Source organism: Thermobia domestica, chromosome 11, assembly GCF_964235325.1.
Source record: "Thermobia domestica chromosome 11, izTheDome1.hap1.1, whole genome shotgun sequence".
Classification (NCBI taxonomy): Eukaryota; Metazoa; Arthropoda; class Insecta; order Zygentoma; family Lepismatidae; genus Thermobia; species Thermobia domestica.
Window position 1 is genome coordinate 210,341,330 of NC_137464.1, and position 110,837 is coordinate 210,452,166.

Genomic DNA, 110,837 nt, shown 5'->3' on the forward strand with positions numbered 1-110,837 from the left:
GTCTTATGAAAAAAAGTAATAAATCCTGTAGTTATTCAATAGTAAAGCCGGTCAATAACCTTTAAATTTTGAATGTTTGGACATAAGAGGAACACCAACATCTACAATGGTCCTAGAAAATGTTTACCGAATTATGTTATCTGATAATTCCCAAATTTAAAAGGGGACATAAACATATAAAGGTAATAAACCATATAACGTGCTAAATACTTATCAAAGGGTCAATAACCTCCGAAATTTGATTTTGGTAGTTCTTTACCCATGAAAGTGAACGATGTGGACCATCCAAATTTATAGTGGTACATATTGAAGACCTGTACGAAGATACCAAATGCTTATATTAAACAGTTTTTTAAAACTGAATGGATGAGCCAAGATACTCCTCCCAAATTTTAAAGGGTGCATCAATGTACCATGTCTTATAATATGAAATGAACCTATATACATAACCATATAACCATATACGGTAATAAGACCACATCAAACGGGAAAATTAGGCCAAAAACCAAACACGTGGTACAACATATTGATTATGTTTATATTTTTGCAATTTTTTTACTCATGAAAGGGAACAAGGTGGACCACCCAAATTTATCATGATACATATTGAGATCATGTACTATGATAGCGAATGCTTATATTGGAAAATTTCCAAAATTTAAGGGTTTGGCTATGGTACCCCTCCCAAAAATTTAAAGGGGTGCATCAATGTACCTATGTCTTATGATAGAAAATAGACCCCTATACATGACCATATAATCATATAAGGTAATAGGACCTCATCCAAGGGAATAAATTAGGTCAAAACGAAACACGTGGTTGTACTAAAATTTGGCAATTTCGTACCCTTGAAAGGGAACGAAATGAACCACCCAAATTTATAGTAATACATGTTAGGGTCCAGTACTATAATACCAAATATATAAAATGAGCAATTTCTAAAATTTAAGGGGTGGGCCAAGGTACCCTTCCCAAATTTTTAAAGGGGTGCACCAATATACCTATGTCTTATGAAAGGAAATAAACCCCTATACATAACCATATAACCATATAAGGTAATAAGACTACATCAAACGGGATAAATTGGGCCAAAATACCAAACACGTGGTACAACGTATTGCTTACGTTTATATTTTGGCAATTGTGTACCCCTAAAAAGGAACGAGATGGACCACCTAAATTTATCATAATACAAGTTAGGGTCCAAAATACCAAATGTTAAAATTGGGCAATTTCCAAAATTTAAGGGGTGGGTCAAGGTACCCCTCCCAAATTTTAAAAGGGTGCACCAATATATCCATGTCTTATGAAAGGAAATAAACCCCTATACATAACCATATAAACATATAAGGTAATAGGACCTCATCCAAGGGGATAACTTAGGTCGAAACCAAACACGTGGTACAACGTATTGCTTACGTTTATATTTTGGCAATTGTGTACCTCTAGAACGGAACAAGGTGGACCACCCAAATTTATCATGATACACATTAGGGTCCTGTACTATAATACCCAATGTTTAAATTGGTCAATTTCCAAAATTCAGATGGTGGGCCAAGGTACCCCTCCCAAATTTTTCAAGGGGTGCATCAATATACCCATATGTTATAAAAGCTAATGAACACCTGTATACGCCCATATAACCGTATAGGGTAATAACACCTCATCAAAGGAGATATATTAGGTCAAAAACCTCCGAAATTTCAATTTTTGGCAATTTTTTACCCATGAAGGGGAACGACATAGACCCCCAATACTGATACAGGTACATACTATGGTCCTAGGCTACCATACAAAAGTTTTAGATTTGGCAATTTCCAAAATTTAAGGGGGGTGGTCCTATGTACCCCTGCAAAAATTTAGGGGGTAGGCCATGGTACCCCTGCCAAAATTTAGAAGGGGTGGTCCTAAGTACCCCTAGGTCATTGACCCCGGCCAGGGACCATGGGTCCTGAGGCAGGGACCCAGGGGCCAAAAGTTATCCTCAGGTGGGGCCAATACTACTGCAGTTACTTAAACGTAGAATATTCTTATACCACACTTCTTGTTTTGGTTCTTTCTTCTTTATATAACGTGTCCTCTTCTTTCTTGAAATCAATGTAACTGGAAACAAGGAGCTTTGGGGCATTTCTCCTTATCCTAATGTGCCTCTAAAGAAGCTACGAGTCTCAGGACGCCTGCCCTCGTCCTTATTGCTTCTATAATGAGGACTCAACAGACCTTAGTCTTCCTCGTAATTTGCTTCCATTGAAGCTACGATTCTCTTGACTTCACTTCTCGTTTACTGCAATTCCTTAAACGTAGAATCTTCTTATACCACACTTCTTGTTTCGCTTCTTCTGTATATAATGTGTCCTCTTCTTTCTTGAAACCAATGTAACTGGAAGCAAGGAGTTATCGGGCATTTCTCCTCATCCTAATGTGCCTGTACAGAAACTAGGAGTCTCAGGACGAAAGCCATCGTCCTTATTGCTTCTATAATGGGGCATCAACAGACCTTGGTCTTCCTGCTAATTCGCTTCCATTGAAGCTAGGATTCTCTAGACTTCAGTCCTCGTCCTCTGCAGTTACTTAAACGTAGAATCTTCTTATACCACACTTCTTGTTTTGCTTCTTTCTTCTTTATATAATGTGTCCTCATCTTTCTTGAAATCAATGTAACTGGAAGCAAGGAGTTTTCGTTCATTTGTCCTCATCCTAATGTGACTATACTGAAGCTAGGACTCTCAGGACGAATGTCCTCGTCCTTATTGCTTCTATAATAAGACGTCAACAGACTTTAGTCCTCCTCTTAATTCGTTTCCCCAGAAGCTAGGATTCTCTGGACTTCAGTCCTCGTCCTCTCCAGTTAATTAAACGTGCAAGCCTCTTATACCACTTTTATTGTTTTCCTTCTTTATATAATGTGTCCGCTTCTTTCTTTGAAATCAATGTAACTAGAAACAAGGACTATTCGGGCATTTGTCCTCATCGTAATGTGCCTCTAAAGAAGCTACGAGTCTCAGGACGCCTGCCCTCGTCCTTATTGCTTCTATAATGAGGACTCAACAGACCTTAGTCTTCCTCGTAATTTGCTTCCATTGAAGCTACGATTCTCTTGACTTCACTTCTCGTTTACTGCAATTCCTTAAACGTAGAATCTTCTTATACCACACTTCTTGTTTCGCTTCTTCTGTATATAATGTGTCCTCTTCTTTCTTGAAACCAATGTAACTGGAAGCAAGGAGTTTTCGTTCATTTGTCCTCATCCTAATGTGCCTCTATAGAAGGTAGGAGTCTTAGGACGAATGCCCTCGTCCTTATTGCTTCTATAATTAGGCGTCAACATACCCTAGTCCTCCTCCTAATTCGCTTCTATTGAAGCTAGGGTTCTCTGGACTTCAGTCCTCGTCCTCCTGAATCTACTTGAAGAAGGACATAGAAAGAAGGAATGGTCTTCGCTATAAGGAACACACTTGATTCACATCAAATAAGACAATTTGTAATTTGAATTATAATTTGACAAACGTTTCCTAGATATTTCTATTGTTGTGTACAATTTGTTGAACATTTAATTGTTGTATTTTTCAGAGATTTATTGTCAGATCTCGGTTCAAGATATACATATAATACTGTAATATGACTAAAGCATTTTGGTAAAGGCTAAATAATATTTTATAATAATTTTGACATTAATATTTTGTAAACCTTCATATTTTAAATACAAATACAACTCAATTCCCAGTCTGTTGCTGCTAGGTCGTTCGCACGTGTAAAGAAATTAAGGAAGTCTCGTAACAATTCAAAACTGTCTAGATAGAACATTCTTTTAATAGGAAATATAACTTATGTATGTAGCAATGTGTCAAGGCAATAACAAATACTTCCACTTCACGTTATGAGGTAATTCTAAAAATGTAATTGTAAGCGGAAGAAAGGACGCTACCAAAAACTAGGAAGAAAAGGCAGGTGGACAAAATGAGTAGTGAACTCGAGAGAGTTTCGAAGTGACCATCAAAGAAGAAGGATCAACCTCTCAAATCTTTACTCATCAAAATCTGGGTGAGTACATGCTTGTTACAATTTGATAACATACTTTTATTATTAGACTTTGTCACCAAATTCGTTTAATTCATAACCTAACTTCAAAATTCAATATGACAGTTGTTATAGATTTTGACGTAAGGCCACAGCACCATTTTTGGGTAATTATCTGATCTGATATCTCCACTTTTATTTTTACAATCAAAACCATCCATCTTAACAAATTAATCGCTCTACCTAAAATTAAATGGTTAAGTTTGTTATGAGAAAACTCTTTAAATTGCCCCCATGCTAATATGGTTATTAATACATTGAGCTATGTGTGGATAAAATTGTGTATGTCAACGCCCGGATTTCGGTCCAATAAGTTGGCATATGTTAATACAGGGATCATTTTTACCTCCCAAAAAGACGACATGTCCCGATAAAAAACCGGATGCTTGGTAATTCGATGCTCAGTTTGTAGATCACATCAAATTTATTTAGGGTATAGAACTTTAAGTTTGAAGATTGTCGGACGACATGGTGACTGTAGATGTGTGTGCAGATCTGTTGTGTGTTAATCTCAGTTAATGTTCGTAGGTGTCATTGAGAAAATTTCCCTCCACTGATTTAAATTTTTCCCTTTTCTTATGAAATGTTCCCTAGTTTTTGAGTGTCGAATTCCTATGACAGAAGCTATGTGATGAAATTAATTTACCTATATTAAAGGAAGTGCCAACCACATTTGTTTTATTCATTTGCTTTCCGCTTCTAATTTCTTTTCTTTTTTTACTTTTCCCTTCAAGTTTTTCAACAAAAAATACACATAAATACACCCAGCCAATAATTGATGCAAATTATGCTACTTTGAGCAGACATACATAAACTATTGCTATTGCATTGATTTATTTCTGAAGAACAAAGAAAAATTAAGCATTTATATTTGTCCATCAATCAGAGCGAGAATTTCCCTGGATTTTCACGTTTTATCAACAAAAAATTCCCGTTTTTCCCTTTTCCTAAACTTAGCTATGAAATTTCCCTAGATTAGGAAAATTTCCCTCAAATTACGAATACTGATTTCAGTTTGTGTCTGCAATTCAAGTACGTGAAACATGCTCTAAAACTCCAGAGGACAGCAGGAAAGCAAATAATAAAGTACGATACAACCTTTGTCACTCTCCAATGTGTCGATAAGGACTCCTGTTTACTGTGTCCTTACAAATATTTTAAGTCTGATGCGTATCAGTAGCGATTCCTTCATGATACAACGGAATAGTTTATTTCATCTCTTTTATAGGTGTAAGTAAGACTTACGTATGGACGACTCCAAAAGTGCTATACCACCTGCAATTTTTTTTCCGCAATAGTAGGAAACCCAAAACATCAGGGTCATTGGAATGGTTGAGAGAAAGGCGTTGGATAAAACCTCAATTTTGTTAAAAATATATCAGTGTAGCAAACTGCAAAAAGGGAGTAAAATAAATTGTTAAGAATGACGGTTTTATTATTGTAAGGGAAACGCATGATAAAAAGTTACAAAATGATCTTACTTTAGCAGTTCAAACAATGCGAATAATAAGAAATAGATATCAGAGGAAAGCAGTTTATTTCCCTTTTCAAAAAACACGTAAAAAAAAAGAAAAAGATTACATAATGTAAAAGTTTAATATTAAAGCCTAACAGCACAACAAACATCCACAAGAAACAAAAAGAGAGAAAGCACAGACTAAGGGACATCATTGGCGTAGCAGACTTACGGGCCTCCCATGCAAGATAAAGAGATGGGACTCTAGTTGTGTAGCAAACATGTGTGCACTTTTTTCAATGAGCGGTCCCAAAGGCCAAATGGGATGGAAATCTCCGAGAGAGAGGAACAAAAAACTTTCTTATGATAAATTCTAGATCTAATTCTAAGCGCTTGTTTTTGACAGGTGCTTTCTTGTTTCTTTTTTTCAGGAACAGAACTTTGGCTCCTAAGAAATTACAGTATATTATATTAAAAATCTGCAACTGGACTTATTTACCTTGCAATTTGTGGGAATAGAGAAATTGCCATTAGAATACATTATTGTAAAAATTAAGTTGTATTACTTTATCTATCACAAGTCTTATTGTGTCCCTATAGCTCGTTCCGCCCTCTCCCAACAAAGATCGATATCGAAAATTTAGGTTATGGAATATACTTGAATCAACAATCAAAATCTAATTGTGTTCTTGTATTTCCGTGTCTAAGGATGAGGGGGATGGGGGTGAATCCGAACAAACATTTTAACCCAAAAAATTCATTAAAATAAAAGTAGTTATACTTCCCCCTTAATAGAAAAGTATTACTGTAAATTATCTTTTACCTCTGTTTCGGATTGATTCAGAAATCAGCGACAGTACACATTTTACATAGTATAGCAATATACTCAGTAATTTTTCATAACCAAGGAAACCGGAAGATCAAATTCCTGTGATGTTAAGGTGGAATGTTCTACAAAAATCATAATTCATTGTTCTTATTTCTATCAGTAATTTCCACATAGACTCAGAGCTACAAGACTAATAGAACTAGAAATGAGAGATTTAATTCCATTTTTCTCTCAGACTAAAAGACTTCTATAAGTCCCCTATCCCGGGCTAATTCTGGCTACTGGGGCTTCGAGGTAATCGGTACCAGAAAGAGGAAAGTTTGTCGTCTCTTAAATCTCGACAGTTTGTAACAACAGATCTCACATTTAATGTTGTTATTTCTTCGTTACAAAACACTTCTGGTTGACTCTATTCATGGTGAATTACTGAACTTATGCACTCTGCATAAAAAAAGATACAGCTAACACCTTCTAGCTAGGCCATCCATTATATACCTTCTTATCCCATAATATTGTCTAGTAGAAAGACCCCCTCACTCTCTTCCTTTCCTCTCTCCCATATTAAAATCAGCAAAAACAAGAGAGCAATTCTAATTACAAAACATACGTGTATTAGTGTCAATCAAGTGAAAGAACAAAAATGAGGCGAGACGAGATTCATAAGTTGATATAGGAGAAACTTAAACATATCTCAATGAAAAATTGAAACCAATAGATATCCGTTAGAGGTGCGGAAGTGAAACGGAGAGAGAAAAGGAGATAGAAGAAGAAAGAGAAAAGGGAGCACAGATAAAAATATTGGATTTAAACGTAGGAAGAAAGGAACCTAACATTATAAAGTTCAATTTACAGAAATCTAACAGTAGTATACAAATAACGTTTGCTTTTTTTACACTTTTGTCAGAACTATTCGAATAAATACATAGAAAATGCTTGAAAAATCCAAAATGAACACCAAACTTGGTGGTCAAATTAAATATTCAATTTGCAGTAAAACTCAAAAGTTACGAGACACATCTAGGATCAAGCCAAAAGTTTAACACACAGCCTGTCTTTCCTCATGGTTTGGTTGCAAATTCGGTATTGTTCATTAAACGTACTGATCTGAAATACATTATAATAAACTTAGTAGGTAGCGTAGTTCATACGTTCCATTCCAGACTATTAATGTAAACTGAACAAAAAAGAAAAAGAAAAGATAGAAAAAAGACAGAAAGAAAAATTGAATGAGTAATATTATACTGCTAAGTTTCTATCAGAAAGAGAATACATTAAAATTCCAGATTGTATCATAATGAAAAGTTACAAATGTTTAAAAGGAAAATTGGATGATGGTTCCTTATGGACGTAGCAGATCTTGCATATTTCGCATTTCGTACATGGTCAAAACAAACTGAATTACAGGTCGGAAACGAATTTTGTGTTAAATTAATATAAATAAAATGTCTCTTGAAATGACCAAAAAGGAGGCCATTTTCTAGTCATTTCTCAACATTTGTCTGTTCAGAACTTTCACTCTCAGTTTCACCTACTGAGGATATAACGTTGTAATTTGTAATGATATAATGAACACGCTCGAGCTGAAACGGGTTATCGCTGTAACACGGTGATTCCATTAAGACTCGGTAACACACAGAAAAAAGAAACTACATATTTCCTTGACATAGAATGTGTTTGTGTGTATGTGTGAGGGAGAGAGAGAAGAGAAGAGAAACATGCAAGACATCATAAGGAAACGTCAAGAAAGATTGAAAAGAGAGGAAAAGAGACGAATATAAATATGAAAATTACTTATCATTACTCTGTATGATGAAGAACGAACACCCTGTTTAATTGGATTCTCGCAAGTGATGCCTTGTAACTTCTCCAACTAACGTTTCTTGCGAATGTTTTATGGAAGAAAAAAATACTACCGATGCGGATTTGAAGAAACATTTTCCGTTTGGAAGTCTAGAGTAAAAATACTCTACCGGTTACTCTATCCACAACATATTTGACAAAAGGTATAGTGTTTCTTTCAAAGTGTAATAACATGAAAAGTGCAAACTACAAACCAATTAAGTGTATCGAATTATCCTAGTAGCCCCGCTTCCACATTCTTATGGATTGCTCGTTTAGTAAGAGAAGTCACTCTTCGATTTTTCACGATCAATTTGTGAAAAAACCTTTGGTTTGACCAATATTTGAACCTACATTTTGAACCTATACTATTCGTAAGTCCAGCACGTTGCCTCTACACTAACTTGCCATCTGAAACTATAACTCAAATCTTACTGTCCGTGAGTATGGGTTCGAACTCCAATACTTCCACTTTCGTTTTTTACCTTTTTGCAGCTATGTCAGAACTTTACATTTTTGTTTTTTATCAATTGTAAATGGCGTTTACATTCAAAATAAGAATAATTATGGTGGCATTTATTTGGATATTTTTTTTTAAAATAAAGAAAAGAATAGCAATACGTAAAGACAAAAACAATTATCGGTACTAAACATTACCAATAATAATAACTTCGAAAGACTAAAACGAACAGCTTATCTCCAAACGACGGGACTTATACTTTTGGTTAAAGTACGTTAAAGTCCACTGTGTTCTATAGTTCCAAACGGACTTGAACCCATGTCCATGCGGACAAGACGTAAATAAATCTTTTTTGTAACGCTGCACACAACCTTGAATTATTGGACAATAACATGTGTAGTACTGTTCCCGACTTTTATGTATACATAAAATCGATCCCATCTCATGTCATATGGACTTTATGGTGGATAAACACCACGTGTGTGGATTTTCTGGAAACGGAAGAGTAAATGCTACCACTGCTTAATCTTTGTTAACTTGACTCCGCATATTGATGTTATTATTCGTTGAAATGACAATTATACATTGAAGCTGAGTATTTATTATTATTATTATTATTATTATTATTATTATTATTATTATTATTATTATTATTATTATTATTATTATTATTATTATTAGCATAGTTTTGAACTTTCAAAGTATAATTACTGCATAGTATGTTATATTTGCCTCTCCTTCTCCCTTTCCATCTTTATTGACATTTCCGTATGTTTTGCATCTTTCTCTTCTCTCTCTCTCTCACGTCAGACATACATTGTATGTAAAGGAAATAAGTAAAGTCTCTTTTTTTCTTTGGGTTACCAAGTACGATCGAATCACCGTGTCACTGCGATGACCCGTTTCATCTCTAACGTGTTCATTCTATCATTACAAATTACGTTATGTCCTCAATGGGTGAAATTGGGAGTGAAAGTTCGGAACATCAAATGTTAAGAAATGACTAGAAAATGGCCCGCTTTTTGGTAATTTCAAGAGACGTTCTATTTGTATTAATTTGACACAAAATTCATTTCAATCCTATAATTCAATTTGTTTTATCAACGTATGAAATATGCACGATTTGCTAAGTCCATAAGGAACCAACATCCAATTTTCCTTTTAGACATTTGTAACTTGACACAATTTGGACTTTTAATGTGGGCTCTTTTAATGTGGGCTAGAAACTTAGCAGTATAATATCACTCATTCAAATTTTCTTTCTGTCTTTTTTCTATCTTTTCTTTTTCTTTTTTGTTCAGTTTACATTAATAGTCTGGAATGGAACGTATGAACTACGCTACCTACTAAGTTTATTATAATGTATTTCAGATCAGTACGTTTAATGAACAATACCGAATTTGCAACCAAACCATGAGGAAAGACAGGCTGTGTGTTAAACTTTTGGCTTGATCCTAGATGTGTCTCGTAACTTTTGAGTTTCACTGCAAATTGAATATTTAATTTGACCACCAAGTTTGGTGTTCATTTTGGATTTTTCAAGCATTTTCTATGTATTTATTCGAATAGATCTGACAAAAGTGTAAAAAAAGCAAACGTTATTTGTATACTACTGTTAGATTTCTGTAAACTGAACTTTATAATGTTAGGTTTCTTTCTTCCTACGTTTAAATCCAATATTTTTATCTGTGCTCCTTTTTCTCTTTCTTCTTCTACCTCCTTTTCTCTCTCCGTTTCACTTCCGCACCTCTAACGGATATCTATTGGTTTCAATTTTTCATTGAGATATGTTTAAGTTTCTCCCTATATCAACTTATGAATCTCGTCTCGCCTCATTTTTGTTCTTTCACTTGATTGACACTAATTTACGTATGTTTTGTAATTAGAATTGCGCTCTTGTTTTTGCTGATTTTAATATGGGAGAGAGGAAAGGAGGAGAGTGAGGGGGAATCTTTCTACTAGACACGGTTATGGGATAAGAAGGTATATATTGGATGGCCTAGCTAGAAGGTGTTATCTGTTGCTTTTCTTTCTTTTTTATGAAAGTGTATAAGTTAAATAATTCACCATAAATAGAGTCAACCAGAAATGCTTTGTAACGAAGAAATAACAACATTAAATGTGAGATCTGTTGTAACAAACTGTCGAGATTTAAGAGACGACAAACTTTCCTCTTTCTGGTACCGATTACCTCGAAGCCCCAGTAGCCAGAATTAGCCCGGGATAGGGGACTTTTATTTTAAAAAATGACAATCTCAGCAAACTGCAGAAGTCTTTTAGTCTGAGAGAAAAAAGGAATTAAATCGCTCATTTCTAGTTCCATTAGTCTTGTAGTTCTGAGTTTGAGTCAAAATTACTGACAGAAATAATAACAATGAATTGTGATTATTTTGTAGAACATTCCACCTTAACATCTCAGGAAGTTCGACTTCCGATTTGGTTAGTTGTGAAAAAATATAGAGTATATTGCTATACTATGTAAAGTATGTGTACTGTCGCTGCTATCTGATGACAATCAGAAACAGAAGTGAAAGATAAATAGTAATATGTTACTATTAATGGAAAAGTATAGCTACTTTAGCATTTTTTTTCTTGGCCCTAACCCCAATCCCATCAACCACAGGTACGGAAATCAAGAACATATTTAGATTTTGATTATTGATTTCAGTATATTTCAACCACATTTCTCGGATCTACGCCTCTGCGATATCGATATATCGATATCAATATTGATCCATATCAACATTCCATGTTGCAAACATATCACCATCGATATATGCATATTCTAAATTTACGATATCGATCTTGGGGGGCGACGTATAGGGGTCCCTAGGATTTGCGATGGATGAAGAAACAGAACTTAATTTTTACAATAATGTCTTCTAATGACAATTTCTTTATTACCACAAATTGCAGTGTAAGTAAATCCGTTTGCAAATTTGCAATATTATATACTGTAATTGCTTTGGCACCAAAACTTTTCTGTTCCCGAAAAAGAAGGAAATAAAAAAGTACCTGTCAAAAAAGTGCTTCGAAATTTGACCTAGAATTTATCATAAGGAAATTTTTTGTTCCTCTCTCTCGGAGATTTCAATCCCATTTGAGCTTTGACAAAGACCGTACACATGACCGCTATATGCAGACATGGTCTTAGGTGACAGAGATTTGGAAAGGAAACGAATTTTCAATAATAATAATAATAATAATAATAATAATAATAATAATAATAATAATTATTATTATTATTATTATTATTATTATTATTATTATTATTATTATTATTATTATTATTATTATTATAACAGTTGGGTTTACAACTAAGGTCCCATGTCTTTATCTTGCATGGGAGACTCGCTACAAGACAAGTCGGGACTCGGGACAAGTCTGCTACTCCAATGGTGTCCCTTTGTCTGTGTTTGTCTCTCTTTGCGTTTCTTGTGGATGTTTGTTGTTGTGCTTTTAGCGTGGAGTATACTTAGCGCCCGTAGATTTAGCGCCCACATATAATATCGTGTACTTAGCGCCCAGAAAATATTTGATGCTTATCAGTGTGCTAGGGTTGACCAAAGAGAGAACTAGTTTATATGTATAGATGTAATTTCGTACTCATATAATCTATCCCCGTCCCCTCTCTTTTGACGAGTAAAGAACAAAGATTTTACACTTGGAAGATCCTGCTATTCTTGCTGCACAATTGTCATGTCACTTTTAAAACCCTTAGGCAAGTTTAAAGAAATGGGTTTTTTTCTTCCTCTTCTGATCACCACCGTCAGCTCTAATACTCTGACTTTTCATGAACATCTGTAATTACGTACAATTTAATTACGACTTAAGAGCATTAGCAAATCACCTATGAGATTTTCAGATAGCTATGGATATGAATTCATGTGCCAGTGTTATTTTAAAATTTATATAGTTTTAAATAATAATAATTACACGCACCTTAATGCAAATACTACTGCATGGAAAACAGCAGTTATTTATGCACATTGCATAACTTCATTTCCTATCGTAAATACAGGGTGTTAAAAAATTCAAATGCCAAAATTTGCTGGGTAATACTTTATATCAAATTAAAATAAAACGTTCTAATAAACATGTGTTATAAAACGACTCCTTTCAGTGATATAAGCCGCCCTAAACGCAATCAATTACATTTTAAACCCTACTTTGAAAATAATGGAACATATCGCAAGTAGTTAAAGAAATTCGGCAACAACTAGTATTTCCTCTATCTAAATATCCATACAAGAATACACTTTTAACCCTAGGACTACCAGTTGGGTCCACTGCACTCGTACGCATACTTTCTTTAATAATTACTAAGGCTTAGTAAGTATTGAGTGATTTTGAGTTTTACGTCCCGTTCAGCAGCGAGGCCTATGAGACGTGGACCTACTGATTAATGTGAAATCCGAACCACATGAGCTCCCGCCGGGAATCGAACCCGGGTCTCCCGCGCCAAAGGCGCGTACGCTAACCGCTTAGCCACGGAGGAGCTCTTAGTAAGTGTTGAGATTCTATGACATTTCCCTGGTTGTGTTCTTGTATTATGTCATTTAAGTATTTTTTTTTCATTTCCGTGAGTCAAGTGATAATTTTTAAAATTTATAGCATTGGGTACAGAGTGGGTCCATTAAACTCGAGCCTTAATGAAGAAATATGAGGATAGATTGAGATTGTGGCTCGTAGCGGAGTTAATGTTCTGATAATCTTCTAATTGTCCGAATGAAGTCAGATATAACATATTGCAACTTTATGTGTTATTATGTAGTTTGATTGATTTAATTATTTGCAATTTTGCTTATTTTAGTAGCAGCTTTTCTTTATTTATTCACTTATATAAGTCCCTTGTCAGAAGCATAATAGTAGCTTTTGTCTATCAAACTGTATTAATTTTTCCATTGTATGCAGTTGCGTATCCAGGGGCAGTTTCCGGGGATCTGAACTCCCAAGAACCAACAATTTAAAAAGTTGCTAGAATAAAACCTAAATTTGCGCTTTCAGTCTCCACATTGACAAAAAAGAGTTTTCCGGAGTAGGACACTGACCCCCGAATAGAAATCCTGGCTTTGCCACTGATTGTATGTGAAGTTTTGTTTATTGTTAGTGTGTTTTGATCATTGCACGTGGTAGACTAACAGTTCACTAACAATACACGCCACTATTGATGGAAGAGGGGGAACATTTTTGGTAAATCAATAAACGATGAAGAAATTGATTCCCGACAGACGATAAGATATTAGCAGACTTATATACAAATGCAACTGAAGTTTGTTCGAAGTTCAGGTAACGATATTGAAATGAGACGTTGAGTAGTTTCTTATTCAGAGAATGGGTTAGAAGTTTGAAGTGTAGCACCTATAGCTAATGCAAAAAGCACGTGCTAATGCAAAAAGCAAAACTCCGGAGAAAAGCGATCCTACAAGGGCTGCCTTATGTTTTGATGACAACATCGGCGCTATTAGAATACCTGATGACGAACTGTTCCTAATTCGTGAAGTTGCAGATTCTTCACGCACTCTGCAATATAATTTTATTCTTACATATAATATGACTGTAGACGAACAACTTCTCATTTTTTGGGTGCGAGCCATTTTACAATTGCAAAACAATGCACAACTATCCTGAAGTGGTCACTTCTAGAGCGGAGGTTAAAACTCAGTTATCATAGCACAACAAAATCAGACGTTCACACTAACAATCATATAGCTCGCTGTTATACTACAAAACAATGAACAAAATGGCCTATGACAGTATTTTACATAACTGATGTAAGTGGACTCAACATTTATGGTATTGTATCATAGAAGCGTAATTTCAAACGAGAAACAAGCATTAAAAAGTTTGAAATGCCGTAAATTCTTCATTTCGTCTGCTTAGCAGTTCGCCAACGTTGAGAAGAAATCACGGAGAATAGAAGCTTCCCAGCATACTGAAGAGAAACAGCCTAAGAAAGTCTCTCCACAAAACAAGAACTTTCTGTCGCAAATGCAATAAAACAATTACCTGTGACTAATTAATTTTAAATTTTGTTTCGCAGAAATAAGAAATAAGTCACACGAACACAAAGTACATACTGCAGCAGTTGGGATTGGCGAATTTTTACAGGGAGAATGAGAAAGTCCGATTTCTATGGAATGGTGGACGGATTTGTTTTCCTTCTCTCTGACAAGGGTCAGAAGGGATGGATTACTTACAGCAAATCGTACCAGAAGAAACTGAAGAATTCCTAATTTATTTTGATCAGCATTACGTATCAGGTAGTTTCTGGAGTATGCGACTTTCATCTTATGATGATCTTACGTTTCGATTTCTTCGCTAGCCTCTTTTGTTTCCTCGCAACATACCCGTTCATATAGCAACATTACAGAAAGAGACACAAACGAGTAAATTGACAGAAGCTTCGAATTTGAAATTCCAAAAGATTGAACCTGTCCATCCTTCCTTGTGGATGGACATTGGGAAAGGATGAGGCCATGGTTTCAACTGCATCGAACAAGTGTAGCGAGATGAATTACCGAAGAAGAGAGTAAAATGGAAAACGAATAGCCTTCAAAGGCGCTTGTTCAACTTAGTGATGGATTATTCTCAAGGAAGCACCATACTCGTTCAATATCTGATTGGAATTGATTACTGCACAAGGCTGTAACTTTAGGGTATAATGTGTACAATAAGGTTCGTAAAGCGATTAACTTATTGGTTCGTAAAGTAACGTTCTTTTTATTATAGAACGTTACGTTGTTTTTCAGTGCTTGTAGTGTATGATATCAATTGCTTAACTATATAGATTCATATTACGCATAAAGTTATGAAATATGTATCAGGCTTAATGCGGCTAGCTTGTTAGATGTTTTTTTTTCTGAAACTGTGTAATACCATATGATAATTTGACTTTCTTTTTTAGTATCGAACCCAATGTTGTTATATAGTCAGAGTTATCATATGTCAGGTTTTTATCGGGACAGTCCCGATTTGGAACCTCTTGAAATGAAATGAATCTTTGGATTTTACATCCCACGATTAATGAGATAGGAGTAGGATAGAGGAGACGGTGATTGTGAGAATGAATGAAATGGTGGAATGAAGAAAGTGAGAGGAAACGAGAGAACCCCGAGTTTATCCATGCACGCAGCGTCTGACTACTACAAAGCCCATTTGACGCAAGATCGGATCAAACCAGGAACCCCATGAACCAGATGTGAGTGCTTCTACCACTGAACCACTGTGGCCTCCATGAAGACTCTTATCCCAGTGTTTCGCCAGTTTACATTTTGTCCCGGTTTTCAGTCGTGAAAATATGTTCACTGTTTTTTGTATGTCTTATCCTTATTGCAGTATTCTAGATTACGTCTGTTTTACATATTTTTCACATTAAAAGCTACATATGTAATCTTGGTTTATAGTACATTTAAATATTGGTAGAGCATTGCATACCATGGCGTACAGTTATACAATCTTTGGATCTAATATGCTTGTTACTTTCCTAATCATCATCATTGATACATCCAATAGAAATTAAATAAAAATGTCTCTTAAACTGCTTCTGTCGATGAAAAGTGGTGGCAAATAGTGCGCTTTGTCGAATTTTAGTGGCAAATTGTCCCTCAGCCTCCGTTCTTCCAGACATGTTGTATCATAATTTATTTAAAGTTATAATAACCTATAGTTTTGGGTATATAAAAAAAACTACTTCCCTCCTAAAATTTTCTCCGCCTGCCCCCAATACGTTAAAGCTGGCGTCGTTATTGGTCGATCATAGAGCCAGGAAATTATAGTTTGGTTACTAGTTATTGATAATTATGCCCATAAACTTCCTTTGAGGTCCCGCTGGCTCAGTGGTAGAGCGTTCACATCTGGTGCCTGGGGTCCGTAATCGATCCCAGCTAGCTCTAAATTGTCCTTTGTGGTGGACAAACACCACGTGCTTGGTTTTCTAGGGGTTCTTCCGTTTCCTCTCACATTCTGTATTCCACTATTTCATTCATTCTCATTTTACCATACCTGGCATAACAGTCGGACGTAAAACTCAAAGATTTCATTTCATAAACCTCCCTTCACACTTTCTCCAGACTTAGGACTGGTTACATTACTTACAGGAATATAGGCTTGTTTAGTTTTTTTTTTTTTAAGTGAACCTTGCCATGCTATTTTGATTATTGTTTTAGTCAATCAAAAACATTTTCTTTATATTTATGTATTAATTTTCTTAAAATAATTTGCAGATATTACCTTTGTCAGTGATGATATTCACAGGAAGCGTGCTTTCATTTGTTACCCTATTCACATACTGTCTCTGACTACAGTCAAAATGAAATTACATAGTTAGCAATTTGTTCGAACTTCTGGACATAAGCCAAAGCAGTTAAACAGATCCTTTGTTTCTTCGTATTTCTCTAGAATATTCTTTATTCTCTTGTCGATGTTGATATACCTTTTTGCTCTTTTGGTGCCTGGCTCTCCAAATTTCATTCTCCTCCGCATAAAGGTAGTGTTTACAGCTTCCTCTTTCAGCTTCTTCACCATCAAAAATATGTTCGGATGTTTTCTGCCTATGATGCAATTACGTTTTCCATTCCATTTTTCCACAACGTTATTTGTTCTATGCTTTTCTTTATAGAAATTCCAACTCTCAATTGGCTATGTAGTGTTCTCCAAGCACTGATCTACAAAATAATTTGCAAACTCTACTATTTTCGGCGAGTCAGGTGCGTTCGACATGATTATCAACCATCCTTCATCTATATCTTCTTTGGGTATAAAACTTAAAGCTCTACATCTTCTACAAAATAATTTAAGTTCTTCACTTTCTCTATAATCTTGTGTAAGTCCAAGCTCTTGAATTTTTCGCCACAAGCATTGCATGAAATGGAAATTACATCCCAAAACTTTTGTTTGTGGGACGAGATCATTAAGAACCTTTTTTACAGCCGCTTCAAAATCAATTTTTAAAAGCTGAAGACTTCACTCTGGAGCCCATCTCTTAAGCAAATTGAAGAATCTCCTATATATTAATTCGGTTTTGCTTGGTAGTAACGCGAATACAACGGGGGAAATGCTGTTTACTTCGTTAGTACTATCTAGCTCCACATGGATGGAATATAATTGTTGAAATTGTTGGGAGCAGTTACTGAAAGTTCCATCCATAAAAAAAACGATTCAGCAGTATACTGGCGTCCTCAACCGCAAATATTAATATTCTTTGATCTTCAAAAACGTCGTCCACTACAAGAACATTACCTCAATCAGGTAGACTTAAAAGTTCGACCGGAAAACTCATGTCCAAACTTGTTGCAGGATTTTGATCTGTACCTAAAGCTTCTCTTCTTAATTTACAGAGACCAGACTTAACATTTTCATATCTCCAAACTTCTGTCACCAGATCAAAACCCTTTTCTTTCAATTTCTGAACCAAGTAAAGAAAGAAAACCTGTATTGTTAAGTTAGACGATACCAAATACAAATAAAATGATGAACTGAGTACAGACACACACACACACAATATATAGGGGGCACGGTCCTCCCAAAGCTTGTCTTCTATCTCCAAATATTTATTGAAAATTATATGTTATTCCATATATACATAAAATGATTATATACATCGGGGGTCATTAAGGGCTTGGGACAACATAGTGCTATGCCATATTTATGTTGTTTCGAGAAAAGCAAAATTCAGCAACAGGAATATCACACAACTTAATGGAGGCAAGAAGAACACTATGATGTTTTACTGCCGTCTAACTCCGATTATTGCAAGCCTGTCTGCGTGTCACCCTCTCCCCCGGAGGTGATGATTCATTGAAGCGTCATAATCAGTGCTATCGGCTGCTCTCTCTCTGTGTCTCTCTCTCTCTCCCTCCTCATAACAGTTTTACTTAGTGGACGCTAAGTACACTGAACATGGATGTAAGAAAATAACAGGAATTAACGACCTTTGGAAAGAGTGGTAAAATGAACTGGACATCCCTGATTATGAGATAAGATCAATAGAAAATTCCTTCTGTGAGCCAGAAACACTGGGCGCTAAATCTACGGGCGCTACATGCACGGAACCGCTTTTAGGCATAACTTTTTTTACGAGTTTTTTTTAAAAAAGAAGAAACTGCTTTTCTCTGATATCTCTTACCATTCATCTTGTTTGAACTGCTTAAGTAAGATCATTTTGTAACTTCTTATATCATCCATTTCCCTCACAATAATAAAGCCGTCATTCTTAACCATTTATTTTATTTATTTTTATTTGTTATTTTATTTTATTTTATTTTATTGCAATTTGCCGCACCGATATATTTGTAACAAAATTGAGGTTTGGTCCACCGCCTTTCTATTTCTCAAACAGCCCAACGACCTTTTTTGGGTTGCCTACTATTGCAGGAAAGGTAGAATTGCAGGTGGCAATGCACTTTTGGAGTCATTTATACAATCTGATTCCACTGGTAACTCACAAAAATCAAAATAAAAAAAAATAAAAATAAAAAATAAAAAATGGCCTCATAACACTCACTACTTGAGATGATATTTTCAGTCCGGGACTGATTACTTTGATTGGTTTTTCAAACTGGCATTTCGTCAGTTGCTAGCAGGTGCAAGTTATGCAACCCAATATATCACTAGTATTAATTTGATTGCATAAACACCTTTTCAAGAATCTGAAAGTTATAATCTTATCATAAGTGTTTTACGGATTCTCTAAAGTCAAACTAACAGACGTGAATGAAAAGTGTCATAAACAAAGAAACAGATACAATTTAGTTTTCATATAAAATTTCGCTTATATTACGTTCTTCGTTGGGAAACAATATTGTGACCTTGAGATATTTTATTAAAACCTAAATATAAATCCACTTTATAAAACTAAAGCAATTAACGGTAGTTTTGGGTATGGCGTTTGTTTAACAGCAGTAGAGCTTCATTATTCACAGAACTGCTTCTTTTCTTACTGTTAATATGTGTCAATATGAGTGAAATAGAAAACTTAGATTATGCATTTCTGATCTTAATAAATAGTATATATACAGGGTGTAACATTAATGCATGTAAAAAAGTGACGAGGTGATTGCGGACATCTAAATAAGTAAAAATGTTCCTATAAACATGTGTCCGATGCCGCTTTGTTTCCAAGATACAGGATGTTCAAATGTCGAGTCCCTCCAATTGCTTACAATGGGAAAGTCAATGGAAATGTTCAATATTACAGGGATAATACAATCAAGTGGAATTATCCCAGTGCAAATACAATTACACTAACATAGAGAATGAAACTAATCAACATTTGAGGCTATTGTGTTGTCAGCGTTGCCAACCTGATACAAAGTGTTATGTTTTCAAATAGTACTAGGCGTCTACACGGAGTGTGCAACATTGTTACTCAATAACATTACTTCGTGGCTTTTAACATTTAATTACTTTGTGGCTTCATACGTAAGTTATTCTCATGTGAATTCATTTGTAACGACACAATAACACTTTCGTGCAAGAATTTCGATCTATGAACCGTTGTTTCCTATTGTAGGCCGTTAATTTACTTCACACTTGGACGCCTTGTCTTTCGAAAACGAAGCGGGAGCTGCCCCATGCTTAGGAACGTTTTGATGTCGGCAACCATATGCTAACGTGTGGACCTCTAGTGCTATTTGAACACGTAGCACTTTGTAGCAGGTTGGCAACACTGACAACGCAATAACCTCAAACGTTGATCAGTTTCGTTCTCTATGGTAGTTACAGGGGACTCGACATTTGAACACCCTGTACATTGGAAATGAAGCGGCATTGGACTCATGTTTATAGGAACATTTTTACTTATTTGAATGTCCGCAATCACCTCGTCACTTTTGGACATGCATTAATGTTACACCCTGTATAGGTAGATACACTTGTTCCGCATAAACCCCTTCATAAAATGTATCTTTAGCTTCTAAAATGTTATTAACTGATGTTCTGGTTTATACATAAATTGTAAATGATAACGTTGTTGACCGAAAATATTAAATTCTCAGAGCAGTTATTGCTAACACTATTAAACCTTTTTGTCGTTGAAAGTTATTCTAATACTCTAATAATTTCGAACTCAGACGCACTTGCCAAGCTAAAAATGATGGTCCCCAGGATCTCTCATACGTACAAATTATGTGAACCCCCTCCCCCCACGGCCTTTGGGTTGTCAAAGAAAGAGATTTATAACAGGGCATAAAATTTCAAAACCAGACAATTAGATTCAGGATAATCAATTTTGAATTGGACAATTCATATACTTGTTAAGAAATATCTTACCTTAAGACTTCATGTTTGTGTAACGCTCTTTCTCTGCACTAAAGTACCAGTTGTCGATTGCAGTTTTCGGATCAAAGTTCTAAAGTGGTCCGAAATTCTCTCACTCAGTGACAATTATTTACGTGCGAAACAGAAACTGCGCAGCCCTGTGAGTTTAGGCAAAAAACATTCCTATTGAAGACTGGTCGCCAGCTCTACATTTCTAGTCGCCAGTGGCGACCGGAAATTTTGCGCACTGCTCTAATAGGTATACGCAAAAAAAGTGTTGGTACTAGAAAGCACAGAGGACATGGTTAATGAGTCTGACTCACGTGCATGTGATCCCGGATTCGATTCCCGGCCGGTGCTTCTCAATTTTCGATGTCCACCCAGTGTCGTCAGGCAAACTGAGGAGTTACGTGAATGAAAGACGTGACGGCCTGTGGGTCTAGAAAGCTCTTTATACGCCGGTTAGTTGCATGGCGACGCAGCGCGCTGCTCGTAACTAGGCTGGATGTAGTTCCACCGGCCGCTGACAGATGGCGTTGGAGAGGCTCAGGCTCTCAAGATGGGCTGTTAAGGCAAGTGTTTGTTTTTTTTTTTTTCATTAGAAAGCCCACCGAGTACACTGATTTGACATTTTTTCTGTCCTTGCGAGTAACCAGTGTTCTTTGAATTTATTGTGGTTTGTTTCTTCAGAATACAGTAATTAAATGATTATGTGTGTGTTAGTGTTATAACAGAAAAAGAAAGGTAGAGCAGTTATTTCATTAAAATCAATACATTCAAAAAATTCATGGAAAAAGTTTTTTAAAAAAAAAAAAGAAAAAGAAAAAGAAACAGTTTTACTTCAAGCCCTTGCATCTCCAGAAAAATATAAAAATAAAACAATTATAAACAGATATGCACTCGTCGAAGAAGAAAAGACAAAATGTTCAAATGGTGTAAATACAATATGAAGTCTCATCACATTCTAATGTTACTGTTTGCAACTAGTTAATTGAAAAATTTCGTGACCGTCAGATCGGCCAGCATTGTTTCGGGAAATATATAGGTTATAATTGTATATCATATTATTAGGTGTACAACTTTGCTTCTGCCGCCTTTCAATATATGGCACTAGCGCTAAGTGGTGGAAATAAACAGATGTACGTACAAGTCATACAATAAGTTTGAGCGAGCACTTGTCAACATGAACCCCATCGAAATATTAGTCGATTTGTGTCCGCATCGTAAAGTTATTCTCGATTGAAAATGTCAGTTTACAAGCCAAATTCTTGTCATTTGCGGGAGGTTTTAACTTTCTGATCCAATATGAAGAAATCTGAGGCGGAGGCTCATCGAATGCTTTCAAACACTTCTGGCGAGACTGCTATTAGTGAAAAAAAATATGTCGTGAGTGGTTTTAACACTTCAAGAACGGTGATTTTTACATCGAAGACCATAATGGCGGTGGAAAAGAGAAGGTTTTCAAAGATGCAGAATTGGAGTCATTACTTTTTGGAAACTCGTGTCAAATACAAGAGGACTTGACAAGATCGCTAGAAGTAAGTCTACAAGTCAGGAAATGAAACTTGCGTGCCGAAACAAAGAACTTGGGTGCCGTACAAGTTGAAGCCGAGAGATGTTGGACGGCATTTGCTTGCAAGCAGCTGCTTGAAAGGCAAAGACAGAAGGGATTTCCGCATCGCATTGTGATTGGGGCGAAAAGTGGGTTCATTACGATAACCCGCAAACGCAGAAAATTATGGGGATTTCCCGGCCATCCTTTCACGTCGACGGCCAAACCGAATATTCACAGCTCTGTATTTATTGGCACCAGCTCGGTGTAGTGTATTATGAGCTACTAAAACCGACTGAAATAATTACAGAGGATCTATATCAAAAGTCATTAATGCATTTAAGACGAGCATTGAAGGACAAACAGCCGCAATACAATGACAGACACGATAAAGTGATTATGCAGCATGACAATGGTCGACCACATGTCGCAAAGTCGGTCAAAATATACTTTGGAAACGTTGAAGTGGGAATTTCTGCCCATTAGCCGTATTCTCCAGGCATTGCTCCCGTTTGGGGAATAATTTAGTTTCCGGGGGTGGGGTATAATCAGCAACGAAGCACATACAATCTATATATCAATAGATTCACCTTAACAAAACAAATCAATCGAAAGCGATTTTAACTACTTCCGGTTTACTGAGCCTAATTTAGTTTCCGGGGCTGGGGTATAATCAGCAACGAAACATATACAATCTATAAGGGTCGTTCAAGGTTGACCGGGACTTTTATTTCTTCAGAGGAAGCAGATAGCACAAGAAGCACCAAACTATGTCAGCTTATCAAAGTATTCTCCGTGCGCGTCGAGGCACCGTTGCCATCGTTGTGGCAGCTCCCTGATTCCTTTGTCGTAGAAAGAACTTGAATGTTGTAGTAGCTAATGGAGAACATCGTTCGCAGTGCTTCATCTGTCGTGAATTTTGGTCCATTTCATCCCAGATGGTCTTTAAGGGATGCAAACAAATGATAATCACTGGAGGCTAAATCTGACGGATTCAGAAGCTGTTCACAGACCGTCGAGTGTGTCCACTTCTCATCAAATGTCATCTGCCGGGGAACTCACCTTGCACAGATTTTGCGGAAGCGTATGTGGTCGTGAATGATTGTCTCAAAACTCCAGACACTGATATTCACCTTGGCAGCAATATCCCGCACTATTACTTGCCGGTTCTCAAGAATCGTTTGCTCGACACGTGCGATATTCACTGGTGTGACTGCAGTCGGGCGAAAGTGTCTATGCGCTTCATTTGTCACTAGCTCGAAACTGTTCACACCATTCGTACACTCTTGTCCGTGACATCATTTGTTCACCATACTGTGCTTGCAATCTTCTGAAAATCTCAGCTGGTTTATCTTTCTCCTTCACAAGAACTTTGATTACACACCGCTACTCCACAGCCACAGACACACTGCTTGCCACCATGTTCGCTGCAACCACTGCGCATGCTCCAAATACGTCATGCCAGGCGCTAGTTACTCGCGAAGGAATACACTACGACACCCGTTATGATAAGGCTATTCATCGATTATTTACGTACGAAAATCTTGGTCAACCTTGAATGGCCCTTGTATATATCAATCCATTCAGCTTAACAAAACAAGTCGATCCATGCCAATTTTAACTACTTCCGATTAACCATTTCCAGTTTACTGAGTCTAATTTAGTTTCCAGGGGTGGGGTATAATCAACTACTAACCCGAGGATTGGCGAGCTGGGGAAGGTAATACCTTCCCTGTGACCGGAGATATTTTAAAGTTTACAGTGTTTAATGTGTAGAAAGATTGCAGATATTATAAGTTGAAGTAGGAAAATGTATATTCTAAGGGTGTACGTCTTGCAGCTAGTGTCTTTATAAAGAAAGGGAGAAAAATGCAATTCCCTCTATAGATCTGCGGAAATTGTGATGGATCTATGCTCACATTTTGCACTTGGTCTCTGAACGAGTTTCCAAGTTTATATGAACAAGAGTGTATATTATTTTTAAAAACAATTCGAAGGGTCCTAATAGTAATGTCAGACACTGTATCTTACGCTACATATGCCAGTTGGTAAGGGCCGAAAGTCAGGGTTGGATAGGGTGACTATAAAATTCTCAGCTGAAAACGGGACAGGTTCCGGTTTTTTAAATATCATGAGAAATGAGAAACAGGTCAGTGCGTAAATTAGTTCCTGTTTACCTTAACAATATCTAATACATTTGGCTTTAAAAATTTTGCGTTTAAATTTCCTCTACCTACATACAATTTACTTATAATGACTATATTTTTAGAGATGTAAGAATGAATATGAAAATTGACTATAAAATGGTTAGAAGTGAAAATAATGTGGCTAGGATTGATACGGGTGCTGCGTTAGCAATCCTGACCTTTTAGGCCTACCTTTGTTCTTATCAGCGTATTAGAGCTCCCCCTGTTTGTTATAGAGTTTGTTCAACAAACGAGCAACTGCTAAAACGTCTGCTGTCTTTCGAGCAGTACTGTGAACTATAGATCATATTTAATGTATAGAATTTCAGTTCAATTCTTGCCTCTTTGTTATTATTATTGATACCTCTACAAGAAGTAAATGTACTGAATTTGTTATTTACTTCTTTCACTTGCATAAAACGGAACAATACTACTTTTTCCCATCTACTGACGGGACGGTCTGGACACGCCTCTAAAACGGGACTGTCCTGGTCAAAACGGGACGTATGGTCGCCCTAGGGTTGGAAGTGGTAGTTATAATTAGAAGGAAAATGTTTGAGAATGTTGGCATAGTTAGGGTTGCCATAATTTTTTGATCCAAAATACGGACAAGCCTTAAAATGACGACTCATCAAAGAAACACAAAATAAATATATTGAAATTTCTTACCTAAAAATCACCTTTTTAGGTTATCCCAAAATTGTTTACTGTAATACTTAAAACACTATTGTAAACTAACATGTTTTATTATTTTTTTTTCATTAACGCAAATGTAATAAATCATGCCATTAAATTACGTATATTAAATCTAACCTAAAGAACCCTGGAATGGGAAAATGAGACATTTATTAAAAATATAACCTACTTTATTAATAATGACTAAAATATGTTATATGATGAAAACACAATTCTTTTCGCTCGAGATTTTTGTGATTCCCGACTCGGAAATTTTCGAGCAACTCCAAAAGCAGTCAAATACGAACATTTTCCTATTTCGTGCTTTGTACGATACAGACACGAACACGGACTCAAAAATACAAACAGTCCGTACAAAATACGGAAATATGGCAACCTCACTCATAGTTAAAGTCGGATTGACGCAGATTACAGGGCCTATTCCCACCTATTTATTACAAGATTGTAAAATAATATTAATTATTATTCTATCTGCTTTAGAATGATTCTTTCTTTCTATTTCTATGCATAAAAACTCAGGTTTTCAATTATGTGCAAATTCTAATTGCGTATTATTAATTAACCTAAAACACGCGTGTAGCAGTAGTTTTGGTAGGGACCGCGTTTCTGTACAAAAAACACCCATTTTATGGACTTGCATTAAATACCCTTTTTACATGTCAACACTGCATCAACTTTATCACATTTTCAATGGATAAATGTTGATGCATACTGCACATATACACAGGGATTCAGCCACAGGAAATCAGTTTTCTGCAACTGAATATTGATTTTCTTCATTTTGTATATTTTTCTTTTTATTTTACACTTTCGCTTTTTCGTTACTACACAAAAACGTTACAAATTTTTACATTGTCATCATCTCGATAATATCTACAAAAAAAAAGAAAAAAGAAAAAGAAAGAAAAAAGAAAAAGAAAGAAAGAAAGAAACGCTTACATTTGTTTAATGTCTCAGGTCTTTATCGTTCTTGGTTAAAAGGATGTACGTAATCAAACTTTGGGTTGCGCAATTTTAAGGACACACTGTAATAGTGGGGAAAATTAAATTAAATCTTTAATTCTATGTCTCACGATTAGTGCTGTCGAAATCGGTTTTTGAAAAAAAACGAAAACCGGTTTTTTTGAAAAAAGTGAAATTTCATAAAAACCGAAATGTCGGTTTTGAAAACCGCATTTGTGGTTTCGGTTTTGAAAACCGCATTTGCGGTTTTGGTTTTGAAAACCGCTTTTGCAGTTTCGGTTTTCAAAACCGCATTTGCAGTTTCGGTTTTTAGAAAACCGGTTTTCTCAAAACCGAAAACCGCAAATGTCAGAAAAATTCGACAGCACTACTCACGGTTATGTTTGTTCGGCTAAAGAAGACAGGAGAGGATTAATGAAAGAAAATAATTACGAAAGAATTGTTGGAATGAGAATGTAATATGAAACGAGAAAACCACAGAAACCATATTGTCAACCAGAAACTCACATAAACTGAGATCGAACCAGAGACACCTTGCACCAGAGGTGAGTGCTTAAGTGCCGGCGTTCCCCTTGATATTGCATGGGCATATACATGTATTCAAGAATGAGATTTTGTGTTAACTTCGACCGAATACTGAATCTATTATCAATGACAATTTGGTCATTATAATTCCAACACACATGAACTACATTTCCTTTTAGGGTTGGAGTGCCTTGAAATATAGCCTTGGGCGACAGAGTGTATTGATTCGGCCTGTACGTGACCACCCTTTGAGTTCAAACCCTATATTTCTGACCTTTCCAGGCCAGTGTATATAAAGACCTCTATATACAAAATTGTTTGGTTTATATTATGGGCAGAGCTTTGAAATTTTAGATCTGAATCCAGTAGCCAGATTAGAGAGTTTGGTAGCCACTTTTTCTCGCACAGACGTACTTGTAATTTATGCAAATGCTTCTCGTCGAACTAAAATATTTAGTCACCTTTGGCGACCTGGAGATCGAAAATTCCGACCTGGCGACAAATTTTATATTAGCTAGGCGCCAACTCGTATTTCAAGTCGCCATAACGACCTGATGACCAGAATTTTTTCAGCACTATATATAGGCCTATAGTCTTGTGTGTCTGAGCCCCCCTTTATAAGTTTCTGACTACGCCACTGGACCCACACCGCTCTTCGTCACTGAATCGACCTCCTCTTAATGATCAACTCCCTCGTTTCTATATGGTTAGCGTTCGTGCCTTTGGCTCAAGAGTCTCAGGTTCATCCCCCAGTGGAAGCTATTGTTCGGATCCCGTGTTAAGTTGTAGGTCCAGGTGTCATATGGCCTCGATGCTGAACAAGCTGCTAAACTCCAAATCAACGTACCAATCCTCTGAATAATACCATGAACTCTCAAAAACTGAATATTTGTGAGCCGTCAGCAACATGATTCACCTAGAAGAATGTTATCTATAAGTAACGTTCCGTAAATACGTATTAAGTAGATACGAAGCTATTTCCGCTAAAAACACAAATAAAATAAAGAATTTTCTTGAACAAATTCTTTTACTCAATATGACGACATTTCCGATACGTACTTATTTTATCTCTATAGAGACGAAATGTAGAAAGGCGTAGGTGATATCATGAATGTACACAAGATAAACCAAACTGCCCGATAACTGAAGCTGACAAATTGTGAGCAGTGAAGGAAAGTGTGTGAAAATAGGGTGTGAGCACTTGGACAGCGACGGAAAATGCGTTTACTACGATCTGTTTTATATTTCACTTTCATTACTACAGGTAAGTTCATAACACGTACTAATTCTTTTTTTAAAAAAAAATATTCATTTAGAAACAAAAATAAGAAATATCCTTTTGTTAATATGATTTTTCTCGTTCTAACACTGCTGCAAAGTCTACGTGCATATTTACAAACATGTTTGAAGTTAAATATATTATTAAAATATCTCGGTTTTAATTACATTATTATTATTATTATCAACAAAAAGATAATCTAATAAGTAAATGAGCACATATTTTTAAATTGATGTTAGTAAGCTATTTCGTATTTTATGTAAGTTATAGTTTATTTTTATATATAGTTTATGCCGCCATGTTGTGAAGAAAATCAAGATGTCGCTTTCACATAAAGAGAAGGGGCATGAAAACAGTGTCTTCAGAATTGACGTAATATAATGAAGGACTCGCACTTGGAAGTTGGTGATTGAAATTTTAGGAACTCGAAGAAAAATTAATTGATACACTCTAAACGAGTTAGCAATCAAAACAAATTATTATAATTGTACATTTTATACAAGGAAAGTAGGGGGTTTAACCAAGGCTGAACCCAGAACTGGGGTATTTTGGTCAACGACATTCAGTACGGTTGAAAATGGTATTATCTGGGAGGTGTCCTTAGGGGAATATAGGGGATTCGAATTAAGTCATGGGTACTCCTGATATAGTAAATTGATTAGTTAAATTGGAATTTACAGTTCCTTTCAGCATCGGCGCTATGTGAGACGTGAATTTACAGTTTAAGTTGGAACCCAAACCACCGCAAATCGTTCAGATTTTTCAAGGATCTCCCACCAGGAATCGAACATGTAATTCCATGCACCAAAGGAGAGTCCGCTAGCCATTAAATCAACAGGGACGTCACTCCTAATCTAATACCAGTAACTTTAAGTAGGCATACTATATACAACAGTACATATTTCTAAAGAAAATAACACTAACGTTTTTAAAGTTACCTGCTGAAACTAATGTGAAGTTCAAAGATGAATTCAATTCATGGCAAAATATACACACTGAGCTGAGTTTTGACTTAAAATGGCCTAGATGCCAATTAGTACGAGAAGTGGAAATTTCGGCACCGGAAATTTTGGCAGCAGTTTTTACCCTGTAATTTTGGCAGCAAACGGAAATTTTGGCTCCAAAAAATGAAGCAAACTGAAGTACAGAAAAATGATTATATGCTCTGAGTATATGTTGTAAACTAGAACTGTTCCAGCACAAAGAACCAAACCAGCGAAGAATGCACGAACACCAGTAAAAATTACTAATACTGGTAAATTCATTAGTTTTTCAAGGCAAGTCAAAATTATCCTCTAGTGGATTTGTATTTTATTTATTTTTTATTATTTTCAAGTGCATACAGTACACAAAGAGAAAAAAGTATATGACGTAGGTAAAAACATAGGTTACATGCGTAAATCCTGTAGTTTTTGGGTTTAACTAAGGCAAACAAAACCACACAAACAACGAGACGAAATCAAACAACATATGCGAGTCCTGTAATAAGTTTAAACACCTGATTGGAGTGTCTCATCCGTCAATTGTATCCAGCAAGATGAAGCCATTGTCTCGACAGTGGTTTTGTAGATTGCGTAGGGGACAGCCAGCCAGAAGACGAAACGAATCTACGAGCATTTGCATAAAAGATTTTGAAATGTGTGCTTGGCATAATGCCGGAACAAGGAGTATGGAAAATTTTTGCATACTGTTTCATTTAATGTTGTACACAACAAAAGTTAAAGGTAAATATAAAGTGTAATGTGTTATAATTAGTATTATTGTGAACCATTTATTATTGTAAATCAAAAGTTATTGTAATTCATTTATTAATTAGTTCATTTTTCGTGCATAAGTGTGTATTCAAATATTTCTGTAGTTCAATAATTTCCATGATGCCAATTAGCTGTTACTGTATGCACTTGAAAGTAAAAAAGTAAAATACAAACCCATTACGGGATAATTTTGACTTCCTTTGAATATCTAATGAGGCTGCCAATATTTTCTTTTACTGGTATTTGCACATTCGGCTCTGGTTTGATTCTTTGTGCTGGAACAGTTCTAGTTTATAAAACATGAAGTTAAATATCTATTATATTAGGAGAATATTATCATTTTTCTGCACTTCCGTTTGCTTCAAATTTTCAAAATTCCCGGTGCCAAAATTCCTCGTGCCAAAATTCCCGGTGCCAAAGTTACCATGCTCCGATTAAGACTACAAATAAAAGGACAGGGCTGTATTAAAATAGTGCAACATATAGGAAATCAAATCAATCAGATGGGAATTATATACGGAAGTTGCCAGTGTATGTGTATAATCGACAAAGACATGTATGTGTCAAATTTCATGTCAAAAGAGCAGTAAATAAGAACATTAAAACGAAAATAAAACTTTCTTGTCCATTTTAGCAACATTTTGTTTTACTCATTCTAATTTTCGTATTTATCATTCTTTTCCTATGAAATTTACCACAAATATACATTTCTCGATTATACACATAGTATCAGTATTAAAAGTACCCTGCAAAATCATTATCAAATTATATTATTACAAGAAGACAGTTTTAGATATACGACAATCATTTTGGACATGAGTGTACATTATATGTTAGAATGAACATGCTCCCTAGCATGAACATAAGATATCCTTAAAGAAAAGAAAAACGACAAAGAGGATTAGTCTCATGGAAAGTTTCGCGATTTGCTTTTTTTTATTTTCAATATTGTTTTTGCGCAAACAAGAGCGGTTACCATCCTTGTTTGCAAATATTATTTCGGAGTACATTAGTATGCATGGTACGTTGGAATCAGCCTCTGGCATGAACATAAGATACCTAAAAATTTGGCAATGACTGAAGACTTTCCATATACTCCGTTATAAAATTTGAAATGTTTTTGCAGTGGTGCATTTTACAATCCAAAAATGTCTATTTTCTCCGAAGGGGTTGTACCCAAATGTAGATGATTGCACTCAATTTTGGAATTAATTCCAAATTTCATTTTCCGCCAAAAGCTGTCAAGGGGTCCTTTATCATTTAATTCCCCAAATTTATCTTTCTGCATCCGAATTTACTATTCTCCAGTTAGATTTAGGCTATCATTTTCAGTGTAACACGTGTGAAGTCATGTCCCCCAAATATTCTTATGGGTAGAACCTGCTCCCTAAAACCCGCCTGTGGCTAGCCCTGTAGCCAGCTAACCTCGTTCTGCTGTATCATCGTTTCAAGTGACACCTACACAAAAGGTAGGGTGTCCACCATCAAAACGTTTTACCACCATTCTTTTATCAGTCAATTCATTGCATATTGGTTTTCACGACAATTTTTAGGTATACTTGAGAGTGGCTCAACGGTCGAGCACTCATCTTTTCTAGGAGAAGTTATTGGTTTGATGCTAGGTCATTTGAAATTGTGGCAGATAGCATTGTACCCGTGGTTTCATCGAGGTTCTCCCGTTTCTTTTCACATTCTACCTCCACAGTTGTTTTCATAATTATTAATTTACTTTTATCATCAGGCTTTTTTCCCCTCGAAATATCATCCTTAGGATAAAATTCAAATACAAATGATGTACTGGCATTCTACAGAGTGCTTCAACATGACTTTGCAACCTTTATAAATTCATTATTTAGACTACTTACAGGACTGGTTTTAATAGCGAAATAGATCTTTTTTTTTTTTTTCACCTTATAGTTGATTAGGTCCAACTGACTTCCATTGGAGATTTTGTACACATCCCATCTGAAGTCGGTTTTCTACCAACACGGCAGCAGCATGTCAGGATTTCTTGTCTTAACTTAAATCCTAGTTTCAAAATAACACTTATGCAATTCATAAATGGTATGCTTTGGGAGAATCTTTACCATACTCGATAGGAAAATCCCATTGCGCACTTATTGCAGACTTTGATTCTTCAAACCAAACCATACATCATTATCAGGACCAGTGAAAGCAACCATCTTTGTTTATTATTGTCGCCACGTTTGCAATGAAGCAGTTCTGCACTATTCACTACGTGAATCAAATCTAGATCTCTTTTGCTGCAAAATTACACCAAAACCAGATCTATAAGAAGTCAAATAAATTAATATGAATTTAGAAATCTGTAAAGTCCTTCTTGAAAAAATCCTGTGTGTTGTACATATATATATATATATATATATATATATATATATATATATATATATATATATATATATATATATATATATATATATATATATATATATATATATACAAAAGTATATTGAATTACAAGCTCTCTGGCAAAAATTTTTTCCACGTTGTCAAAATCATAATGCGAGAAGGTTGCACTGGGACACCATTTGGTAAAGAATGTTTCCTGCACAAGAGAGAAGTATTTTCAATTTAATTTATCTTAGCACAAGGGTAGGCTTCAACTCTCGAAAGTATACCTGGAACAGGCACGTAGCCAGGATTTCGTAATAGGTGAGGGGGGCATGATGTGAAGTACTGTTTTCTTTTTTATCACACGAGGGGCTCGATCATTCTAAACTGTTTTACTGACAACATATATTGGTTTGTTAGGACAATAAAATGAGGACATGTTAGTAAGTATTTTAATAACAAACTATTAAGAAATCTCGAGTAAAAGAATACCTGTATTTAAGAAAAAGGTATTGAGAAAGATTTTACAATATCTACGTTTCTTCCTCTGTTCATATAAATATAACAATTTTTCTTTCATTATAACCTTAACTATTATAAAAAGTATATATCCAATAATGTCTCGTAAAATATTTGACAATATCTTGCGTTCCTTTCTCTGTTGAATCAAATGTTAACAGAACTTTTTTTCCACATAACTTTTTTGTATTTATTATTCTATTAACTACTGTCTGTTCCAAATGACAAGTTAGAGGAGCACCAGAAAATTGTTTCTGAAATAGTTTTCTCATAAGATGCTCCACATAAGAAAGAGTAATCAAACCCTGTTTGTAGCTTTTTATTTTTAACGTTGATTCTTCTTTTTCTCATTTCTTTTTTTTCATCCTTCCTTATTTTTTCACTTCTGGTTTCCATGGGAGTCCGGATCCCCTGGATCTCCTCCTTGGCTACGTGCCTGCCTGGAAGAAACAATGACTTCAGTAGCGTAACACAAAAATGTCGGCCCCCCGCAGGATTATTTTTGGGCCCCCTTCCCATGCCCATTAACTTCCCACCACATTATATCCCTGTATAAGACAATGGTTAATACATCCATGGAATATAATAAAATTACAATTAAAATTAATACTCATCGAAAAAGGCAAAAATTATTTTCCCTTGACCTTCGAGTGCTAACATGATTTTTTAAACTGATGTTGCTAGAATTGATGAATTTTCACCCAGAGCATATTTTTCTTTTCTAAAGTAAATAATCTTGTTCAGGGAAATGGATATTCCGTATTCAGCTCACTTTTTGTAGCCTATAGTTCTTGATTTTTGGTTCGCGGTGGGCCCCCCAAACTCTGCGCCTCCCCCCTTCCCCGCACTGCAGGCCCTGCGGGCCCCTCAGTTACGCCACTGGACTACGTGATTCCTTGATAGACAATTAAAAGACTGGAAATAAAGTAAGGAAATTGTATACAAGCTTGAACAGAAAAATACTACAACTATTGTAAGAAAACAAAGATTTAAAAAAAAAACTTGAGAACTTATTTTTCAAATGAGATTTATTTATCGTCCTCTGTTTTTATTTAATTTTTAAGTTTTACGTCCCACGATCTATCATTTAAGCTAAAAGGGGCAATAATGAAATAAACTGGTAAAGACATAAGAGAGGATCAGGCGTCCATATACAGGACATAAGTATCCACCGTTATCTGTTATTGTATTAATGGATTGATTCCATTAACGAACTCGGATGAAATAATAGTTCTAGGTACGTGGAGCGCAGTAGCGTAGCGTTAAGTTTCGCAATGGGTAGACAGTATATTATATATATATATATATATATATATATATATATATATATATATATATATATATATATATATATATATATATATATATATATATATATATATATATATAGAGAGAGAGAGAGAGAGAGAGAGAGAGAGAGAGAGAGAGAGAGAGAGAAAGAGAGTTCAGTGCTCCACGATTATGCTCCGAGACTAAGGCAACTGGGGATGAGTTAGATGATAGTGGTGGAGTGACGACAGTGGGAGAGAACGGGAGAGAATCTCGAGAAAATCTACACACACAGTGTTTGTCTCGTATAAAACCAACTTGGTGGGATTTGGAATCTAACCAGGGACCCTACGCGTCAGAGGTGACTGCTCTACCACTGAGCTACCGATGCATCTCTTTAAATACTTGTTACAAAAAGTTCCCATTTTTACATTATCCCATAATACTAGGGATGGTATCGAGACGAGACGAGACGAGACTTTGTACAGTCTCGGTCTCGTCTCGATTGATAAATAACGGTCTCGGTCTCGGTCTCGTCTCGAGTAAAAAATCACCGTCTCGGTCTCGGTCTCGTCTCGGTCAACAGATGCTTGTCTCGATCTCGGTCTCTGTCTCGAGTACCAAATCTCGGTCTCGTCTCGAAAGTCTCGAAATAAATAGTGTGAAATTAAAATAGTGAAAGTATTATTCTCGTACAGTCTGTCGTTTCCGGTTATTTTTTCCTTTCATTTTGACTTAGAATTATGGTATGGTGTACCTCTTCATAGCTAATTTGCTAGTGCTAATGCTTTCCATGCACGTATTCCAGGTTCAATGATCAGTGGGTATATCACCCTAAAACCCTAATAGAACCCATATTTCACTTTCAGCAATAGACTTTGTCTCATATAGCCTCAGAACTGCCTATACAATTAAACTCTATTAAATTAACTCCAGTACTATACAGTAGTTTATTTCCTTCCTTTGAATCAGAATTGTTCAATACCTCCTAACGGATAACGCAACACATAGCAGCACGAATGTATTTAATCGTACCGAAATTGAAACTGTACAATTTCTCATTATTCAATACATTCTGCTTTGACTGTAATTTTAAAAACAGAATATAACGTTCATTATCTTAACAAATAGGGTAAATTATTACTACAATATACGTATTTTGTTTGAAATTGATGAAATGCTTTATTAGCGTTTCACATCTCCGTGTTTAATTGACACTTTATAACACGAACGTCCTGAACCTTGTGGTGGGAGCTACTACACTCATCTTTGCTATGTGAGGTCTCGGGTTGGATCACAAAACAAGTTAGATTCAAAGTCCGATGTTTCGCATAGTTCGCGTCTCATTTTAAGTGCATTCTGTTCTTATACAAGTTCATAAGATCGTAATGCATTACGTAAGCACATATCCAGTGCCGTAACATAGATTAATCTTATTCTTGAGTTCTCAACGGTGCATGCAATCTTTATTCGAGAACACTAATCTTGCGTTTATTACGTTGAAATTTTATATTGATTGAAAATTAGTTGCGAAACATGGACATACATATTATATAAGTATATAGGTAATTCGAGTTATCTGTATCTATTTTTTCTCACTCGCCAAAACAAGTGATTCTTAACTTTCTAGTTTTCTTTTGTATTACTCTTCGTAGTTTTGCTGCAACATGATGGATTGAATAGTCAAAAATACTTTTTTCGCTCTATGATTTTCATTAAATTTTGGATCCATGTTTACCCTACCTTACCTAGTAAAAGTAATATATTTAGTCTTAGTTGAGGAACCAGTTTTTCGCTTCTGTAAAATTACAAAATTATGACTTGGTTTAGTTTAACTTCGAGGTCCAGATATAATAAAATCATCACCATCATCATAATCAACCATTATCAATCCATTGCTGGATGAAGGTATTTCCAATTCTTCTCCACAACTATCTAACTTGGGCAATTCTTTTCCAGGTTACTCCTCAGTGACTCCTGATTTCGTCACACCTTCTTGTATGCGGAAGTTTCCTAGGCTGTTTTTGTCTCGTGGTATCCAGTCTAGAATTGTTTTCGTCCGTCGATCATAATTTCTTTTTGCAATACGTCCAGCACACTTTCCAGCTCATATTAAATTATTTCATTAGCACCATAGTATTCATTTCTATATATTTGGGCTACAAATAGTTCGAATTCGCTACTTTCGGAGTACAGACACGCTACTTTTTAATGATCGGATCTGACAACACTGACTGAATGATTTAAATCAACACAATGTGAGGACCCCCATTTGGTCTAGCGGATAGAACTCTTGATTTCAGTTCGCGTGGTCCCGAGTTCGATTTCCGGTAGGGATAAAGTTGAACGACCGAAGTGGTTCAGATTCCACTATAATCATTAGCTGCACGTCTCCTTTAGCCGCCCTAGCATAAATGTGGGACGTTAAACTAAAACAAAACAAAACAAAAGTGAACACTGTGTATTACTAACTTTAAATTCTTGAATAGTTGCTTATAGCTATATGGTATGGATCGAGTTTGAGGTGGTCGGTGGTCAAACTAGCAAGTGAAACTTGATTAGGGTGCAGTTAGAACTTTTAATTAAGCACGGTCTTAATATAAAGTGTACACCAGGCCTAAGGCTTAGGGGGAACAACTAATGTTACTGAAAATGTATCGGTGACATTTAATTTCAGTTACAATTTGCATTTACATGTATTGCTGGAACGAAGATTTAAACATTAACATTATAAGTAGCCCAAAGACTATGAAAAACATCGTCTCTTGAAAGCATTCTTGCACCATAAAACAAATTACGAGAAATTCTAAAATATTTTGCAGTTTATCTACGTTATTTGCACATATTTAGAGTAATATTTAGCTATCTATTTAAGTGGGCAACACTGCTTAAAATAATGTAACTGCCACTTGTAATTAAAATCACCAAAAACTGTTGTAATGTTATAGAAGCAAAGGAAAGCAATAATCATTATAAAAATTTAATAAAAATGCGTCATTTTAAGCAGTACAACAATCACTACCAATGTGTTGGGTATCTCTGATGGCGTTATAAGCATTTAAGTCTTTTGGAAGCATCTGCATGATGAGACGTGATATGTCAGCGCGTTTTCGAAGTAAAGTCTTTAGAAACATTTAAATTTTCCGTTTCTTGTAACTTTGTTCCTTCATTCATTCGAAATATATTATACCATGATCACAGTATTTGACGCTAAGGTACAGTTGATGCGTATTGCACCGTCCATGCCATTTGAGTTATTAGAGATTTCCAAGCTACATAAATAATGTATGGGCTATTGTGGTTTTGGTAAATAAATTAGAAGTATGTAATACTTTACGTAGCGCAATTTGAGAAAATACAACTTTATTTTGCTTTAGCAACATTGCTTGTTTATCTAGTGATCTTGCAGTCAAGAAGAATTTCCCAGCTTGGTACAAAATTTCAGCATTTTGAATATATATATATATATATATATATATATATATATATACACGGTGTATATAGGATGGTCCATTTTAATCTTTCCACGGAGATATCTCGAAAACGGTTGAACATAATGAACCGAACAAAAACACAAATAGGAAATGGGGCACACCGAATGGTGTTGTCGCGGCGCCTCCCGGGGCCGCCTTTCATGGGGTACCAGGGCCAAACTTTAAAATTTTAAATGGAAACATGGGGCGAGTAATACCTCGTTCCATAGATCTTTAAAAAGTAAAAAGTGTTGTGGCAAAAGATTTCTCACATCGGTCACCGTTTTCAAAATGACCGCCAAGACATGATGCCTGCATCCGATAAAACGTCCAGTACCACTAGACCCCTAATATGAAAATAGTTGGAGATAAATGAACAGAATAAAACTCGTATAGGAAAGCACAGAGGGTATTTATCATTCCACGGCTCGAATATAATGCAACGAAAAAAAAAAGATTATTAAAGCATAATTGACATGATGCAAAAGAGGAAATGATAGAAAATGATCTTTCCGATCTCTGTCCGTAAGTAGGTGAAGCGGGAATGAATAGTAAAATCTCAAATGAGAACCTCACTTTTTATTTGCAATAGATATGGTTTGTCTGAAACACTTGTGTGTACAAATGACTGGTACTATAATGAATAAAAATGGAAGATCAATGGATCAATAAAAATGGAATGCAATCAAAATGGAAGATACCATTTAACAAGAATTTTACATTATCCCATTACAGAGGCATTTATCTCTTATAAAAACACATTTCAAATAACTTTGTTTCGTAGATACAATTTGCAAAAACTAAGGCTCTCATTTGCAATTTCACCGATCCTTCGCGCTTCACTCAGTTACGGAGTGAGGTTGGAGCGATAATTTTCTAGGAGTTAGATTTCTTTCTTTCCATTATGGCACTTTCACTCTAATCATCTTTTCGACTGTTGCAACATTCCCGAGTTATAGAATGATAAATACCCTATGTGGTTTCCTATTCGAATATTTGTTCTGGTGTTTCCATATAAGTGATACTGGACGTTTTACCTGATGCAGGAAGCATGTCTTGGTGCTGATTTTGAAAACGGTGACTATAGAATGATAAATACCCTATGTGGTTTCCTATTCGAATATTTGTTCTGGTGTTTCCATATAAGTGATACTGGACGTTTTACCTGATGCAGGAAGCATGTCTTGGTGCTCATTTTGAAAACGGTGACCCATATGAACAATCTTTTGCAACAGCACTCTTTAGTTTTTACAGATATGTCGAACGAGGTATCATTCACCCCATGTTTTCATTTACAATTTTGAAGTTGCGCCCTGGACCCCCCATGAAGGGTGGCCCTGGGAGTCTCCGCGACAATATCAATCGATGTGCCACATGACATTTTCTATTTGAGTTTTTGTTCGGTTCATTTATATTCAACCGTTTTCATATTAGTGGTACTGCACGTTTTACTGTATCTGATAGAGGCAACATGTCTTGGCGGCCATTTTGAATAGAGTGCCCGATATGAAAAATCTTTTGCCACAACGCATTTAGTTTTTCAAGATCTATCGAACGAGGTACCACTCACCCCTTGCTTCCATTTAAAATTAAAGTTGGGCCCCGGGAACCCATGCAGGGCGGATCTGGGTGGCACCGCGACCATATATATATATATATATATATATATATATATATATATATATATATATATATATATATATATATATATATATATATATATATATATAGATAGATAGATAGATAGATAGATAGATAGATAGATAGATAGATAGATATAGATATAGATAGATAGATAGATATAGATAGATAGATAAGAGAGAGAGAGAGAGAGAGAGAGAGAGAATTCTGTTTGCACAAGCAGTGGATTTTGTTTCGGGAGAGGCTTGAGGAACGAGTAAGAAACATTTGCGTTGTACGTGCAATGCAAAAAATTATCACAAATTTATTTCGGGAGGGTTTGAGCCCGATAACCACCCCCTAAATACGCCACTGTACATCAGTCAACCGTTCTTATATTATCTAACACAGCAACGAAACAAATTTTGAGTGAAGGCAATTTTAGTATTTATCAATATCAATATTCGAGACGAGACCGAGACTTTCGAGACTGACCTAAGTCTCGTCTCGGTCTCGTCTCGATTTATAGAGGTCTGTCTCGGTCTCGGTCTCGTCTCGGTATATAAAAGTCCGTCTCGGTCTCGGTCTCGTCTCGGTATATAAAGGTCCGTCTCGGTCTCGGTCTCGGTACCATCCCTACATAATACCAATAGCTTTAGACTTCGATTTAACCCGATCATTTTCTTTCTTTATTTATTTTGGAATTATTTGCAGTTTAAAACCTCATATCAGTATTGAGATAGTTTGACGTCTCTTGTAACCTGAAATCCACATGTTTATACTCCACATATATCCAAATATATGAAAATTATCAATTATATAATCTATTATTTGGAGCCGCGGTGGCTCAGAGGGGCATGGGGGTCTTTGGTTCCATCCCAGTTCGCGCCAAGTGAATTTTGTGATGGACAAACACCGTGTGTGTGGTTTTCTTGGGGTTCTGCCGTTTCCTACCACTTTCTTCATTCATTTCTCATTATTACCGTCTCCTTTAGCTCAGCCGACATAACCGTGGGGCGTAAATCTCAAAGATTTCATTTCATTTTTAATCTATTATTAGAAAGAGCAGACACATGGTTCAAAATATCGTATCGATATCCAGAACCTAATAAAATTCTGAGTTTAAGGTTTTTACTTCTTGATGAAAACCTCTGAGTGAATAAAATTATAGGAGCTCTGTTTTAATAATAATTTCCGAAAAGAACATTTTCAATGTAACAATTTTTACATTTTCATATATATATATATATATATATATATATATATATATATATATATATATATATATATATATATATATATATATATGTGTGTGTGTGTGTGTGTGTGTGTGTGTGAAACTCCTAACAAAGTTTCGTTAGAAACTAATTTTCGCGAGGTTGCAGTACTATATATAATATACAGAAAACTAATTTCGATAAGCACATTCCTTAACGATTAAATTAAACCAGTATATTGATATAAATTTATTCTGACAAATCTCGGTATATACACTAAATACATTAAATTGAATTAATAATTTAGTTTTCCAATCATTTGATTTGCACATAATAAATTACTAACTCAGACAGACCCAAATAAAAATTTACCTAACGATTTTAAAACCAACAACAAAATAGCAGACTACAAAATCTCCTGCCCTTGCTTTTGTCTTTCCCAGTGTTGATACACTCTGGTATTGCGATACACGTTGGCCGCCATGTGCATAAGTCTGATGCACAAATAGTGGGGTACAAAATACCCCGAAATATGGCTTGGCGGCTAACGTGTTAAACTGAATGAATATGGTATCACTGCTACTGAGACATTTTGCCCGATGTCTCATTGCTAGGTTGTTTCAGCGAGTGAGAAGCCTACAGCCACATGCGCGCGCCGCTTTCAACTGTATTTGTTCCAGCCGCGTTGAGACATATTTCTTGTTGTCTCTGTGCAGCCAGTTTGACGGAGATAGAATTTTTCTTCCCGAGTTTTGAAAAGTAAAATTATTTAGAAATTTGACTCTACTACTATTCTTATTAACCAAGCTATCGCTGGCCCTAGTATTTCTATATTTTTCTTCAACAAGAAATGAATATTAGTTCTTATTAATAAGGAAATTCTCAAGCTATGTTCTTTTAATTTGAAAGGGTAGACAGTGTCTCAATGCCTCATAGCACTCTACGCTACTGGTGGAGCGTGTAAAAAAAAAAAAAAAAAAAAAAAAAAAAAAAAAAAAAAAACGATAATTTTTACGTGATATTGGCAACACTGATAAAGTTGAACATACGCAGGAGTATGACTTAGTATTCTGTCTTTACAATATAGGTACAATCGTCCGAGTGGACTTGAGTACATGTGAGTGGCAGTAAGGTTAAATTGCTGCCGCAATACAAAATTCCGTCAAATATGAAATGTTATCTGTCATACGATTTCTGAACGCCAAAGGACAGAATGCAGCTGACATCCATTGAGAATTGTGTGCTTTACTGAGTGGCTGTAATGAGTGAAAGGAAGGTCAGGCAGGAAGGTGCAGAGAGTTTCGGGAAGGGCTTTCAAATGTTCATGGCGTTGAACTTAGGGAAGGCCTATGTTCAGACAGACGATCTGGTGGAGTGTGATCCAATTACCGGTTCACAATAACTGAACTCCCCTAACAAACTGTATGAGGTAGGTGTCAAAAATGCTGACAGATATTGAAGGACAAAAAATTACAGCTGCACGTGATTTTGGCCCCACCCTGGGGAGGATGGGGATGGCCTCTTTTCTCTCATAGTAACGGGAGTTTAAACCTGGATATCGTACGCCACTGGAGAGTTGAAGCAGCAGTCAATCCAATGGCAGCACTCTAGTTTTCCTAAAGCGAAAAAGATTCAAACAAACATCATCAGTTCACAAAATCATGGCAACCGTGTTTTGAAACCAAAAGAGTATGATTCTTGTGTAATTCTTGGAATAGGGCGACGACTGAATAATTGGACGTGCCATCCAAAATCGACGGAGAGGAATGCTACGCTCTAAAATTCTTCTAGACAAACCCATGACAACGCTTATCCACATATAGCTCCTCGTACTGTTGAGACAATTCAAAGAATTTAATTGGAACTATTCAGTTGAGTTGAGTTGATTTTGAGTTTATCGTCCCTTTCAGCAGCGAGGCTATATGAGATGTAGACATACTGATTAACGTGGAATTCGAACATGAGCTCCCGCCGGGAATTGAACCCAGGTCTCCCATGGAGCTATTCAATCATCCCTCTTACAGCCCCGACCTTGCTCCTCAAGATTTCTTACTTTTTCTTCACCTGAAAAAGTAGCTTGCGTCGAAACGTTTCAACCACAATGAAGTGCTCAAAACATCTATTCTGAACTGAGTACACTTTCAGCCTTCTGATTTTTACACAGAGGGTATACGGATGCTTATGCCACGCTATCAGAAATGTCTAGAAGTTCATGGTGACTACGTCAAAAAAAAAAAATAGACAAGGTGTGTACTTGTATGTTAATTACAATAAATTTTGTTCTCCTATCATTTTCTGGTTTCTTTTTTTTTTTTAATATCGGTATTTTTATGACATACGCCTTGTGTCTATTGCAAAGAACATAATTCAAAAAATAGCTTACATATATGGTACATAGACTATAGATACTCACCACTTAAGTCGCCGTTACCCGTTAAGATGTTAACAAGATGACTTCCATTAACGATCTTGGCCGAGATAATTCTTCTAGCTATCTATTGCAAAGTAATAATAATTTTAAAAATTGCACCTGTTCAAGAGTTACCGTGCGAAGTAACATATGGATGAACAAACGGCATACTAGCAACACAATGTCATATGTCTCACTCCGAGGCCCTAATAAGATAACGGGTACCTCCCACTTCGAACAATCTGAGGTATCCCATGGAAGATGTGACGATAAGACTTCACAATTTTCTGGCTTCGGCAACAGAAAGTGTAAATTACGCTTCAACTAAAGAAAGTGGCTTACTCTGTGCTACCATCGAATTTAATCTACAGGAAGTCATTAAAAATTGCGTCAGTCAATGCTCATTTTCTGTGAATTTACATAGAAGTCAAATACACACATCCAATACATACACACATATATACTGCTACAACGCGATTGGCTGGTTTTGAGTTTAACGTCCTATTTGATCGCCTGGGCTACATCAGACATGAACTTATAGCTTAACATGGAATTCGAACTATTTTATGAGCTTCCGAATCCGAATATCCTCACCCGAAGTAGCATATGCAAAAGCATATAGCCGTACGGAATTCCTGTTACAACGTGAAGCAAGGTACGAGTTACAAGTACGTATAAAAACCTCAAATTTCGAGGGTACGAATCTAGAGGACTTCCACCGTGAGTACGCCCCTGCTACAAATTACACTCATGGAACATGGACTTTCAGTTAAAAGCTTAATTTTTGAGTAACTAGTTTTTGAGTCAGTTACCCGCTTCGCTGGATTAAAATAAGAAAAATTAGAAATATGTTCCGTTAGTCAGTCACTTTTTACTACTAGTGAAGTCCTCTCAAATCGATAGAAACAAAGAAAATATAATGAAAAATTAGAAAATAATAAATAATCTATATAAATAATAATTAAATATTACTATTGTGGGCTGAATTTGGATTTAAACAGCATTGGAAGTGTCACTGTTCATCTCAGCAATCCCGAAAACTATGGATTCGTCACTAATATCAGTCATTTTCAATCATTTTTATGTATCTCCTCCTCCCATCTGTCCTAAGTTTCACCGTCAATGTGAAATGATAAAAACTATTCCAAGCCCGAATCTCATCTATGTTGAAAGTTTGATTAAGATCGGTTGGGTGGTTCAAGAGTTATTAAGTCACGAGCATAGTCATTTTCATTACTCTTTGCAAGTGTTTTTCAAGTGTCATGTATTTATAGTAATGTGGGGCAAAGAACCATATATACGCCAAGAGACATATACAACATGGACCTTATAAAGAGTATAATGTAAGCTTTTGACAACATTAGCTAGCCGAGTGACGTAGTTTTCCTTCCTCTAACTGACAACAAGCATTAATCATTGAAGAACTCTTTTATGTGTTGGGCTAGGAAAAAAAATAAAAATGAAAAAGTGGATGAGGTTTCTCCGATTCTCAAAGTTAAGAAAGTGTCTTCGTTAAAAATAAAAAAAAAAAAAGTTTAAGATAAGTTGATGAAGGTTTTCTTTTTTAACACTTTTTTCTTCTTAAAAGTTATTCTGTGGCTGAGCCAAGTAATCTCGTCACTTCCGATGTCAACACACCTCTAAGTTTCCAAATACAAAGGTTCCAACATCTTCGTTGATAAACTATAAAAAAAGAAAGAAAAAAAAGAAAATCGAAATAAATAGGGGGAGGGCCAGGGGCGGCGAAAAGCGGGGAGCAAGAGGGGCAGCTGCTTCCCTCTTTTTTGTATACTCCTTACTGTATATAGTTTCATTTGGAGATGTAAAGTTTTTGTATGTATTACTGATTCACAGAAAAAAATAGTGCCATGTAGACCCTAATATTTGCCGTTGCGTGAGTAGGTGTTAGTTATTAGTCTTCCAGTGGAGATAAGAAAGCTACAGGAATTGCGCTTTAATTGCAATTCAAAGCAATTAATGTTGCAATTGCGTATTTCTTTAAATTTCGTAGCATATGCTTGTAGTATTTACTGTCTTTCATTTTCTCCCTTGCCATATTTTGACGCGCTGGACGCGTTGCTTTTCACTTTTCACTTCCGTATTTTGACGCGTGTCACGAATTGCGCTTTAATTGCAATTCAAAGCAATTAATGTTGCAATTGCGTATTTCTTTAAATTTCGTAGCATATGCTTGTAGTATTTACTGTCTTTCATTTTCTCCCTTGCCATATTTTGACGCGCTGGACGCGTTGCTTTTCACTTTTCACTTCCGTATTTTGACGCGTGTCACGCGTTTCGATGTTTGAGCGGTTGTGTCCTGCTTGCTGTCAATAGAAGGCAGAAGCTTACAGGTTTCCTGTGCTTTGTGAAAATCTGTTAGTTTAAAAGGTTATGTTGTGTGTTTGGTAGGATTGGAAAACGTCGTCGTGCATCACGAGCTACTGCCGCCGAGCAGAACGATAGACTCTTAACTATACTGTCGACAATAAGCGAGAGTGCACCTAGCAATCCAAAAGAAACGAGCGGAGCTAGTCGACGGAAAGTGTGTCGTATACCACGCTAACAACATCAAACTGCGTACATCTTCAACAAGGCGTCAATAATTGAAAGCAGTTGACTGGGAGGTTTTAATACGTCTACCGTATAGCCCGGATCTGGCCCCGTTTGACAATCATTTGTTTCAGTGTCTTCAGAGCTCCCTGAATAGTGTTAGATTAGTTTAAAAATATGCCTGAGAAAACTAGGCATCACTTTTTTTTTCTTTACCAGAAACCACAAACAAATTATGGTGTCGCCGGAAAAGTGGAAAAAAGTCATCGAACAAAACTGTACTACCATGAGCAAAATAAATGACGCGTCTCTTTATTTTGAAGTTTTTTGAAAATATCTCCGTTTTCTTTATATGTTCGAAATTTCGGAAGGTTTCCCCAGCAGGAAACGTTAATAACAAGCCCGTTTTAAATATTTGTGTTAGATATTAGCTTAAAATAAATAAATTAGAAGCAAAAAACATTAAATCGACCGAAATTACGAGAATTACCAACTCTGCTAAAGTGGGAAATTTTCAAGAACTCGAGGGAATTCTACAGTTCAACACGAAGCAACGACATCTATGTCATTGAGAGAAATGCGGATTAAATCTACAAACGAAACTTTCAACGAAACATTTCTAATATGTCTTATTACATGCATTATCTGCAAACTTCAAATATATGAATCTATGCTAAGTATTAGCGTTTAGATAGAGCAAATAGTTGAAATTACCTATGGAAAAGGTCGAATTGGTAGCACGATCGTAATGAAAAATCATCTTTACCGTATAACATGTTCAGTTTGCGTAAGAAAACAAATAGCTCAGTTAGTTAAAGCAACGAGTCCGTATGCCGAAGGTAGCTGGTTCGAACCCCCACAGAGGTGCAACTGTCATTTCTATTACTGTGGTTATTTTATTTATTTTTTATGTGGGAAAGAATCAAATTGTAACATATGTGTAAAACTCATGACAATACCAAAAAAGAAAAAATGTTGTCGCACTTGCATTAGTGTCTCTAATTTTTGTTTGCAAACAGTTTCGTAATTATTTTCCCTGTGCTCACTGCTCACAATATGCTCGCTGGTGTATAACGAATGCTTTCCAGTAAACGTTAATTCTAATTTGGAGATTTTTATAAAGTTTCACAATGTTTATCATTAAATAATCTTCTATCTACTTGTTTGGACATTTTGATAACAGATTTCCCTATTAAATGTTTAATTTTCCCTAGATGTTTCATTACGGAAAAGTTTTACAATGTATTTGTTTTAAATTGAAATTGTTTTGAATTTACCCCATGAGGTAAGTAGCCCGAAGGAGGAGAACTGAAGTAGCTGATATTCTACGTAAAAGCAACCTATTATAGAATGATGACGCTTCTTACCTTCAGCACATAATCTTTACATTAGAGAGTCAGAGAGAAAAATCCTGTTTTTTCCTCTCCTATGACCACCCATCTTAAACAACCTCTACATACCATGGTTCGTCTTACACAATTTCGGTGCTCCAAAGACATTCATATAATAATAATAATAATAATAATAATAATAATCCTGAATATGCCATACAGTGGCGGCGATTGGACGTTAAAAGTGGGGGGGCAAGATATGATCTGAATATTTGTATATCACTGTTAGTTTCCCTGGTTGTTTCCAACACTTTGTTTGACGAAAGGTTGCATAACTAATAGGATACTATCTTTTTCAGTTAAAATACCGTATATCGTATTTTCATATTTTATTAAATAAATTGACAAGAGCAACAGAAGTAGGCACTAGCCCTTTGTATCCTTAAACAACAAAGGTGTAAGAAGAGATTTGATTACTTGCTCATGAACATCTTAAAATTCTGGGGGCCGCGGTGGCTCAGTGGTAGATCGTTCACCTCTGGTGCATGGGGTTCCTGGTCCAAACCCTGCTCCTGCCAAGTGGATCTTGTGGCGGACAAACACCTTGTGCGTAGGTTTTCTCGGGTTCTCCCGTTTCCTCCCACTTTCTTCATTCCACCATTTCATTTACAGTATTTATCATCTTCACCGTCTCCTTTAGCCTAGCCGGCATAAGCGTGGGACATAAAACTCAAAACTTTCATTTCATTTCTTTCTCTTATTCTGTCTAGAAAATTGTGTAATCAGATTATTTAATAACAAATTTACAAAACAAATGAATAGAAAGGATAATATTAATCATAGTAATGAATAATGAGGTATGCTATGTAGAAGTAATATTGAAACTGGGGATTAATGAACAACTTAATTTTTAATTCCACATATGCTTTTAAATGAATGTTATTACTCTTGGAAAATGAAAGCCAGTAAATACAACAAACATTTGCTACGACATTTAAAGCAATACATGTATTTGCTTGTGCAGCTTCTCGAAACATGTTCGTTGCCATTAGGTGCAGTTTTAACTCACTTGGAATACATCAAAACACAACCACACTTAGAATCATTTCACACTCCAGTTATACAAAATAATTCTAAAACCTAGAATTATGTTGAATTTACTAAATCTAATTGTGTATAAACTCGTACACCCCTAAACACACCACTTCACTCGTATATTACACTACAAAACAATGGAAAAGGTAGAAGTTGTTTCTTATTACGCTCTTTTTAATCAATATTCCTTACTTTAGAAAGAAGAAAAGACATTTTAGGAACTGTCAATTTTTGTGCAATTAAAGAATTCCTTGTGATTTTTTTTTTTTTTTTTTTTTTAATGTTCTCTCAATTAGTTTCAAAGCGGCTGACTAACATATCGAGCCGTTGTAAGAAGGTTGTATAGAAGCAAAACCTTCTAAATTCGTTTTTGAATTTTGGCTGGGAATGAAGAAAAAGTTACGCCCTCATGTTTTCAGAATTTCTTAACAACTTTTTTGTTTAGTTGTTGATTTCACTCATTTGTATTATTGATCACTAAACAAAAAAATGTTCAACAATTCTGAAGCATAAGGGCGTCACTTCTTCGTTTCCTGACAAAATTGAATAATGGATTTATCAGGTTTTGCTTCTATACCACTGAATTGAAAGTATGCTGGAATTATTGTGCTTCAATAGGTTAATTTTGGGGATGTTTTCCGTGGCAATTAAAACGCAATTCTTGTTCCTTTCTTAACTTCACGGGAAAACAACCAATATATACTCACGCAATGACAAATATTATATGGCACCATTTTTTCTATGAGACCGTAATACATACAAAAACATTACATTTCCAAATGAAACTATATACATTAATGGGTTACTTCAAAAAAGTGGGGGGACAAATGCCCCCTTTGCCCCCCCCTAATGCCGCCCATGATACCATACTTACCTAATGTAGTAACCTTAGACATCTTAGTTTAAAATGCTTTCTTTTGTAATAATTTGAGCAACCATGTGGGAGGCGGCACGACGGTTTTTTGCCCCTCTCATTTCCTCCCAACAGACAAGAACAACGTTACTGACAAACAGGGACAACGTTACGTAATTTCTGATAAGCAGGGCAGACAAAATGAATAAGAAAATATATTTATATCACCCTCTCCCCGTTCATGATTGGAATATCACGTAGCATTTTTAATTCTACTGAAGATAACCCTGTGCGGTTAGGGGTAAGTAACTAAAGAGATACCTAATACATAGCTCCCCTTGATTGTAATATTACCGCTTCTTTATTTGTTCGAGGGAGCTCCTACACAACCAAGGGTGACAAAAAGAATAGGAAAAGTGTCTATTGATTCTAGTGGCTGATCCAGCACGGATTCCTGAGTGGGGGGGAAGCGGTGAAGTGAAGGATTCTTTTGTTGATATGAAGCTGTCACAAATTACCACTTAACTAAACTAAACATAATGGTGTGGTTAACCGGAATCCAGTCAGTTCAAATTGATGTAAAAGTTTAATTTTTTACTTCATATTAAAGTTTTGGTTTCAAATGAGAATTTCAGTCCGAGTGGTCAATGATCAAATCTTGGGGGAATTTTCGGTGTAGAGGCTATGACCCCCTTATGGGAAAAGGCAAAAATATTAAAATTCTTAAAACTTTCGAAGTTTTCGTCTATTTTAAAGGAACTTTTGGCTTCATATTCAAGTGTTTGTTCCAAATGACAATTCCAGTCCGAGTAGACAATGATCAATTCTCGGGGGACTCTGCAATGTAGGAAAAATAATGACGTCTATATCGTGATCCTGTTGGTGACATCACGAGTCATGACGTGAATATAGCACAAAATAAACGATAAATGCTGTCGGCTCTCGTAGTTGAAGTTTGGCAACCTCTCCTTACGCAAATTCGAGGGTTGTTCTTCACCCTCCGCTTTCGTCGACTTCATTTATGGCATCGCATTCAATTTATCAATATCTACGTGGCAACTAAATTGTGGTATAGGGCTCGGGTATTTCCCCTCCCTGAGATTTACGCCAAAAGATTTGAATCTCTGTTCCTTTGGCACATATGGCGAGGTTACTATTTTCGCATCCCCAGAACTGCCATTTATCTCTCACGTTCCCGCGGTGGTCTCGGTTTAGTTCATATCCGTCTCAAATGTCAAACTCTCTTCATGGCAGATTCCTACGTTGGTCTTTCATCCGTCGATTCTATTACGAACCATTGGTTTAGTTGTTTTTGGCCGGAGTACGCTCACCCTGTCAATCCCCCTTTTATTCAATTTGCCGATCAGTGTCCGAAATATGTTTTGATCTTTATTCGATATTGGATTTATGCCGGGGTGCCTTTGGTCCCTCAGCAGCACAATGCTCGCTCATTATATTCTGTGCTCTTCACATTGTCCTCTCAGCCGACTCAGTTACGAGTAGTACAACAGTTTCCACATATAGAGTGGCAGCAAGTTTGGGCTAACATTTGGAACCCAATCTTACCTTCCTATATGCAAGTGTTATGGTTTCAAGTAGTCCATCAACTTACCCCAACACGTGCGCGGCTTTATGCTATACAACGAGCACCTGACGCTTTGTGTACTATATGTCGTTCTGAGGACACTTTGGCGCATCGGTTTACAACATGTGAGGGAGCGCCAGTGATATGGAACGCCTTGCAGGTGATGGTGGGTCGTATCACTCGTCGTCCGAGTGCACAGTTTCACATTAATCATTTGCTTCTGCCGGACTTTCATTTTTTTTTCCCCCACTAAGCATCGTACAGTGCTTTTCCTGCTAGCCAGCACTTTACTATATTTCCAGCGGCATATCACGTTACTGGATGCACGCACTTACTTTGATTTTCTTCAACGTACACGCCGGAAATGTTATTCTCCGCAGCAGGAAAGGATTTCTTTTAGTAGGTTTTTAGAAGTGCTTTTGTCATGAACTAACGTTCCTCTCTCGGTTTTTTTTTTTTTTTTAAATAAGTATTCTTATTATTCTTCTTCTTATTATTATTATTTTTTAAATATGCATTTATTTATTTCTAGTTCTCTGCCTTTATAGTTGTAGACCCAGATTTGATGATTTTTGTATTTATGTCTAGTGCTTTTCTTGTTTAGACTCAGCTAGTTGAGTCCATTTTGTATTTTTCAAGAAGGTAATAATAAAACTAGTAGCTGAGTGAGCTAGCGCAGCATGCTAGTAAGGAAGATTGGTTTTGGCGTGGGTTCAAATCCTGACTAGGGACGATTATTTTTAAAAAAAGTTTATAACACTTCTTTCGTTTAAAAAAAAAGATTTAAAATAATATTCAAAAAGTGATTTAACAATTATTTTTTTTTATTTTCGTTAAAATAAGTTGTACTATACAGTTCCACAGATCCATAGCGAAGTTAGTAATAAAAATAGTAGTAGTAGAAACGGGTTACAATGCAATTCAGCATTCATTTGTTTCCGTGCGATGTTGCCAAACGTAACTCGCTTACAATGCTTTCTGGCTAGGCCTTAGTGTGTTTCGAAAATATGCTTGTGTTCGGGATGAAGTTCCAAGGTTAAGCATTGACTATAAGTTTTTGCTATTAATATACCTTCTAACAATATTGGCAGTGGACAAAAGTTGGACCGTGTTAAAGCTTTTTGCTCCTAATTTAGTTATTTTACTTTATTATTTAACGAATATATTGAAAATATCTTTGTCAGCAAGCACGTATGCAGGAATTTATTTCGGGAGGGGTCCAAAGTTATCTGGGGGTCCGACTTCAATATTAGGATAAATTATAATATTTTTTTAAAAAAAATAACCCCCAAAATTAGGTTAAATTTACAGAAAAGTTGGGATTTCAGAGGGGGTCTGGACCCCCTGAACCCACCCCTAAATGCGTCCTTGTTTTTCAGTAATGTTTCCTCATTTTGAAACCCTCAGAAACTTCGAATATATAAAGGAAAACGAGTTATTTTCGATAAAGTATCACTTCAAGGAGACGCGATATTTTTTATTGCACATGGTGGTACCCCAACTTAACAAGGGCAAGAATTCCTTTACTTTGGTTCTCTGCAATTGCGCTGTATCGAAAGGTTAGGTTTGTAATATATACTCCTAAGAACAAACGTGTTTGCCAGAGAACCGTGATACTGAACAGAGCTCCACAGAAATGCATGCTGAACTTTCGTTATAGCTACCCTTTGGTGTTTTTTGCCCTCAAGGTCAATCGAGTGATGATTCAGTTCAGTCCCTGTTCTTAAGCTGTGTTGGTATTACTTCGAATAGTTTTGACGTGTGTTTTCCAACTACCATATCAACAGACAATCAGGGCAAATCATAGCATACAATACATTTAAGCAAGTATATATGTCGCGAAATTATTTCACACATTATCCAAAGACACTTAATATATGAATCCATACATTTATTTATACAGGTAAAGCAAAGAGTGGAAATTACCTATCGAAAGAATAAATTAACAGCACGATCATAATGAAAAGCATGCCTCGTAATATAACAGACTTCTTTCGCGTAAGAAATCGAAACTCAGTTGGTCAGAGCAACTAGTCTGTACGAATTAGGTTGTTAGTTGGAGCCTAATACGAGTAAGAGTTTTTTTTTACTATTGTTTTTCTCTTTTTTTATGTGAGGAAAAATCAAATTGTAACATCGCGATATCAAATGTATTTGGTTAGGTAACTTTGTCTTAGCTAAACTTTAACTGTCGAAATTATTTTACTAACCCATCAGTTACTGAACATTTCAAACACCAGTCGCATAACATGAAGGTTAACCTCACGTCCGCAGCCCTTAGTTATGCGTCCATACTTTTATGGCCGGACCTTGGGCGGGGCAAGAGTCAGAGGGACGCCAAAACGAGCCTCAAAAAGTAAATTTTATAATGTGTTTCCTACTGACTTTTTTGGTTTATATTCTTGTAAAGTAGCGGCAATTACATAATCTTTTTCCATTTCACCATGGAAGAAGAGTTTCATAGCACTAAGGGGACTGTATCGACAAATTGAGAGATGGCATGTAGAATAAAGAGTGGAGGGAGAGTAAGTATTGTTTGTTTCTTTGCTTGAGTTTAGCGTTCCACAGTTATGCCTTAATGGCCAAAGGAGATGTGGATACTGATTATAGTGAAATCCGAACCACGTTTATCGTTCAACAGTAACCCACCGGGAATTGGACCCGGGACCACAGAAGGCAGGCATGCTAGCCACTAGACCAAGCTGGAGGGGGGGGGGGCATTGTTCGTATTGTTTATAGCAGGCCATATTTTTTGTGAAGTTTTCCTAGGTAATGAATGTCTTTCTGAAAACATGGGTTTAAACTATTAAAAACGCTAGGATAAATGTAAAATATAGGCTAATACTAGGGGGGAGGGCGCCATAAAGTCACTTTGCCCAGGTGAAAATTTGGCCTGGTCCGTCCCTGCGTACTTTCTATATATTTTTTGACTTTGCAGCTTGTGCGGTCCCCACGCCACAGGGTTGTGGGGGCGCCATTTACGCCAATAATAATAATAATAATAATTATTATTATTATATGAATATCTTTGGAGAGACGAAATTATGTGACACGAATCATTACATGTAGAGCTTTAAGATGAGTGGTCAAAGGGGAGGAAAAAAAAAAGGATTTTTCTCTCTGACTCTCTAACGTAAAGATTATGTGCTGAAGGTAAGAAGCGTCATCAATCTAAAATTGGTTGCTTTTACGTAGAATATCAGCTACTTCAGTTCTCCTCCTCCGGGCTACTTACCTTGTGGGGTATATTCAAAACAGTTTCAATTCAAGACAAATACACTGTAAAGCTTTTCCGTAATGAAACTTCTACTGAAAATTAAACATTTAATAGGGAAATCTGGTATCAAAGTGTCCAAACAAGTAGATAGAAGACTATTTAATGATAAACATTGTGAAACTTTATAAAAATCTCCAAATTAGAATTAGCTTTTACTGGGAAACATTCATTATGCACCAGCGAGCATATTGTGAGCAGTGAGCACAGGGAAAATAATTACGTAACTGTTTACAAACAGAACTTAGGGACACTAATGCAAGTGCGACAACATTTTTTTTTTTTTTTTTGGGGTATCGTCATGAGTTTTACACATATGTTACAATTTGATTCTTTCCCACATAAAAAATAAATAAAATAACCACAGTAATAAAAATGACAGTTGCACCTCTGTGGGGATTCGAACCAGCTACCTTCGGCACACAGACTCGTTGCTTTAACTAACTGAGCTATTTGTTTTCTTACGCAAATTGAACATGTTATACGGTAAAGATGATTTTTCATTACGATCGTGCTACCAATTCGTCCTTTTCCATAGGCAATTTCCACTATATGCTCTATCTATACGTTAATACTTAGTATAGATTCATATATTTGGAGTTTGCAGATAATGCACGTAATAAGACATATTAGAAATGTTTCGTTAAAAGTTTCGTTTGTAGAATTAATCCACATTTCTCTCAATGACATAGATGTCGCTGCTTCGTGTTGAACTGCAGAATTCCCTCGCGTTCTTGAAAATTTCCCACTTTAGCAGAGTGGTAATTCCCGTAATTTCAGTCGATTTAATGTTTTTCGCTTCTAATTTATTTATTTTAAACTAATATCTAACACAAATATTTAAAACGGGCTTGTTATTAACGTTTCCTGCTGGGGAAACTTTCCGAAATTTCGAACATATAAAGAAAACGGAGATATTTTCAAAAAACTTCAAAATAAAGAGACGCGTCATTTATTTTGCTCATGGTAGTACATATGAAACCTCCATAATGTTATTTTCAAACCACAATAAATATACATTCTGAATTTTTCCCTCCGAAGACTCAATACTTTTTTTTTTTTTTTTTAGACAACCTGAAATTTTTTACGGTGAACAAATTGAATTATAAACCATTGTGAATAACCCTCAAACAACACGGTTTTGCATAGCGCGGAGTTTTGTATTACAACCAATATCCCCCGATTATTTTTTTTTTTTTTTTTTTCATCGTGAAGTTAAGAGGTTTTGCCACTCATGTATAGACTCCACGAACGAAAACAGTAGTTTAACCAGTTGAGAATGCTCCGAGAGCATTGCAAGAACGAATTTAAAATATATATTTTCTTATTAACTTCTACAGGCTTTGTGCCAATTGTTCTATGTACTTTGCTATTATGCTCATTAAACATTTCTTGTAATATATCTATCCATTTATAATTTCCTTTAGTACTAAATGTTTTCCACATGTTTTATTTAAGAGTTCTGTTAAAACGTTCTACATACGTTGTTTTACGAAGACATATACTCACAATAGAGGGCTCAAAATTGAAAAATTTGAAAAATATCATCTGTCTATGACTTACGGTTCCCGAGCTATAGCTCCTTAAATCTCCCGAAATCGGAACTTTCTTGGCCAATATCTCGGGAACGATAAGAGTGGCGCGAAAAATTCCATCATTTCTTTTAGATAGTTTTTGATGTTCTATCGAATGGAGGGCTCAAAATTAAAAAAAAAAAAAAAAAATCGCATATAACAGACACACACACAGAAAGACAGACAGACATAGAGAATTCAGTAACGAACTTTTAAAGTTCGTTGAAAATACTCCTGGCTAATGTTTTGTATCCAGGGACGCCCACAGGATTCTTTCCAAGAGAGTATGCTAAAGATCGTTTCCAATCAGGCCTAACACTGACACACAAGTGCAATAGCGAATTTACACATGCTTTGATTCATGCGTGCACATAATACATCTAATCACAGCAAATACACTTTAGTACTATAGTATTTAAGACAAATATATTAAGTATTACATGGTAGTACGTGAGTGTAAATTATAATTTGACGTGTATTTCCGAGAACTGACGACCCTTCGAAAATCCAGGAGGGAAAATTCCCCACGCTGCGATTGTTCAGGACCAAAATTTTTTGTGATAAGAATTAATAAAGTGAAAATCTACAGCATTTCTTCTTACACTTAAAAAAAGAAAAAGAAAAAAAGATTTCAAACATGACACAAAAGACGACTTTATGGAACATCTTGAAGCGCAGTCACCTAACTTCTTGTTTGATAGGTTTCTATTGATTTATTTAATAATAGTGCTGTGTGTTCGTTGCAGAGTCTTCCGGGAATTTTATTGAATTATTTAATCGATTCTCCTTCACTCCCTTGCTAATTGAGAAAAGAAGCTCCAGGCAACATTTTCATCATCCGATTATCCACAGAAATCCTCGTAGTTTCTTCAACCTTCTCACAGTAATATTAATGAGAAGAATCTGCGTTATATTCCCAGAATTAATAATCTCTCTCGTCGCTCAATTTTTGTCCCTGAAATGGGGAGATTTTTTTTTTTTTTTTTTTTTTTTAGGAAAAAGAAAATTACCTTCAGAGGTAATATTATTAGTTTTAGTGACTAATAGTAGTAGTAGTAGTAGTGGTGGTTGTGGATTCGGATTGTTATACATAATGCTTAATGCCAATATTCGCAAAATTTGCTTCTCAAATAACGTGTATTTTGCAATATTATTAGGTTCTAACTGTGGTTTCACGCAGCGGAAGAAAAGGGGGCAGTAAACCTAAAAATTGATGCTTTACGATATCCACGCCATCTATTAATATGAAACTGAAACTGAAGTATCAATCCAAGTTCTCATTATGACAAAAATAAAATTACAGAATGCAATATGGTTAAATGAGATACTACACCAAAATTATGATTAACTGTTAAATTTTAATTTTTGTTTAACTATAATATTCTCTTAATGATAATGGATATGATAATGATATTATCTTAATGATAAGGGATTTGACAATTGATAAATCACATTGAGCTAAACCAAATGACTTGCTTAAATGTAAATTCTCGTATGTAGTGTCGAGAAAATCGAGAAAAGCACATTTTATAGCGTCGAAAAGTATGATCGATCGTTGCCAATATGATGCAGTTGATACTTTGTACTCTTGCTCAAGGTGACCAGACGTCCCGTTTTAGCCGGGACAGTCCCTTATTTTCAACCGTTGTCAGAGCCGTAGCTAGAGATTTCGGCGCCCGGGGCGAAGTAGAATTCGGCGCCCCTTACACTCACCTTACCAATAATTATGATATATATATATATATATATATATATATATATATATATATATATATATATATATATATCAGAAAAGCAGCTTTTGTTGTTATGGTACACTGAATTTTTATTAATCTTCTTGGAAGACCATTGCAGGAACCAAAAACGATCATTATGTATCCTTTTTCAAGAAGAGTCTTATTTTGGACTTTTTGTTAAACTTGACAAAACTATCTTTGGTTGTATACAGATTCACTAGGAGAACAGCTATGAAGAGTTACTACTATTTACAACGTTTCATACTATCGATAAGAAATGAAATTTTAATACATTAAAAACTATGTGCTTTTAAATTGTTCGAAATGGGTGACAGTATTAATTTCCAGTAATAAATGTAAAATTTTAAATTTTATTCTCCATGTGACCACATCAATAGCATTTTAATTTCGATCTTTTTACGGTAAGAAATATTTTGTAAAATGTAATGGAAATTCAGAAGGAGCCTTCTTTGTGAATTTCTAAGTATTGATCGATGGTGGTGAACAATATGTTCAATTTTTGTACTTAATATCCAAAATATACTTTGGCTACTACATATGTCTGAAATTATAGTAATTACTTAATTTCTTAATGAATGAAAGTTCAGAATTTAAGATACTTATTATTAATTAACATATTAAAATACACTAACACGTACATATATAAAGAGTGTGTGTACTTATGTTTTGTATGTACGTAGATAGATAAAAACATCACACAACTAGACACGTATGCACAAAATAATATGCTGGCGATACAAAAAGTTGATGAAAAAATGACCCTAATAAATGCCTCCAAATTGGAAGCATTTGATATGTCAACGAAATTTAAAAATAAATCATTGGTAGTGGTAAGTGTCGGCAGAAGTCGAACTTCGTTGGGCTAAGTTCTGATTCCTTAAGCCCATGTTCTATTGAAGTTCGAAAATGTTATTGTTCCCCTCGTTTACCTTTATTTTTAGTATTCCCGGTGTCTCTTCACTCTTCTCACTTTCATACCTTCATTCTCACCGTCGCACAGTGGGACCAAACCAGGCAATTCTTAGCAAAAACTCGAAGAATAAAGTAAAAGATTAACTCGATATAATTTGTTGTAATGAAACCTTAATAGTGTACACATAAGATAGTGTGCAGGAAAAGAAGTGATAGCAGTTTACAATGAACTCATGGGACGTGTAAATTTGGTTATTCGCCGAATTCGAAGAGGCGCTGCTTAGTGACAGAAAATAGGAAATTGATTTTGAATGCGACTGTTCCTACATTACGTGTAGATATTCAGTGGCTGGTAAACATGGTGACAACCGACATGTATGTATCGTTTTATATCATATATTTAGAATGTTTATGTGGTGCGTAGTCAATAATCATATTTGGAATGATGCTAATATCATTATCATATTCCTATGATAATCCCCTACTTAATATCATATTTGGAAAATGCTGTGGTACTGAAAGCATATAAACTATGGTCAAACGATAGAATGGCATTTTAGTAGAAAATATGGCATAATACGTCTGTGAGTTTTTAATATGCCCGTAGCGAAAACATTGTTCTTACTGTATGCAAAGAGTAAACCTGCACATATTTGCACTTTTTGGAAAAATAGCGCATGAAAATGTTTGAGGAAAACCGCCTTCTGGATGCAATGCTGCTTTTGAATTGATTTGGGATGAATGTGAGAATAAGTGTTAGGTTATTAGACGTGTGTTCCACATGTACGCAGTGACAAGGTTGAATATAGGTCGATTCTGGTAATTTTGCCCCCAGGCCTCGTTGGGGCTTCGTCCCCAGGACCTATCTTGATTCAAACATCTAGTCATATTTCTCTGGCATTCACCAACAGAACTAAACTCTAGTCAAACATATTTTATTAATGGTGGCGACATTTTGAAACGCCAATGTTTGCTAAACAATCTATGGACCATAAGGTAGAACCATATTGAAAATGGTGTTGATCAATTCAGTATTTTTATTTTTTATTTTATTTATTTATTTATTTTATTTTATTTTTTATTTTCTGTGACGCGTGCACAGAAGTGTTCCAATCAAGCCCTGAAATGAGCTCACGTAATGCACGATGCAATATATGAAACAACCTGAACAGGTTACTGATGTTTGTAAATCATATATTTAATATATCTGATAATATATTCATATCGAGAACTTGTAATGAAATAATTTTTATGCATTGAAGCGTCCTTGCATCCTCATTGTCATAACGAATCCACAACTTTGAAATAATTTTGAGGAGCAAGAACGTTTCTTCAATTTTATTACTCTTCAGTTGTAAAATGAATAAGTACACTTTTTCCTTTCATGCGTAAGAATGTAAGCCAATCATAAATTGGCAAATCAAAGTATATTGCCCATGAGTTTCTTTATGCCAATCATATAATCTGTTATATAATTTAGGCGCGAATATAAGGAATATTTCCTTTTATGATGTAAAACTCTATGTTTTTGATTAAATAATGTCGAAATAATATTATTGTAGCAACTGCACACACTGAACTAATTGGTTTTCTTTCAGTGTTCTGCTTCATATTGCGAATTCTTATTTTTGTCAAGAATTCAGTGCTTTGGCCCCACTGTGTTTCGTGATTAATCCGATTGGGTAGAAAAACGTTTCGAACTGAGCAACCTCATCACTGTTAAAACACCGAACACGACTTTGCTCGTTTCGGATTTTGCAAATGCTCCTGCGTACACTATAAGTCATTACTCGGCGCCTTGTATACCACATGTCATTAAGAAATCATCTATAATAACTCTTTAAGTAATAAGTAAAAGCTTGTTGTGACTTATTCAAACTCTTGGATTGCGAGCGAAGCGAGCAAGAAAATTTTTAAGAAATCTACGTATTTCAATGATAACCGACAGCAATATTGATCCAATAGGGCACTAATACTTTCTGGGGGCGACTCATCTTTAATCATGTCCAACACCACTTTTTCTTTCTCCTTGTTCGTTCGGCGCCCCCTTGCTATCAGTGCCCGGGGCGGGCGCCCCGCTGCCCCCCCCCTTAGCTACGGCTCTGACCGTTGTCCCGTTTTTTTTCTGATTCTCAAACGGGACGCCTAAATGTCCCGTTTTAAGCAAACATGACCCAGGTGTCCCGTAATTATTATTCAAAATATAAATGGTCAATGCTAATTCTACACTCTTCCGTACCAACACTCATTGGGAAGGTTTAGGCGTGCCTAGAACTTCTTAATATTCAAATGAGAATTGAGTGTTCTGTGGTTCGAGTGGGAATTCTGAGTGTTGAAGTAGTTAAAAGTATTTTTGGGTAGTACTTAAGTTAGAAACGCTGTGTTATCATTCTTACTTGTGTATTTTGTAAATTGAAAACACTGCTGAGTCCCAAAATGCAATGCGGAATGTCCTTCCCCCCCCCCCAGTCCCCGTCGCCGATTCGTATGCGTCCCGTTTTTGAAAGTAAAAGTTCTGGTCACGTTGCTCTTGCTGGAATAGATTATGTGTTTATGTACTGTTCATTTCATGAACATCGGCGCAAATCTGACTTCAACATTGGGGGAGGGAGGGACATGTAAGATTGTTCCCATAATCTTTTTTCTTTTTTAAGCGATGTTCAAAACATTTATGAAGTTGAAAAACAATGCTGTGGAGGATCAGGGGAGCAGAGTTGTCTTGAACATTGGGAGGCGGGCAGATTTGAGGCTTATCTGGGGAGACATCAATTTCATCTCATACTTTCCTTTGTGGCAATCGGATAAAAAATCATCACATTTCTCCCCAAAAACACGTTTCATATCGGATTATTGGGGATACAGTCCCCCTCATCAACCCGAGATTTGCACCATATACAGTAAAGCCACGATTATACACGGAGTTGGATGACAAGAGCACCGCGGATAGCGAAAATCGTGGACTTTCGACCTTCGAACTGTAGGGTCTATTGTATTTTCTTGATTGTTGGCTTGGATTTTTTTTTTAAGTTCGTAATTAATCCTCTACGTCGCCTGTGGACTCTTGCTCTGCAGTGAACAATGAATGCAATTTACTACCACGTAATTCACTCTGCCCAATTCCCGTTTTTCATAACTTACAGCAATTGGCTTCTCCTTATCAGAGTAGAGTTGCACTTCGAAAGTGCACTATTGTTGGAAATATTGATTTTTACAATGCAATTTATTTTTTTTTTAGAATATACAGTACTTATTTGTATGTGGAGTGTCAGTCCGCAGCGACTACTTACGAAATATAATTGAGCGCGACTGCAGTAGGTTACTTTTTTTTTCGCTTTACTCGCGGATAATCGTGGCTTTACTGTATTTATCTATACGATTAAGCAGTTGCTTACGCAAGGAGACGTTTCCGGGTTTCAAACTCGCCGTTGAGTAAAAGATGTAGTAAAAATAATAATTGGCCATGTATATACCTGTATTTATATATATATATATATATATATATATATATATATATATATATATATATATATATATATATATATATATATATATATATATAAGGAGTGTTTTCAAAAGAAACGAGCCAAAGGCTGTAATGTGCACATCAGTGCTAGAGTGGTAATAGCAAGGATGTTATAAAATAGAGGATCTGCCCATACAACAAAATCGTGAAGCCATACGTCACAGCTTCGCCACACCTACTCTGCCCACTACGCGCCACTAAGATTGCAATATTTCGAGCCAACCATCATGGCGGATACGAGAATAGCCAATCAAACCTGCCGGCTCAGACGATGCTCGGTTGTTTTTTTGGCTTCACTGAGTTCATATGACAAAGATACGTATGGGCAGATCCTCTATTTTATAAATCCTTGGATAATATTGTTGCGTGTGTAAGAAATAAGCGTTCCGACAAGATCACGGAAGTTCACAACTCGCCGCTAGAGGGTCACGTGTGCAAGTCACGTGACTTATGAAGCCAGCAGAAGCATCCACTAATCATCCAGCGCGGTCAGTCGTATTGTGAGCAATACAACAGTGAAATTGGGACATCAAAGGAGGAGCAAAGAGGGTTGTTCGTTTTCTGACGGCAGAAGGTGAAAGCCGTAGCCGCAGTCAACTTGACCGTCGAAATTGTGCACACCATCATGACGGAAAGACTGAACTGGCGCAAAGTGTGCGCGCAATTGGTGCCCCCCCCCCCCCAGTCTTCAACCACAACAGGAAGCATGTCGAATGGCCCATTGTCTTGATCATATGTAGCGCTATGCCAGGGAAAGGAATGAATTGCTGGCACAAGTGGTGAAAACCCGGCTCAGGATAACTAAGAAATGGTCCGCTGGCGCCCACTTGCAAACTTGTATACTGTTTAGAGAATGGGCAACTATGCCTAAACACAAACTTTCAGGTTGAAGTATACCCGGAGGAAAATTATGGAGGTTTGAACTGAAGTTTAGCATTGAATGTCAATAAGAAACAAATTTTGATGCATCTTTAATCAATCAGCAATAACTACAACGCAGCTGTGCAGTTTAGACATGCGTAATAAGTAGAGGAACGGCATAAGTAAGTACTCTGTTAATCAGACGTGCATTTGTTGAAACCCTGTAAAAGATTTTTTCGTGCAAATCGAATTCTGTTTTTCATTGACTTCCAATTCTAAACTTAAATTCCTCATTACTTCTGCCCCTGTGTGCACTTCTATCTAAAATATTACATATTTGGGCACCGTTGACCAGCCTCTAAATTGTGTCCAATTTTGCTCAAATTCCGAGCGGGTACCAGCTGACTATTTGCTTGTAAATACTAAACATGTTCAAAACTTCATTTTGAACTGTTTCCCCGTATTCCCGTGAATATCAGACATACAAGATCGATGTCGCTTGTATCTTGAACAAATATTTGAAAGTCGTTCTCTTTTTCACCTTACAAACGGAATTTTTGAAGACAATGGAGCATGTGCTTACGTTTCTTTAAATAATGTATTTATATAACAAGTTTCACCTTCCTAACATAATGTGCTCGTGAGATACTTTATCTATGAGATATCTTTTAAACCCCTCTGCCCCTTATGATACACATGTTAATAAAGGTAACATGATGAAGACCCGACTGGAGCTTATTGCTAAATATGCTTTGTTAAAAGACATCGTTTCAAACGGTTCATCCATTTTGTTGTGGTGTCGAGACATGCGACCTCGGCGTCATTCTTAAATATTGATAAACAGTTAGAGAGATTCTCCTTTTATCCCTTTAAAAATGAACTTTCTAAAAAAACGCTGGACTCACTCGTTTTTAATAAGAAATTTATATATAAAGTTCCATCTTCCGTAAGTAAGAAACTATTTTTGAAAGACATTTTGGACTCCCTTTTCTTCCTTAGAATACGAATTTTAATGAAAATGACCTGGCAACAACCCAGTTCGAGATATGTTCAAAAGTTCCTTTCAAACAATCGAACCATTTCTCGTTATAATAAACACGTATTTTTCATTTGTATAATCTATATATATAAAAGAGAACGTACAATTTTTTGTCCGCTCATCACGCTAATACGGCTGAACCAATTTCTTTCATTTTTGGGGGGTTATTAGGATTTGGACCCTAGATGGTTTTTATCATATCACTTTAATTTTTAATTACCAGTGTCTTGAGATAATTGACCATTCAGGTGTCCATAACGTACAAATCCTTTGTTATTAGTTCATCATAGGTAAAAATAAACGTATTTATATGCAACCCGCATGACCGTGTCACTCGGCGGGTTAACATAAATGACAGGCGATATACAGCGGAAAATAGCTTGAATCTTCTGTTTAAAATTTTTTAATTGATTTGCTTATTTTTACAGACACTTTTACAATATGCCAGCACCGGGATGACCGCAGCGAAGCGGGGCGGGTTAACATAAATGACAGGCGATATAATGTTAAGATTTACTGCAATCTTCTATGGTTTTTATCATATCACTTGAAAGCGAAAAAGTAAAAATTATCTAAGTAACAAAGTTTATTGCGTTCCGGGGTGACCGCAGCGAAGCGGGGTGAACGCTGCTAGTATAAATATATATTAATAGTATTGGTGCTGTCCTGTATGCATAAATTATTTCTTGATGTAAGAAATAAGTTATAATTAATGTGGTGAACAATACATAACATTTTCAATGTTATTAACGATGAAGTTGTGAATTTAGTATGTAAAATTTATCTTATAGTCTATTATACTAGTAACAATTTAAGCTTGAATGCTGAAACATTTTTCAGTTTTATTTTTCAAGAAATTTTCTTTCCTCTCTATCCATTATTTTGTCAATAGCTAACTTAAACACTGGAACCCAATTTTTTACATGTATAGTCTTTAAAACATTTTCCTATACCGTTTTCACAACTGTTCCAGATATAGCTGAATATTTTCCTTAATACCTTTCCAGTACTGAAAATTGTTCATCTAAAAATCTAGCATTAGCACCTAACTTAGAAAGTGTATCTGATATAAAGGAAAATTAAACTGAATACACATAATCTCATGTTCAGATTGCTCATCTTGCAAAAAGTTTCTTTGCTACTGATATCGTATACTCTTATTTCCTAATAAATTATTTCTTACTGCTGCAACTTGGGTCATTCTGGTCACGACTTTTCCACGTCACATAAGTCTGGTCCTGCTTTTCAGATCCTGTCTCACTCGGATAAACCTGGTAACCCAGACAAACCTAGCGATCCGGACTGACCCAATAACCCATAAGTAACAAAAAATCAGCTCTACAGCATTTTATAGCAATAATGACCTCCACTAATCAAGCTCGAATATTTAAGTGTTTCATTTCTAGTCTGGCATTTCTTAATCAAGGTATTGTCTTGACAATTTCAAACATAATTTCATGTTTATTCGTCTTCTCATACCGAAAAAATAATGCAGTAGCTTTGAACACGAACTACTCAAAAAGATTTAACAAACCAATGTTTTGGTTCATTCTTATACTCAACATAACAAGTTTTACGGACTGATTTAAGTTTGACGATTCCTTATAAGGAAAACATACAGCTCCAAAGAGGATAACTGGACAAATGTATGTTTTGAGGAGACTCGAATTGGCAGTGAAAACAATTGGCAAGTTGCGCGAAGCAGAAGGTTAATTCATTTTAGTATTTGTAGTTATGGTATTTTCCCTACTCATCGCTTATTTAATCGTTCCAGATTAAAAACAAATTGAGAATGCTGCAAGAGCATTGCCAGAACGAATTTAATATATATCCAGATCATGTCTTGCCCCCCTTCCCCCACTTTTAACGTCCAATCGCCACCACTGGGTAAGAGTGACACGATGATGTTCTATCGAATGGAGGGCTCAAAGTTGGAAAATTCGCAAATACACACACACACATAGAGAGAGAGAGAGAATTCAGTAATCAACTTTTTAAGTTCGTTGAAAATATAAATAAGGTAAGCAACTTAAAATTACAGTATTTCTGTATTTTAGCTATTTTGTTTGTACACAATGAAATTATCATATAAGTTTTGCCAAAAGTGGCGCTTACCATTAGGTTCGCCCGAGCCACTCTCATGAAATTACTGTATATGAACTTGGAAACTTGAACCCCTCCCCTTTGACGAACTTCTGCGTACTCCACTGCTGTTAACCAGCAGATTATATCTATTATTGTTTGATTTCTCCTAACAATTACGTACATACTACTCGTAATAAGACACACTTAGTATTTTAATAGCGTATTCCAAGTTTAAAACGTTCGTTGCGTTTGCCTTCCTTTCGTTTCCTTCTGCATGTAGAAAAGCATAACAATAATGGACGTTACGTTTAAAGATTGAAAGGAAGGGCTATTAAGGGAGCCCATTTCGTCGTCTGTCAACTAGCTCTTGAGAATAATGGGACTTTTCCCTTCCTCTTCAGTAGAAACAAAACGCTTGGGAAGCGAGAGGATGCTTTTGACGTCTCGCTAATTGATTCACAGAAGCAACTTCCAGTAGAGAGGAAAATGGTCAGCTCTTGATGGTCTCTTTTTTTCCCGTCTACACTAAATTCTTTTTCGACAACGAACTATTCTATGACCTGCCGCACAGTTTTCTATAGTGCATTAAAGACAACGGGCATATCCAATTAATTAGCCTCTGCGTCCCATTTACTACATTTTTCCAATGTTTATATACGTTAATACTGAGAAGTACTGTATTAGTTCCTACCCTTTTAAAAAAAAGCGGCTATTGTTTGTAGTTAAGACAGAGCAGGAGTGTATATAGCTACTATACATTAAGAACTTCGATTTAACACGAGTCATAACACTATTCAAGGGATGGCAAAAATTTTCCGGAATCAGGATTCCAGAAAATTTATTTTCCGAAATCGGAAATTTCACTTTCCAGATTTACGAAAAATTCCGGAATTCGGAAAATTCCGGTATTTAAAAATTTCCGGAATTCAGAAAAAAACCGGAATTCGGAAAAATCTGAAAACCAAATTTTATCCGAAATCGGAATTTTTCCGAAATCCGGAATTTCCCGAATTCCGTAAATTTTTGATTTTACTTTCCTGGTTCGATTTTATTTTCCGAAAGTAAAATTTCCGGAATTGGACATCCCTAATATACAGAGGCTTATGGAAATGTCTGGAGTTGGAAAGACGTCAGATGTCTCGGTTGGCTACGGTCAGGGCTGTTAGTAGTGGTTATTTGCAACGTGAGTAGACAGTGAGCTGCGAGTTGAGCAGACGATGATAGTGTAAAATGCCTATCTTATTTCAAAAGAGGGCAAATTGTTAGCGCTCGGTTATGTAATGAACACATGGTATGTTGAATGTGTGGCGATGGCGAGGGACAGTGTCCACAGTGATGACGGCCCAAAAAATTCACGGCAAAATCACATCGGCGAAAAGGAACAGTGGTCAGAAGAAAACTCTTAGTGGAAGGTCACGCCGATCATTAAAGCGGATTGTCAAGAACCATAGTGCAACTGCGTTACAAATGATGGATGAACTCAGGTAGCACCTCCTACAGCCTACATCCAAAATCACAGAACGGTGTAATATTCTACTTGCTAACATTCACGACCTCTATGACTTCATTCCACATTACATTAGAGCTGTTCGGAGGACGAAAGGTGGAGCAACGCCATAATAATCTAGTAAGTTGCGTGTAATCTATTGGGGGTACGTAAACAAAGCCAACACGCCAACAAGACAGGGCACCTCCTCATTGGCACATCCCAATTCATGACTACCTAAACGATGAACTTCCGCATCGCTGGATTGGGTGTATTGGTGAGAAAGGCGTCGCTTTGTTCCTCTGGCTTCCCAGATCTCCTGATTTAACGCCCTGCGACTTCTTCCTGTAGGGACCTTGTTTAGTACCCCCACTATCGCAAATCGTTAGTCGAGCTCAAAGAACATATTAGTGCTGCAAACTAGGAACAAAATTTAATCTCTTCCGTAAATATTATTGTTACCGCAGTCGTTGTGTAAAAATTTTCTCTGAAGCTTCGTGTCTACATCTGTTGAGAGTGTGCAAATTACAAGGGGAATGAGGGGGAAATCTTTGGTTATAGCAACATCCAGTATTAGCAAACGGGATTTCCCCCTCAACTCCTTTGTAATTCGCATACTAACAACAGATGTAGACAAGAAGCGTCAAGAACATTTATTACAGAACGACTGTCCTAACCAGAGTTGGCGTGGGTCAATGAAAACTTGACCCACGACCCACTGACCCACCACCCACCATAACCCACTCTGACCCACGACCCACCATGACCCACGACCCACCGTGACCCACCACCCACCATGAACCACTTTCATCCACTTTGACCTACTCTGACTCACCAAAATCTATCGTCATCAACTCTGAACACGATCCACGGCCTCTTCTGAACTGACTAAAGAGTTTACACTTGTAATAAAACAAGACAGTGAAATTGTCACTAATCGGAGTTTGAATTCCTAGTTAATTGCTCAAGCACCACTCTGTTACAATAACGGTGGATCTGACCTTTACGATATAAAATGGTAAAGTGTTTGACAGAGAGAAAATTGAAACAGTTCGAGGTGGGGGGAAATTAGTGTGTGCCTAAAATATACTTGTACTAAGAAAGTATTCTTGCAAGTGTTAATTTCTGAACGCATTCCACAAGAAACTTATATTCGCAGGAAAATACCCCTGTACAATATGGAAAAGGTTATGGTTTCTCAGTTCACAGTATTTTTCTCACAAAAGACTAGAAAAATCAGTTGTTCATAGGGTATAAAGGTGCTCGGGTACCCTACGTGAGAGCATCTCCATAAAGTATGCTCATAATTGTAATTTGTGTAATCACTAAAACACCACGTTAAATTTACGTTACAAATATGCATAATTGCAATTATTATGAATATTTATTCAAAAGTAGTTTACCTAAAGCAAAGAAGAGACTTACTAAAAAGTAAGTACAAAGTCGAATAACACAAATAAGGTATTAGTAATACAAGTATACATTTTCCGTAACTCGTAATTTTCCACCTTAAAACAAATCTGAAATCGGATTTATTTCCTGTTGATAACTTTTTGGCGGTAAATCATCCGCAGTGGAATGATGTCCATCGTTCAGCCAAGAAATAACTAGCTCGTCTACTTTGAGCTTGTCTAGCGGTGGGCCATTAACATTGATGAGCAAGAAGTTAGACAATGTTTGAGCATTTAGTCTATTTCTAATATCAGTCATCTGTAAATTCATAAGAGGAAATCTCCGTTCGCACTGTCGTGGAAATTGGTAATACTTCTACCCGATTTCTGCAGCTTCTCATAGACAATCTACTTTTTAGACTTAAGTCTGATAATGATTTTTCTCGGTCAGTTTTGAAATACTCAGCAAGAAGTATCATCTCTCTATCATCATACAACATCTTTTCCATATCGACCATGTCAGTTGGCAATGTCGACCCATGTAGAACAGAAACTTTATCTACCACACCTTTGATAGGGAATCTTGTGAATAAATTATCAATTAAAGCCTGATAAACTGATGATTTCTTATTTGTTTATAAATTTAATTTTTGTAATTACACATCAAGGTTTGATACCATTACCAAGTTCCTTCCCCCGTCTAGAAAGCGAAAGCAACGAGGTTTCTGGAAAGTATTTAGAGGTGAATGGGAATTTCCCTCCTTCTTCAACTTCAATTACCACACTGCTGTTTGCCATGTGCCAAATTACGATGAATTTTAGTTAATTATCATAGTATAATTATTTCCTTGTTGAATTGTCGATACTTTTCAGTGGAAAAAAGGATGAAATTTCAAAGTTCCAAATCAAAGTAAGTAGACCAACGTAAAGGGAAAAAAGTGTAAAATTTTCCATACAATTATGCGTACAATCCAAACTTAAAATGTCCGTGTAATTAAGCTTACAGTACAAATTTTATGCCTATTGTCTCACAACTTTATGGGTTGATTGCCCTGTGCTGTGAGCGCTCCATATAATAAACATAAGCTTCAGCAATTATTATAGCAGAAAACAATGGATATATGAAGCCAAGCACTGTATTTTTTGTTTCTGATTTTTTTTTCTGTAATAACATCGATCGTTTTCGATCATTTTTACAAACCAACTCACTACCAATTTTCCATATATAGAAAGTGTCCCCCCTCCACATAAAGGAGAATTTTAAAAAATGTTAGGACATATTCTGTTTATTTTCAATAAAGAGTTAATACACTGAATTTCAGCTCCGTAAGTTTAACGGCTTAAATAATGTATATTTTACAGTGATTCAAAAATGTATTTTTTCCAGTATTTAGCTCTAAAAACCCACAGGTCTCGAAAGCCAAGTTGTAGTGTAAGTCCTATTGCTATTATTACTATTAAAAATATAAATATCCAAAAGTGCCTGAAGTTCTTTTTTCACTTGGTTAGATATACTCACCTCAGGAAACAAGTGGAAGAAAGGGAAATGAAGGTCATGAAAGTAAAACGGAGACAAATTTACCTGTCTTCAGAAGATACTCTTTACAATGCAGTGAGGAGAGACGGTCGGTAGATCATACTGAGTCGGTGGGTCGCAGTGGATCACGGTGGGTGGTGGGTCACAGTGGGTCATGGTGGGTGGTGGGTCGCAGTGGGTCACGGTGGGTGGTGGGTCACAGTGGGTCATGGTGGGTGGTGGGTCGCAGTGGGTCACGGTGGATGGTGGTCACAGTGGGTCATATGCTGTTGACCCACGACCCACTGACCCACCCAGAAAACTTGACCCACTTGACCCACCGACCCACTGACCCACTCCATCTCTGGTCCTAACCATAATATAACTCGTGATATCAGTATTTTACGGACTAGATGCCAGTTAACATGGAACATTGAAAGATTTTACAAGTGATTGAAATTTTGTATTGTTTTAATACATTATAAACATATGGTAAATTAATATTTTACTTATAATTACAAATGGATACTTTATTGGTTGAAATCCCAGCCCCCGCCAAGTAAACTTTGTAGTGGACAAACACCGTGTGCGTGGGTTTTCTCGGGGTTCTCCTGTTTTCTCCCACTTTCTTCATTCCACCATTTCATTCATTACTCATCATCACCGTCTCCTTTAGCCTAACCGGCATAACCGTGGGACGTAAAATTCAAAGATTTCATTTCATTTCATTTTATTGGTTGAAGCAAAAAACGAAAATAAAAGTTCGACTCGACCGGGAATCGAACCCAGAACCCTTTGCACTTAAGTCACAGGTTCTTCTCACTTTGCCACGCCGTCACTTAATACATCTGTGCGTCTTACGATATATGCGGCGAGCAGAAAACTTTAAGAAGGGTTTTCTCGGTTATTTTTGGCCATTGCGCCCTCCCAGTTTGTAATATTAACTCTTTAAATGTGCACTACCACCTCGCAAAAAATGGCTCCGAAGTTCATTCACCAAACTCTGCCTTCTCCTTGTGAGTTGACCAGATATGTGTATACCTTCGGTTGGTCGCTAGCAGATGGCATTGGAGCAGCTTAGGTCCATAAAGCGCTGTCATGTTAGTGGTTAGTTTTATTAATTAGAAAGACAATACACTTGAGCTTAGAAAATGTGAACAAATAAGATAATTCCGGCAAATGTAGCTGAACGGAAAGTTTTGCTCTCGTAACGCGGATATGTGCACACCAACTGCTGACGTATGGTAACGCTATTTGTTAGTCTACTTCTTAAATTCCTATGTGATTGCAATAATGTCTTCTATTTCAGTAAAGTCATAAGTATTCAAAAATGTATCTTTAAAAAAAAAATAACGTGATTTTCACTCAATTTAAAATGAGAAATGGAATTATCGTGTAAATGCAATAAACAAAATAGATTTTTAAAAAAATTTTCGTGAAACTTGTCATTACAATATTCCATTTCCTTCTTTTCCTTTCTCATCTTTGAATTCTGATCAGCTTTCTCGCTTTCATCTTGCTTGACAGTTATTAATGAACTTTGCTGCAATGAAAACATTTTCAAACGGCTAACATTGTTCTGGCTTTGACAGGCGATTTTGCTAACGAAATAAACAGTATATATATGAAAGAAAATAAATGGCTATGGAATGATAAGCGAAAGAAAATTTGTTTTCTAAGTTCTGGTTCTTATTAATATTCTTACTTCATGTCGCTAGGTTTATTATTATATTTGTGTTTTTAATACTCTGAATTTTAAAAAAGAGCAAGTAAATTGATCCGTAGTTTCAAAACTCATTTCGTCTATTTTTGAAAGAAAATGATATTTTTAAAAAAGTTATCGTGATCAATTGCTTGGGTCACATACGTAGCCAGAATTTCATTTCGGGGAGGAACAAGGAAATGAAAATCTTTCGAGGTTTCTGCTTCAGGAAAATCCTTTATAGGCTATAGAAGATCTACACGTTGCGACTGGGAAACACACACATCTAAATTCATTACATTTAAATTTATTATAGTGCTGCAAAATGTCTTGAGCCATGGCAAAAATGCGAACTAAAGCTTACACCCTCGATATACCCACGCGTTGAGCCAATAAGGATTCAACTGTTGTTAAGCGAGAGAGCTTTAGCGTCCTTCAGCAGAAAACAGCTCCTGGAACGCAGGGGTGCCCACAAAGAGGCACTATGACGCAAACTGCGTCATTGAAATATTTAGGGGAGGTAAAAATCTATATAAATATGTTTGAGGGGACGTAAAAATTAATCGAAAAGTTTTTTTTTAATGGAAGAACACCTACGGATAGACAATTGAGGGGGGGGTGCGTCATGGACATAAGGGAGGGTGGGCACCACTGTGGAACGGAAGACTAGGTGTCAAGTCAATGTGGTATAGGCTATCTTTAACTATCTATTGGTGAAATAAAATGAACCTCTCATATCCCTTTAAATTATAGTCATATACTTGCTACAAAATGTAATTTTTAAAAAAAAATATTCATCTGTCCACTCACAAAAGCAATTTTCTTTGTCTACTTGCGGCCGTAACATCAACCACCTTCTCAACATTAGGTGACAAGTGGGAATTGATTGATAGGAGCACAAGTCCTGTAAGTCGTTTCCTGCATATTTTGTTTTGGAGGTAGGATTTCATTCTTTTCATTGAAGAAAATGATCTCTCCACCGATGCCACTGAAACAGACAAGCAAGCTAAGATATCAAGTAGCATGTTGATTGTTGAAAACAAGACTGGATTACAGGCATCGAGCACATCCATGATTTTCGACAGATTAATTTGGTTCATGATACCATTTTTACGCCACATATTAGTTATAACTAGCCTTTAGGATGGATTCTGAAGTAAAATCAGTCCAGTAGTTCTGCATTTTTGCGAGATCTTTTAGTTTTTCTTCTTCAGCATGTCTTGGCAAGTGTTTCAGATAGAGGAAAGTTCGTACCGCCTGAAAACTAGGCCCTCCTCTTGTTTAAACTATCGACGCGCACGAAGTTCGTTTCTGAATAAAAATACGTGTAAACAATGAGAAGTTCGTTACTCATTTAGTACAGCGCGCCACTTGTCACCCGAAACCACGTTTCTGAATAGCGCTGTCACCCGAAACCGTATACTTAAGTTATAACCTACAATATTGAGTGTGAGTTTGATTTAGGGATTTTATTAGTTACTGTGTTATTTATTTCCAAATATTAGATTTGCTAATATCTAAGGAGAGGGGCTGGCTCAGTGGTAGAGCGTTCACCTGTGGTGCATGGGGTCACAGGTTCAAACCCTGCTCCCTCCAAGTGAACTTTGTGGTGGGCAAACACCGTGTGCGTGGGTTTCCTCGGAGTTCTCCCGTTTTTTCCCACTTTCTTCATTCCACCATTTCATTCATCTCTCATCATCACCGTCTCCTTTAGCCTAGCCGGCATAAGCGTGGGACGTAAAACTCAAAAATGTCATTTCCATTTGCTTTGCAAAGCACCTGAGACTGAGATCACTCATCTACTCAGTGTTTAAAACTCGAATATGTACACATATACTTAGTTCAAAGCATTCAACATTAAGTACAACCTTGGCTGGTACAGCTGTTAAAAATTGAGTACAAGTGTGTTCTTAATGTGAAGTCTTTTCTAAGTAGTCCTTCTTCTTAAAGACTAGCATACCTAATATTTGCAAGTGAATAATCCAGTACTAATAAAAAATCAAAGATCACGCACTCACATTTGACATTCAAGATTCAAACTTAAATACATGGGCCTAATAAAAATTGTCGATTTCGAAGGAGAAATCGATTCTCGATTCCCAGGTAACAGAAGTGTAAAAGCTTTCTCGAGCCCGCCATCCTGAGTGAGGTTTCTCCCATTCACACCAGGGCAATGCAGGGATGGTATCTAATGTAGTGGTTCTAGGCTGCTTCCTTCCTTCCCCAATCCTTTCATCCTCTCCAGTTTCTCGGTTAGTGTGATCACCAAAGGACGTCATTCCTAATACGTGACAGGCTAACATGGCCATAGAAGCCGAAAGCCCTGAAATCTAATTCCTAATCCTAACTTTCAATTGATTGAATTGTCACTTGAGTCTTCATAAGGAGACTTGTTTATCGCAATTGTCGTATATCACAATTGATTGCCTCCACACCGACAGGATTATGGTGTTGCTGAAAAAATGGCAGAAAGTCGAAGAGCAAAATGGTGCATATCTATGTGGTTTTATAATGTTATTTTCAAGTCATAATAAATCTATTCTTAATATTGGCCCGTACTTGTTAGACAACCTAATATACATTAGGATAGCAAATGCAAAATCTACCTGTTCTAGGTTTGAATTTTACACAGCAAAGCATGGCTGTTATGTATTGTGCTTTCACGATTCATTCCGTTATTATTATAAAATCTGCAATATTTATCGATACTCTACATTTTTAAGCATTTATTTTTCAAAAAGTCCCCTACCTATTTGAGTCTGACGTCATCAATACTCAAAACGCTGGATGAACATCGGAAATTCTGTGGTCCACCAGGAATCAAACCCAGGACCACACATGCCAATCATTCAGTTTACGTCATACGACCACAAAGAAGCAAGCTAGACACACTCAATTACTCTATTAATGAAGCTCATCCCTGAAGAATAAACTTCCTATACATATGGATTAAATCAATAGATCTCTGTAACAAACACAGATAAAATTTGTGAATGAAGTAGTTAGATGTCTCCGCTTTATATTTGTGATGAATGAACCAAACGTTGCTTGTCACAATGCCAAGCCTTCAAAAGGACAAACGAAAATGTATTAATTGAACAGGGACACAAATATGTGAGGATGCATCTACAAATTCAATTAACATATGTCTTTATAAGGAAATCTAAAGGAAGAAAGCTGGGCAAAATGGATTAGACAAAGCATTATAATATTAAGGGGATCTTCTACTATCTCCGCTTAGGTTTCTAACTCTCCATTTGATAACATGTAAAATTTAATATGGTAATTTCTAACAAAGTATTGAAGGTAATAACTTGAAATTTTTAATACAAATACACAAGACCCATATAAATCCAACCACGGTCTCCAATTTACGTTACATGCGTTAGATTAATTGCAATATATTCTTCAGTAAGTTTGGCAACAGAGAATAAAAAGTATGCTGCAGAGGGGAGAGGGCTGACCATCTGTTTGCTTGTTAGCTGCTTTTAAAAGGACGCTCTTGCCAGAAAAATCACGTTGTGATTCTCACTTCTCAGTGGTTAGAATGGTCTGGACTGGAAGAGCCCAAAACCTCTTCTTTCTTCCTTTCACGGTTTGTTTGTTTTTTCCACCCCCTGCTGTCACAAGAAGACAACTTGTTTCGGAAAGCACTTTGAATTAGTAGCGAAAAGCCAAACTGAATGACACCACGGACGGATTAAAGGGAGGGGCGGTCACTCCCTCCGAGAACATTTGAATACTTTGAATAATCGGAGTAAAAAACTAGAAATTGCGTAATCTAATAAGAAAAGTTTGTTGAAGTATACAAATCAAGACGCATTTTAAGTGTCACAGCATTGTACTCTCATCCCCTCCCCTCCCAATTCCCTTCTGAAGAAGTTCTCTTTTGTTTCTCTGTTCCATATTAGCCTTTACACTTACACTTTCATTATCCAGTATTGATTTTTACCATACCATCTGCACAGAAGGCGAATAAGGTTTACGAGTCCTTCCTGCCCCCTTTTTTAAAAATTGCTAATTATAATAAAATTTATCGAAAACAATTCATCTCAACGATAAAGACTTATACACATTCATTATTGCAATTTTAAAATAAACTCGCCGCCTGTCGCGTATGCTAGCGATCTAATATATACGAATAGATAAAAAGTTAGTTTGAAGCGTATTGTTTTTCTGTAATTAAGTCCGAATTCATATTTGTTTCTATTGTTGCATCGACAAAAGTGAGTGCTAAATCGATTTAGGCTCGTTGGTCTTTGCGAGGTCCCTCAAGATGCAAGGCCGTGGGCAGTCGCCCACCACTTGAAACGCCTCTGCACTAGAGGTCTGCACGTGCTCGGGCCTACAAAGAATGTATCACTTCGGGCCCGGGAGGGGTTCGGGCAGTAGCGTCATTTCAGATTTGGCTTGGGGGGCCAAGACCCCTTGATATATGTAAAATTTCGCGTTTTTCACTGATTTACTACTATGCTATTGATAAAATTATATAAATCTCAAACTCGGGAGGGGGGCAAATGCCTCTCCCTGTCCTCCTAAATGACGCCCCTGGGTTCGGGCTGTGAATTTTTAAATATACAACCATATTTCTCGGACTTTTTCGGGCCTAACTTTGTAAATATAGTGTAAAACGATACAAATTGCACCGTTCTTTCTGGAGGACTTTTAAAACACAACTGCAAAATCGAACCTCGAATTGCTGTAAATAAAAATACAATTTTGCATTAATAATTAAGTTTCTGCAATTCGGGCTTATTTCGGGCTCATTTGATTATCACAGACCTCAGTCCGGGCTAGGGCCTAAATGCTAAGACATATTTTGGACTCGGGTCGGGCCTCACATTGTAAATTCACAGGCCAGGCCCGGGCTGAAAATTCCGGCCCGTGCAGACCTCTGCTCTGCACCCGCACACATTCCTTCCTAGTCCAGAAAATCTCGTCCCCTCCGCATCGTCAATAATGGTAAATTTGTTCCTCGTATATTTGCTTATTATTGTAAGAGAAGTTCAAACCAGAACTCTAAAATTTGTTCGTTCTCTGGGGTAATGTGAGTAATGCAAATTAAGAAAGATATGCGTAATATACAAATGTTAGAAAAACTTGATATCAATTTGAATAACCTTTTACGTAATGTTTATTTTAGAAATAATAAACTTATGCAAGTATATCGAGGCATCTGAAATTTAATGTTAAATAGTGGCGAGTGAGCCAGAAGGGGCGTGCACTATTCAGTTAGTCAAAGAACTCATATATGTAGCTTGAAAACTAATACTATTTAAACCAATATTGAATTAGACAAAGGACCCCGCACTTTTCTTATGGAAAGTGGCTTTCGGCTAATGTTGTTGAAACTTCACTGGTTGATAGTTCTCAACATGTGGATGAAAAGTCTCAATGGGCACAAAGACCGAAATCCACTCCTTCCCCCCCCAAAAAAAAAACCGCCTCCAAGTAGCTGCGGGGGATTGTACTGATTTCAGCATGTAAAACAATTTGTTGTTTTAATCAACTCAACAAGGACCCCAAACAACCACATGTTAGACTATCAAACTACCCCACTTGACACCGCCCTTTGCCTCCCACATCCCCCCCCCCCCCGCGAATTACCTTACGGATGTTCCATATTACTGTAGTTTATAGTTGCGCGTATGTGTTGAAATACCTACAGTTTTGGTCTCACCGACGATATAATGGGTTTCACGTATCGCTGATTACGAATCTGAGGTGAGAGTTCTAGAATTCAAGATGTATGATCAATATGGCGGATCAAAAACACGAAACTCCTGAATGTAGCCACAAATAGCTGTTTACTAGGGTATTTTGGGTCGTTTGTTACGAATCTGAGGTCAAAATTCTTGAATTCAAGATTGCAGATCCAATATGGTGGATAAAAACGTCGAAGCCACAAATCGTAGTAGACTAGAGTGTTTTTAGATCGCTGTTTAAGTACGCAACATTCCTTGATACTTCAGCCACCATGTAGAATTATTCTGCACCCTTGCCCTTTACCAAAACCCACCACAGATATCTTAATGCTGAACGGTGTTAAAAGAATTCATCAATTATCTGTTCATTATTTTCATCATTTCGGTTTGCAGCATCTAATGTGGTACTTAGCAATGAGTCATCGGGATATCTAATATTCTGTAAATGTCGTGCATGGCCTAAATACCACAAGACACTTGCAACGTGCGCACATGTACCTAAAGTAAGAGCACTGCTTTGACATGTACAGTAGTAACCTTGAATAACATTTTGATCATAATCCTGGTCATTGTGTTAGTAGACAGAGGATACCGCGATGCAATTCCTTTACTGGAATATTTAGGAATTGATCATAGAATGCCCGCACTCCTACTACCACGTGAAAGACAACTATCAACAGAAGAAGCGAATACTTCTCGGCTAGTTACTAGAAGTCGATGGATACTCGAGGCAAGAAACGGGCATCTAAGATCTGTTTTTAAGTTTCTAGCACAGACGTTGAATCTGCAACATGCAAAGAAACTGAATAGTTTCTATCGCATAGCTGGAGCTATTTTGAACAGATACCATTCCGTTATTTTCATGCAAGATGCAACCATTGAATTAGCTAGAGAAATGAGAAATAGGTCAATCATGCCGAACGTTGTTAAAGCAAGAGCGGAGGTAGATAATCTTATTAGAAGGAACGGTCAATGGGTACTGCTAAATGATCAAGGCCTAATTGATTTCTCTGTACTTAACAAACTACTTACGAGATTTGACTGTAGGCACATATCAAGTAGATCTCTCATCCTCTTACGTCCAAGATAAACTAATACGAGATAAGGATGAGCAATTCCAGCTTGACGAAAACGTAACTGAACCGGGATTCCTGCGCATACGTCTCTACCCAAGGTTCCGCAATGCAACTAAGCATCAAGTTTTCATAGCATATGTAGCCAATGATGAAGATGACTAGGATTATGATCAAAATGTTATTCAAGGTTACTACTGTACATGTCAAAGCAGTGCTCTTACTTTAGGTACATGTGCGCACGTTGCAAGTGTCTTGTGGTATTTAGGCCATGCACGACATTTACAGAATATTAGATATCCCGATGACTCATTGCTAAGTACCACATTAGATGCTGCAAACCGAAATGATGAAAGTAATGAACAGATAATTGATGAATTCTTTTAACACCGTTCAGCATTAAGATATCTGTGGTGGGTTTTGGTAAAGGGCAAGGGTGCAGAATAATTCTACATGGTGGCTGAAGTATCAAGGAATGTTGCGTACTTAAACAGCGATCTAAAAACACTCTAGTCTACTACGATTTGTGGCTTCGACGTTTTTATCCACCATATTGGATCTACAATCTTGAATTCAAGAATTTTGACCTCAGATTCGTAACCAACGACCCAAAATACCCTAGTAAACAGCTATTTGTGGCTACATTCAGGAGTTTCGTGTTTTTGATCCGCCATATTGATCATACATCTTGAATTCTAGAACTCTCACCTCAGATTCGTAATCAGCGATACGTGAATCCCATTATATCGTCGGTGAGACCAAAACTGTAGGTATTTCAACACATACGCGCAACTATAAACTACAGTAATATGGAACATCCGTAAGGTAATTCGCGGGGGGGGGGGGATGTGGGAGGCAAAGGGCGGTGTCAAGTGGGATAGTTTGATAGTCTAACATGTGGTTGTTTGGGGTCCTTGTTGAGTTGATTAAAACAACAAATTGTTTTACATGCTGAAATCAGTACAATCCCCCCCAGCTACTTGGAGGCGGTTTTTTGGGGGGGAAGGAGTGGATTTCGGTCTTTGTGCCCATTGAGACTTTTCATCCACATGTTGAGAACTATCAACCAGCGAAGTTTCAACAACATTAGCCGAAAGCCACTTTCCATAAGAAAAGTGCGGGGTCCTTTGATCACTCTGGCCACAGAAAAGGCGTCACCTTCTATGGCCCACCCATCGCATGATGGGAATGAAAGACAGAGGAAAAAAAAAGACAAATTTGTAAAAAGTGGGATAACCATAATTGGAAATAGTGTGTGTATTTTTTAAGGAGGAAACCCAGAAGTACATTCTCGATATAATAATAATAATAATAATAATAATAATAATAATAATAATAATAATAATAATAATAATAATAATAATCTTTCTCACTTCAATCATAGGTTGATGTGCAAGAAGGAAATTTTAAAACTTTTCTCTCCCCTGGGAGAGCTGTTTTATAATTTGATAAGGTCTCTTCTTCGTAACTGCATCTATCCCTGATCGGGCCGCGGTGGGTCAGTGGTAGAGCGTTCACCTCTAATGCATGGCGTCCTTAGTTCGATCTCAGCTCGCACCAAGTGAACTTTGTGGAGGACAAACACCATGTGTGGTGGTTTTCTCGGGGTTCTCCCGTTTCCTTCCACTTTCTGCATTCCAGCATTTCCTTCTTTTCACAACATCACTAGCTCCTTTAACCTACCAGGCATAACTGTGGGACGTAAAACTTATAGATTTTTCTATCCTTGATCTTCCACTTCCTGGTTTTTCTTCTGCCTTTTCCCCTATCAACATGGTGATCCAATCGGAGTGCCGAATAAGATGTCCAAGCATGCTGTTTCTTTTTTTTTTTTCCTATTATCTTCATGATCTGTCGTCCTTCATTAGCTTCCTTTAGTACGTCTTCATTCCTTTTCCTTATACAGTATTATTATTATTACACAACCACACAAAATAAATAAAAGTTGTGTGCTCTGGACCCCAGGGTATTGATTCGATGTATTTTGGTACCCAGAACCCAAATTTCGAAACTCCAGGACGATTTGACCGTGTCAACTTTGTTTTATGGGCGAAGAACGTAAGTGCTGTTTTACGTTTGCTTATGTTTATCGCCCATTTAAAAAAAATATCACGGTCAATCGTCCTGGGGTTTCGAAATTTGGATTCTGGTTACCAAAATATTTTGAATCCATACCCTGGGGTCTGGTGCACAGAACTTTTATTCTTTTTGTGTAGTTGTATTATTATTATTATTATTATTATTATTATTATTATTATTATTATTATTATTATTATTATTATTATTATTATTATTATTATTATTATTATTTTCCATGCGTACATTTTCTCGAAAATATCCTCCCCCTAAGAGATGATCAACAATTCATTCCTGAATAGTACTCAGCTTCTTTTCCTACGAATGACTATTTACGAGTTTTTCCTTAGCTGAATCTCGTTATATTGTGTCTCCATTGTACGTAGAATAGGATTCGATTGCCAGTGTAAGCTCACAACTTCCGAATTTGAGTCAACATCGTGAAAGAAATGGATAACTATCCGAATAAAGTGGTAGCGATCTCTGGCCACGAAAGACGAAAGGATTGTTTGATGTCATTGTACTGATCACGATCTTCTAGGTTGTGAATGTTTACCAGCTGGCATGTCCAGACCCCTATGGGCTGTATTGCTGAGTTTAGATTTTAGACTAATAAACAGCTGTCTTTAGAAAATAACCTTGTAACACAAATATGATAGTCATGAGTTCCGAACCATAGTGTCAAGTGGTATAAATCTCACTTGGGTGGTAAAATTTGTTATTAGACATTCGTGGAAATCAACTGCTCTGTTAAAATATTTCAGTTTTCTAACATTGTTATGCCTAATTATTATTAAGCATTAATAATTACTTATTATTAAAAAGAAGCTGAAAATCGAGAAACATGGAAGAAATATTTCAAGGTCCAAACTGAAAATTAAGAAGAAACGAAAAAAATCTCATCAGTCCCAGGACCGGCCAAAAGGCAGAATACTTAATAAGAAGAAGAAGAAGAATTTTAAAATTTCGTTCTTGACTATAAGAATACATTATACATTATAAAAGTCGTATACAAAGAAATGTATACATCCTAGAAATAGTATATACATATCAACGAAATACCTTACTACTGTCAAACAACATTTGTACTGTGTATACATTTATATTAATTCTATAGACTGTCACGTCTTTTAATCACGTGGTTCCCCAGCTTGCCTCACAACGATGAGCAAACGCCAATGATTTGAGTATTCTAGTAGGGAATCGAACCTAGAATCACGCGAACAGGAGTCAAAAGTTCTAACCACAAGACTATGGAACCCCTTAGTATGACGTTATGCTTGAAATTCAAATGATTCTACCAAAAACAATTATCAACGAAATAGTTTATTACATCTCTAACACATTACATTTATACTGTGCATACATCTATATTAATTACATTATGAAAAGGAGTAGAATGACTATATGCCTGAAATTAAAATGATCCTACAAAAAGCATATTTTTCAACGAAATACCTTCCTATTGTCATGTATACGGGTAATTTTATTCGTGGGTGGAAGGAGGAGTCGCCCGAAGTAAGGAAGAAATACAATACTCTCCTATCTGATAATTGAAATCATGAATAAATTTTATTATTATTATTCTTTCTGTATATGTTCATTTTCGAGTTAATCATTCCATATCGGACTCCCGAAGAAAAAAAAAACTATCGAAACAACTTATTGACCGTGCTGATAGCGACTACTCTCCGTCACGACACCGTTTTTCAGTTTTGTTAGTGTTAGGAAAAAGAAGAGTGAGAAAGAAGAGTAGCAGAGGGAGGCAGAGAAGAAAAGAAAAAGAGAAAGAATGAAGAAAGATAAAGGATTGGAGGAGAAAGGATTACTGGATAATTCAGGAAATATAGTAATGAACTTGAATGGTTATTAACGAAGGATCAATTCGAAGTGATCCGGAAATAGACACATGTCCATAAATACGAGCCTGATCTGGGTCCAGGCGACTGCACAAGACGGAGTTGCCCAAACCCAGCCCAAGCTAGGTGAAAATGGAATTTAATTGGTTGTAAGGTAATCCTGAATGGTAAATATTAACTATCCAGTCTCTGAACTCCATACTCTGAGATCGACCACACATATGAATTAGCTTGGCGAGACTTCTTTTTTGGAAGGAGAGAGTACCAAATTCTTTTCCTCTTTGATTCCTTCATTTTGTCACACTTCTTGCAACACAGATATTATAGCACAACGACAGTAGAATTTCCAGTAAGTGCACTTTGCAGTTCGTTTCAAGACTATTCTAAAATTCAAGGATTTTACTGTCGTTGTGCTGTCCGCCTTATCACACAAGACGAAATGACCATAAACAAGAGACTTGTGAAGGAAGAAGGAAAATGTTCTTAGTAATTGTATCCAATTGTTTCCACATTTTTCACAAAATCACCCTCCCCTCTTTCCCTTTTCGAAGGGATCTTTCGGGGGGGAAAGGTGAAAAATGTGGAAACAATTGGATACAATTACTAAGAACATTTTCCTTCTTCCTTCACAAGTCTCTTGTTTATGGTCATTTCGTCTTGTGTGATAAGGCGGACTTCAGAACACAAAATTGCAACGCTCCAGATTCCCTACCCAAATTGTCACGCGGTTCGTATGTCAGTCTTCGAGTTTCTTCAAAGAATGTTACATTATCTGCTATGAGATCTGCAAACGATCTCCATTGTATAACTGCTATCTCGATAGAGGCAGTGGACAAAACTGAGGACAAAGCTGCCCAAAACAAGTTTTTGACACACAAAAAAAAGGAAGAAACAGAGACAACATTTGTTTTTAGCCAGAAGCGCTCATAAATCACTACCACGTGACGCGAAGACTATTAGGGCTAGAGGTTCAGCAGAGAGCTCTCAATTCCTGGAGAAATTCTATTATCTACGTTGCCAAGTGTAAACGGAAGTATACATTATAATTAATCTAAATTGATGTGGGGCATTAAATCAAAAACAGAAACCATGAACATATAGGTATTGCTGTTGGAAAATATCATGGAAAATTTTGAGAGGGTAAGTGCAATATCTTGTTAAATATTCACATAGAAATATCTACGTGTTATCTTATAGGGATCCTGAAACACTTGCCAGTGGGTAGACATCCTCTTAAGCCTGTCATATTTTTTCATGATAATACGGGACAGCTGCGATCATCTCCTCTCACCAAACTTTCCAACAGAATCCAATGAACTGTAGCTCTGGTTATGAACAGCAGTATAATAGGTGAAACTTCCCTAAGTTGCACATTATAAAAATGCTTTACTGAAAAATAATATGCAAATAATCTCGTTTTATTGAAATCAGTGATACAATCTACCTTCGATTTTCTTCGCGCGTTTAACAATATTTATTTACATGGTTGTATTTGTCAAAATTATTTTTATCAGTTTAATCTGATGAAGACTCAGCTAATTTTTCTCCTTGGGTCTTGTGTAATTGTTAGGGTCGGATTTCCCCATTTCTAAGCCCTAGACCAAAGCACAATTCTGTGCCCCTAACCTCTCAAAAAGATTGTTTATAATTCTTCCTCGTGGATCCTTGTGATTGTAAATGTAGAGGCACTCGAAGCCATCCTATGTTTGCTTTTTTTGGGGGGGGGTGTTGGGGGTTGGAGAGTCTCCGAGTTTCCACTATTTGCAGTGGGAAACATAGCATTGAAAATTTTGAAGTCAACTTTCTTGCTTTTAGAAACGGACACTTCGTAAAATTGAAAAGAAACGTAAACTTCAACTTAGGCATTCTTGTAGATGCAAAATTGGAACACTTCACTTGTAATGTATAATCAACAATAGCTCTGTCGGGCACTTTATAGAAGATTGCAGAACTCATTGACTGGTTCGGCAACTCTGCACTGCTAGTCTATCGTCTTGCTCATATCAAATCCAAGGGTGATGTGATGATTTGCTCGAAGCTGTTACATGTTACAGCTTATTGTTTATTTATTTATTTATTTATTTATTTATTTATTTATTTAGAAAACAACACAACAGGCTTAATGCCTAATTATAGTGTCGTATAATACATACATATACATATATACTTTTACCCGTACAATTAATCAATGCACTTCGAGTGTCAGGTACTCGGTAATAATCCTGTTTCTAAATACATATTCTGACATACTGAATATATCTAATACATCAATTTTATGACTTAATTCATTGTAGGAGTCACACCTTCTCCACAGCGGAGATTTATTGAGAATATTTGTTCGTGCCCTTTCACAGAAAAATATACCAGTATTCCCTGGTCTTGTTCTGCCTGTTGGAACGCTCAGATATATTTTCGTGAGTAGCTCTGGACAGTCAATTTTATTATTTAATACTTTATATAAAAATAGTAAATCAAACATCTTTCGTCGATTCGTCAACGTTAGGAAATTCAAACTCCTTACTAAGTCCACGTAGGAAATCTGTTTGGGATAGAAAGCTGTTTTCTTGTACGTAAGCATTTTTAGAAATTTAAATTGTATGTTTTCTATCGCTTGTAAGTATTTATTTACATTCGGTGTCCAAATAACGCACGCATATTCTAATCGGGACCTTACGTACAAATTATAAAGTTTAATGAATGTTGACTCGTTTCTAAACTCTTTACCCATTCTATAAATAAAACCGAGGTTTCTGAATGCAGCGTTAGAGATTGCATCAATGTGATGAGAGAAGGTCAATTTTCAATCAAAAATTACTCCTAAATCTTTAACTGAATTTGGTTTACACAGAGATACGCCATTAATTATATACAGATGATTGATGGGATTTTCTTTCCTTGAGAACGATAAAGACTTGCATTTAGAGATATTCAATGAAAGTTTGTTTTTGGCACACCATTGCCCAACACCCTGTAAATCCTGCTCGAGTTGTGTGCAGTCATCTATTGTGCTTATTTTAGAATATAATTTGAGATCATCGGCAAACAACAGAAAGTGAGAGTTTTTAACATAGATTGAGATATCATTAATTACAAGAAGAAATAATAGCGGACCTAAATGGGATCCTTGAGGAACACCTGATAATGTGGTAAATTTCATGGTAATATATCCCTTGTAAGAGACAGCTTGCTCTCGATCGCACAAGTAGGAAGCGAAGTACTCTATTGCTCGTTTAGAAAAATTGAAAGATACCAATTTCTGTAGTAGCACGTCATGGTCAACTCTGTCGAAAGCCTTACTGAAATCCGTATAAATGACGTCCACTTGACCGCCTTTGTCTAACTCTCTTGCTATGTAATCCGTTATTATTGCTAGATTGGTTGTTGTGGATTTATTCCTTAAAAATCCGTGTTGATGTTCAGATATGACAGGCTTAACATGGTTTAAAATTCTGTTGTATAATATGGTTTCAAGAACTTTTGCAAAGGGAGATGATTCACTAATTACAGGATTCCCAACCAGTCAGATTTTTTTTTATTTTTCACTTTTCGAATAAGCTGATACTGATAGCAGAAATAGGAAGGGATTAAAGCATGGGACATTTGCCTGTCCAGACTAAATTTATGAGAACGCGGGACACTCGGGCTGAAAATCAGGACTGTCCCGTTTTTCACGGGACGTCGCTGGTAATTTGTACGGGAACAAGTTTCAATTGGATAATTTGCGATCAACACATCAGTTCCTAATACCCTTACTTTAACTTTCTAAACAAAAGTTTTCTATTTTAAACAAATGGGTCTAAGGCTAGTTGTAGACGGAAACATTTATTGTAGCATTTCTCGTAGCAGATGTGCTGCCAAAAATTTCATATAATATTCTATGGCATCAATAGTACATAATGCTCTTACATGGTAGCATTTTGATAAACATTTTGTCGTGACGTAGCAAACAAATCAATAGAGAAGATTATGGCTCCGAAACTAAAGCGTGAGGTAACTAAAGCTATAGTGGTTGTAACAACAGTTCTCGCCGATTTTATTAAAAAACGAAAACCACAAAGAAGTATGTGGGCAAAGAGCATCCCTACTCCAACTCATTTTTCTTTACTACAATTCAATTTCTCACACAAAACAAATAGCATGGATATTTGGCACAAAACCTTTCGCCTCCTTTTCACACACCACAGCGCTGCAATCGGACCAGAAATGCTGGGGAAAATGCTACAAAATAGAGCAGGCTCTATCGACAAGAAATGCCATAGGATATGCTATGGTATGGGAAATGCTATAGCATTTGCCATTTTACACGGTAGGATATCGAAGATACGATTTTTGCTTCGAGAAATGCTTCCGTGTAAAACTAGCCTAAGTAGATCTCCAATTGCCTCTAAATGCTGGGTCACCGAGTTTCCTAGTTTTCCAACGATACTTGTCTCCCTAAGCCTAAAGGGCATAATCATGAAACGTTAAACTGAAAGGTTTCTTCCAACGATAATCGAATTGCGGAATCAAAAATGTAAAAGGTTAGTTTCATGAAAATCATATATTCATAATGAAAGAAGAATCTAACGTGTAAGATGATATTTGAAGATTTCTTTGTAATTATGATTCTGAACAAACGTCTCATTATTAATATTAATATTAATATTAATAATTAAAAGTATCCTATTTTACCATACCAGTTGCATAAAGGATTTATCATCTCTTAAAACAACGAGTTTTCTTAATGTCTATCTGTACTTCTGTAAGGGTTAATCCATCTGAAGTGGTCCGAAAATGGTTGCTCGACCATCTCCGAAAATTATAAAAATTTGAATATGATGAACCTTTTGTATCAGAAGGTCAATAACATCATTCACGTTTTCGTCGGCTATCTTTGTTGTCGGCGGAGTGCCAATTTTTGAATTTGCAAGCGTGTACGAAAACTACAGTTGCTCAGGACATACGAATCAGATGAATACCAAACAAAAACGAATCTTTACAGGAGAGACTGAGGTATACGGGGAATATAAATTTTCTGTCTAAATAAATATGCAGGGTTGCAAACGAATACTAAAATAGGAAAACTACAGAAAATTACACTTTAAAAGGGGCTGTATTTTGGAATGGCATAAAGTGGGGGGAGGTTTCATAAGTTTTGTGCTGAATACTATTGCATGTAAAGAGTCTGCAGCAATATCCACGGCTATGATACAACTGGCACCGTAGATTTATGGGGTCCTAAAGTTGAATTTTGTGATTTTAATGCCATTTTTGGGACGTAATATCTCAGGAGGGCAAAGTGCTAAAAATTGCTGCTTACGCTAGAAAGTAATTCTGTATGTGAATAAACTATTGCAAAAAAATCATGACTGATATTACACGGAGAAAAAAGTAAGGACATGGTAAAAACGCGAAGAAAGCAAGTGCGTGACGATGGTTGTAGCCCGGAAAAATTTAAATGTTTGGATTATGTTTCATGCTAAATCTAAAAAAACTAAGTCCGATTTTGCATGGTGCATGATGCAGAAATTACGGAAGTTAATATGCATGGTGCAGCAATTAAGCCCGATTTTGTTTGTGTTTAGTTGTGCAAAAGCTTTCAAGTGGCGTTTGTTACATTTTTCTAGCTCCGTGATCATTGTCACGTTCATATAGTAAGAAGGTTAGCTTCCCCTTGCACCCACGATACCCATCGTCGAACTGGACCGCGGTATTAAGGCACTTACTGTATGAGCTAAGTGACATTGAAATCCAATCCCAATCACCGAAGTTAATATGTTCAAAAGTTGCGTTGTATCTAACCTAACTATATATAAAACTACTTGAATTGACATAAAATAAAGGTGTACTTCCGGTTCACGTGGAAAGTTGAAATTTAGTATGATTGTGGCTTTCAAGTACTAACCCACAGGAAAATTGCCAAAAGTTAATATTTTAAATTTTTAGGGAGTCTAAGGAGGCATGAAGAAATTCTCTATGTTATTTAAGTCAGCCCTTTTCTGGGCTTATAATCTCATATTTTAGATACTTGGAATTGAAATAAAACCTTGAAATTCTATATGCTTGTACATTTCCATTAGCGTTACTTAAGTAAATCACCAAAATAAAATAGTTCAACCGTAGAGAGGTTTTATGGCGAACTGAAAAGTCTTCCCAATGTTTTTATATGGACATCTATCCCCCAAAATATTTAGGCACTTCTGGTATGATTAGAATGACGAAATTTGGCATGATTATAGACTTCCGGGACTAACCAATAGTAAAACTGCCAAAAGTGAATGGTTTTAGTTTTTAAGATGTCTCTTGGGGTGATGAAGTAAATGGGTGTTTTTTGTGATACTAAAGCTTATCTTTTAGATAGTTGAAATACGAAAAGAAATTTGAAATTTGGTAGAATTGTAGGTTTTAGAGATTCGATGCCGTAGGCCGAGAAAAGGCGGGGGTCTGGGGGCGGAGTCCCCAGCTAGCCAAATACTAATGTATCCTATATAACGCAACTTTGTGAACATATTAACTTCCGTAACTGTGATTGGATTTCAATGATACTTTGCTGATACATTAAGTGCTTTAATACTGCGGTCCAGTTCGACGATATGTGTCGTGGGAGCAAGGGGGGATAACCCCCTTGCCATATAGACGTGGTAATCATCATGGAGCTAGAAAGATGAAACAAACGCCACTCGCAAGCTTTTGCACAACTGAACACATTCAAAGTCGGGCCTAATTGCTGCACCATGCATAGTTTTTGAGATCTAGCATGAAACATATCCAAACATTTATTTTTATCTGGGCTACAATCATCGTCACGCACTTGCTTTCTTCGCGTTTTTAGCATGTTCTCACTTTTTTCTCCGTGTAATATCAGTCATGATTTTTTTTTCGTAATAGTTTATTCACATACAGAATTACTTTGTGGCGTAAGCAGCAATTTTTAGCACTTTGCCCTTCTGAGATATTACAACCCAAAAATGTCATCAAAATCTCAAAAATCAACTTTAGGATCCCCATAAATCTACAGTGCCAGTAGTATCATAGCCGTGGATATTTCTGCAGACTTTTTATATGCAATAACATTCAGCACAAAACTTATGAACCCCCCACTTTATGCCATTCCAAAATACAGACCCTTTAAAAGTGTAATTTTCTGTAGTTTTTATGGTGATTTCATGAATTGGTTTGCAACCCTGCATATTTATTTAGACGCAAATGTTTATATTCTCCATATACCTTAGTCTCCCCTCGTCTGATTCGTACGTCCTGAGCAACTGTAATTTTCGTAAACGCTTGCAAATGCAAAAATTGGCACTCCACTGACAACAAAGATGGCCACCATTCAGGAACACTTGTATATACATACGACAACGTGAGTGATGTTATTGACCCTCTCATACAAAAGATTCATCACACTCAAATTTTTATAATTTTCGGAGATGGTCGAGCAACCACCTCTGGACCACTTCGTATGGATTGATCCATGAGCAGTAGAAATGGGGACATTCGTACTCATTTTTCAATTACTGTGTCTCCTTACTCTCGTTGAGATAATGAACGTTTGGTCGCGCAATTAGACTGTAATGAATATTTTAATTATTCCAAATACTCTCGTTGAAGTAGGAATGTTTTACTGTAAGTAAACTCGCTGAAGTAATGAATATTTTAATTACTTTAATTGAAGTACAAGGGTTCATTTGTAATTGAATTTCATTTATCACATAGGATTACGACTTTTACCGGTACTTTAGGAACAATTACCGCCTTTAAGGCATGTAATTACCTAATTATTTATACTTATGCTAGCACTGTACCGGACGTTGGAAGTGCTCCCAGCCTAATTATTCGTGTATCGCCTTTCTGCGTATGTAACGTTGAAAGTACTTACTTTTAAGATTTGGAAACCCATTACCGTACTTACTTTGTATGTTACGTTTCCTTATATGTAATTTTATTGTCCATTTTTAATTACACTTACGGTACTTAGGCTTTTTAATTAAACACTAATTATCCATGTTTATTGTAATGTTTTGATATTAATGCAACTACGCTGTCAGATAATTATTCAATATATTATGTTTACTTACCGTATTTATACTTACCGTGACTAATTAACTACAATGTAAGCATGCGCGTTTTATCTTTGGCCGGAAATCACGACCAATTGCTGTGAACATCCAGTTTTTTTCATCGTCATTAATGTTATTTTATGCGCAAACCAATATTAATCGTTTTGTGATTTTTAGACTTTATTTTCTATACCTTTGTTTTTCAGTTATTTTATGTAATTATTATGTTTAATGCTGATTAAAACAGTATTGTTTTTCTTTAACTGATAACGGAAGGAATGACTAATGTTTTCTATGGTAGGGAGGGGTGAGTCTTGAAATACACCGAATCACTTGCTAAAGCATTATGTGCAGATGTCAGGAACTTTTTTATATGTATAGTATGACGCACAGCCTTGGAAACATTGCAAAACCATAGGGGAGGACGACATGGTAAGCCGTATGGTTTCGCAATTACGCTTTCGCCTTTTTTGAGACAATTAATTATCTCTAGTTTTTGCTGTCTAGTTATTTACTTACGCTTATTAGTTTTATCGGCACTTGAGCTCGTGCTGTAGTTCGAGAGAACATTTTACAGTACAGTATTGTATGCACTAAGTTGTAATATTCTGCAAATATGATATATAAGAAGCTAGAAAATAGCAAACGTTGTACTGAAATGAACACTGGACAGTCAAGATAACACTGAGTGAACTAAAAGCGCGGTCAGCATAGTAGCGTGACTTGCCGGTCAAAGTCAATAAATGCCTGAAACCACCTACCCGTATTAAAAAAAAAAAAAAAAACGCGAGCGGTTTGATCGGTGCCGGATTGCGGAAATGCCGAACCGTTGAATGTCGGACTTCAGAATGTTTACTATACAGCCAGAAGCTATAGATTTATTATGATACTTCCAGTTACAGCGTTGCTTTCCCATAGTTTCACTATAGGTCTATTACTTCCAGTTTCAGTATTGATTTCCCATAGTTTCACTATAAGTCTATTACTTCCAGTTTCAGTATTGATTCCCCGTAGTTTCACTGTAGGTCTATTACTTGGAGCTTCAGTATTGATTTCCTATAGTTTCACTATAGGTCTATTACTTCCAGTTTCAGTGTTGATTTCCTATAGTTTCGCTATAGGTCTATTACATCCAGTTTCAGTATTAAATTCCTATAGTTTCACTATAGGCTTATTACTTCCAGGTTCAGTATTAATTTCCCAGTCTATGGCAGTTTCACTATAAAAGAAACTCACTTGTTTTGAATTCCACTGCTTATGCACCAAGTGATTATATTTATTAACTTGTTATTTAGGTTGGTAAACTGATATCTTCAGGTTTAGGCTAAAGGGAAAAATATATACGCATGTAAATTTTCTTTCAATATCTGAAGTTTATTTATTATTCCAGTGATTCTCAGCTTCCTGTTAGATGAGGCAGAAGGCAGGCGAAGAGTTTTACAAGGAAGAAAGGCAATTACAAGGACATACAAAAGTAAGTACAATAGATAAATTCAAAATCGAACCACATAACAAACGTAACCTTCGAAATTGTGTACATTGACTTATAAATAGGCTCTCTGATTTTTGGTGTTGCTAAAACAATGTTTTCAAATTAACGTATGATTTTTGGTGTTTCAGACTTGAAATTTATGTCCACTAAAACGAATCTTCTCCACCCAATCCTTACCAAAGAAGCATCAAATTTTAAGTTTTAATTCGTTATTGTATCTACTAACTGATACAGTACAGGTCTCAAATCCTTCTTAGTTTCCCGCTGTTGATTTATGGCGTCCTTACATTACCTAGGATATTGAGACGTAAGCACAGGAAGGCATGAGGTGGAGAAATAAAAATAAAAATTTCCCTAGCTTTCTTAGATTCTGGAGAATGTAAATATCAATGCTACAATGCAGGTATTAAAAAAAAATCTTGAAACTATTAAATTTTGCTACTCCCTACTAAAGCGAGTAAAATCACAAATTGTCAATGGTAAAATAAAGAGTTTGAGTCAATGTTAGAAAAATCTCATCCATAACAAATGTAGCGATGAGGAACATAACTTTATAGAATAGAAAAACTAGTAGAAGATAACAACTCAAATTTTATTATATATATTTTTCGTACTTGTAAGTTTTCCAAATATATACTCTTTAATATCCCTTACATTCTCCATTCACAGTTCTGTGTCCAGTATAACAAAATGTAGTTATACGAAAGATTCAGAGGATGTAACGCAGATACAAAGTTGCATTTTTACATCCCTTGAAATAATTGTTAACGCTTATGCTCCTCCTCTCACACGTTCATATTCATATACACACATATAAAGTACTCCAGCATGTATTAAGATAAAGTGTGTTTGTCCTAACGAACAGTGTTGGAAGTTTGAGGGAAAATTCCCCAATCTAGAGAAATTTCGAAGGTAAATATAGCAAAGAGGGGGAAAAGGAATTTTTTCGATAAAACATGAAAATCCAGGGAAAGTCTCGAGCTGACTGATAGACCAATATAAATCCTTTAATTTTTTCTTTGTTCTTCAGAAATAAACCAATATAAAAGCAATAGTTTGTGTATATGTATGTTGAAAGCAGCATCATTTGCACCCATTGTAGACTGGGTGTATTTCTGTACTAAAAGAAGAAGAAGGAAAAAGTAAAATATATATATATATATATATATATATATATATATATATATATATATATATATATATATATATAAATAGAAGCAAAATGCAACTGAATTATACAAACCATATAACTTCTGTCACAGGAATTGGATGCTCAACAAACTAGGGGAAATTTGATAAGGAAAGGGAGAATTCTGTCAGTTGAGGAAAATTTTCAAAAAGGAAACCTATGAACACTGCATTTAGATTACTGAAATGTCTGTACGTTAACATGCGTCATATTGCATGTATAACACATCGCACCATGTATGTGAATGTATATGCATCGCACCATATATGTGAATGTGTATGCATCGCACCATGTATGTGAATTCGTGTGATTGAAATATTGTAAACCTAATCGTCATGTTCTGAAATTAATTAAATTCTACTTAAATGGCTTTGCCGTAATCAAGTGTATAAGGAGATAACGGAACTACCGCTTCCTACAGTTCCAGTTGTCACAAGATAGAGCAGCTGTATATGTGCTGTAGTATTCTATTGCGAAAATTAATAAAGTAAAGGACTTCCTTGGAAAATTAATCCGGTAGAGGCGAAGTCTGTGAGCAACGCTCAGAAACTAATTGCTGAAGAAGACACTATTAAGGAACTGCATAAAGTTAACGGTTATAAAATGCTTGTTGACTGTGAGGAAGGATCAGCAAAAGTCAGACTTTAAATAGTTTGGCGAAAGCTCTCACCTCTTAGAAGTTAGAAACACAGGGGCGTACCTGCGGGGTGGAAATGGGAACCCAGCCAAACAAACGAATTTCTGCCCCCTCCAAATGTACGATGCTAACCACACTCACAATTGTCTCTGAATATGTCCGCAGTTTCTAGTGATAAGGTTTATTATTATTATTATTATTATTATTATTATTATTATTATTATTATTATTATTATTATTATTATTATTATTATTATATCTGCACTTTATTCCAGAAGTTGAAAGACTCTGTCCTGAAACCACTTTCTTACTGTAAATGAACTTAGCGGTTTAGATTAAACACGCAACAAGAAATTTTTGTTAATGGGGAAAGGATGTCCAAAATCGAAAGTCCAGACCAAATGAACCCCTGTAAGTGAACCCTTAATGCAGACTAAAGCACAAATATATTATTTAAAAAGAATTACGAAGTTTTAGGAATCCGAACACTTCACGTGGGTGTGTCAGTTTGTTTAAACACTTTAGCGGCAACAGACTACAATGATGGTATAGAAAAACTGAGGCCACATTCCGTAACGGTTTGCATCAACGCAACACAAAGATTGCGTTTTTGTTAGCGATAATCGGCAAAACAGTTATATTTTGCTCGTCGTGTGTTTTGCCTTGCGTCGTGGTCTGCAAATTTTGCGCAAGTTGATACGGAATGAGGGTTCTGATGTCACATTTTGATAAGTGTTTGATTGTGCATGACGAATATGTTGTAAACAAGGGCGTCATTTAGGTGGGGCAGGGAGGGGCAATTGCCCTCCCTGAGTTTGAGATTTATATACACTTTATCAGAAGAATAATGGTAAATCAGTGAAAAACGGGAAATTTTACTTAAATCAAGGGGTCTTGCCCCCCCGAAGCAAAATCTGAAGTGACGCCCCTGGTTGTAAAATATAGAGTAAATATAGTTTCTGTACCTAAATGTTTTGCACACATCATTTGTTTGTAAGTGAAATGAATTCTTTCAGTTTTATATCCTATGGTTATGCAGGTTAGGCTAAAGGAAACGTTGATAATGAGAAATGAATGAAATGGTGGAATGAAGAGAGTGGAAGGAAACGGGAGAACCCCGAGAAAACCCACGAGCATGATGTTTGTCCATCACAAAGTCCACTCGGCACGAGCTGGGATAGAACTAGGACCCCCAAATTCCGGGGATGAACGTTCTACCACTCAGCCACCTCGCCCCCACATCATTTGTTTGTGTTTCACACCAAAACAGTCTCTTTTTTTTTTTTTTTCGAATGACCCTTCTAAATTGATTTTTTTTTTTCGGTTGTTACATAATTTACAAAGCGTTCATTGGTGAAATTACATTAAATACAGGTTTTTGTTCAACAACTGTATCTAGTCGAGATATAATTGATCAAACCCGTAGCCAGCCCAAAAATATAGGGGGGCGGTAGAAGTTAGAGGGGGACAACATCCAACCATATTATAATTCATCACCATATTATAGTTCATTTGCAAATGTATCGTGAAACGTTAAGAGGGGCCAGTAAAAATTTAGTGGGGCCGCCTCCTTGCCCCCGGTGGTGGATGCGGGCCTGTAATTGATCAACATTTCCCTTTATTTAATAATTTTCAAACATAATAGGTGAATTGCTAATGATTGATAGCATGCATATATAAAAAGACATAATTTTATGTGGGTTAGAAACCCTACTTGTAGTCTTAAGGCATGTGTCACAAGGCACAATACATCATTAGTGGAGTGAGACTAGAACGTGGAAGAGGAGGGTAACTTTAATAAGCTAATTCTAAAGTAAATGACTATATTAATTACCAATAGCCTTCATAATCTCTTTTGATTTCTCTTTCTCTCTTGTTCATAGGTGGAACATTATTACCAGCATGGGCAATTGTTGTTCTGGTAGCAGGTGGAATGATCATCATTGGCGCTGCAGTCTACGTGCTGTTACGTAGAATTATCCTTCCTTCGGACGACGAATAACTGAACATGGAAATGTAAAACTAAAATTCGCCATCATTAAACTCATTATTTCAACAAAGAACATAATATACTTAGGTGTATAAAACTAAACTTTTTTAAACGATTTACTTTTATACCAAGAATAAATTCATTTGTTCGTAAGCTTCCAACATTGTTTTAAGTAGACTATTAACTGTAAAAATTTGTACGAAGAATCAGTGGAATATCGATTACCGGTACTGATAATTAGGCCCACATGTATATAGGCAAACATTTCACAGTTTGTATTAACATTCGTTAAATAATTTGATTTTTAAACAAAAATCTATGACAACTTATTAAGTTCAAAGACCTATCCCGTTACACTATAAGACGTTGGTAAAATAGCAGTATGTCTTAATGATACATTAAATTTCGTTTAATGATGTGCTAATTTTAACGACTTGAAATAACCAAGGGCGCCCATTTTGTGGTTTCCAAGGGGAGGCAAGTATAAGGGACGTTTCAAATTTAGTTTCAAATTTTGCTGTGAGTAATGTAAAAATTCTATTGGGTTTTCGATGTTCTAAAGAACAATTTTCTCTAGGGGGCGATCGCACCACCTTGCCCCCCCCTTGATGGGCGCCCTTAGAAATAACTAGTGTTAAGTTTAATAAATTTTGTACGAGGAGTATCATAAAGTGTTAGTTATCATAGTAATAAAATAAGGATACAGGGATTATTGTGATTTGTAACTGTTAACCCCTCTCTACGTAGTCACCACTCAGATTTACACATTTCTTTCAGTGTTCCTTCTCTTTACGAATACCGTCATTGTATAAGTCTACATTCAGCTTTAAACTGATGAATGACGTCATCTGTGTTATCAAAATGGCAACAACGCAACGGATTCTTTAGTTGGGGAAACAAGAAGAAGTCACTGGGTGCGAGGTCGAGAGAATAAGGCGGTTGCTGCAATACCTGGAAGCCACACGTCCTTGCTTTGTCGACAGCAACTTAAGATGAATGAACTGAAAGAGATGAAATGTGTCATCAAACGAAGATCCCAGGTGTGCAGATATGTGAAGTTCGTCATGGATAATTTTCCACACACTATTATAACAGACTAGTCTCATTCATAATCGTTTAGATGGTTATACGTCTGTCTTCGAGGATTAAACACTCCACTTTCTTCACAGTAGCCGCATCGTCCTGTTAGGGATGGCCTTCCAGGTTTTGCGTCGTCTATGAGGGACATATCACCAGTTTGGAATTTCCTTTTCTACTTTACAATGGTATGATAAGATGGACAATCATCGCCACACACAACCTTCATCTCGTCATAAATTTGTCTGGCATTATTGCCCTTCAAATGCAGGAACTTTATCACATTATTAGCCTCAATCTTATCCAACTTGCACTTTGGTCACTTTTAGCACACCCTGTGAAAAAATTAATCATTATGAGGTAATATCCTTAATATCATGCACATAAGAACCAAACATAACACTGAGAAAATTTAATAATCATATCTTAATAATTTCCTCGTGATAATTAAGACTTTACGATACCCCCTCGTATAACAAAAATAAGGATAGCTCGGTAACAGTGGTTTGATTCTACCTGAGACGCTGAAATTGCAGGCTGTTATGAACTAACAATACTCTAATTACATCTATTTACAACAGTTGATCGAGAATGAATGTGTTAGCCATTACCTGCCATATTTGGCTATGATACATTTTCTTATGTATTCTATATTTAGCTACAATTATAATTCACCCAGCTATCAAGTCATTCTCGTCGAGCTATATAACAAGCGTTTCTTCTACAGTTTATGCAGTATCAAGATAAGAAAAGGGGCTTTAAAAAGACCAAAGTACACCTAGGGATTTCCAATTTCCCACTATAAAGATTTAGGTCCTTGCAAACGCTCATTCCATCCTGAATTTTTATTCAAACCTACATGAATCGACTCAGCTTTAGATATTTAGTTATAACATAATTCCTCACAGCAAGTGAACTCAACTTGCACATCAGTATTCGAAACTAGATATCTTAAAATATGTAAAACTGTTTGAAAGTGTTTTTTTCAAATACTTTTATTTAAATGGGAGAGAGTCCTCTGCTAATTGAAACAGAAGAAAAGTGGAAGTCATTTTCATCTTTGGTACTCAATAATTTATAAGAAAGGATATCCTAAATTATTTCTTATTACAAAATCTCTTCTACGATTAATTTCCTTATATGATGCTATTAGCCATCTACCAGGTCCAACTTTAAAAACGTAAAGTTCAAATGTTTATATTCAACTTCCAAAAGATTTATTTTATAATACTTGTATGGTAAGTTCAATTATTTTCCTATGATAAAACAATACTAGCTGTTAATATCTATCTCATCAGGGCTCTGCTGTTTAAAGGCCTACACTGTTGTTTGGGAAGGAGAGGGGAAAGTGGTTTGCTATCGCCAGGACGCAACGAAACCAAATTATAAAAATATTTTAGTTCCATTTCGAGTAATTTTTACTAAAGTATCTTTGAAACGGAAAGAAGTCTAATTTAACGCTTTTAATAAATCGGAACCAGTGTTTCTTCCAGACATAGTTCAGATAGGCTTAAGTCTCTTGAAGTCAGCCATCTCCCCACCCCAACTCTTGGAGCTAAAATAAATTAAATTAAGATTACATGTCATTTTTGTACAGGGCACGTCCTTTAAAAAAAAAGTAGCCCCTCCTCTTGGCCTAATAGCTAGAGTGTACGTGGTTCCGGGTTCAATTCCCGGTGGGAGTACAAAATTATTTAATTTCACAATAATTCACTTTCATTAATCATCCATCTTCTTTAGCCTATGGGGCATAAGCGTAGAGAGTAAACAAATTTCATTTCTTAGCAAATAATGTCCCAATGCAGCCCCTTCACAGTCTTTCCGAATAAAATTGTTGGGCAGTCACTATACACAACGGAAGTAATGTCATTTTTGAAAGATTAGGCCTTCTATTATTTCAGGGGAGATCGCGCTCCCCCCCCCCCCAGAAGAGGGAACTTTCTTATTTTATATATATAAATAAAACCCATCCCAAAGTTTGGAGCCCTTAAAAGTAGCAATATGACAACCCACCGCCCCCCCCCCCCCCAGAAGTCGGTCTATATGATTAACTACGGGTCTTACCAACACTGGAGTCTGAACTTGGCACCTGGACTGTCACCAGTCAACTTCCCAATCCCGAAAACTGTGGATTCGACACTAATATCAGTCGTTTTCGATCATTTTGTCACCCCTCCCATTCTCTCCTAGGTGTGGTCGGGGTTTTGCCATCACATTATTATTATTATTATTATTTTTTTCCATATTGTAAGTAATGTGTGTGCCAAGTTTGGTTGAAATTGCTCCAGGCATTCCAGAGTCATTCCGGAACATGCATACAGACATACATTTTTATATACAAGGTGTTAATGAACTATACCGACAAACTGTAAGAGGTGATTCCTCACATCAAAATAAGACAAAAAGTTCATATGGACCTATGGCGAAAAGTGTATAGTTCCAGAGCTAGGGCTGTCCAAAAAAGCGAAAAAGCTAAATTTCAACAGGCCCTGTTTCGAATTCCAGAAACTGTGGATGGTTGTCCTTATCAGCGTGAAGGGAGCCACACATACACAATCCAAAAGTGCATATTTCATCAAATTTCAATAAGTGTACAGGGTATTCCCTACGCGGTGTAATTCTCAGATATGCTAGAGTTTTCACAGATAGCCTTATTTCAAGGAGAGTCCAAAGTAGTTAGTAGGTAAGCCTTGACAACAATGGACATCCAATGCTTCGAAGGAAAGTCGGAACTGTTAGAAACTGGCAGCTCCATGTTTTTTGTGTTCAGAATAACGTGTGATGTGATATATTTTGTCACGGTATATTTCACGTTTTCTTCACTTATAAGCATGAAAGAAAAGATCGCAGCATGCGTTTTCCCGAGTACTAGAGATCGTGCTGTTGACGATCCTTAATACTTCCGACATCGCGCCAAAGGATTCCGTGTTCACTGCTATCAAGACTTATTGTTTTCTTACTTTGGACCAATCATAAAGTCAGAGCATATCTCAAAATTCGGTTGATGTCAAGTCTGGGAATTTCACCCTGCACGGAATACTCTGTACACCCATTGAACATTAATAAAATATGCATTTTTGTATTGCGTATGCATGACTTCCTTTACGCTGATAAGGACCACCACCACCAACAGTTTCTCGAATTCGAAATAGGGCCTCTTGAAATTTGGCTTTTTGCAATTTTGGACAGCCCTAGCTCTGAAACTATGCCCTCTTTCCCACAGGTCCACATGAGCTTTTTATCTTACTTTGATGTGAGGAATCACCTCTTACAGTTTGTCGGTATAGTTCATTAACACCAGGGGCGGATCCAGGGGGGGCGATCGGGCGAAGAAGAGGAAACTTTATTACTTTATATATATAAATAAAATCTATCCCAGAGTTTGGAGCCCTTAAAAGTTGCATTATGACAACCCACCGCCCCCCCTCCCCAGAAGTCGATCCTGGATCCGCCCCTGATTAACATCCTGTATATTGTTTCCTATATGATTATATTCAACTACGGTACTTCTACAAATGTCTGTATCGGATGATTGCTTTTGGTAGGCTCATTTATTTGCGAAACTTTTGAAGTTCTTAAAATGACAGAAATTACACCCAAGCTTTGGGAAGCATACCAGGTATCTAATGTACTCATACTAAAATGTTTTAACAAACCCAAAAGTTCCTAGCAGCAAATACAAAAGCTCTCCATTGGTTCACGTCAAACTAGTCCGAACAACATTGGTCTTGACAACCTCTCTCTCTCTTCTAAGATCTAGGTTCTCATGCTACTTCCCATACTATTGGCCTCCCCAAAAGTACCTTCTCAACATAGTTTTCAAATATTATTGCTACTTTTAAACTGTTATTTTTGTACAATTATTGCATGTAAAATACAATGTCCATAGGATTATTGTATATACAGTTCGTACAGGGGCGTCATTTCAGACTTCGCTTGGGGGGGGCAAGAGCACCACCGACATAAGACTTTCACGTTTTGTACTAGTATATTAGTAGGCAATCTATTAAAGTATATGTATTCCTCAAACTCTTGGGGGGGGCAATTGCCCCCTCCTGCCCCCCTAAATGACGCCCCTGAGTTCGTATAACATAGAATTACAAACTAGCTTTTAAAAAACTGTTCTGTATTCGTTTACCATTAAATGTGTTATATAAAAGTAATTTTATAAAAAGAATTGTAGTAAATCAATTACTGATAAATTTTCGCTCTACTAATCGAGTCAGTGTGTGGAATTACGTTTTAAATTCAAATTAATAATGCTGCAATAAAAATGTATTTTTAATTTGGAAATATATAAGTACTTCTGCATTTCCTATTTACGTTATGAATTTGTAAACACTTCATTTTCAAATCAAATAAATAAACCATGTACATTTTTCAAATTTTCTTCTTTTGTAATATTCTTAACTTATATATGGTTTTCCAAGTTTACTTTAAAATCTTAACTGATCTTGGATTCAGATCGGCGTAGGCCAGATCCTATCTTTCCAACTTGGTGATGCACACATCAGTGGATACTCTTTTGCTCGGAACAGGAAACTGGAAAGCAGCTAAGAGCCAAAAGCATGAATGTGCGGGATGCTTGGTAAAATGTTGAGAAGTACTGACAATACAGGTTGCTCATGATGAAGATAGACACTTTCACTGGCTCTTCCAAGCTACACATTTAACACCTGTTACTGCCTCGATACATTGCCGGCTATACTGGTGCCTGTACTTACAACAATGTCAGTTGAGCATACTACGTTGAACGATGAAGGTAAAAATTTCAGCTTTCTAGAGGAGTTCAATTGTGTACTTTCGCTGCCCATCCACTTTGAAATTTTGAAACGGTATAAAGAGGGTTTTATCGTCAGTAAACTTGGTGTGGCTCTTACCAGTCGACGATGAGCCCAACAGGCTTCTGCAGTATGTGGTCAGTAGGAAATTGAAAACACAGTTCCAGTCCATTCGAACCCCAGTAAAAGTACGCGTCATTAGACGAGCAGTGACACAGAACACTCCCCCAACGTGGAGAAATTTGTCCACATGACACGGTAGGTTTTGAAAGACAGTCTCCACACAAGCCGAAAGAACTTTATATTGCAAGCGTGTCACAAAGCATATAGAACAGTGTCACAGCGTTATAGCCACAAGAAGTTCACAAAAGCCAGAAACTGTATGAAACATTTCGCAGAAGACAAGTGGAAATGTGTGTATACTTACATAAGGAGTGGTACAACCTAGATGAGACCAACAGAGTTAAATCCATTTTCTTCCGTTAAACAGACCACAAAGCCGTTCTGACTTTATGTTGCAATGCAAGGAAAAGTTTTGCAAGGGATTTCTGGGGCCTATTTCTCAAAGCTACTCGTCTTGTACTTCGGTTTTCACAAATCGTAAAATATCATGAAACAAACACTAGAATAAAACTAGCATTTACAGTGGGGAAGCCAAGGGAGGGCCAGGCCCCCTTGCTCAAATTCTTGGCCCCCCTAGTGCTTCCCCTACAGTGATATTGCTATAGGTCGACAAACGGTGAGTGGGTCGTTGCTACAAGTGAAACTACTATCAAAACATCTCTCGACAACAGAATTACCAGTTGCAGAATACCATATGTTGCAATAATCTGCGCTCCGAATAAAATATCTTTACTCGTTTTTGCTTGTAGTTCAGCAAGATCTAATTCACTGAAATCTATGGGGTGCATATGCATTGACCTCACCACTTGAACATTCCTTTAATCTCTGTCCCTTATCTAGTTATTTCCTTTGTTTTGGACAAAGAACCAGAAAGAAAAATCAAATCAGTCGGCATTCTCATTCGCTTCAATGTTGAAAGTCATACTAAAATATGAGATGCTTACTTACAAATAGCATACACTGCAGAAAAACATTACACTTGCGTTGTAAGAAAGAAGTTTTCGTACATTACTTATTATAATTTGTACACTAAGTAATTAATTCCCATTGATTATGGCGACATAGAACAAATGCATAACATCCATTAAATAATCTGTCATTATTATTATTTTCAAAGCATTTTAATATCGAGCCGTCTTGTTTAATTAACAATAAAAGAAGAGAGCAGAAGTTTTTTTTATTACTTGTGAAATAATTATTCTCTCTGTTGTTTGCATCCCGATCATTTGAGAAAAATTAGATGCTGAATACTACGAGCAAGTACTATTTGCTACCGATACTGGTTTTCCCGCTCGAGTATCTTCTGGTCTTGTCTTTAGTACGTCTGGTTTCCTAATGCTCTTGGCCATTAGCAATCCTGTAGAATCCTTCTGGTACAGCGGGGGACACTTCTAAATAAAAATTCAGCGATTCTTTGTATATAAATCGTTCAGAAGTATTTTCCTTTAAAACATTCAACTGTAGTTTAATCCCTAAAATGCTACTTCATAGAGAAATTCCAAAGTTTATCACAGCCAGTGTTACAATCTCCTGATCACTAACCATCAGGTAAGATACCGAAATGATACAAGGTGGTAGCGGCAGTAATGTTATTTTGTGTAAAAGTGGTAGTTGCTCCCGTGACCAGGTTGTGTCATCCCGTTATTTTATCTGATATTTAGTAATCAGAGAGACATCAGGAATTTATGGAACTGGTCTATAAAGACTCCATTCAGTGAGTTCAGTCACTGAATACCAAATTTTATCGCTGATTTATATATGTTCGTCAAAATATTCTTAACCATTTCCGAGAAAATTATATTGTAGGAATTATGCAGAACAATAAATCAGTGGTGACGTGAATTTTGAACAGGATATTAGCCTACTAGTTAATGCTGTGCATTCATATCCAATCTCAAAACTAACAATATTAATTTAGCATCGACTACAGGATAGTAGCGTTAAGTTACTTCAACTACATTTGAATTTCTTTAAGGCTTTAAAACATCCGAGGATCAGAGAATAGAAATGAGGGAAATGAGTCGATTGGGCCATAAACATTTCGCTAGTGAACTAAGGAAGAATCTTGGTAAACTCCTAATTCGAAATATTTGCCCACGAGGATCGATCACATCATCTTCCGAATATGAAGTCATTGTTCTACCGCTAAGCTCAAATGCACATGGTTGATCGTACTTTTGTTTTTGTATTCATATGCAGTTTTATTACCTACCTAAGTAAACTACATGCTCTTTTTTTTTTTTTTTTTTTTTTTTAATGTAAACTGTTACAAACTGGTACTGATCAATGCTTCTATGTGTTACAGCTGTCAAGCACACAAGTGAAATTAGTATTTCAACAACTATAAGCTATTTTAACAAGACAATATAGACGAAGCGCTGTTTTTGAAATTTATAATCTTCCACCTTTTCTGAAATAATACTGTTCGTTCTACCGTTTAACACAACATAAATTAATTTGCTTTGTCACGTAATAATACTTGTTTATTAAAAGTTTTAGAAAGGTAACGAAAGTGTATAGTTTATACAAGTGTTTGAAGTGTTATATTTAATGTTTTTCTTTGTTGTGAGAGTGAGGAAAATCATTACAATAAATAAAGTAAGTTCAGTTTACTTTTAATGGAGTTTCCACTAGTCTGTTTGTGAAAACCTAACATAGCAGTATGCATATCAGCTTGATTCGAAAGTACAGCTAAAGTTCTGGTAGCTGTGGAGTTCTTGTGGCAGCTTTGCAGAAATACAATCTCAGCATAATAGACAGCTATGATGATGAATTTGATTGTGTTATTGTCAAAATCACGACTGGGAGTAAAACAATTTTTATATGTGTAGTTTATTTCCAACCAAATTCAAGTATAGATGTGTATAATATTTTTTTTGAACGTATTGAAAGTAAGTGTCCCCAAGGCTGTTCTGTTCTCCTGGTTGGTGATTTTAACATTAGAGAAATAGAAAACAATGAATTTAATCTGAAAAATAGTACCGTAAAATGTCAAAATTTACATAATTTCATGTTTTTTTATGATATGAAATCTTTTAATCACATACAAAACAATAATAATCGTACTCTAGATCTAGTTTTATCTACACTAGAATCTGTTGAAATTATCAGGGAATTACTACCATTAGTGCCAGAAGATCAACATCATCCCGCTATAGTAATAAATGTGCATCATGAAAGTCGTTCAAAAGTAGGTCATAATTCTAACATTTTTGGCTATAATTTTAGAAAGGCGAATTTTATGAAATTGTATACTAGTTTAATGGGTGTCGATTGGGAATGCCTAAGGGAATACAATAATGTTAATGACCTAGTGAGTAGGCTATATGATATTATCTATGAAATATTCGATACTTGCGCCCCTCGCAGGAAAAACTCTGCCTCGAAATTTCCGTGCTGGTTCACTAAAGACATAATTAATAAGTCGAAGGCTAAGGCAAGTTATCGTAGGAAATTTCAACTAAAAACTAGCAATAGTACCTCATGTTACATGGAATTTGCTCGTTTGAGAAAAGAAGTTAAAAATGACATCAAATTAGCCTATGAAACATTCTTAAATAATACTGAAAATATTATTACTAAGAAAGTGAATTGTGGAATTTTATTAAAAATAGGAAAAGACATCTACCGTTCAAATCATTAAAGTTTCAGGGTCATAATATGTGTAGTAACGAAGAAATAGCCAATACTTTTGCGGAGTATTTTAGATCAGTGTATGTTTCTTCTTCAGAAACGATAATTGATCCCAAAATAGATCTGGGAGATAACATATATGGTAGCATAGGAGCACTAAATATTTGCCAGATAGATTTGAATGAAATAGAAATGGCTATTAAGAACCTTAAGTCCAAAACGGCAGTTGGTTCTGACGGACTTCCCTCCTACATTGTGAAGGGTTGCACTGATATATTTAAATATCCCCTATTAATTGCATTCAATTTATCACTAAGAACAAGCACTTTTCCAAACAAATGGAAAACAGCTTTAATTTGTCCAATTTCGAAGTCCAACAATAGTCAAGATATTACCAACTTTCGACCCATAGCAATATTACCTGCTTTTGCCAAAGTATTTGAGCATATCTTGTATCGACGAATCCTTAATCACGTCAAACCGGTTATCTCAATTAAGCAACATGGCTTTATTTCACAAAGATCCACAATAACAAATCTTGCAATTATTACAGATTTTATAGCGAATTCATTAGATGTAGGCAGCCAAGTAAATGTGTTTTATATTGACTTTGAAAAAGCTTTTGATAAAGTTAATCATAACATATTACTAGAAAAATTAAAGCTTTTTTACTTTTCTCCATCCCTGATTAAATTCTTCTCATCATACCTATCTAATCGTAAAGAATCCGTTCTTTTTAATGCATACAAATCTAAAGAATATATTGCATCCTCAGGAGTCCCTCAGGGTTCAAATTTAGGACCATTATTATTTCTCTTGTTTATTAATGATTTACCTGATTGTATTCCTGACCATGAAAAATTACTATATGCCGATGATCTAAAAATATATGCTAAAATCAATTCTGTGGACGACAACATAAAGCTGCAACAAGGTCTAGATCATATTGGTAACTGGTGCTCTTCGAATCAACTTGGGGTCAATGAAAGCAAGTGCAAAGTATTATCATTCACTAGGAGCAAATCACCTCGTCACTTTAATTATGAAATTAATAAATATATAGTAAATAGACATGACTCAGTTAAAGATCTTGGTGTTACGTTTGATTCTAAATTAACGTTTGACAATTATATTGTAAATATAACAAGCGAAGCATTCAAGCTATTAGGATTCATAATTAGAACGGGAAAATAATTTAAGAACTGTTCAATATTACAGAAGTTGTACAATGCATATGTTCGCTCAAAGTTAGAGTATGCCTCTACTATTTGGAATCCGACTCACATAAAACATCGCAAGGAATTAGAAAGAATACAAACATTTTTTTTAAAAATTTCTAACATATAAAGAAACTCACATTTATACTACATTTGACAGCTGTAAAACCATACTTGCTAACTTTAATCTTCCTACACTAGAACAAAGGCGACATATGATGGATTTATTATTCATTCAAAAAGTAACGCAAAATATTTTGGATTGTCCTGATTTAGTTTCTTTATTGAATTTTCATGTCCCCACATTAAAAGTACGTAGAAATACTGGTCTTTATTACTGCAGAAAATCAAGAACTAATATAATGATGAAATCACCAATCTGGAGGACAACAGCTTTGTATAATAGAATGTGTACAAATAACAATGAATTTGATATATGTGATATGTCGCCTAAGAAATTTCAGAATGCCATTATCATGAGTTATTAAGAGTTGTGAACTCAAGTTATGTTATCAAGAGTTACGAACATGTAATTGCGTATTTTATAACACTGTAATTGTGCTATAGCCTGTTGTGTTGACAATAAATAAATAAATAATAAGCAAATTCCTAAAATAACTAGCATAATGATATAAGTGCAAATTTCAACGAGGCACTTTATTCCCTAAATCAATCAGTCACACATATTTTAAACGCCGTGATTAAGTAATTATTATTAGAATGGAAATCAATTGTATAAATGTGTCCTAGTTGTTTGAGGTAGTAAGTTCTTATATTTTCGCTGTTTTGAACAACAATCATGAACATGAACAACGAAGATGGAAACATTCATCTTGAACACACACACCTATATATGCCGATATTGTAAAATTTCAAGAATTAGAAATATAAGTGACAAAATTTTCACGGAGTTATATATATATATATAATTTATGTGAATCATGTTTTTCATTCATTGGAGATGGCCCCCTCAAACTTTTCTTGGGCCCTTCGTTGGTCCCCCTGAAAAATATTCTAGCTACGCTACTGAGCATTTATTTCTAAATACTGATCGTAATACCTCTAATTTATGATTTTATAGTATATGGAGTTGTAGAATGTTTGATTTTGAAAAGTTTTGCATTAGTATTACAAGATTAATAGTTTGAAAAATAGGCCTCTGGTGGTATTGGGATATTGCAGTCGTGAACGCTGCAACTTGTGAAAGTATCTTCCAACACCAATCAGCTTACTTCCACAAGAACGTCATGGGTTGGAAATTCTGTATATACACACACATCCTCCACATGTACAGTGATACCACATCATCTCAACCATCCTAGAAGTCCTACGTAAGGAAAGCAGAAGAGACGGAAATTCCATTTTCACCCATCCCTCTCAAATCCCCAGACCCTCACCAATGAACTAAGTACTGTTGATCTGGATTCCTCAATCACTTGCTCGATGCCGTTATTGTAATTTCAAAAATCTGAAAAGCTGCCAAAGCGGTATGGCGCGACATACCCTTCATTCTCTACGCTGGAATTTGCCAGTGAAAATTACACTGCCGGGCGATCGTTCGGGCCGTCTCATTCAACATAGGATAGTGCAGAAAGGGGATTTACCAGTCAGCTGTGTGCTTCTTAGTAGACTATTTTTTATTGTGGTCAACTTTCTATGTATGAACAGCCACGAATCCACAAGTAGTGTATCTGCAAATACACACACTCAGACATCTTTTACCTGCCACCAATGTTTCAACCATACCACCTTGCTCCATCTACTCCGTATGTTTCCATGTTAGAATTACTGAAAATAAGAGACGCAGGCTAATTGGAAGAAGAATTGGAAATGACTGCTGTAACTTGTTAGAATTCTCTCCTTATAGCTGATCGTGATTTTTCGACTCGAGGCTGAGTGTGTGGCGCATAAATAACTGTAAATGATATAGAAATTGGCCGATAAGCCAAGTGTGGGACCGTATGTTGCACAGCTAAAAGTAAATTGTGTTTAACATTCCAATTTTTCTTAATCTAATAACGTTTTCAAATATCTTTCTTAAAACTGGAACAGCCCTCTTCCCCCTTCGGGTGCCCATGCCCCTTGGCCAATCACTACAGCACTTCCCCATAATGCGAACTCGAGCGGAATGCAACGCACGATAGTAGACATGTTTTCTCATGTGCAGTTTCAGAAGCTCACGGTGTCCGTGTCTCTCGTAACTACAAAACAGCACCCAAATATCAAAAAACCTACCCTCTCACAAGTACAACTTATCTGAATAAATATCCGTTATATAAAGACGAAAATTATGTATTTAAAAAATATATATATATACGAGGATCACTTAAATTGAAGCGGCAACACATCTGGGAAATTAAAATGAAATGTGCTACTCACATAAACATGGTTCCATTCCCTCGAGTGCTCCCCGCCTTCCTGGTGAATAAGTTTTCCAGATATCTGGCAGACATTGGATTCCGTTAAGAATCTCCGTTTGAGAGGGAGTTCCGAAAGTGCCCTAAAGCAGTGGCGTGTCGCAGTCCCATATGTTGTGTCGCAAAGATTCAGAATTATAAAAATAATGACTCATTTCATAATTAGTTAAAACCAATGTTGAGGCAGACTGTGTAAGTCAACGTCTTCAGTGACAGCAACGATGTTCAGTACTACAGATTCAAGAAATATTTACAATTATTATTATTATTATTACTTAAACAAGTGTGTTGCGGTCACGGGCGTTCAGCAAAATGTGTCAAAAAACGTTAAGAAGCACTGCCCTAAGGTACAACAATGCTGGGAACATAGCGGAAATATTGCCCCGAAGTTGTTTTTTTTTTTTTTTTTTTTTTTTTTTTTTTTTTTTTTTTTTTCATTTGTAGGAATAATTTAAGTCTGAGAGGCTCATATGCCAAGTACTTCAGTATTTTCCAACCTCATCGTCGTGTGTCTGTACCGCAGGTACAGTATGGCGTCTGGCATTATTATAAAGCAGAATTGATCCAGACTGCAGATGTGGTCGTTCGCATCGCAATGTTGCTCATAAATAGCGACTCAAGTACCAAGAATAGTATGCAACATTTACGGTAACCTCTAGTGACACTATGTTGGAGGATAATGCTTCGTGGTCATAGGACACTATCATCATGATCTTAACGTTTGCGGACTCTTGTTTGACTTTTATCAGTCTTGACTCGTGGTGGTTCCACTGACTAGATTGGGTTTCAATTCTGGTTTGTAGGATCTCCATAGCTTCGTCAATCGCAATTGTGGACTTGTACACAAGTAAAAATGGAAATCAATACTTTAATTTTATTGAAATCTGTATTTTACGCACGTGAATTTTTGTTCTATATACTTGTTAAATTGTCCATACAAGTCGAAAAAAATAGCATTGTCTACATATGTAAATTACGTTGTTTGTCTCCATTGTGTAACTTCCGTATCATATAAAACTGTGTATGCAACAAATGGTAACAAACTATACAAACTTTCTAGTGAATTAAGCTGATTAACGTATTTCTCTCAAACTCACATTTTTCTGCACACGCCGAGATTTTAGATTTAAGATACCACAGGTAGTACTTTTCCAGGTTTCAGTACTATCCCTTCCGTGGTATATAAACTAAGGACTTCCAAATTTCACTCGATTCAGTCTCTTAATATAATCCTCCGCAACTAACAAACCAACACCTTAACCTTTCAGAAATAAACAGCTGAGTCCGCAACGCAAACTCTAAATTCAACCTATCCTATAAAAAATAACACTCAATTACCATCTATCTTCATTTTACGTTACTCTAAATAAGTAGTAACTCCAGTAGATTTCGCATCTAGTCTCAATTATTGATATAAATAAAGACAAGCTGTTTCCAGGTTCATAAGAGGAGAAACCATCTACATCATCAACAGCAATTAGTGAAAAAAAATGTTCCTTGCACACACAAGTTCGTTACACTACATTAAACGCTCTACATTTCATAAATGTTCAATAAAAAGTATTAAACTCACATACAAAACACTTCTGTGTCAAACATTTTTTTCTGCGAAAAGACTAAAATTACTAATACGAGATTGGTAAAGTACGTGTCTTTATAACACGAAATATTGTAATATCTAAGCTCGACTTAACAGTTTAAGGCGCGTCGTCATGGTGGAGTAAAGTTGGTTTGATTTAGATCATTAGTTCGATCTCAGTTGATTGTTACAAGCCCAAAGGACATGGCTCATGATTTGAGACTAAAGTTTAAGTCCCGATTTCAGTATTTCAAGTACCCAAAAATATACAGTAATTTTGAATAATAGTAATTAGTTAATTGGTAATTAGTATAAGTGTTATATGTGGAGAAAATCAACAACTTATTTTCGCATAACATTCGATTCCAACGATGCCACTTTTGCTCATCCGTTAGGACATACAGTCCCATCTCGCTGCAATCTTACACATGTCGAGATGTATTAGCATCTGGTATACTGACGCAGATGAAATATTCAGTTTATTAGTCAGTACACTACACGTCCATGTAGATGTGTTTAGCAGTGTTTCTACATGATGTTGATCCGTAGCTGTTAGAATACAGCTCATACCAGGTTCTTTGTATGCTAACTGCCACATCCTATCATACAATATTCTCATCACACGCTTCACGTATGCTTTATAGATCTGGATCTGACGTGCAATTCGACTTCGTACTACATG

At 36.2% G+C, this 110,837-nt stretch overlaps 1 protein-coding gene across 1 annotated transcript; it reads left to right on the forward strand.

Moving 5' to 3' along the window:
• Nucleotides 1-27,938: 27,938 nt before the first annotated feature.
• Nucleotides 27,939-98,095, forward strand: hoka (membrane protein hoka). The gene is made up of 3 exons (XM_081731559.1): nt 27,939-28,105; nt 91,411-91,494; nt 95,222-98,095. The coding sequence occupies exons 1-3, from the start codon at nt 28,060-28,062 to the stop codon at nt 95,338-95,340; spliced, it is 249 nt and encodes an 82-aa protein (XP_081587685.1). The 5' UTR covers nt 27,939-28,059; the 3' UTR covers nt 95,341-98,095.
• Nucleotides 98,096-110,837: the final 12,742 nt, after the last annotated feature.

What these genes read in the sequence shown, in the direction of transcription:
- hoka (XM_081731559.1), top strand. Translation starts at nt 28,060, where the DNA reads ATGCGTTTACTACGATCTGTTTTATATTTCACTTTCATTACTACAG. An exon ending in TTTCACTTTCATTACTACAG is followed by an intron (nt 28,106 to 91,410) that starts GTAAGTTCATAA and finishes TTATTATTCCAG; the next exon opens with TGATTCTCAGCTTCCTGTTA. An exon ending in AATTACAAGGACATACAAAA is followed by an intron (nt 91,495 to 95,221) that starts GTAAGTACAATA and finishes TCTTGTTCATAG; the next exon opens with GTGGAACATTATTACCAGCA.